Genomic DNA, 133,716 nt, shown 5'->3' on the forward strand with positions numbered 1-133,716 from the left:
ATCACTGGGAAACCCATACACACTCATTCGCACACATACATACACAATGGACAATTTAGCCTACCCAATTCACCTGTACCGCATGTCTTTGGACTGTGGGGGGAACCAGAGCACCCGGAGGAAACCCACGCAAACGCAGGGAGAACATGCAAACTCCACACAGAAACGCCAACTGACCCAGCCAGGCTCGAACCAGTGACCTTCTTGCTGTGAGGCGACAGCACTACCTACTGCACCACTGCGTTGCTCAAATATTTTATTATTTTATTTAAAAAATTAGGAAATTAAAAATATAGTAATATGTGTTGAATAAATACAACAAAGTAGCTTGATTGAGACTAAATTGGTAAAAAGAGTTTGTGTTAAATGCTTGATAAATCTCAATATTATTTTACTGTTATAATAACATCAGACTTTTAGTGAAGTTTTTTTTCCTCTCCGCTGTCGCCACTGGCTTGCATGGTTCGGGATCTGTAGAGCTGCGCATCGTTGGATTTGCTCTTCAGTATTTGGACTCTCAGTAGTGATTATTAAACCACACTGAACTGAGCTCAACTGAACTGAACTTAAACACTACAAACTGAACTACACTGTTCCAATTTACTATGACCTTTTATGTGAAGCTGCTTTGACACAATCTACATTGTATAAGCGCTATACAAATAAAGGTGAATTGAATTGAATTGAATCAGACTGACATTAGTAAAACAGGTGAAAATAAATTAAAATGTTTTTAAAACATAGTCAAATTTGTTTATAATACATATTTGTATCATTCTTCATTGATTTCAGTGTTTGTAAGAATCTTCAGCACTCAGCTCTGTACGAGCGCTCATGTCATAATAGGAACGCAGTCGAATTATATAAACTACAAAATTCGAATCGTCTCCTTGTAGCGAGTTAGGAGTTGAATGATTCAGCAGTGTTTAGAGAGCGTAGAGCGGCTTTTTGCGTTTATTATGGGTCTTAATTCTGCTCAGTTTGAAATTGATCATATTTGAACGTAAATGATGGACTACAAATATTTCAGTAGACAAACTGACTGAACTAAATTCTTATTTCAGAAACTGCTTCATCTTACCATGATAAAAAAAAAATCTTTCTTCTAGCCTGACCATGCCAATCCAGTTCCCCTTGAGGTGGCCCTTACATTGCTGGCCAATCAAGGGCCCAGCTGTAATAACATAATACAGCTGCTGGATTGGAAAGACCATCATGATCTTTTCTTCCAGGAACAGCAAGGTACTGCCTTCCGGAGTTTATTGAGATGGGAGAGTACCATGGGAAAGAGGCGACAGTATGGTCACTAGGGGTCCTACTGTTCAGAATGATCACCAGCTCCCAGACAGCTTCGACATCGCTTACATGGACGCTAATATCTGGTTCCAGACGGGCTACTCAGATGGTAAAAGTATTATTACAATTGCTGTTTGTAATCATGCAGAATAGGGAAAACAGTGAATTAAGGGATAGCATAGGAATGTAGATATTACAGTTCTAGCTTAGAGGACAAGTGCAAAGTAATAATCAGACATTTCTCTGTCTTTCTTGACAGAATGCTGCAGTTTTATTTGGGATTGCCTTAAAAGCAATCCTGAGAAGAGGCTGCCTTTGGATGAGTTGCTTTCCCATGACTGGTTCAAGGTAGCACATCTAAGATTGGCTAAATATTTATGAAGATAAATTGATAATTTAGTAGTTTTTTTTCACTTTTTGGGCTTTTTGTTAATTTAATTATCTGAACAATTCAATTCTAAATGTTTTTCAGGTCACCCTGTAGTCATGGACGAACCCTGTATCTGGTGGGCTAACATGGGTTGCCCATCCGCCCCTTTGTAAATAGATTTAGTTAATAATTTTAGATAGATTAGCACATCCCTCCCTCCAGCCTTAGCGTATTGCGGGTCTGGCAAGCCTTGGTTGCATCTGGCGCCTTGACTTGAGGCAGTTCAGTTGTTTTAGCGTCTTGCAGAACTACTGCCTGGGGATGAATTTGTTCTCTGTTATGCCTGCAACACAAGTCCCACTTACTGCCATCCCAAAGGCCTCTGCCACTAGTGCTGAGCTCCCAAATGCCATCTCACTAATGAATCAGAAGATTTGGTCATGGCCACTCGTCCGGTCAGCTGCCTTTGGTTCAGAGATCATGTCAGGGTCTCTCCAGCAATTCCAGCAAAGGCTTTGTAAAACATTCCTGTCACTGCTGCTCCCTAACCACCAAGACTTGAAAGTCTCTGGATGACCATTTTACAAATCTTCAGAGCTGCTCAACCTCCCTGGTCCCAGAGGTTACTGCTAAAGCTGCTCTGGTCCAAGAGGAGTCTGACTGAGGTCCTACATGTTTCCTGTCATTGGTGATCCCTCAAGACATATATTTGTCACGATCATCAGCGATCATAACTCCCAGATCGCTGGATCTCACACACAAACACACATGGACTACAATTCCTCCATTAAGGGACTACATATTCAGTCATGCCACACACATACTCACACCTGCTCCAAGTCTCTACTGATTACACTCGCACCACCTGAGCATTGTCAAAGACTGATTACAGACACTACTTCAACAGCACACACTCACATTTCCATTGCCGAGTCTTGTTGTCTGTAAAGTGACATTACAACGTGTTTCCCTTAGTCTTGTTCCTCCGTGTTTTTGATCTTTGCCTGGTTTCCCTTTCTCCTTGTCTGTCGCCTGTCTACCGACCTCTCGCCTGTGTTTGACTACGATTCTGGACTGCCTTTATACATCTGTTTGCACCTGTGTTGACCATTGATTCCTTGACTTCGAATAAACCTGCAAGTGGATCCTAAACTTCAGTTGTCTCTGTCATTCCCCGTGTTACAATATTACAGCTTTCAGCCGCAATAAAAATTATTGTGGAAATGCACAAAAATGTGTTGTTTTTTCAGAGAAACATATTATATGGAAATATGTACAGTTATTAATTAGTAATTAATTATATATTATTTCATAATTTATTAATTATTAATTTTACTCTTAACCAATTAAGTATGTGTGTGGCATGGGGGCTCAGTGGTTAGCATTATCACCTCACAGCAAGAAGGTCGCTGGTTCGAGTCCTGGCCGGGTCAGTTGGCATATCTTTGTGGAGTTGGCATGTTCTCTACGTGCTCGAGTTGGTTTCCTCCAGGTGCTCCGGTTTCCCCCACAATCCAAAGACATGCGGTACAGGTGAATTGGATGAACTAAATTGACCATAGCGTATGAGTGTGTGTGTGAGAGCATGTATAGGTGTTTCTCAGTACTTGGTTGCAGCTGGAAGGGCATCCGCTGTGTAAAACATATGCTGACATAGTTGGCGGTTCATTCCGCTGTGGCAAACCCTGATAAAAAAGGGACTAAGCAGAAGGAAAATTACTGAATGAATATATTCAGTGTAATTGTGATTAATATACGTCTGTTGACCTTTACTGGAAGATTTTCAGTAGTATACATTGCTGTTAAACATCTATAATTGATTTTACAAAGACATAACTGTAATTTCACATCATTTGACATGTCAGTTTCTCATTTTAAAATGTCTTGCATAATAAAAACACCTTTATAAACAACAGTAAAGGGCAAGCTAATGTTACTTTGTGACTTTACCTTATATTCTTCTTATTTTCCCAGTAGGGGGCGATCATAAAGTGTCAACTTTCTCACCATGATTCTGAAAACTGAAAGACTAATTTTTGGGAATCTTCCACATAATTTTTTTTCCAGTGACTTTAATATAATGTCATTAAATTAATGATTAAATGGACTATGAAACTGTCACCCTATTACTTTTGTAGAGGTACAGTCATGGACCAGCTGTTACTACTTTGAGATAATGCTTGAGATAATGTTATTGCATCCCAATTATGCCTACATACATTAATTTTTATATTAGTTATATAGTTAGAAATTGACTTTAATATCACCTTTGCAAATATAATCTGTTACCATCAGTCAGAATATTCTCTAAAGGCTACATTATAGCTGGATGCAGATGACTGTTCGGCTTGACAAGCACGTAGGCAGGTAATTATAGTACTTGATGATGATTTGATTGTCAGTCTACATCAACAGTAAGAGAAAAAAAGACATGTGACCAGCAGGAGGACTTAGTCTGAACAAATATTAAGCTTAGACATGTGATTATTTAAAAACAAAAACACCTAAAAGTTCACTATTATTTCATTATTAAGTACAAATGATAAGTACAAATGATTAAGTACAGCAGTGATCACATGATGTTGAGATTCCATTCATTTGGGTCTACAGAAGTCAACGTTACATATATTCCAGTAACTTACATGTTCAGATGTTTAGCATTGTATTCATAATATATACCAATATACAGTGCCTATAGAAAATCATACCCTGAAAAATATATACCTTTACTCACATTACACCCTGCTTTCAAAAGATCTTTGGTATAAAGTTGTAGAAAGGCACAGGTTATGAGGGGACTACAAAAACATAAAGGCTGGACACATTATTTGAAATGTGATTTGATCTTTGGCTGTATGACAAATAAAGCAATTATTTCAAAGGGGTATGATGATTTTCTATAGGCACAGCATGCCAGTAAAAGAGAAGTAAAGCACTGATCTGTACACATTACTTTCCATCTCTGGTATAACACAAATATTTTTATCCCTATATATTTTATTTTACCCTCTAGATCGTCAATGTATAATTCCCTGATCCAAATTGTGTTCAGTAGACCTACCTGAAAGATCCTGAAAAGTAACCGTGTACCTTCAATTCTGAGAGTGTAGAGCGCCCCCTGCTTACTGGCAACAACAACAACATTAGTATTACAGCTTGACTCTGCTATTCACAGTGATAAAAAAGGCTGATCATTTTGAAATTGCTGTAAGAAGTAGATTTTTGTAGGTACTGACTCCTGGATTCAGAAGAAAATTTAGTTTCATTCAAACTTATTACTTTTCATCACACAAAACTCTTTTGTTAAATAATGTAAAATCTGTTAGGGATAAATCTATTTTTATACTAACTGATTTGATAAAGGTTTAATTTATATATGTTCTTTATGTGATGATTTTGATGATGTCAATGGCCATCTCCACAACTTATGCACTAATGGAGGGGTGTCAAACTCAATACCAGGAAGACTGCAGCCCTGCATCTGCTTCAACATACCTATCTGGTATCAAACAAGCCTAAAAGCACTCAGTTAGTTTAATCAGCTGTGTTTAATTTGGATTGGAACTAAACTGTGCAGAGCCGTGGCCCTCGAATGAGTTTGACACCTGTGCACTAATGCATCTGGTCAATGATAATAAATTATGCACACAAATACACACAAAAATATTTAAAAAGTCAGCTTTGTTAGAAGAAGCCCAGACATCAAGGGTATGAAGATAGGAGAGAGAGATCATCATATATCTCTGTTCGCAGATGACATTGTTCTATTTCTAACTAATTTGAAGAAGTCCATTCCAGCCCTTACAAATGTTATAGAAAAATTTGGCAGATTCTCGGGCTATAAAGTCAATAATAGTAAAAGTATTCTGTTATTACTAAATGATCAAGAGAGAAAAGCCCCTTTGACTTATACACAATTTACTAATGAATCTGGGGGTTTCACATACTTAGGGATTAAAATAACACCTGATATAGATAATATAGTCCCCTCAAATTATGATCCTTTACTGAAGGGAGTTATAGAATCTTTGGACAAATGGAACACAATGCCTATTTCCATTGCGGGACGTATAAGTATAATTAAAATGTCGATCTTGCCTAAATTTCTATACCTTTTTCAATCTATCCCTCTTCCATTACCTGACATATTTTTCTCTACCCTCAAAAAATACTTTACTAGGTTTATATGGAATAATAAACGCCCCCGGCTACGTCTATCCCTCCTCTACCTACCATATGATCGAGGAGGGCTTCAAGTGCCAAACATAAAATTATACTACTGGGCGGCACAGCTTCGAACAGCTATGTTTTACTTTTCTACAGACTGCCCATCCTGGGTTGATATTGAAAAAGTAGAATTGCCACTCCCTTTACAATCATATATATACTCTGCAGAAGTTAAAATACTTAAAAAATCTACCCTTAACCCATTTCTAAGAAATACCCTGTCTGTTTGGCATGAGGCCCATTCCTTTTTGGAGGAGAAAATATCAATTTCCCCCTTCTCACCAATATGGGGCAATAATTATTTTATACCTGGAAGAAGTGACATGGGGTTTAAAAATTGGCAGATCAAAGGATTATGTATGGTAAAAAACCTGTATGAAGGAGGTACACTCATGACTTTTCAGCAGTTAGCTTTAAAATATAATCTTCCACCAAAACATTTTTTTAAATACCTTCAGATTAGAAGTTATATATATTCAAGAATTAAAACCTATTCAGAACCCCAACTCTCTATACTAGAACAAATTACTTTAAATCACATTAACGATAGAGGAATGTTATCCATGTTTTATAAGACATTGCTGACTGGACTAAAGGAAAGCTCCCAATCATATCTTTCAGCATGGAAAAGAGACTTACAGGTAGATATCACTGTTGAGGAATGGGAACGTGCCTGTTTTTTGGCTCAAACCCAATCTATCAACACTAGATGTAGAATACTACAATATAAATGGTTGATGAGGACATATATGACCCCGGTCAAATTACATAGGATTAATCCTAACATTCCAGATGTCTGTACAAAATGTCAAGATGAAATTGGCACACTGTTTCATTGTATGTGGGAGTGCAGAGAGCTGCAAATATTCTGGAAGGAGGTTCTTGATGTGCTTTGTGAAATGACAGGAGAACATATTCCTATGGAATCAAAGCTGTGTTTATTGCATATATATCCCGAAAATGTGTCTGTAAATGCATGCAAAAAGAAGCTCATAGATTTTAGTTTAATACAAGCTAAACGTGTGATTGCCTTAGTATGGAAAAACATCCAGAGACCTGTTCTTTCACAGTGGATTAGAGAAATGACTAATAACCTTGCACTTGAAAAATTAACATATGCAATAAGAGGTAAAGCAGAGGTCTTTAAAAAGGTGTGGTCCCCTTTTATGCAATTTGTAAATAGATAAAGTGGAATGGTATGTAAAAATGACTGTTATTTGGATTCCAATATTTTTATTTAATTTTGATTTACATTTGTGAAGGATATTCTGCAATCTGTAGTTTTACTTTATTTTTCTGTATTTGTATATATTATTTTTTTTTATCTTTATTTTTATTTTTACTTTTTGGGAGGGGAGGAGGAGGGGGGTGTAGGGGTGGGAAAGTCTATTTTGTAATGATATAAAAATTGATTTCCTGTAATGTTCATGGGAGTTTTGTAACAAAATTAATAAAAACAAAAATGAAAAAAAAAAAAAGTCAGCTTTGTTGCTAGATGGCATTGGCATTTAAGACAAGGAATGTAATAATAAACATATTCAGCACATTTTTCAGCAAAGAAATCGTTGTTTCACAAAGTAGGTCCCATAAAGGTTATATAAATATGTTCTTACTAATAAGACTAAGGAAAGGCAACTCGGTGGCTCAGTGGTTAGCACTGTCGCCTCACAGAAAGAAGGTTGCTGATTCGAGTCCCGGCTGGGTCAGTTGGCATTTCTGTGTGAAGCATGTATGTTCTCCCCATGCTTGTGTGGGTTTCTCCAGTTCCTCCGGTTTCCCCCACAGTCCAAAGATATAGGTATAGGTGTAATGAATAAGCTAAATTGGCCATAGTGTATGTGTGTGAATGGATGTTTCCCAGTGCTGGGTTGCACCTGGAAGGGCATCCGCTGTGTAAAACATATGCTGGATAAGTTGGCGGTTCATTCCACTGTGGCGACCCCTGATGAATTAAGGGACTAAGCTGAAGGAAAATGAACGAATGAATGAATGAATGAACAGTCGACTATAAAATATTGCATAAATTATAAACCTTTGGTTTGGATGCTTATACATATATTTATATTTCTAGTACCTGCATTTTATGTGAAAAAAGATATCACATTAATACATTTTTTTTTTTTTGTGAATGTGTCCAGACATTTTTTGGGTCAATTTCTCCATTTTAACAAACCCCCTGACTTTTAATCTCATAATTGAAAAGATTATTATTTGTTAATAGTCTGATTTTGCAAACAAATCAAAATAATAATTTTTCAACTTATTTTTTCCGCTAACTTGGCATAATCCCTACTTTTCCACCATTTTTGATTAACTCACACCTCAAATTTTTTTGTCTGACAACAAAAATGTGTCAGATTTTTTGCACTATTTAAAGAACTTGTCCAATAACCCAGCAAACAATTTTGTGTTTAACAGACGTCTAACAGACGTCTAAATGTAGACAGCTTGGCTAAAACAAGGCTAAACTTGGGCTGTCAGTTAAAATCTAATAGACATCTAAGAATAGCCCAAAACTAGACTGTTCGAATTGGACAGACTTTATGTGTAGATATTCATTTCTATTTATTTGATGAGTAGTCTAGTTTTGATTTTCACTGACAGCTCAAATTTAGCCTTGTTTTAGCCAAGACGACTATGTTTAGACGTCTATTAGACATCTATTAGACATCTTTTAAAAGCAAAAAAATGCTTGCTGGGGAGTATTGATTAAGTTTAGATAGCTCTCCTGCAGCGCTCTTATATTATTTTTTTATATTATGTATTCATTTATTTTCCTGGAATAGAAAAGAAATCTTCCTATAACCTAAAAGTCTATACTATAACTGAATAAAGAAACCTTTTCAACTTTATTTCAACATTCTTTATAGAAATCTATCAACAGAAGGAACATTGTTTCACTATTTTTTGTTCCATTAACATTTGATGTGTCTGTATCAAATCAGCATAAACAAATGGAGTGAGCTTTCCAGATTCACAAAAAAGCATCATCGTTTATTTCAATGTTTGTAGTTTCAAGCATATTCATTTCATAAACCAAACCATTCCATTAACTTATTTAGCAATACATGTAAATCAGTGTGTAGTTGCATTTTTTAAGTTCGCCAATAACTCATTTTAAACCACAGTTGCTGTTTTCCTCATTTTGAAGAATTGCGTAATATGGACCCTCAAGAGACCACGTATAGAGGTCAACAAGAGAAATGTTTTGGCCTTTAATGTCTTTACCAGAGTTATGGGCATTGAAGGGCCAAGCAAATAGGAAATGCAATTAGTGCTTTGGGGGAACAAAGACTGAGAGCCTTTGGAGACAAAAGGTGATGATTTCTGTGACCTAGGTAGGAAGGACACAAGAATTATAAGCACCTATGCTTTTCCTGATGGAGGGTGGAGAAGGGATATTTATCACAAGATGCAGAACGCTGTGCTTATTTTTAAAAGACCCCTAAGAAACAACTCAATTTACATTTGGGCATTCTGGAAATACAACCCCAAATCAGAAAAAGTAGGGACAGTGTGGAAAACATGAATAAAAAAAAAGTGAAGGTAGTGATTTCTAAATTTACTTTGAATTGTATTTCATTGCAAACAATACAATAAACATTATTTAATGTCTTCCTAATGGTATTTATTGTTTTTTCTTAATAAACACGTATTCCAATTTTGATTCTTACAACACATATCAAAAATGTTGGGAGAGGAGCATTTTAGGGCTAGCAAGGAGGTAAATTGGTTAAATAATGATGTGATTTGAAGCAGGTGATATCAACAGGTGATTTTTATTATGATTTGGGTACAAAAGCATCATCCAAGGAAGGTCTAGACAAGGACAATGGCACAAAGGCTGGCTTGCCTGCAGTCCTGACCTGTCTCCAGTATAGAATGTGTGGTGCATTTTGAAGCACAAAATGCAACAATGAAGACCCCGTACTTTTGCCCTCCTTAAGACTTGATTGCAGGAAGAATGAGACAAAATTACACCTGAAACACTTCATCACTTGATGTCTTCAGTCCTTAAACGTTATGTAAAATGTGGAAAGCAATGGCAACATTACAAAGTGGTAAATGCTTCACTGTTCCAACTTTTTTTTTTTTTTTATTTGTTGCAAGAACCAAAATTGTATTACGTGTTTATTGTGAAAAAATAAATAAATAAAAATCATGAGGAAAACGTTAAATGTTTGTTGAATTGTCTGCAATGAAATACAAAGTAAATTTGTAAATAATGAAGTCGAAGTAAAATTAGAAATCAGTACTTGAAGAGTTCAGATGTAAAAACCTCTAAATGCTGGCTGAATTTTTCTTCTAATTTTTATCAAGCTCCTGTGTGTATGTTCAGTAATATCACTTTTATGGCAAACAATAAGTCCTTTTCAGTGTTTTTTAAAATGAAATAATCAACATAAACAAAGGAGGCTGAGAGAAATGTTTATTTTTGATGGAAATTTCAGACGGCATTTAGAGTTTTTTGCATCTGAACTCTTCACTTTCTTTTTTTATTTTCCATTCTGTAACAACTTTGTCTGATCTGAGGTTGTAAAACAACTCTTGTGGAACATCCAGTGGCCTTTTTTTCTTCCATCATTTGGGATAAGTCACATTCATGTCAAGTTCAGAAACAATGGCACTAAACACAAACAGCGACTGCATTGTCCTGACATAGATCTTCAAAGTAGTTGTCTACACTGTTTGACAACAGGACATCTTACTGTCTTAAGTGGAAAATCAAGCATGTCAAACAAAGGATTTCCTTTAAGGATTGCAGGCTCTATTTGTGACGCCTCTATATATTAATTGGCGCCCTGCTTCTTGGCTTTTGTCTGATTCACCATTTTGCCATTCTTGGTGCCAGGATACTTGTTGACATGGGAAACCGTTTTCATTGTTTTCCATCATGTTCACTTTGCACATGTTGCCATCCTGCGTTCATAGATTGTAACCGTATTTACTGACAAATTTAGCAGCAGAATGCATTCACGCTTCACTGAGTTTAACTTTCCTGCATGTTGGGTGAGTGATGACTGGGTATGACACTTAAATGGATTTGCTTTGGTTGGAGAGCGGCTCTGTTTTTAATAGTGCTTCCCATTGACGCAAAACAATGACAATAGCCTGATGGTTAGCCAGAGCTATTTTAGGCTTATGTGAAGTGGACCCATTGAAAATTTCATTGATAGTTCTTCTTGTGCGTAGGTTCGTTTTACCGCATCAGTGTCACCTGTGGCCTGGAGTCATTGTATTTTAATATAAACACATTTGTTCAATTTGTTTCCGGCTTGCTAAGTGGCAGAAGGAATGCAAAAACATTCTGTACTAATCGTGTTCAGGGCTGAGCTGTAAGTTGCGCAATATTAAAGGGATAGTCCTGCCAAAAATTGAAAATTCAGTCATCATTTACTCACCCTCATTTGTTCAAAACCTATTTGAATTTCCTTTTTTCTGTTGAACACAAAAGAAGATATTTTGAATAATGCTGGAAGCTGGCACACACAGTATATTTTCTCCTACTATGGTAGTCAATTGGTGTCAGCAACCAAAATTCCTCAAAATATCTTCTTTTGTGAATCATAAAAGTACATTATTAATGATTATATAATTTTGGGGGAATTTTGGGATTAGGTAGTTTTCATTTTTGGGGTGAACTGTCACTTTAAGTTGATACCTAAGACAGATTTGTCCCTGTTATATGTACCGTTATGGGGGGAAAGTATCAGATTTACAGTTTACATAGTTATATGTAAATTCATTCATTCATTTTCTTTTTGGCTTAGTCCCTTTATTAATATGGATTCGCCACAGCGGAATGAACCGCCAACTTCTCTAGAATATGTTTTACACAGCGAATGCCCTTCCAGCTGCAACACATCACGGAAACATCCATACACACTCATACACTACGGTCAGTTTTAGCTTACCCAATTCACCTATACCGCATGTCTTTTGACTTGTGTGGGAAACTAAAACACCCGGAGGAAACCCACATGAACACGGGGAGAACACGTAAACCACACAGAAATGCCAACTGAGACAGCTGAGGCTCGAACCAGGGACCTTCTTGCTGTGAGACGATCGTGCTACCCACTGCGCCACCGTGACGCACTATATGTCTGATGCTTGATGATATTTCTTACAAATTTAAAATAAAAATGTGGTCATTTTTGGATTCATAAAATAACAAAAAGTTGCCAGGTTTTTAGACATTTATATATTTATTAACAACACAATAGTTCAGAAAGAACTATTTAGAACTATATGGTTAAGAAATCAGTTCTGCATTGGTTGGAATTATCCTGGTTTTTAATGAAAACATTTGTTATGCTGACCAATTGTTATTTTTAAGAGCAAACAAGCTCTAAATGACAAAACATATCTATATAATGTTCTAAGACCATTAGAGAATATAAAAAATTTGACCATTTTAGCCATACAAAAACAAATCCAGGTCATTTTTTTACTTTTTTTGTTGATTGATATCTCTGAGAACCATGAATTGTATAACAAATGTATAACTGTGTATATGTATTAATGACATATTTCACCAATCATTAAATTTACTGAAACAAAAAGGCTGAAATGTAAAGACTAGTAAAACATGTTCTGCTTATTTTGTTCAATGATTTTTTTATTCCACAAAGCATAAAGACAAATAGTTTACAAAAAATACTGAGAGAAAATTACAGTGATAAATCATTTAATATGTACAGTTAAAGTCAGAATTATTAGCCCTCTTTTAATTTTTTTTCTTTTAAAATATTTCCCAAATAATGTTTAACAGCGCAAGGAAATTTTCACAGTATGTCTGATAATATTTTTTTCATTCTGAAATCTTATTTATTTTATTTCGGCTAGAATAAAAGCAGTTTTTCAATTTTTAAAACCATTTTAAGTTCAAAACTGTTAGTCCCTTTAAGCTATTTTTTTTCCGATTGTCTACTCTACAGAACAAACCATCGTTATACAATAACTTGCCTAATTACCCTCTCATGCCTAGTTAACCTAATTAACCCAGTTAAGCCTTTAAATGTCACTTTAAGCTGTATAGAAGTGTCTTGAAAAATATCTAGTCAAATATTATTTACTGTCATCATGGCAAAGATAAAAAAGTTATTAGAAATGAGTTATTAAAACTATTATGTTTAGAAATATGTTGAAAAAAATCTTCTCTCCGTTAAAGAGAAATTGGGGAAAAAATAAACAGGGCTAATAATTCTGACATTAACTGTATATGTATTTATATACAAGATATATATTACATAATATATACAAGCATAAAATTTAAGGCGCAAACAATGGTTTCATCCCACAAAATAATATTAATATTCATGTTAATTATTATTCACAATACAGACCCGCAGTGGTACGTGCATATAAGCTTTCTATTTTCAACCATGTTAATAAATCAGTCTTTATACAGACGCTCCTGGGATTTCGCCAGGTCTTTGTTCACTCCCTCAGTTTGGGAGTGAATATCGATGCAGCTCCTTCAAATGCAGATTTATCTGTGCTGTAAATCAGACACAAAAGGTTATGAGTTATGTAAAGTACAGAGAGTAAACAAAGAGTGATTAAAAAAAAGTCCAGAATCAAACTACCTCCGCTTTAATTTACCTTGACTTATCGGTTGACTGTCCACTGCTGTTCTTGCTCCTCCAGAAGTTGCGCCAAATCCCGTTGGATTAGATCCCACTGAGCTAAAACCTCCTGTTGCTGGTTTTCCCACTCCTACGCTTGATCCTGCACTGCCAAATGCTGTCGAACCTGTTCCAGTATTGCCAATTGAAGCAGAACTTCCAGCACTACCTAATCCTGTCAACCCTAGTCCTGCTCCACCAAAACTACTAGTCCCAGTCTGGGTTAGACCTGTTCTACTTGATCCCTGCCCACCTAATCCTGTGCTTGAGTAGGTCCCTGTTCCACCTAGAGGTGTATTTAGTGGTCCTGTCACACCAGATCCTGTGCTGCCCCATCTTGAGCTTGATCCTGTCCCAGTAATACCGGGATATGCTGGCCCGCTGGAGCCAGCCCCTGACCATGGCATGTTGGGTTTGCTCATTCCTGTTGAACCCAAACCAGTATTTGGGATGTTCGGAGATCCGAAGGGGTTTGGCATAAATGGGCTAGTTCGCTAAATAGCAGAGAAAGCCATTTAAAAAGTTAAATTACAAAATACATAAACATTTAGTTTTTAATTGTAAACAAAATATTAAAGACAGCAATTTATTTAAATAAATAAAAAATAGAAATATAATATACACAAACCGTAATAAAATATTATTACATTATTACATAATTATAAAAAGTTTAAAAACTCACCTTACAGCTGGCAAGTGAGGTATTGAGGGTGTCAATGGTGTTTGTGAGCATTTGAATTTTGTTTTCATTGACAGACAGAAGTTTGTCTTTCATTCCGTTGTCTCCTTTTAGTTTTCGGTTCTCCAGCAGAAGTTTTTCACTGTCTTGGTCGTTCTTGAGCTGAAGCTGGTCAAGAGTCTTGCGATGCTCACGAGTCATGGCACTGCGATTCTGATTACACCATTCAGCATCTTCGTTCAGACGTTTGTTCTGGGTCACATATTTGGCGTTTTCTCCATTAATCTTTGTGAACTGGTCGCCCACTATGTTCAGATATGTTTGGAGCTTGTTCTCGACCTCTCTTGAAAGACTGCTGCAGTTTTCGCGAATATTTTCGAGCTGATTTCTCTGTTTATCACATGTCAGCATGAACGAAATGTGCTTTGAGAAAAGGTCATCGATCCTTTTGAGAAATTCTTTGGTGACGTTGGGGATTCCTCGTAAAGATTCAACAAAGTCCTCTTTGCACTTCTTTTGATACAAGACAAGCTCTTCTTCAAGGTAAGCCTTGTCTCGTCTCAGTCCGATTGCTTCCAAGTGAAATCCATCCTTGTCTTTATTGGAGCCATCTAACTCGGATCTCAAAATGGTCACAGTTTGGGTAAAGTTTGCTTTGATCAGCTCTAACATTTCATTCGACTGCTGGAGCATGCTTTGCAAGCGTTTGTTGTTTTCTGGAAGAGAAAATTGTTGAAAGAGTTCGATATGTTTGCTGAACATACACTCAAAAAATGTTTTTTGCTGCTTGTTCAAACTACTTATGTAAAATTTGTTGAAACAACACAATTATTTTGTGTTATTTTGGGACAACTCAATTGTTTTATGTTCAATTTACTTAAATTTGTATAAAACGATTAAGTTAACCTATGAGAACAACATGAAGGAATTGTATGGAACCCAATTTTTTTGTGTACACTCAAAAAATTATTTTTTGCTGCTTGTTCAAACTACTTAATTAAAAAGAAGTGAATCAACACAATTGGGTGATAAATTATTTGTTTTATGTCCAATCCACTTAAATTTGTAAAAACAATTAAGTTAACTTTGTGTTGGGACAACATATAGGAATTGTGCGGAACCCAGCATTTTTACAGTGTAGGATTTTTACATTTTATTACTGAAATTTGTTTTGAATTCATATCCAAATAGAAGAATGTCAGCAACTAAGCAGAATTCCATAGTTTATTTTCCTACAATGGACATCACTGGCTACAGTCTGGTTACAAACTTTCTTCAAAATATCTTCTTTAAAAAAATGCTTTTAAAAAAGATGTAAATGGTGAGTATAGTTTCATTTTGGGGTGAACTATCAGTTTAACTTTAGATTTACAGTCAGTGCGTTAAATAAACACAAATCTTTTATACAGATCAACCTGGTAAAGGAAATATTAAAATGATATAGTATTCTAAAAACCCATCTCACCATTTGAATCTGGACAAAATGCAGGAGGGCATGCGCGAGGTGCTGCCATTCTTTGCATGTCACATCGACACTGTAAAACATAGCACACATAATGATGTTATTCTGAATATCTGTCTACTCAAGAATTACCATTACATACAGAATGATCATATAACCGATTCAAAACATTCTTACAACATTAAAAAATGACATTTTAGGAATATTGACAGAACATTTAAGAGAAAACTATTTTCATAACATACGTGAAGATTTCAGAGAAATGATCTTAAGACAATTTTGTAACAACAAAATAATAAATGTTTCACCAAAGCCTCACCATTGTTGTTTGCAGGTTCTTTATTGTCATAGATGAGGTGTTTGCTAGTTTGCGTAAATCAGCCACAAGCTTGTCATTGCTTAGCTTTGCAGTGAGAGTGACGTTAAGAACTTTGGTGAGGTTCTTTTCCTTCCCTCGAAGAATGAAATTTTCCATAGTGAGTTTGCTGACACTTTGGTCCAACTCGTGCAGTCTCTTTTCCTCGACCGTATGCTCAGGTTGTCCATACACCAGAAAGAGAACCAGACTTGCGATGATCAATGATTGGATGAGCGAGGAGAAAAAGAAGACAATCTTCATGTAGTAACCACAGCTCTTGCCTTTCGACTTGTGCATCTTCTTGGCAGCCAAGCCAAAGTTGGCCTGAGAATAACTATTGTTGTACATCACTACTCAATCAATGCAAAGTATTCTCCTACAGCTTCAACAGTAAAAGAAGATGTTCAAAATCGTAACGCTGTCAGTTTATATTGTTTTCCTGCACCTCCCATTGCATGACGCTTCCCTGGTCCACCCAATGGTCATGATTCTGGAGATAAGAACAACATCACGCACTGCCGTGGGGGAGGCCCAAACCCAAACTGTACATTGTTCTAATAAGTACGTCCTGCCAAAACAGATCCTTTGTTTGACAGCATGTTGTCACTTGAGAAAGCACGTGGTCGACTGTTTGACTACATGTTGTTTTGAATAGATATTAGAGATGATCTCAGGCATTGATTATAATTTTACTGATTACAAAACCAGTTTATGCTACTGTTACGTAACAGATGTTCTGAATTATGTATGATTTGATAAACCAATTTCCTAAATGGTAAAATTCTTCCTGACGTAGGTAGGATGAGGATGTGGTTTGTATATTGTACATTAGTAAAACATTATCTCTGACCAACAAAAATAGTCAGTTTTAGATGTGAAGCAAAACGTTAACTTTGTGCTTTTCTATATTATTCTGTAGTATTTCTAAACACTGTGCAAATATATAGCTACATATAGTTTTTGATATTTCATTTTTTTAATAGTCAGAGAATAAAAATATTATGAGAGTACTCTGCTTTCCTGCCAGGAATTGTTGAAGTGCCACCCCGACTCCAAGAGGAAGCAGTAATTCAGCTGAGTCTCAGAATGAGAAGGTACTGTCTGGACACTTCTAGGGTAAACTACAGAACAAATGAAGGAAATCACCAATAAACATAGATGTATACACATCTGCTGACATTATCAAGAATTAATCGTCCTGTTTATCTGTTTCTAAAATACGGCTGACGTTGAAATTGTCATCATCTTACACGTTTTGTTCACACACTGTTGTTTCAAATATTTCCAAATCGTGTCAATTTGCCAAAGCGCACGTTACCTTATTAGGCTTAAAACTTTCGTATTATGTAAATGCACTGGTGAGACTTTACATAATGAGGTAAAATAATGACGCCACAATCTAGAGGTGACGAAGTAATCAGTTGCTATTTAGCTACTGAGCTGTTGAGATGCCATTCCCAATACTTCTCCCGAGGTTTAATAGATTTCCTTTGGATGCTCAAACAAACAAAGCATTTTTCTGAAAGTCCAGTCGAAGAATGCCACCGTCTCTGCTAAATTGGGATAGAAATAAGAAGAAAATGTTACCTTTAAAACCTGTGAGGCTCTGAATCTAACCACTAGGTGGGGATATTTCCAAATGGCACCTAAATAACCCTGTTCTAGCCTTTTGCCACAGGCACATTTAATCCAAAACGACAGTTTCCTGATTATTCATTTCCCGGACATCCAAGATATATTATCTTTCTTATTTTCGATGAGAAATTAAGGTTGTGGAGGAAACTAGTCCAGGATAATTCTTCATCTAATAGTGAACAAGCATTAACTTAAATCATTTTGACTGTCGAAAATTAATGATTTACCTCACATTCTCCCGTCGTGGGTTAATAAAACGGTTTAATTCACAACATTTAGATTACATGGAGAAAGAAAGAAAGAAAGAAAGAAAGAAAGAAAGAAAGAAAGAAAGAAAGAAAGAAAGAAAGAAAGAAAGAAAGAAAGAAAGAAGAAAGAAAGAAAGAAAGAAAGAAAGAAGAAAGAAAGAAAGAAAGAAAGAAAGAAAGAAACTTTAAGTATGAAACTTGGATGGCCAGAGGGCCAGTAAACAGAATTAGAATATTTTGGGGGGAACTATTCATTTAAAATGCAATGAACTTAATATTTCATAATTGTAATAATATTGTAATAACATTTATTTATAAAATAAAAATACAGAAGAAATAGGATTTTCTGTTTTATTATAAAATAAAACTTTCTGAAAATTCTTTAAAGCTTTTGTATGCTCCACCATGTTTTTGGGGCTTACTACAAGTCAGTATTTGGTTGGAGCTGCAACTCTACCCTAAACAGAGATCAGTCACATTCCAGAACCTTGAGGTCAAAGGCCAAATAAACACCCAGCTTGTACAATGCACATAACACAAGCATGCATTCTCAGACTCATCCTCCTCTTTTCTTTTGTGCTCTCTCTTTCACTCTCCCTCTCTCCCTGTCTCATACATGATCAAACAGACATTTTACATGCTGCCACAAATGACCAAATGCTTTAAAAAAGAAAGGGTTGATAAAAACTTATGATGCCAACTCAGTTGGCTGTTGGTTTGGTTGTGCAACCAGGGTTTGTTTTTGTTTTTGTTGGCTAAGAATATGATTTAACAGAAACTGTGGAGAAGGAAGCAGAGGTTGAGTTAGGGCAGCAAATGAAATGTTTTTCTCTTCAGTGTGACCCCTGAATAATTACGTGAGCTGGGAGCCAAGATCTAAATCTCCAAACAAGAGACAGCTGTCTCCTGGATCAACAACAAGATGTACAACTTTGACTGCTTTCTCATTGTTAGAATGCAAAAAAAAAGAGTAAATTAAAGAAACTGTACATTACTCTTCATACAGGAAACAGTGCCGAACCAAATGTCTGGCTGAACCTGCGACCTCGTGAAGCTCTCCTGCATTGTTTGATAATTGCACAAACATTGTTAGATTTTAAAATGATGTCTTTCTAACCTTCTGACCTCTTGCTACATACATCAGGACTGAATTCCAATCTTAACCTACCTGTATATGAGCTCTCAGGTTCCCACTAACAGTATTTGCCACTTTGGTCATAATACGTCTCACTACATAAGATGTATTCCTTTAAACGGTCTGTTTGTACATTACCAGTATTTTTAATTACAATATGTATTTGAAAGGACTCATGTCGCTGGTTCAAGTGCCGGCTGGGCAAGTTGGCATTTCTGTGTGGAGTTTGCATGTTCTTTCCATGTTGGTGTGGGATTCCTCCGTGTGCTCCGGTTTCCTCCACAGTTCAAAGACATGCGGTAGGTGAATTAAATAAGCTACGTTGGCCGTAGTGTATGAGTGTGTGTGTGTGTGTGTGTGTGTGTGTGTGTGTGTGTGTGTGTGTGTGTGTGTGTGTGTGTGTGTGTGTGTGTGTGCGTGTGCGTGTGTGTGTGTGTGAATGCAAGAGTGTATAGGTGTTTGCCAGTTCTTTGTTGCGGCTGGAAGGGCATCCAGTGTGTAAAACATATGCTGGTATAGTTCATTCCACGGTGGCAACCCCTGATAAAGGACTAAGCTGAAGGAAAATTAATGAATGAATGTATTTGAAAGTGACAAGTACCTTAGTGGGTTTCATTCTTTAAATAAATTATAGTTCTGTGTGACAAGTACCTAATCCAATAACTACAAATATTTTGCACATATTTTGAATTCCATTAGGGATCTGTGTGTTTCCGAAATAAACTATTATTTCCAACTATCATATTTTTTAAGTAATTTCAGTTGTTGAAGGTGCAATTCTAAATATTAACAAACAATTAACTATGAATTTTGACTCTAAACTCCTAATTGTCTGCTTATAGTTAGTAGATGGGTTAAGTATTCGGATTAGGGATGTAGAATATAATCATGTAGAAAATGTATTTAATAAGTAATCACCCAATAAGTTAATCATTGGCATGCTAATGAGAAACTAGTTAAATGTGAGAATTGTTAGCCTATACTCTAAAGATTAACTTAAATTAGTACTGACTAACAAATACACTGTAACCAAAAACAAATGTTTAGGTATAAAATATTTGCAATTAAACTGAGCTATTAGTTGGCATTTCTGTGTGGAGTTTGCATGTTCTCCTCAAGTTGGTGTCGGTTTCCTCCGGGTGCTCCGGTTTCCCCCACAGTCCAAAGATATGTGCTATAGTTGAACTGAATAAACTAAATTGGCCGTAGTGTATGTGTGTGAATCAGTGTGTATGAATGCTTCCCAGTACTGGTTTGCAGCTGGAATGGCATCCGCTGTGTAAAACATATGCTGGATAAGTTGGCGGTTCATTCCACTGTGGCAGTCCCAGATGAATAAAGGGACTAAGCCAAAGGAAAATGAATGAATGAATAGTTAGTATTCTAACTGTTGTCAATTTTTATAGTTTCACTCTGGCATCTCGTTAGGTACAACTTGTTCTTTGTACTTGAAATATTTACATTTTAGTACTTATACACTGTAAAAACTTTAGTAAACTGCATTTGTTACTTTGGTATGAGTCTGCATATTTAGATGGAGACAGCGAAAAATAAATAATATTTATTACAATGTTATTAATATAGTTTATTAGCATTTTTAGTGTAGATGTATTCCGGTTTCTTACTTGCAAAATATTTAAATGAAGTACAAAGAAACTTATTCCTATAAGCATTACAAATAAAAAGGATTTAAGACTAAAGAGGCTTAAAATGGGGATAATATTTGCCTTTATAGAATCTGTTATATACACAATGTACTTGTAAAATCCTTTAGCAATTTAATTAGTTTAAACCATTTATTTACTCTAAACGTTTATATGCAATAGTTATTGTTGTTATTTACCAGTTAAACTTATTTCATGCTGCATATTGTAAAAAGCTCATAGCATTATTTATAAAAGCTTCAGCATTTATCACAATATAGAAAACCTGATATGTACATAAGTCCAAAAAATATATGTCTTGCCAAGTTTTAATCAATAATCATTACATTATTAATAGTAGAGCGTTTATATTATATTATATTATATTATATTATATTAATTATATTATATTATATTATATTATATTATATTATATTATATTATATTATATTATATTATATTATATTATATTATATTAATCTCCTGAGCTTGTCTAGTCACTAAATGCTCTCTCCTGCTATGTATTTACTGCTCTGGCGTCCTGTTGGCATACTTGCGGTCCTTTGAAGCAGCCCGAGGTCACTGATCTCTCAGGAGCAAAACACCACATTCTTTTTTGTGTGCCCAGCAGATCTGCTCTTTGACTTCTTTGCCCATATATGGCAGAAGAAACCATGGCAACCGTGGGCTTGAATAGCTGTGTCAAATCCCTCCGCACCCCCTCTCACATGAACACACACACACGCGCTCGCTCACAGGCACGCGGCGCGCGCACTCTACTGGACACTGGCTCGCGCTCTCTTGTCCTCCTCAAGCCCGCGCGACTCTGCCACTTCCAAAAACAGGTAAGGATACGGAAACGTTCCCGGGGTTTTGTCGCCGTTAACGGCACGCTAAAGTCTCGTTTGCGGCGTCAAAGGTGAGTGTAAATGAATAGAGTGTTCGCCGAAGTCAGGAGTGAGGTATGTCGCTAAAGCTATGGCTCCACCCCTCCCCCTGCATGAAGACCGCTGGAGGTTAGGCCGCATGTCTGTTACTGGCTCTCATAAAAACACCAAGAGACGGCCATTCAGGACCAGGTCACGGAGAAATCATTAACGAGAGCTTACGACGTGGTTTCATGGCTTCCGTTTTCGGTTTAGTCGTTTCAATCGCCGCCGCGGTAACTGTTGGAGGGACTCAAAAAGTCTGTCCTCATTTCACAACAAACAGGCGCAGTGAAGCACTTCCTTGAACAATCAGTATGCCGGAGGAAGACGCTGCTTTTGATGGCCAGATGCTCTGATTAGTGTGTATGATTGGTTTTTATGTATTTATGTTTTTTTTTTTTTATATTAGTTTATTTTGTGCAGTTGTTATATTGTTGTTATAGGTTAGATGTTTTAGGAAATCCTTTAATAATTTACTTTGGTGACTTGCATCCAGGACAATTATTATTAAAAAGTAAATCATATAAATAATTTGTGTATTAACTTAACATGCATGTCTACAGTATGTAGAGGAAAATCTAATTAAACTGTCAGGGTTTCCATAATCCTGGACAAGGACATTTCTGTACGTGAGTCACGAGACCAATGTTTTTTTAGCAGGTCTGTAACTTATTGTGGTATGTAATTTGAGTACTTTTTTAAATAAAGTAATCACAAGCATGAAAGTTCATAGTGTGGAAACCCTGACGTTTGGCTATTGGTTGATATAACAGTTAATTAGTTTTAAATGGATAGTTTACCCAAATGAAAATGTATTTGTTAATCTATATATATATATATATATATATATATATATATATATATATATATATATATATATATATATATATACACATATACATATACATACATACCCTAAGGCTATTCAGTTTCCAATTCTTTCCAGAACATTAAAGAATTTTTTGAGCTGAAAATCCTTGCTCATTCGTAAAACGTAAGCCAGGACATATGTACAAATAATGTGTTTATCAAAATTTTATTTTACTAGCTTATTACTTTTCAGAGTGTATGCAGGGTTTTAAAAAATATTAAAAGTTAAAAAATAAATTTTGAGAAATTTAAGGCCCTTAAAAAGTCTTAAATGCTATTTTGCAAGGTTTTAAATTTTATATCATTCCTGACTATGTAATGTATGGTTGTATGCTAAAGTTTGCCTGAATTAAATCTGCGAATATCAGGATGCTCTGTAGTTTATGAAATCAATGAAATCCTATTAGATTTGACATCATGCTGCTTTGTTTACTGCAGTAACCAAGGAAACACCATTATTTCTGCAGTTCTATAGGCGCCGACCTGCTGAATTAGCTAGATTTAATTAGATCTCTCCAGTGTTTCCGGTTGAAACCTAAAGTGGTTTTAAGATCTTAAAATGTTGGAAATTGGTATTGAATTTCACTCTCTGATTCCTTTATTTACTCTGACTTTCTTAATTGTGCTTGCTTAACATGTAAACCTGTATAAACAAGTTAAATAACATTACATTTGTGCAAACAAATCTCAATCTGGAAATTTCCAACTTACGAATGTCTTATAAATATGTTATTAAGCGATTGTTGTGAACGCATTTAGGACTAAGTACTAAGGCTGTGGGTTGAAGGTAATAATGTTGAAAATAATGTTAATTTTCTCACACAGACCTGTTGTTTTGCTTAATAAGATATTAGTTGACTTTTAATGTGCCAGTAGTTGTTGATTTTTATTTTATGATATATCAGAGACCCCAGTTTGAGCTAAAAATCTTTCTTGACGTTCAAGTAAAGAGTAAAGTCATCTTCATCATGGATGACCTGAATTTCAGACAATTAACAGCACATTTTCAGGTGAACGTTGCATTAAGTATCTTCTTTTTTTTACAGGTCGATATTTGTAAACAAACTTCCAAACTCTTGGTGTGACTAAAGAAGCAGATCCAAAGAATGAATATGATCAGTCAAGGAGGCAAAGCAGAGTGTACAGCCTGCTGGCTGAAGAAGAAAGTTAACTGACACACACACACACACACACACACTCAAGTGACTCAGGACTCGTGTCTGAGCCTAAATGTGTCAGACGAAGCCTCGGACAATTACCAGATCCAGAGGCCTTCATATCTTCTCATTTTAGAACACGCAGCTGTCAAAAAAAGAGGTCAAGTGAAACTGTCTGTGCTGACAGCACGTTTGGGAGTATCATTCTTCCTCGGTTGTGCTGAGAACTAAGCGATGGCCATGGTGAGAGGGGGGTGGGGAGATCCCAACGGGGAGACTAATGGACTTGGTGACAAGGGTTACCTGAGGGGAGATGAAGATGACGGGTCACCGCAAGGAGGCGGCAGCGACATGGAGGCTGGAGAGGATGATAAGGGATGTGTGGTAGACTGTGTGGTCTGCGGCGACAAGTCCAGTGGGAAACACTATGGTGTGTTCACCTGTGAGGGCTGCAAGAGCTTCTTCAAACGAAGTGTCCGACGAAACCTTAATTACACCTGCAGGTAATGCACTGAACTGAAGCAGTGATTATTTATGCGGTAGATGTGCATGTTAACATGAATCTGTTATGGTGCTTTTCAGATCAAACCGAGACTGCCAAATTGACCAGCATCATCGCAACCAGTGTCAATACTGCCGTTTAAAGAAGTGTTTCCGAGTGGGAATGCGCAAAGAAGGTAATTGTTTGATGCACACAAACTGATCCACTGATTTGTCAATATAATATAGGATGTATAGTAAACAAAGAGACTGTACCACTCGTGTATGGATTTAGACAATATTTTCAAGCATACGTTACCAAAATTCTGGGGTTGGCAATTTTTTTTTTTACTTAATATTTTTTAAGTCTCTCAAACTTCTTTTCTTTAAATAAAAATAAAAAAATAAGAATGGCATAAATTTTATTAAATATTATAAAATGTGAAAATATATTTTCAATGATAGTTTGTCTAAAATAATTGTCTATTAGTCAGTGTGCTATTGGTCACAACTCGCAGACTTTTCCCAATCCCATCCTCCTCTCTTTCCCACTTAACTTCATGTCAGTATACTGTCCTATCATAATAAAAGCTAAATGACAACAAAATCCTTAAATTATCATTTAAAAAATATATATTTTTATTGGGAATAATATCATGTTGAGCAATGTAGAAATGACGTGTTTTAAGTAAAGTTTATGTTAAATAGTAATTAAAAGCTTGAAAAATCTAAAGGTGTGGATTGTGAAAACAACTGTGGTTGATGACTGATTGACTTTAACTAGTAACTAACAATGAATTGGTTTTAAAGGGATATTTCACTCAAATTGAAAATTAGCTGTTAATTTACACAGTCCATCAGTGTACAGTAACTTTAGATGACTTATTAATAATAGGCTTGTAGGATTGCATAATAGTTATAAGAGTTTGAGAAAATGATCATAAAGAATAGAGTGGTCCCTCGTTACTCGCGGGAGTTACGTTCTAACAAAACCTGCAATAGGCAAAATCCGCAAAGTAATCACTTTATTTTTTTTTATTATAGATGTTTTAAGGCTGCAGAACCCCTCCCTACACACTTTGTACACTTTTCTCAGACAGGCATTAACATTTTCACACTTTCTCTCTTGTTTAAACACTCTCAGAGTTCAAACTTTCATAGAAAATTAAGTCCAGTATTTTAGAATGAAACCAAAAATCAAAACCATTTGATTTTGTAATGGCACCCTACAGCCGCACAACTTCTACCTTCCTTTAGCATGTCCAGAAGTTCAACTTTTTGTGCAATGATTAGCATCTTCCTCTACCTTTTTGGTTGGTACCACAGGTGCCTTTGACAGTGCAGAATGTTTCGTCAACATTGTGGGGAGAAAACTTGCAAACATACAGTCCAGCACTTCAGAGTCACACTGCTAACGATCAAAGATTGATGTAAATTTGGCAAGCTGAACACATTCTATACTGTACAGGAGACACGACACGGAGGAGATTGATTGACAATGGTCTACAGCCAGTCAGGACGCAGAACACAATGTGTGTATCAGGACGCAGAACACAATGCGATGTAGAAAACAAAGGATGTCAAATTACATGAAAAAAATCCACAAAACTGCGATTCTGCAAAATGTTAATCGCGTTATAGCGAGGGATCACTGTATATAATAATTGACCAGAAGCAAACGGTAATGCAACCATGATGCAGAGAGAAATTCTGACTTCAGTAGCCACATCTCCAGACATTATTTAGGTCTTTGATTTCAAGATGAGCGAGAGAGAGATGAAGTGTGTGTGAATTGCCAAGAGTCTGTGAGTGTTCATCTCTACTAATTGCAGGACAGTTAAGTTTGTATAATGTAGACTGTTAAGCTTTTTGCGTTCAAACTTTTTTATTTAAATCATGGTTCAGTGCCGGCAAATAGTTTCTGTATGCATATATGTGATATATGTGAGTGCATGACATGACAGCTATTTGTGTGTGCTTTTGCACAGGCGATAAATATAAAGAAATGGGTTGTTTTGCTGTTATAACTGTTACTAAATTCTTATATTGTGTGTATATATGGGAACATTTGGAGAGTATGAAAAAGCATACTTCACTAATTAACAATCTGATTGCCATCTGCTTCAATTCAAGTCCCATTCAGTAGTCTAAAATAAGTGTTATATGCTTCATTTGCTCAGACATTTTCAATTTGAAATGTAACTATAATATTCAATGACAAATCAAGTGCATTTCCATAATGTGTATTCATAATATTTATAACTAAAAATAACAAAACTTTGTGTAATATACTGTATATGTATATGTACAGGGCTTGGACAATGACATTGACATCTGTCATTCCTAAGATGAATTGATGCTGTATTGGCCACAAAAAAGGTTCTACACCAATGGTCTCAAACTCAAATCCTGAAGAACCGCAGTTCTGCATAGTTTAGCTCCAACCACTTTCAACTAACGTCTGCTTAATACTTTATTAGTCTTGAACACCTTGATTATTTGCATCAGTTATTTGATCAGGGTTGGTGCAAAAAATGTGCAGTGCTGCGGCCCTCCAGGAATCGAGTTTTAGACCTATGCCACCATACTAATGAATTATTGTGGTCTAAAGCCGGTCTTTTCAGTTTTATTGTCCAACCTCTGTATGTGTATTTATACAAATGCGGTGTAATGCATCACAGATCTTATGGTTCGGATCACATTGCCCTTTTTGAGTCACGGATCGGACCATTTTTCGGATCCACCAAAAAGGGGAGGACACAAATGTAATTTGCGTTTTATTTATTACAAAAACAGTAATGCAAAAGTAATGATGTTTGCTATGTTTGCTGATATTCCTAAATGTATAAATCTAACATACAAACATATATACAGCTGAAGTCAGAATTATTAGCCCCCCTTTGAATTTTTTTTCTTTTTAAAATATTTCCCAAATGATGTTTAACAGAGCAAGGAAATTTTCACAGTATGTCTGATAATATTTCTTCTTCTGGAGAAAGTCTTATTTGTTTTATTTCAGCTAGAATAAAAGCAGTTTTTCATTTTTAAACATCATTTTAAGGTCAAAATTATTAGCCTCTTTAAGCTATAGATTTTTTCGACTGTCTTCAGAACAAACCATCATTATACAATAACTTGCCTAATTACCCTAACCTGCTTAGTTAACCTAATTAACCAAGTTAAGCCTTTAATTATCACTTTAAGCTGTATAGAAGTGTCTTGAAAAATATCTAGTCCAATATTATTTACTGTCATCATGGCAAAAATAAAATAAATAAGTTATTAGAGGTTATTAAAAGTATTATGTTTAAAAATGTTTAAAAAAAATTCTATCCTTTGGGGAAAAAATTAAACAGAGGGGCTAATAATTCAGGGGTCTAATAATTCTGACTTCAACTGTGTATGTATTATATATATATATAATATTATTTAATATTAATCATAATATTATATCTTTGACCAAAAATGAATTAAATTGTTATTGATTAATAGTAATTAATCTTTTCACAAACAGTAAAATTAAGAATCCATGAAGTCTTATAAAAAACATCATTCTTAGGCACAGGCTCTTTAAATTATTTTCTCACAGATTAGATATACCATTATTAGTCCCACAGTGGGGAAATTTCTGTTACAGCAGCAAGAAAATGAAGGGTTAAAGAGAATAAAAGCCTATGTAGTAACCTATAAAGAGAATAGGTTACTTGATTCAATTAATATTGCAAACTTACAAAGCAGAGTACTGAAGGAAACCATTTTACATCTGATAGAGTGAAGAGAGTCTAAGATGAGTATTTTATTTTAAGCCGACCCAGATGGTGTTTGTTTACCACAATTGCCAGTGCACATGATGAAACGTGCATCAAAGCCCAATGACCTATATCTTATTTCTTCAACAGTTTTGCTTTTAAAACTGATCATTTTATATATGCACAAACACACACACACACTTTTTATTAATATTATTACATTTTCTATATATTTGTCTAGTATTTCCCTTTTTTTCATCATTCATATCCAAAAGCTTGCATAATAAAAGCTTGGGATATTTCCAAGCCCTCTTGACTCTCTCCACTAGATGTAGCATGAACACGTAAGAAAGTCATCCCTCAAGCTCTTCATCTCCATCACGACTCCCTTCTCTCCTCTTCTTCTCCCCTTTAGCAGTTCAGCGTGGACGAATCCCACCTTCACATTCGAGCCTGAGCCCGTCCACAACTCCAGTAGGCGGTAATGCCGGCGGTGGTGTGAGCGAGTTCTACAATGGGCAGCCAGTGTCCGAGCTCATCTCCCAGCTCCTGCGGGCAGAGCCCTACCCTAACAGCCGCTACAGCCACCAGTACAACCAGCAGATGCAAGGCGGCGGTGGCGGTGGATCCGGCATGGGCATCGACAGCATCTGTGAGCTCGCTGCCAGACTCCTGTTTAGCATCATCGAATGGGCCCGAAACATTCCGTACTTCCCCGAGTTGCCGGTGTCGGAGCAGGTGGCCTTACTACGGCTCAGCTGGAGCGAACTGTTTATTCTGAACGCAGCTCAATCCGCCCTGCCGCTGCACATGGCCCCGCTGCTGGCCGCCGCAGGCTTCCACTCCTCACCCATGTCTGCGGAGAGGGTGGTGTCCTTCATGGACCAGGTGCGCGTCTTCCAGGACCAGGTGGAGAAGCTTACGCGTCTGCAGGTGGATTCGGCAGAGTACAGCTGTCTCAAGGCCATAGCGCTCTTCTCACCAGGTAAACCGCATTTATCCAGGTGAAAGATGATGGAATGTAAATGATCCAAAGGGTGGAGAGTAGATTTGTGTTTTGTTGAGTAGTGCTAGCTCCCCCTACTGGATGAAAGTAAAAATAGGTGTTTTATTAATATATTGTATTTTTAAAACCCAACACATTGTTTGAAAATGAGGCCTGTTTAGGCTGCCTGTCTTTAGTCTTGTATTTACATCGTAGCAGGACATCACATCAACATCAACTGTAGTCTTCAAACCTTTTCAAAATGTTTGTGCCTTATTCAGAATTGAAATGTAACCGTTAAATATGTTATATATATATATTTAACCATGTAATTACCATTAACCATCATCTTAAAGATGTCATTTAAATAGTTTAGATTTAATAATTTTATCATCTAGTAGTGAATATTTGAAGTTTTTCAAAACTCCTCAGACAAGAATGAAGAGTTTTGATCCTCTTCAAATGTTCACTACTGTATATATTTTTAATTGTTTTAAAATTCATTCGCTCATGTAATGTAGAATATTTTTCCTCAAATCTTAAGCTTATTTTACAAATAAAATAGGTCACACTTTACAATGTGCTTTAATTTGAATGTATTTACTAACACTACCTAAGAATGAACAATATTTGTACATGATTTATTAATCATAGTTCAACATTTACTAATGCATTATTAAAATCCAAAGTTGTGCTTGTTAATATTAGATAATGCACTGTTAGTTGACAAGAACTATTAACGAACAACAATTTTTTTTTTCAATATGTGTATTGTATAGTGCAGTGTTTCTCAACCCTTTTCCTGGAGGCACACCAACAGTACATATTTTGGATGTCTCCCTTACCTGACTAATTAACTTCAGGTTTTGGAGTCTCTTCTCATGTTCTAGTTAGGTGATTCAGGTGTGTTTGATTAGGGAGACATTGAAAATGTGTACTGTTGGTGTGCCTTCAGGAACAGGGTTGGGAAACACTGGTATTGTGTTTGTTTGTGTCAGTAAATGCATTAACATTAATAGAAACGTATTGTAAATAATTAAAATTAGAATTGAATATTAAAGCATTTATTACTACACTTAGTACTATTAGATGCTACTGCAATTTGTGCTTTAATCTTTCTGGATTCAGTTTTTTTCCAGTTTATATTTTTCTACTCGTGTTTTAAGGTTTCCTATAATGTTAATGTTAATAAAAAGCATGCACTATAATAATGCAACCAGTAAAAGCTATAGTTTGATAAAAGTTTAGTAAAAGTTAACTAAAACATATATTTTTGGCTCTATGAAGTCTGTTTTGTTTTTTACAAAGTATTTTTTGTGTTTACATTCTCAATTCAGTGTTTTCATTTTATATTTGATCTAAACTACATTTTAAAAGCACATCTTATTATTCATTGTTTGTGTTTTTTTACAATAATGTGACATTATAATATCCTTTTTCTACAGAATATTACGTATCTATATTTTATATTACTTTTTTAATATTTTAATTTATAATCAAATCAGTTTATCAATTGAATTATTATTATAACTATTTAAGTACATTCTGAAAAGAACATTCTGCGGTACCATAGTAATTCTTAATTTTAAGTCAAACTTACTCTTATTTTGTGAGGTTGTCAAAGGCCCTGTTTACATGTGACCCAATTCTGATTTTTTTTTGCTCCTGTGAGACAGATCAGATCTGTTCTATGACCGTGTAAACACGAAAAAAAAAAACGTATGCATTCGGATATTCAGAGATCAGTTTGAGGCCTCCTTCATATGTGGAAATAAATCAGATATAAATCAGATGTTTGACAATGTGACTCATCTAAACAGGCAGATCGGATTGTATGTCATTAAACTTGCGACAATGCGGTACTTCTCCGCGGTTTAATGACGTAGAAGGAAGAGCGTGTGTGGAGACGCCGACACGGTAAACAACAACAGAGGACAGAATAGTGGTATGTGGACAAGCTTTGACATAGCATATTAAATGTTGGTTTGCTCATCCTAAAATTTCAGACCCACTGTTCCTCATTAAAGCCTGGTACAATTTGCTCCCACCAGACCTGAGATCTATCTCTCGTACCCACAAATTCCTCAGAATGGTAGAGGACATCATATATAAACCATAGAGGCAAGCTGCGATGACGGCCATTTCCCTCCTCAAAATCATTTTACAATTGGGCGAACTACAGATATTTCGCAGAGCTAAAAGCAAGACAATTTCTTCGTGGCTAGTGTGGCGCAATAGCTAGAACCCCCTTTACGCATGCGCAAGTGGGAAGTGTAAACGCATCAATCAGATATGGGTCACAATTAAAAGAACGCGTAAACGGACAGGCAAAAAATCAGGTATAAGCAACAAATCGGAATTGGGCATCAAGACCTGACAATGTAAACGTGAATATAAAGACACTTGCGTTTCTGAGTGTATATAATATATATAAATATACTGAGTGTTTCCAGAATTGTACAGCTTTACAGCAAATTCCATTGGCTTTTTCTGCACTGCGGAAACCAAAGGGCATTCAAATGATTTTGACCTTGGCACAGTCGGCATCATGCCTTACCAGCTGAGTTACAGAAAGTCTAGTTCCAGACCTGCAATCAATATCTGCTCTTCTTGATGTTTGTGCTCAGATGCGTGTGGGCTGACAGACCCCGCTCATGTAGAAAGCCTGCAGGAGAAAGCTCAGGTGGCTCTGACCGAGTACGAGCGCATGCAGTACCCCGGGCAGCCCCAGCGTTTCGGACGGCTCCTGCTGCGACTGCCCGCTCTGAGGGCCGTGCCCGCCAGCCTCATCTCTCAGCTCTTCTTCATGCGGCTCGTGGGCAAAACGCCTATCGAGACACTCATCCGTGACATGCAGCTGTCTGGCAGCTCCATCAGTTGGCCGTATGCTCCTGGACAATAATCGTCATCACATGTGACCAGCCTGAACGGGAAGAACTGGAGATCTTGGTCTGACTTGCTTTGTTTTTTAATATCCACACATTTACATCTGATATTCAGTGTATTGCCTAATGCAACAGGGTCATACTATGGAAATGGTGAATTGGCTAGTATGTTGCAGAAAAGGCTTGATCGGTAAACTGATTCTTCAACATGACTTGAAGTATTTGTTATCTGCCAACCAAAGGTAAGACATGAGGTACCATTTTAAAGTGTGTAATTAAATGGAAATGGGTTCAAACCCTAAATGACGAGGTCTGACGGTTTGGTGTCAACAGCGTGAAGGTCACTTTGGACTGTCCCTGGAAGCCTGGGAAATCAAGTTCCCATCATGCTCTGCTCTGCCCTGTCCTTGTGCACCACAAAGCCTGAAGGAGAAGGAAGTAGACACGATGACATCCAAACAAACCAAACCCAAACAGTCAGAATTAGGACTAAGGCATTTGTTTTGCCAACGAGAACTTGTATTTTTAGCTCTTTTTACCCTTATCAAAGCTAACGGATTTCTTTCGAGGAGAGATTGAAATTTGCGGCGGGTTATGTTGAAATAAGTATAGCTGCAGACTTTATTTTGTACTTTGAGTTAAGGTACAGACTCATCTCATCAAGAATGATTCATATTTCTGGAACGCACACTCTTCATTTGAGATGGATGACAGATGAAGTAGTCTTTTCTTTTCAGACAGAAACCAATGAATTTTCTTCTTAAAATGGTTTCTATTCTTTTCTTTCTTTTGTTTGTTTGTTTGTTAGTTTTTTCAGACTTCCGCTGGTAATGAAGTCCTATTATCTTCGTCGACCAAAAGAAATACCTCTACAGTCTGTTGAGACTCTCGGTCATTTACGGCTGTGTCAGATTTTCTATGTACCAACACACTTGAGCTGCACACTTTACACTAAAGAGGAGTGATTGGATCAATCTGTCTGTTATGTTTGTTTATCGAAGGCTGTTTTCAGCAGGAAAGCGGCCGTGGCTGTTTTGTCTTTCGTGGAGCAGTGCTCTGGTGTGGCGTTTCACAGGTGACAGCATGTCGTATTGGCTCTTGTTGTGCGATGTCCTTTTTCTAGCCTTATCATACATCAGAATGACTAATATTACCTCATATTTAGGCCTTTTAAAAAAAACATATCAGACGGTCTAATAGACATCAATGCATCGAAACGGCAACGTGTACAGTTTTCATTTTACTATCTTTGTCTTTTTAAATACTTGTGTATGACAGCTTGATTAAACAAAAAGTATCATACATTGAATTGTGTGCTTGAGAGAATTTTTTTGATGGTTATTTATTAAATTATGAAGGAAACATCATCTTTGGGGGGTTTTATATTCAAATTGCAAAGTTAAAATTCATTTCAGTTTACAGGACCTCTTGCAATGTTACTTTCAAAAGAACAAACTGAAATGTATACATGCTTCAGACAAAGAAATCCTGAGGATCAGCAACATAAGTCTTGTTCTTTTTAAAGCCTTGGTCATAATTCTTCACCAGTTGCTTGATACGGCACAGTTTCTGCCGTAGTTTCTTACACTGGAGCTTCTTAGCCTTATATTCTGGAGACTGTAGAGAAAGGATAATAGGGCGTTAGGGATTTAGGGACAAATACATGAAACAACAAACAATGTGCTACTAAGTCTTCCAGTACTTATAGGTAGGGCCAGACAGAATCTGCGGACATTTTAATGCTATTTCTGCTGAGAATTTTGTAAAAATCTGTGGATTTATGTGGGAGGATTTTAGGAGTATTATAACTAATAACTTAAAATATGAAATCAAAAATAATACATTTATAACATTTTTATTTAATGTTTACAATGTAAATCAAATGATCAAATTAGATCCCTTATTTGGTAAACAAAGCAAGTCTCATAAAATTACTTTACAAACTGTATTGTAAATAAATCATATGAACATTTTCACATTACTATTATCATATCACAATAATATTAGTGAAATTAATTCAAAAACTGAATAAATATAAATGTACACACATTTACACAAGGAAATAAATAGACTCAATGCTGGACGAAAAATCTGGGGACAGATATTCCGTGTGGGCCTGCTTATAGGTAAAAATCCATTTATATTGAAGAGTATATTTCCATACCCGTTTCAGATCCTTGAGTCGATTATATTCATCAGCTACAGCCTGTGATACAGAGAAAATATATAAAGCAAGTTTAGCGTTGATGCTATAGAAGGTAAAAAAGCAGCTAGATTTTTTTTTCTCATGTTTATATGTTGCAATTTTAAGTTAACACCTCTCAATTCTGACTTCACATTTCTAAGTTTAAATCTCGTTTTTCCTCTGAATATTCAGTTTACATTTCACAATTCAGAATTTCAACTATTACTGCAACTGTAAGCTCTTAGTATTTCTCACAATTCTGAGCTATTATGGACATTTCTCTCTCTCTCTCTCTCTCTCTCTCTCTCTCTCTCTCTCTCTCTCTCTCTCTCTCTCTCTCTCTCTCTCTCTCTCTCTCTCTCTCTCCCTCTCTCTCTCAGAACTGTGGTTAATTTATTTGACATTCTAAGAAAAGTCAGAATTGTGAGATGTAAACATACTTATGAAAAGTCATTATTATTTTAACCAGTTACTGTTAACAATCAGTAAAATTTTATAAAACTAGGTGCACTGAACTGTCACTCAAATATTCAAAGGCAGCTTATTAGACAGGGTCCCCATGTTTCTTGAAGCACTTGAATTTCAGACATATGAATTCAAGACCTATAAAGTACCTCAAAACAAAAACACGGCTCCTTGAAAGTGCTTGAATTATATTTGAAATACATTTTGTTTATGGTGTTACTTGTATCATGTCAAAAACAGAATGAAGATCTGAGAAATTCTTACATTTAAATCTTGTACAATACCACTGTTAAATAATGCACATTTGATTAATATTTCAGTAAATTAACAGTATTGATTTAAACTAATTTTATTTAAGTTCTTTGAATGTGACTGTTTAAAACTATTTTTTAAAAATGACTCTGACATCTTTAACGTAAATATTAAGTGTAGATGAAATGTTGTGAACAGTAAGGACTTTCATGGAGCTACATATGCTGAGGTGTGAATTACAAAAGTGCTTGATTTAAAAAGGATGGTGCTATAAAAAGTCATTGAAAGTCCTTGGATCTGCTGTCCATGAAAGAGTGGGAACCTTGATTAGAATTACCAAAATACAATAAACCATGAATAACCCCCATTTTTATTGTGCCACCCATCATTTCAACTGTTGTTGACATGTTTGGAAAAAAGAGATTAATTAGCAAAGAAAATGCTTTATAATTCTAGGTTATGGTGGTTATTATATGCACCTAAGGACACTTGAGTGATTCAGTTCATAATTATTCCAAATTATTATAATTCTCTAAAAGTAATAGCATGAATTTGATTAGATGGTTAGTATGCTTGCTGGAAACGTATAGAAGAAAATTAGTCCCAATCAGCCAACAGTCTTCACTACAATAATCAAAAAATAATCCTAATAACTCATAAACTTTTTTTGCATTCTGAGATCCTGGCTTTAAGAAGAAGAGAAAGTACAATTGCATTTCTGTCAGGAAAAAAATGGCTAAATGATTTTTCTTCAAAGAAGCATTTGTGGAATGGAATGGTTGCATTACAGTGTTTCTCTGTGGCTTTGGTGCATTTCTCACAACACTATTTACATTTGCACAACAGTTAATGCATTTCTCAAAACAATAAGTACAAACTGCAAAACCTTGTTGATAACCTGCAAAAGAGTCACTTGCTCAAAATGGAGAGCTCATTCCTCAGAAGCAAGTATTGATGTCAATGAAAGTGTCAGAGTCATCAAGATGAAAAGTCCTGACACCATTGTTGATGAACAAGATAGTCAAATGGCAGTCATGTTTTCATTAGGACAGTTTACTCTCTTAATGTTTTCCAATGCAAAAAAGTCAGATTTTGGTGACACTTCCTGAAAATGCTCAAGACAGCACTAGATACTGTTTACACAGCCATTTGAAAACTTCAGTAAAGTTAGACATCACTGCATTTACTGAGGTATCTGAGTACAAGACACTGAATTTGTGTTTCACACTTTTACTGCAGATGCTTTTTACAATTCTCATTTATTCACAGCATTGTGCAAAAGAATAAATACACCTTTATTTACAACAAACATAAACTTCCTTTGGCTAGAGCTGTGCACAACTGCACACAATATAGCAGTACATATTGGAACTGAACCTACAACATACATAGATCTGTAAATCATTCATGAAATTACTCAATTTAGGAGACATTTTCAAGAATAAAAAGATTTTAAAATGTTTATATAATTAGCTTGACAGATTTTGACAACTAGTTCAACATTTTTGTATGTAATGAAATGAGGACTATTAGTTTTATATGGAATGACTATTCAGCATTCACAAGTTTAGTTCATTTTGACTGACATGACATGAGCAAATGTCAACAGCAGAGAGTTGTATGAAAGCAGCTGATGCATGTCCAAAAGCATTCGCATTTTGTTGGAAGTAATGAGAAACTGCTACTATGGTGTGCACAAATGACTAATTGTTTAGAGAAATGCATTAACTGTTGTGCAAATGTAAATAGTGTTGTGAGAAATGCACCAAAGCCACTGAGAAAAACTGTAATGTTCTTTAAGGAACCAATAAATAACCTTTTATTTGAAAGATTTTGTTGAATACCTGGAATTTGGTGGACTCCTCGTGGAGGGTGTCCAACTCCTGGCTCAGTTCATTCATTTGATCACTGATATCATCCAGTTCTGCGCGGAGGTTCTTGTACACAGCGAATGTGACGTCAAACTGTTTCTTGTACTGTTTGCGCTGTTCATCTGTTGTAATTTCTGAATAAGTGCTGTAACAGAAAATAATCACTTAAGTGTTGAATACAAGAGACTCACTCTCAGCAGCTCTTTTGAATTAGTCATTAAATGGAGACTAACGGATCATTCGGATCAATGAGGTGCTAACTGGAGACTCAGTCAATCTGACAAGGTTTGAATCACTTGCTCTGCATGGATCATTTGATTCAGTAAGTGAGTCATTAATTGTGGACCCACTCCGGATTGCTTGATACAATAAGTTGCTGACTTGTGACGCAATCAGATCTGCCAAATTCAATATCGGTCAAATAGTGAAGCGATTTAATGGATTCACTTACAAAATTCAGCTCATTTACAAATCAAAGGACACTATAGTGTCTCAGAGAAGATGATTTCTTTACTTCAAAATAACATTTACTTGGCTAGATTTATGAAATTTATTGTAGTAAAGATTACAATACATTGTTTTGAAATGTAGTAAAGAATCAGAATCAGAATCAGAAAGAGCTTTATTGCCAGGTATGTTCACACATACGAGGAATTTGTTTTCGTGACAGAGCTTCTACAGTGCAACAGGATTACAGAGACAGGACAAAAAAACAGATAATAAATATATTTAAAAAAAAAATAGAAGTAAGTAGTGAGTGCAAATATACAGATTGACAAGTGTATGTACATGTTTATTACTATATACAATGTTATATGTGCAGCTGTTATGTGCAAATTGGCATGTAAAGTGTGTTGTTAAATAAGTGTATATGTGTATAAAAGTGTATGGCAAGTAGTGATGTTGGTTCCACAATAATTATCATCAAGTGTTCATGAGATGGATTGCCTGAGGGAAGAAACTGTTTCTGTGTCGGGCTGTTCTGGTGCGCAGTGCTCTGTAGTGTCGACCAGAAGGTAAAAGTTCAAAGAGGCAGTGTGCTGGGTGTGAGGGGTCCAGTACTGGTGCTGTACTGTACTGGTACTGTACTGGCCCTTTAAAGTAGAAGTTTCCTTAAATATACACAGTGGGTGACACTTTAAAATGAGCATTACCGCCATGCCTTTTACTGCCGCTGCTCTAAAGGATGAAGAACGTGTTTTTAGGTAGTAGGGGTAGGGATGCCAGCGGACACCAATAGCCTATACAGTAGCTGTAAATACTCTGCTACTTGTAAATGAAGATGAAACAAAGCATTATAATTCCTTTATTAATCATTCAAAACTTGTTAACAAGCTTTATTATCATTGTAAACTTGTTAAGTGCAATGAGGATTCATTTTGAAAATTAGAATTAAAGAAATAAAAGACAGCTAAAATGAAAGCACAAACATACATTCAATTAGGTAGGCATAAATAAATAAACAAATAAAGCAGTGTTTTAGCCTAAATATAGAGAGATGTACAGTGTTATTTTAAAGTGATAGGACTAATACAGTCAACAAGCTTTTCCATTAATAGTTTTAATTTACATTTTCGTTGTTGATTATATTTTACTATCTCATTTTATGTCTCAATTACTGTACAGAAATAATAAATGAATAATTAAATAAGCCCAACTATTTATTTAAAGACTTTACCAGCAAAGCACTGAGGAATGGTCAGGCGCTATTTTATATAGGCCTACTATAATTTAAAAGAAAGCAAAGTGGGCTATATTACTTTAATTCTAGCCTATATTATTTTAATTCATTTACTCTGTCTCTCACTTGAGGTTCAATGTGAGTGCACGAGATGAGAAACAACAAGGCAATATTGACCTTTTTATAGGCTATTAGTACAGTATATAATAATTTAGTTTTTACATGTAGTATTACATTAATTTGCATAGAGATATTATAGTTTATATAAGCCTAAAATTAACGCCTGTCACGATTCGGGTGTCACAAAATACTTTTTAAACCAATGTTGTTTTTATTATTATTTTTATTAATATGTGAACAACACTTAATAAAACTTGAAATGTATTTATTACTAATTATTTATTATTATTGTATCTTTTAAGGTAAATAAAGTCTGTGAAAATTCTAATTCAAATGTTTGTTTAGTTGGCACACATTGGTATTCTTTAGCTAAACAATTGTATGTTAAATGCAAGTTAATCCACTGAAAAAGAAATGTTTTGGTAATCTTCAATCAAAGTCTGACCATTTGATTCCGCATTTGGAGAGGCTGTCCTTTTCTGTTGACCACAATAATCTTAACCTTGCCCCTCTTACCATTAGTTTGTTACAAGAGAACGATGCGCAAAAAGCTACGCCTCCTACTCAATATTCCATTTCAGCTGGACGTACATCTACATACTGAAACTAAAGTCTCAGCAAATTCCAGTTCATGTGAATTTTAAGTATTTAATCTCTGTTCATTGGGTTCAATACTCACTCCTCCAGCTCATATGTGTGTAATTCAGTGGCTGAATCTGCAGCAGTGGTGTAGCCGATCTCACAAAGAACATCCTCCACCTCAAACACTTCAGCTTTCTCTGCCACTGAGCTGCTCTGCACTTCCACTTCCTCCACAGGACTGGAGCTCATCCACTGATTCTGGTACAGCGGCTCCTGGCAGCAACCCTTCACATTCTCAGAATACCTTCAAAACAAAATGCAACAAAAAGACCAGTTGGGTGTTTTTTCTTTTGTTGTCCTGAAGAAAGTCCGTAAAGGAGTTTGCTCTTACACGTTGCTTTTGTACCCGCCCTCGCTGTAGACGCTCACGGTTCCCTCAGTGTAGGAGGTGAAGCTGTTCTCAGCTTTCAGATGAGGGGACGCTTTCTCTGATAAAACCACAGTGGGGGTGTATTGAGTGCCTCGCTGGAACACACCATGTACAAGTGTTAATGGAAAACAACGTGTAGTCAATCAATTTGAGTCCACAATAGATAAATAAAGCAATGTATTTAGTTTCGCTTGGATTAAAAGTTATTTGTTAAACTTTTGCAATCCTGCCAATGTTATTCACAGCCGTCACCCTGCAGCCCAAGACCAGTTACTCACTGAAGCTAAGCAGGGCTGAGCCTGGTCAGTACCTGGATGGGAGACCACATGGGAAAACTAGGTTGCTGTTGAAGCTGTGTTAGTAAGGCCAGCAGGAGTCTGTGTGAGTCCTAATGCCCCAGTGAAGTGAAGGGGACACTATACTGTCAGTGAGCGCCGTCTTTTGAGAGAGACATTAAACCGAGGTTCTGATTCTCTGTGGTCATTAAAAATTCCATAGCATTTCTCATAAAAGAGTAGAGGTGTAACCCCGGTGTCTTGCCCAAAGTCCCTCTATTAGACTTTACCCAATCATCCCCATCCACCAAATTGGCTCTATCTCTGTCTCTTCACTCCACCAATAGCTGGTGTGTGGTGAGTGCACTGGCGCCGTTGTCCTGTGGCCGCCGTCGTGACATCCAAGTAGATGCTGTACACTGGTGGTGGCATGGAGAGACCCCCCTCATGATTGTGAAGCGATTTGGGTGTTTGGTCATATGCAATAAATGCGCTTTATATACACATTACATTACATCCAATAAAACCATGTTCATACTTAATGCTGTGCTAGAATTATTTGTAATTACACATTAAAAGCACCTGACAGAAACATTTTTACATTACAATCTTAATAGAAGATAATGCTTTTTATAGCAAAGGTTAAAGGCACAGCTGAATAATTAAAGTTCATTACATGGTAATGACATACTGTGAGCCTCAAACACCATCGTTATCTCGTTCTCATGTAAATCCTGTTGAAAAATGAGCAGAGCTTATTAATATTCACGACCCTTCCAAATAAGGTAAATACCTGAGCTTTTTCATTCTAGGTTCAATTCCTGGGTTCTAAATGGGCTTGTGATACTGTTTCTCGCATAAGACATCATTCATTTTCCTTCGACTTAGTCCCTTTATTCATCAGGGGTCGCCACAGCAGAGTGAACCGCCAACTTATCCAGCATATTTTTTACATAGCAGATGCCCTTCCAGCTGCAACCCAGTACTGGGAAACATCCATACACACTCATTCACACACATACTCTACGGCCAATTTAGTTTATTCAATTCACCTATAGAGCATGTCTTTGGACTGTGGGGGAAACTGGAGAACCTGGAGGAAACCCAGACAAACACTGGGTGAACATGCAAACTCTACACAGAAATGCCAACTTACCCAGTCAGGACTCGAATCAGCGACCTTCTTGCTGTGAGGCGACAGTGCTACCCACTGAGCCACCGTGTCACCCATAAGCCACCAAGCTATTTTGATGACCCCATTACATTTAGGGTGCTTTCACACTTGGTTCAATTGCCTGGCCTGAACCCAAGTTCGATTGTCCCCCCCTTGCCACCGTCTTGGCTGGTTTGTTCTCACATCATGTTTTTTTCCTTCTGAACTCTGGTACGCTTGCATCATCAAGCTGCAGTTGTGTGTACAGCTGTTGCTGTGTGATGGATGGGCATGAAAGCCAAGGTGCCATAATGGAAAGACGTATACACATCACAGTCGTTCTGCTTTTACTGAATGCATACAGAGAGCCACTTGCATCTATTTGCCGTAAAGATATTAAAAACGTTCAGAACAGAAGTCATTTTTGGAGGAGACAAGCAGACATCATCACTGTGTTTGTACTGGGTCAGTCCTGCTTGTTGCCAAGCTAACGTTAGGTGATATACAGACGTACAAATGAATACACTTTACAAAATCTAAAGTTTGTTATTTTTTTGGGCTTTTCATTTCAGAATCATATCAGAAGTGAACCGAACCAGTTTGCACGAACCATACCCCAGACAAACTCTTTCAGCCGGACTCGAGTATGGTTCACGAGTGCGCACCAGAGTTCAGAAGACATCATTCACACTAGCTAAACGTACCGAACTCTGATGTCAAACGAACCCAGGTGCAGATCAAAAGTGCTAGTGTTAAAGCGCCCTTACTGCTATCATAAAAACACACACATTACTGTCCAACAACAAATATTTTACAATAATGTTTATTTCCGTCAGAACTATTGCACATCTATGCTACTGCGCTAGTTTATTATGATGTTTAGTGGGATCTCACATGTTTCCCTGACAGCAAAATGTAAATATACATTCTAACATCTACAGATGATCAATAAACCTGATGATCAAGATACTCCCTGAGGGAAACACCACATCTCAAAGCCATTAAACAGCAGGTGTGTTTGACAAAGCAGCTGACATGGAAAACCACATCAAGTTTTTTAAGTTAGCCATATCCACCGAGTTACATAAAGCCCTTAATATAAAGCATGACTAATGTTTTGGACAAATTGTATACAGTTTCCCTGCAGCAGCTCACTCTGGTTGCGTCCCAATTCGCATACTTATACTACACCCTAAAAGTATGTACTTTTCTTGTGAAGGAAGAGTACACACTTTTGAGTGCGTAACAGAAGAGTATGCAAGCTTTCGGGACATACTTCCTCGTTAACAGATCGTTGTGTTGCTTAGTTACGAGCCCTGTCAATCATCCACACATCATCCACATTTTGTTCATATTTAATTTCCTACCTTATTAGAGAAGCAGCAGCAGGTTAATCTACCAAGTCTTTCATGCAGAGAAATCTCCTCAGGTGTTTGGACAATTCTGCATTCAGACGTTAATGTCCAAACATGTCTTTATATAAGTTCAGTATTGTTGTTGCAGATGAAATATAACACAGAAAACGCGATTAAAACATGTTCCAGTGGGTTAGATTTTAATTAACAGTCATAAAACATCTTTACCGAAGCCTCTCTACTTGACGGTTGGTCTCGCGCATCAATCATGTTTGTATTTTGTTTACACTTTTCACCCACGTTTGAAGTTCTAAATCGAATTCACGTCCTACGTGCAATGTATTATGGGCAATATCAGCGGTTAGAGTATGGACGCTTCTACACTTCGAGTAAACCATACAGGAACCTTTGGCATACTCTTTTCAACAATACAATTTAGGACATACTAATTCTACTTTCAAATACTATTTAGGACGGATAGTATGCGAATTGGGACGCAGCATCTGTTTCACTCCAACAATGCTCTCATATCAAACTATTGTGCATCATATAAATGCTATTGCCTCATGCCATATTGTCTATAACAATACATATTGTTCAAACTCGATGTCCTTGCCAGGCCTACTCAGAATGACCCGAACACAGGAGTTTACTGATGGGAAACCAGCATCGTCAGACCGGTGGGACAGTCACAGATACCATCACACACGTCTCTATCTTAAGAGCCCACTTGAGAAGTTCTACATCACACAGTCGACCAAGACACTGTAAATCCATCACAACATAATTATTCTACCCTCACAAACATGCGCGACTTCCTCCAATGAAGCACAAGCATTTCAGCTTTCAGGAAACACTGCTGATGCCTGTTCAAAAATACCTGCAGCAAACAACATCTGAGCTCATTTCCTGGAAAGTCACGACATATTCCAAGAATTCAGAATGAGGCTGGCCGGAGACAAGTTAAAATAAATCTGTTGTCATTATGCACGCTTTATGTTTTTATTATTTCTTATAGTCACATCAGATGCTGCTCTTTATGAGCTATATTCAGTAGAAAAATCGGAAAAACTGGTTGAGCTGCATTCATAAATTCTCGAAAACTAACACCATGAATCAACTGAGTAAAATGCTAGCTATCCGTTACAGTAGACTGGTCCCAATTTGACCTTTACGCAGTATCGGCCATTTTAAAAACCATTACAGAATTACAACTGTTCACTACTTCAATCATTGTAAATCAGTGAATGATTAACACAGAACAGTGCTGATTATACGACTGATTTCATTGTACTGCACTTGAGCTGCAGGTTTAGGCTACGCTATATTTGAAATAATGCTGTTTTCATTTGGTATAACACCTCAAAACATATTGCCACAGCCGAAATAAATAAAGATTAGAAGTATATTTTAAATAATCCACACTGTAAAAAATAACAGACATTAAATTACAAAAATTTACTGGAAATTCATTTAAGGAAATCTCTGTAATTTAATGTCAGTTTATTGGGATTTTTAAAGTTTTAAAAAACTTTAAAAAACTGAATTTTTTTACAGTGCAAATAATAAGTTAAACTTATTCTTTAGCAACACAAATTATGAAAAAAAACTTTGTAGTTTCAGCAAAAAAAAAGAAAAAAGAACTGGTTAGTATTGATATCATGACAAATATTGATACATTATAATAATAATTATACATTAATATAATAATAACTAGGGTGACGCAGTGGGTAGTGCTGTCGCCTCACAGCAAAAAGTTTGCTGGCTCGAGCCTCGGCTGGGTCAGTTTGTGTTTCTGTGTGGAGTTTGCATGTTCTCCCTGCGTTTGGTTTCCCCCACAGTCCAAAGACATGCGGTACAGGTGAATTGGGTAGGCTAAATTGTCTGTAGTGTATGAGTGTAAATGCAAGAGTGTATTGATGTTGCCCAGAGATGGGTTGCAGCTGGAAGGGCATCCGCTGCGTAAAACATGTGCTGGATAAGTTGGCGGTTCATTCCGCTGTGATGACCCCGGATTAATAAAGGGACTGAGCCGGAAAAAAAAGAATGAATGAATAATAATAATAACTAAAAGAAAACAACTAATTTTAAATTGCAAAGACATGTTTTAAAAGCATTGAATTATTTAAAAATCTAATAGTTAAATGCTACTGTACCAATTGTTCTTCAAAAACAATGGCATTTTAAAATAAAATATTTTGTTTTGTATAATTTTCAGCTCACCCAGTCTTGTGAATTCTGGCTCCGGTTTGTTCTGAGGATCGGTGGTTCCTCCCAGTAGATGTTAGGTTTGCCATGACGCCATATTTTGCTTCGAGTCTTATAGGCAAAATAGGCTGCAATGACCAGAGCAATCATGACAAACAGCCCACAAACCAGAGCCACAGCCTAAAATTAAGCAGAAAAAAGCTGTTTACAAAACGAATAATGTTGCAGTGACTACCACTAAAAGAAAAGAAAAAAAACGTTTAGTTAGTACTATTTCTGATTTGTTTATGGGTAATGTTTTTTTCAAACCACACATACATATGTACATATGTATGAGTAATTTCGTGCTTGACTATATATATATATATATATATATATATATATATAGACTTTTTAAGACTCTAAGCCCATTATGAATAAAATTTTAAAGTTATAGAGGGCTAGACACAATGGATTTTTTCTAATGGCCCGGTTAGTTCTGTAAATAGTTTTTAGTAATAATGGAAGATCATTTAAAGCAATGTTTTTCAACCATGTTCCTTGAGGACCACCGACACTGCATGTTTTGGTTGTCTCCTTTGACTGTCACACCCATTGCAGGTCTTTTAGTCTCTGCTAATGAGCTGATGATTTGCATCCGCTGTGTTCGGAGACATGGATATTGTGAAGAGCTGGTGGTCCTCCAGGAACGTGGTTGAGAAACACTGATGTAAAGTGTTGTGTTGCTTTAGTTCTATCTCCTGATTAAGGAATTTAATTTGAAGAATTGGCTGTAAAAAAGTGTAACAGCTGTTGTGAATTGTATCTCTTTGCAATAAAAACTTGAATATTTAAAAAAGAAGTTTTGAGATGGGTTATAGATGATTGGCTGTCCGCCAGAAGGGGTAACTTTACTTAGACATAGGCAAATTAAGACCTGTTTAAAATGATTTAAAACCTACAACACAATATTTCAGTAAATTGAAGACTTTTTAAGGCCTAAAATTCTATTTTGGAAATGTAGGACATTTTAAAACATTTTAAGACCCCGCAGACTCACCCTGATATACAGTTGAAGTCAGAATTATTAGCCCCCCTTTGATTTTTTTTTTTTTTTTTTCTTTTTTAAAATTTCCCAAATTATGTTTAACTGAGCAAGAACATTTTCACAGTATGTCTGATAATATTTTTTCTTCTGGAGAAAGTCTTATTTGTTTTTTTTTCGGCTAGAATAAAAACAATTTTTAATTTTTTAAAATCCATTTTAAGGTCAAAATTATTAGCCCCTTTAAGCTAATTTTTTGATAGTCTACAGAACAAACCATCATTATACAATAAGTTGCCTAATTACCCTAACCTGCCTAATTAACCTAGTTAAGCCTTTAAATGTCACTTTAAGCTGTATAGAAGTGTCTTGAAAAATATCTAGTCAAATATTATTTACTGTCATCATGGCAAAGATAAAATAAATCAGTTATTAGAAATTAGTCATTAAAACTATAATGTTTAGAAATGTTTTGATCAAATCTTCTCTCCGTTAAACAAAACTTGGCGGAAAAAATAAACGGGTATATATGAAAGGATCTGGCCAACTAAACCAAACATAACCTGATGCATTATTAACTTCCCAACTTTTTATGATTTGTTCATTCATGTTCATAAAACTCCACAGTTGCTAAAAACAAGCACACAGAAACACAAAAAAGTTGATTATTTGATACTTTTACCAATATGGAAATTTTAGCCAATACCAGCAAGCATAACTCTTTATACTGCGTTTAGAATCCTATGTCCCAAACTGATCAATACAAATGATGAGATCACTTTTTCCAAGCCTGATTGAAAAATGGCAAACAGATGCAAACTGCAATTCTCAATTTATTTTCAATGTAAACACATATTTAAAGCTTACTGTTTGCAATATGATAAGTCAAGCAGAAGGCACCAATCAAAACCCTCATAATCAGCAGCAGGCATCTAAAGTAAGTGAATCAATCGGCATGAAATAATCCATAATGTATCCTAATTTATTTCCTCAATGGGCCAATTAACAATAGCACTGAAAATTAGCAATACATTGCCCATCACAATGCTTGTCCTTCACTCCTATTTTCTCTGGAAGAGAATGAGCAGGACAATTTCTCCTTTTGTGGGTCCGAAAAAGAAAGATGGGCATAGAGCAACACCAGGGTTAGTAACGATTGACAATACATTTTTGATGAACTATGCTTTATTTGCTTTTAGATATTTCACTAACAAGAAGACAACTACTTTTTTTTGTCTTGTCACACTGACCTCCTCAGGATCCATGAAGCAGTAGTGATAAAGATATCGGTTGAAGGACGGATATGCGCCGGGGAAGCCTCCAGTGCCGACTCCGGCGCTGATGCTGGGAGTCCCTAATGAGTTCTGACACATCATCAGGATGGGGTTGTATAAGATGCTCTGTGAACTCTGAGCCATGGGATTCACCCCGATGACAAACACAATGTCTATAATACACTGCAGGATCGCCAGAACCACATCCACCACCAAAACAGTCAGGTAAAAGGCTTTTCCGCGCACACACCACATCTTTGAGAAGCTCACCACCAGGAAGGTCAAAGACACCACAAAATTGAGAGCTGCCATCGAGATCATGGCTGACTTTGCAGAGTAGGGTGTCATGTAAGAGCTCTGATAGCCGTAGGTTCCTCCGTAGTACCCGGATCCAACGCCGTAACCTCCAGATCCGGCAATATAGCCACCGATGCTGCCCTCATAGCCGGGCATATCCCAAACTAAAGTGGACGCAACACAAGCGAAAATGACGAAGCACAGCAGTGCGGTGAGTCCCTCCATAGTCTTCACAATTCCAGGAGGCGAGAACCATCTATAGAAGTGCTGAGGATTTCCCTGGGCATGAGGGGCATCGGGCACTGAAGAGTACAGGCCAAACTCGCTCCTCTGAGAATAGAAACTTCTGGATGTGTACATATTTGATGGAGCGGTGTAGTGTGGACTGTACTGCGGTGGACTGTCATACTGCTGCGTTTCATACATGATTCATGAGAGAATCTGAAAGAGAGTAAATTTAGATCATAAGATCATCTGGGAACAGAAATTATATGAAATTCAAACCACTGTGCTTCATTTGTTTAAAGTTTTAATTCTTTTTTTGACAAGCATTCAAAAAAGGATTCACAGTTTACCATTTTTTGTCCACATATTATGCAAGGAATGCCATAAAATTAGAAACAAACTAACAAAAATCCACATCACAAAGCATGCCTACAAGCCCTGTTTACAAAGACCTGTTCTAAACTGCAGAGTATTGCATGAAGAGTTCAGATGCAAAAGCCTCTAAATGCAGTTATTTCATGTTAAAAGCAATGTAAATAATCTATTATTCACTATAAATGTGAAACTACTGAACCTACACAAAGGAACCTGAGAAAAATGCTCATTTTAGAAGACAATTTCAATACCTAACTCTTACAAATGTAAAGTAGAAATCATTTCTCCAAGCCCTTGTTTACATGAAGGAGCATTCTTTTTCTTCCCAAACAATAGTCATATCTTTTTGGCTGTAGTTCAAACTGGCATGAAATCAAAATTTATTCTTATATTTATATGTATGTTGTAGTGCTTTTTATCTGGGCACATCATTATTTTGTATAAAATAAATTTGCCCTCATAATTTTTAATCAAATACCACAACCTTCCCTCGCTTCTCGAAACCACTTTTCTTTACTTCTGGTCACATGGAATGCTTTTAGGGCAGGGATATCAGTCCTTTTGAGTGGAGCTATCAGAGCGTGTCTCATTCGAATGAATATCATATGATTTTATCTAGAAATAATGTATTTTATGAGTGATTTTAAACTGAATAAGACAAAGAGCTCTATTTCAACAATCTAGGTGCAATGTCTAAAGCGCAGGGCGCAAAAGCATTAAGGGCGTGTCCAAATCCACTTTTGCTATTTTAAGGACGGAAAAAATACGGTTTGCGCCACGGCACATGGTCTAACAGGGTTGTGCTTATTCTCCTAATGAGTTATGTGTATGTTTTGAGCATAAGATCAGAGTCTCATCTCCCATTCCCTTTAAGAGTCAGTTGCATCGTGCCATGGTGCATTTGCTGTTTACATGGCGGACTTTGTTAGTGGAAAAACTGAACACTTCACTAGCGAGAAAACTGTTAATGTCTTTACTTTCTCTAACTTTACTTTTACTCTTTACTTTACTCCTTTACTTTCATGGAGTAAGGAAACGGTGTTGTGCACACTCCACTGAAGACATCCATCAGCCTACATATTTAATTTTGTTTGTTAAGCGCAAAGATTTTGTTAACTATTTCTAAATTCAGTTCTAATTTCCAGCAAACAAAAAAAGAACAATGTGCTCAAAAAATTATACATATAGTTATATACAAACACACGTCCTATTCTTATGCCTCATATAATGACGCATACGTCTCCAAAACCAAACGAATATAAAAATACATATAAAAAATAATACTGCTAATAAAAATAACATTATACAAATGCAAATTGTGGCAACGCAGTGGCGCAGTAGGTAGTGCTGTCGCCTCAAAGCAAGAAGGTCGCTGGTTCGAGCCTCGGTTCGAGCCTCAGTTGGCGTTTCTGTGTGGAGTTTGCATGTTCTCCCTGCATTTGCGTGGGTTTCCACCGGGCGCTCCGGTTTCCCCCACAATACAAAGACATGCGGTATAGGTGAATTGGGTAGGCTAAATTTTCCGTAGTGTATGAGTGTGAATGAATGAATGAGTGTGTGTGTGAATGTTTCCCAGAGATGGGTTGGGGCTGGAAGGGCATCCGCTGCGTGAAAACATGCTGGATAAGTTGGCGGTTCATTCCGCTGTGGCGACCCCGGATTAATAAATGGACTAACCCAAAAAGAAAATGGCCTCCGTGCCGTCATAACTAACGCGCTCTGTGCTGGACTTTAGACTAACATTTTGTTGGTCAATTGTCTTAACACACCTTCTTTCTAGACTGGAACACCCATCAGTCCACAAAGTGGCACAAATAGATTTGCTATTTAAGAAACGTGGTGCGAAACGTAAAAATTAGGGTTGTGCTGATATTAAAATTGCAACAAATAACGCTAAACCCGTCGTGCGCCTTATTGCACTGGTGTATTATAGAGCCCAATGTCTAGAATTGATAGAGTGCTCGTTAATGTCAAAAGTGTAAAGTATTTCACCTCTCCTTACTACCCATGCCAAAACGGTGCAGGTATCGCGTTATTCAAGAACGGTTTGACTAATCAACTTTAACTGGAAAACGTTTATCTGTGTGGCCTAAAGATTATCAGTTTTTCTGAGAATCCAAAATAGTGGAAGAAAATTACATAATAAGGTGTAAATGAATCAGGAAAAAAATTCTAGCCCTTGCTGTTCAAAAGTTATTAACATTGTGAGTTCCATGTGGCACTAGAGGGTTTGAGTTAGAGGCTGCTGTTATTTATAAGACAGTACACTATGTGCCAACTTTAATAACTTTCATGTAAACTATTCCATAGGCTGACATCGGCTTAAATGAAACAAGAACTACAACACTAAACATAAAGTCACAGTGCAGTTGGACTATATTTTAACACTCCTGGCTAATTCAATTTCATTAAGTGTACTCAATTGATTCTTTTAACTCTATATTTGTTCCCTAAGATTACAGATGTACACTTTTAGTACGCGGCTCTACCTTTAGGACAACACTTTTTAAGCTCTAACTGTAAGTTAAAATGGAGCACAACAAACACAGTCCAGCTTTAAACACCATTCCCTTCAAAACTGCAACTCAGACAAGATGCTTTGAATAATTCAGAGAAACATGAGCACATTGGGGGTTTCGGTGCTGTACGTTTTCCTCTTCACTTTTCTGTGCAATCCCCCAAGTGCAATATACAGTCATTATGCGAATAAAAGAGGTGAGGAGATGTACTGCTAGCAGGAGTATTTCTAATAGCGTGCCCACTTAATCAATCATGCTTATGAGAGAGCGTGAGATGCACACCTGTGGTAACTTGAAAAGAGTGAATAAATAATTCAAGAGCTGAAAATCAACCTAGCAAGCTTCGAAAAGCCTCGCAAGTGCATGTTAATGGAACTACTATAAAATTTTAGAAAAAAGCAGGTGAAAGCATTTTTTATATAACTTTGCTACAGGATATTAAAGAAGCAAGCATTTATTATTATTGTTCTGATCTAGTTTCTAACAAATACAGTCATGTGAATCATAAAAGCATCATTCACAAAGTAAATGATGCACAAACACGTATGTAGCTTACCTTAACTCAACAGCACCTGGTGTTCTCCCTGTTTTGTGTGCGTTCCGTTTTGTCAGGTGTTGTTTAGCGCTTGAGTTTCTCCATTGGATGTGAACACTTGTGACAGCTGCTGCTCATGGTGACTGCAGTAGAAGACCTGGGCCTGAAACTCTAAACCCAATCCAACCCTTGATACTGACACTATCAGTCTCAGTGAGTCAAACTGTAAGCCGAGTTAATGATTGTTAATGTTTTAATGTGCCTTAAAGCGACAGAGCAAGGCTAATTTTACTTGTTTTGTGTGAAAATTCATGTGGATTCTCTGAATTGCTTCGTCTTCTACAACGCTTAAGTAGTTGCAGTAAAATATACTACAAATAATAATAAGACATTTACATAAAAAATATAAATACCAAAAAATATAAAATATGATATCTATATACGGGGGTTTATACAATTGAATTCATAATTACTAACCCCCCTGAATTATTAGCCCCCCTGTTTATTTTTTTCCCTCAATTTCTGTTTAACAGAGAGATATTTTCAACACATTTCTAAATACAATATTTTTAATAACTCATTTCTAATAACTGATTTATTTTATCTTTGCCATGATGACAGTAAATTATATTTGACTAGATATTTTTCAAGACACTTCTATACAGCTTAAAGTGACATCTAAAGGCTTAACTAGGTTAATTAGGTTAACTAGGCAGGTTAGGGTATTTGGGCAAGTTATTGCATAACAAGGGTTTGTTCTGTAGATTATCAAAAAAAATATAGCTTAAAGGGGCTAATAATTTTGACCTTTAAATGGATCATAAAAAATTAAAAACTGCTTTTATTCTAGCCGGAATAAAACAAATAAGACTTTCTCCAGAAGAAAAAATATTATCAGACATACTGTGAAAATTTCCTTGCTCTGTAAAACATCATTTGGGAAATATTTTAAAAAGAAAAATAAAATTAAAGGAGGGCTAATAATTCTGACTTCAACTGTGAATACATATATGTGGTGGGTTAGCTTGAAACTATTTACTTAATTTCTTTGCAAAAAAAAAAAAAAAAGAAAAAATGAAATAATAAACACAATAATAACAATAATGCTGAGATAATACTATAAAAATTTATTAAATTAAATTTCAAAAAAGTTTTCGTTTTCCCAGTACTGGGTTGACAATAAGGGCATCCGCTGCGTAAAAATATGGTGGAATAGTTGGTGGTTCATTCCATTGTGGTGACCCCTGATAAATAAGGGACTAAATAAATGGATGGATGAAAATGTTTCAGTAATTGCTGTCCCTTGCATTGAATTTTTGCTCAAAATCGCGAATCCTCATCTTGATGTGGCTTAGTTTGGCTTTCAGATATTCACATCGTTCCTTCTTCTCCAGAAAGTACGGATCCTTAAAGAAGGAAACAAGAAATGAACAACATTAAATCATTTAATCTCTCTGTCTCATTAAGTTTTTGTAAGAGATTAAAAAGGTGACTTACGTTCCTTTTTTGCTCATATGTTATCAGTAAGCCATTGATTCTTTGACTCTCCTGAAAAAAACATCCACAAACAGTTAAAACTATGTATTGGAATAGTCTAATAAAAGGTAAAGCAGGCAAAAATCACATGTCACCTCTGGGTTTCTCTTGTTATTGATGAGTTGGCTCATCATAGTGTCTAATTCCTGAAACTTCACTAAAGTGGCGGTGACCTCTCTGTGCAGTTCCTTGTACTCCTGGTATTGGTCATTAAAGACAGCTTTGTATTGCTCTCTGTCCTCTAAAGAGTGAATTTCAGGATATTTTCTATAAAAGAAAATACATGAATTAAAAAATCCAATGTGACATTTTCTCTCAAGATATTTTGTTTTGTGTGTCTTTGTGCTGTTTACGTGGCTTTTTTATATAAATGAAATGAATGTACTATATATTGATTAAAATGTAGATAATATAGGAGCTTTATAGTACAAAATTATAATTATACAATAGTTATAATCCATTTATTATCCATAAACTACCTTTTCAGCAAAGAGACATGAAAGTGAAATTTTCACTGTTTGATAAAAGGAATTTTGTTTTGCACGAAAGGATTCTTGTAGCTTGATAATATTCTGATTGAACCACTGAGGAAATATGCTTTATTGAGTTTGATTTTTCTGGTCCTTGAAGGAGTCTGGAATTTTGCTGTTTATGGATGATGAGGGAGCTTTCGGATTTCATCTAAAAAAAAGATTCATCTGTATTCCAAAAAGGAACAAAGGTTTCAAATGTTTGAAACAAGATGAGGGTGAGTAATTAATAACATCATTTTCATTTCTGAGTGAACTACCCCTATACATTTTCAGATATAGAAGTATTACTGCAAAAAAAATATCAAAGTCATACATTAAATAAAGCTGCATCTTACCATTTAGTTACATTTTGGTTTTCTGGATAAAATTTGTATCACATTAGTTTTGCTTTGAACTGGGTCTTTTTTTTAACTAAGAACAAAGTTTGACTCTGAGATTGAGATAATGAGGGGTTTTCCCACCAGTCAGGTGCAACACAAATAGCAATATGAGTAAGAAACAACAGTATCCATCAAGTTGCCAAATGCTCTTCCAAAGGTTGTCTACATGTAGATCAGTTGGTTTAAAACCTACAAATATTTATACACGTAGATGATTGGAAAAAGCCTTTCTAGTATCTTAGAGGTGCTAAAAATGAGAGCCCTAAACACCAACTGAATATAACCAACACCTGTTTCTTTTTTTGGTCTTAACCTCTTAACCAGCACCCCTATTTTTGAACATTTTCCAAAAAACGCCATTCCCAAATAAAAATGCATGTAGCTATTTAACCCTGAGGTCTATTTTCACAAATGTGGTCTTGTTTAAAACTAGACACTTAAATGTTTATTACTTAAGAGTTAAAATGACCCAAAAGTTGTATAGCATTATAGTAAAATATGGTTAAATAATTGATTTGTTTTTGCTAGACCAGATAAATACTGGGAAGAATACTAACATAATGTAATCTGCGATGACCCTGGGCTTAGGAATGTGTCCTGTTGGAATGGCTCCAGTTAAAATCTGTCGTTCTTCAGCTCTCTCTGAGACATACAGCGGCCTGCTCTCATTCACAGAGCCTTCATCCATTTCATCTTTGAAAGAAATTTTCTTGGATCTAGTCGAGGAGCTGCCCATGTTGGATGTGGATTCCAGAGTCTGCTGTAAGTGACAGATAACAGCTGTGACAATTAATACAAGCTTAGAAGAGTGAGACTTTTGCGGAAACTGTACATTTCATTAGAGCTGTTTAAATAAAATTAAACAAAAACCCTATGATATTTTAAACGAAGTTAAAAACAAAAAAACTATTAATATTCTGATTAAATATGAATTTGAATGAAATATATACATACCATTCAAAGGTTTGTGGTTGGTACATATTAATAATGTATTTCAAACAGTCTTAGACTCAAGAAGGCAGGATTTTTTATTAAAGAGGACCAATTATACCCCTTTTTATAAGATATTTTAACTCTCTGATGTCCCTATAGAGTGTGTATGTGATGTTTCAGCTAAAAATACCACACAAACAATGTTTTGTAACTCACGACCCCTTTAAACCACCCCTTTTATGCTTTGATCCAAAATGTGCCGTTTTGGTGACTGTCGCTTTAAATCCAAATGAGATTGCGTTCCACGCCCCCTTTTCAAAAAGGGTGGAGCTATAAATGCCTATGTGACAGCATAGTGGCAGTTTCAAAACTCTAATGGCAGACGGCTGCTTCTCACTCAGGGCTGTTTATGCTAATGAGGGAGAGATTGTCACTAATAGGCGGGACTTTCCCACTCTGATGACATGCACAAAGGTATCACAGTGTTTCGGCAGACTGTTTTTATTAAGTGTGATTTATAAAAAATAGTATTAAATAATGTTTACCATTAATTAATTGAGGCTGGTTATATTTACTCACTGTTGGCACACAGCTGTGTTTAAACCCCCTACAAAAGTGATTTGTCCATACTAAGTCTAAATTCTATTCTATTTTTTAAATCGAATCAAATCGTGACTTTAGAATCGAAAATGTAATTGAATCGAGGATTTGAAGGATCGTGACACCCTTACTTTGAAATATTATCATAATTACCTTAAAATTAAGCAATGGCTAACTGGCAAAACTGAATTTTCAATGCTTTTACACAGGTTTTCAGTTTCACTTGAGTCTTTAAAAAATGCTTTTTGAATACCTTAATGAATAGAAAGTAAAAAACAGTAGTTACTGGGAAAAGTCTATACTGTTAATTTTAACCAATTTAAACATAACATAATTTGAAAAACATAATTTTAGCATAACCAATACTAAATAATATGGCAAGGCAAACTTTATTTATAGAGCACAACTTTACACAACTGTAGTTGATCCAAAGTGCTTTACAATAAAATAAAATATTTATTAAAATATGTATTAAAAATATAAGAAAAGCAAATGTATATGTATATATTTAATACTAAAATGCAGATAATAAATAACATGCATGCGTCACTCAAAGGCAAGGGAGTAAAAATAAGTCTTTAAGTTAGATTTAAAGGCATCCAATGATGGGAAAATCCTACTGTTTAGAGGGAGACTGTTCCAGAGCCTTGGGGCCACAACACAGAAAGCTCGATCATCTTTTGATTTGCAACGAGACCAAGAGACAGACAAAAGAAACTGATCATGGGACCTTAACAGTCTACAAGCTGTATATGGCCTAATAAGTTCACTAATATAGACCAGGTCAGGATTGTGCAATGCTTTATATGTGAAAAGAAGGATTTTAAAATCAACTCTGAATTTTGTAGGAAGCCAGTGCAATGAGGCAAGGATAGGTGAGATATGATCTCTTTTCTTAGCTCCTGTTATTAATCTGGTGGCTGCATTCTGAACCAACTGTAACCGAGACAGTGTTGACTGAGGTAGACCAATGTACATAGAGTTGCAGTAGTCTAAGCGAGAGGAAATTAAAGCATGGGTTACAATTTCTAGATCTTTTTTTTTTTTTAGAAAAAAACTGTTTAACTTTTGCCACCAATCTAAGTTGGAAAAAGCTGCTCTTTACAACTGCGTTTACATGCTTGTCAAACTGCAAAAGTGGATCAAGAATAACTCTGAGATTGTTGGCGTGATTGTGCAGATTGTTGTTTAGGAACCCTAGCTGAGTTTTAATTGAATCGTTGGTTGGCAGGACCTAATAAGAGCACTTCAGTTTTATTTTCATTTAGTTGTAGAGAGTTATTGGTCATCTAGGTCTTAATGTCGGTTATGCTTAAGAAAAGATCAAAATAAAAATCTTTTCCTAGTTTGATAGGAAAATATAGTTGGAGGTCATCGGCATAGCAGTGATTGTTTATGTTATGTTGAGTATTGAGCTTAAAGGAAGCATATAAAGAGAAAATAATAGAGGGCCAAGAATAGATCCTTGAGGAACACCACAATGAAAGGGTTTAGGTGGTTTTTTTTTTTACAATATTCATTTAAAAGTTACATTTCCTTACCAAAAAATCTTAATGACCCTAAACATTGACATTACACACCTAATTTTTGCTTCCCCAAAGAATCTTAGTGAACAGTAATTAATTATTTCGTAAATAACAAATTTTTCCTTAGATTGAAGAACATTTTAAAAATCCAAACAATTATCTAAGGAAAGATCATTTGGATGTTTATGGTTCATAATGAAGCAATTCGCTTGTTAAGTGTGACGTCACGCGAAGTGGCTTCTGGGTCCAATCAGCCTGATCTCACGAGAAAACGTAAGTATTTTACGTTTTGTCAGTTTAGTGGCTAATTCGTACGAGTTCAGTCGTACGAAATTGTACGATTTTAAAAAGGAGTAGTGGCACCTAACCCCACGATGAGCAAATCGTACTAAATTGTACGAATTAGATCGTACGAATTCATACGAATTAGCCACTAAATCAAAAAGTTCCGAATTGCCACGAGATTGTGTTGGTCCAATCACTCTATCAAACTGTAATAATAAACGTTTACAAAGCGCTGTAATACTTTCGAAAATCACAATCGCAATATAAATGTCCATGCCTAATATCCGATGGGCAGAAAGTGATTCATTTTTTTATAAATTGTAAAAATTTTGGTATTTGTGATGCAGCAAGCCCAGTGATTGTTGTGTACACTATGACTTTATATACAGTAAAATTAACTTTAATGTTTGATATGACTAAAAAGTGTTCATAAACGAATATTTTGTCAATTCAAATGAGTGGAAACTTGGACCCAGAAACAGTATTACATACGTCACTAACACGTCACCACTTAACAAGTGGATAGATGCAGAATATTGTCTTAAGAGTGCAGTGTACAATCAATGTATATTTACCGGGCTGCTCAGCTGACATGTCATGGCCTCCCTCTGACGGCGGGCCGCTTCATGCCTCCACATTTTAAGGCAGACCAGAAAGCTTATCAAGTACATAAGCATGTTAAAAAATATGAATGCAGTCCCAGCCATCTGACCCCCCTCAACACGACACAGACTGGACAGGACTGGGTTGTTTCCAACCGTCATGAAGCAAAGCCCACCACGATTCAGGTCATTCACATAGACGATACCCGCTGCCATGTACAACAGGGAAATGACTAGATTCATAAAGGCCTCAGTTAAAGGCCACCATTTGGAATCCAGCAGGATCGTTCGGTAGTACATTGTCAATCCCAAAACCATCAGGATAACAGTGAGTATCCAGGAGAGTCCCACGATGACCAACACGAAGGCTGTCATGGGCCCATTGTAGCGGTATCCTTGCGTAGTGGTTGGCCTGTAATAATTGGACCACTCACTGTCTCTCTGAATATAAGCACACACACAAGCGAAAACCATCCCGCCGAATAAAAGTTGAAGACCAGCAAGGAGTCTTAACAGACCGGGCCAGGACTTCATGTAGGAGTATTTTAACTTGTATACCTCCAACTTCTCAGCATAGTACTCTGCCGGATGGATGCTGGTCAATTCAGATTCAAGGGTGTCATATGTGTATCCTGCTGAACCTGGAGGGATGTCTGGCCTGAAATCACCAGAACAGATATTCAATTTTTTTCTGTCCAGTGATGGAGACTCTGGCGGACTACATCTTGTGCCATTAGGCAGTATTTTAATTCCTCCTGAAGATCCTGATTGTGATTCAGAATCAGTCTTCATCAGACCAGTATACGGCTTCTGAAATATACTTGTTTTTGTCTTCTCAGCTTCCTCATTGTCCGTCTGTTTGGCTGAACGGTACTGACCATGAGACGATAAATTTGAGTCCTCAAAATGATCATCCTCCTCCACATGTTCTCTGTTGAAATCTTCATTTTGTGAGGATGAGCCGTCAGCCAAATATGATCTGCTAAGATCCATTTTGTTTTAGCTTCTGAGAAAGCTCTTGTAGTTGTCTATATCAAACTAAGAGCAAACAGTAAGTAATGTTATTTATTAGTTTTAATCTAACATGTAAAGTAGGCATTCTCATCAATATTATGCATATGAATTACAAACACTTATAATAACCTCTTGATATGCTTGCTAAAAATTCATTAGCATAACTGCTCACTGGTCTTGCCTTTTGAAAGCTAAATTTTGCTGTTGGCCTTTGGAAATGTTTCTAAAGAGTATCAGTCACAGTCATTAATATTCATAAACACAACAGTTTGCTATTATCAGCTAAAAGGAAGCTGAACTTTGCTCTTCTAAGCATTTGTTGCATATCAAAAACATCACTCCTGAAAACAAGAGTCACACTGTGATAAACATTAAAAACACTTACCTCCTTTTCAGAGCAGGATTGTTTGCTGTTAGTGAGTTTGGCTGTCAGGCTGTGCTAAAATGGCTTCAGAACGTAAAAACAAGGCTAATAAAAGCGAGTCAGAGGCGCTGCAGGAAGCCAGAGCAGAGATTAAACATTAAACCTGCAGAGGCCGAGTCTTGTTACAGAGACAGGCTGGAATTCAACTACAGGCTGATTACTTTCCCTCAGAAACTCGGCACATTCCTGAAACCCTTAAAGGAATTGATACACAACTTATTTTGTTTCACTGTGTCTTCTTGAGTATTCATAGACTACTAAACAACTTTTTTTTTTTTGCCATGGGGATTTATAACGGTATTATTCGAGACTTTATCACTAGAGGGCAGTAGAGGAGTATCAGAGACTCTCATACATAGTTTAAGCAAAGCTGCAGTGTCAAATAAAAGGTTTTCTTAGGCAACTTCTGTGTAATTTGCTTTTCATAGATACAATAAAAACTGTGACAGTATGATACTCAAAAATCTTATAAATAGGCCAAAAAACTAAATAAAGGAAACGGCAGTGTTTCCCAACCCTGTTCCTGAAGGCACACCAACAGTACACATTTTCAACCTCTTCCTCATCAAACACACCTGAATCAACTCATCAGAACATTAGAAGAGACTCCAAAACCTGAAGTGAATGGGTCAGATAAGGGAGACATCCAAAATATGTACTGTTGGTGTGCCTCCAGGAACAGGGTTGGGAAACACTGGTTTAGAGGATTCATGGTGCATATGCACTGTGCACTGTGTAATCGATTACTGTGGAAGTTGATTAGGTATTCGGTTACTACAGAAGATTCATTCAAAATACTAATAGATTAATGAAATGATTAATCTGTAATTTGTCTTTTAGCAGAACATATCATGAAGCCATTTCCCAGAGATGGGTTGCGGCTGGAAGGGCATCCGTTGTATAAAAACGTGCTGGATAAGTTGGCAGTTCATTCCGCTGTGGCGACCCCCGATTAATAAAGGGACTAAGCCGACAAGAAAATGAATGAATGAATGAATCATGAAGCCAGTACTGAACAGAACAATTAAAAACAAAATAGATACTTTAGTGACTGATGATTTCATGAGGAACCCCCTAAAGATCAATGGAAACTAATTCAACAGAAGTTCTTTATGGAGGAAAAAAATTCTTTAGCTTATTTAAATGTTATGTAAATGTTATTTAAATTCACATGAATTTTTATTATTATTAGTTTGTTATTGTCAATTAACTGTTAATTGAAATATTATTTAGGGAACCAAAAATGGTTCTTCTATAGAACTGCTGTGAAAACAAATATTTCAAGAATCCAGGGTTGATTTCGAGTTTCTTTCTCTTAGTGAATTCAACCACACAAACGATGACTAACAGAAGAGAAATATTCATTAGATTAACATAAACATCATGTTTTATGCATTGTAATTGACATCTTGCATGTTTGAATCGGTCAAATAATCTTAATTACAAATTAATCCATTAAAATGTTAAGTGTCATTGAATAATTTAAACAGTTCAATCGTTCATAAAAACATTCATTAAAAATGCAAAGATACTTCATTTGTTTTCTCGGCCCTGATTAACAAAATAATAGAAATCAGCACAGAAGATGCTTTGCACTAAAAACAGTACCAACTGTTAACCAGCTTTTTATATATATTTAATAGTGTGTTTTGGGACAAATTCAATTGTAATTTAGTGGTTTTCACATGCCGCAAATAAAAGGCACCAAATAACCCACATAGGGACCATAAACAGTTTCTTTTAAAACCAATGCAGTTCCCTCCAGAACCATCACAAATTCTATGAAGGCTTCTATTGTTTTATTTCAGCAGAATTGCCACATCATGGCGAAATCCTGAGGGGAATCTCTAGACAACCTATTTAGGGTGCCTTAAATGGCCTATTATGTGCTCAGTGAGCTCCAAACTATATTTTAAAGCCTTTCCCTTTTTAATGGGGTGTTTTTTTGTAGGAACGTATGGACACCTGCCCTTTTAAATGCTATTTTAAAAAACGCTAAATTAAATTCCAAAAGCCGTCAGTGAAATGCATCTGAATTCACCTTGGAAAATGGCCTTAGGGGGAGTTTTTGTCCCAGGATAGCTGCATGTGGTTTATCTTCATTCCGCTTCAATTAAATGTTTATGAGGTCCGCTCCACTGTTAATGGGCATATGTCTTACACTCACATGCTGTCATTACCAACGTGATGCGGCCCATTTTCATGGCTCTTCTGGGACTGCCTCAAAGATGTCCCTCTGCAATATTCTCACACTTCAGGATCTAGGTCTGCCTGCTTCAACAGCACATCAAGATTATATACTTATTTTTACGAGGAATGCTCATTGCATATTGAGTTAATTGCTAAGATGTTAACACATCTGTCCCAGTTACTTAAAAAAGTTTTATGTATAGAAAGTTCACATTCACAAAAGAAGTACACTACCTGACTTAAGTCTTGTCGCCTATCCAAGTTTTAGGAACAACAATAATAACTTGACTTCCAGTTGATCATTTGGTATCAGAAGTGGCTGATATGAAAGGCAAAGACCTCTAGATTACGCTTATTTAACCAAAATAAAATATGATCATGCCTTGATTTTTAATTATTTAATTAGGACAGTAAGGTCTGACTTTGCTTAGACAAAAGTCTTGTCACTTAACAGAAATAATGTACAGTATAGAATATAAAGTCATGGTGCAGTGGAAAAAGAATGAATATTGTGTATGACTCCCATGAGCTTGGAGGACTGCATCCATACATCTCTGCAATGACTCACATAACTTATTAATAAAGTCATCTGAAATGGCAAAGAAATTCTTGCAGGACTCCAGAGTTCATCAAGATTGTTTGGATCTATCTTCAATGCCTCCTTCTTCATCTTACCCCAGACATGCTCAATAATGTTCGTATTTGGTGACTGGGCTGGCCAATTCTTGACCTTCTTTGTTTTTAGTAACTAAAATGTGGCGGCTGAAGTATGAGAATGAACCCTGTCCTGCTGAAGAATTTGCCCTCTCCTGTGGTTTGTAATGTCGTGTGTTTCAAATGTCTTGATACCTCAGTCTGTTGATGTTGCCATCCACTCTGCAAATCTCTCGGACGCGCCCATACTGAATGTAACCCCAAACCATGATTTTTCCTTCACCAAACTTGACTGATTTCTCTAAGAATCTTTGGTCCATGCTGGATCCAGTAGGTCTACTGCAGTATTTGTCCAGTTCAACAGATGATTCATCTGAAAAATCTACCTTCTGCCACTTTTCCAAATGATCAACTAGAAGTCAACTTATTATTTATTGCTTTTACAACTGGGATCGACCACAAAACATTTGTCAGGTTGTGTTATAACAGGAATTTCATGTTTTCATCCCCATTTGAACGCGTTCATCCAACATCACCACGCCACAGGACATTCTCAAGAATTTGATATTTATTATCTGAAACATGGGCAGATTTTTGTCCACACCGTAGCTTGTTGGGCTATCTCTATGTAAACAAAATAAGAGGATCTCAACATACGAGACCATGATAACCCATGCCTTTATGTACAGTCAACCTGGGAGGATACAAAATGCAAGTTCATCTCTCTGTGTTTGATCATTCACAAGTATTTCACAAAGAAAGGCAATTAGGGGGGAAAAAATGAGAAAGAAAATAAAATCATGTAGTTCAATAAAATACGTTCTAGTGATTTGGTGTCCCATCTACTCGTGTATGCAGTTTGACATCAGAAGGCATCTGAGTCGTAATTGGCACGTTACAACATTTAGACTGTGCTGACGGTGAAAAAGAGTGAGAGAAAGGCATGAACAAGGGTCGTGGTCTTCTTGTCTAAAACCACGCAGTCGAACGTCAAATTGTTTTAATTAGGATCCAAATTGCACTTGATTTCTCATCAACAGCAGCTTAAACAACAAAGCCGTCCACTCCTCTATTTTTGTCTACATTAGGAATTGAACGTTACGACTGGCTTTCTCGGTTCGTCTTTGATCTTTGTCTTATTAAAATGTGCTAGAAGTGTCAAGTATGTTGCAGCAACGAAAGCTGTGAGAATTCTCCATCCCCCTTTTTTTAGTTTTCACTTGAAATGTAGACATTATTGTTTGGCAAGGTTGCTAATTTTAGGCATCATTTGTACATAAGATAACAGAGTACTGGAAATACATAAGACCTAAACACAGTATTGACAACGGAATATTGAAACGAGCTGGAGAGAAGTTACGATGAAATCTCTCAGTGGTAAATTGTGTAAACGGTTTTCTCCTTCATAATAATTGAACAAATGCTTTACGAGCAAATCAGATAAAAGCAAACATGCATTATTTAAAAGTGTTTTGGGAGAATTTGGCTTTAATCTAACATGAAATGTGCACAAAGTCTGTGTGTGTCTTTGAGTGAGCGTGCAACTTAATTTCCATTTACATGGGTTTTTAAATGAACGATATGGGCTTTGGTTAAGAATCTGATGTCTTGCAGAACAAATGGCTAAAGGAAAATCTAAATATTAAATCAGGCACAAATAATTAATACCCCATTTTTGCCTGACCCTGTTGAGGTGTTTCAAAAAAAGAAAAAGCTTTCATATTTCGCTAATGCCACAGATATAGGAGTATAAATAAACAACAACACAGACTCATTCTGAAAACTATATACGTTTTAGGAGATCACGAATTATGTAGCCAGAGGTACATACGGCTGCATTTAATTTTTTAAACGAACACTACGGGGCGGTATGATGCCATTTCTTTTTCGCGCTTACCAGCTGACCGCTTACCTCCGTATGGAAAGCTTTCCCGCTGTTACTAGTTTGTCCCGTTAGCTCACCATGTACGTCGGCGGATTCGAGATGTAGAGAGGAGTTGACCACGACAACAGGATTTGAATCCGGTAAAGAATGTTTCCAGAAAGCAGGTAAGATAAAAACAGAAGGCAAAAAAATAAATAAACAAGTATATAACAGGGTGAGAATGTGGTAAAATCTGAAACCGTGGTAAAAATCAGATGACGTCTTATCTTTTTCTGTTTTGCTTTCAATAATTTTTGGTTGGGTTTAAGGAAATAGGTGGGCGGGTCAATCAATAAAATTGGTTGAGTTTAGGGAAGTAGGTGGGCGGGTCAATCAATAAAATTGGTTGGGTTTAAGGAAGTAAGTGGCCGGGACAATCAATAAAATTGGTCGGGTTTAGGGAAGTAGGTGGGCAGGTGAATCAATAAAATTGGTTGGTTTAAGGAAGTAGGTGGGCAGGTGAATCAATAAAATTGGTTGGGTTTAGGGAAGTAGGTGGGCAGGTGAATCAATAAAATTGGTCGGGTTTAAGGAAGTAGGTGGGCAGGTGAATCAATAAAATTGGTTGGGTTTAAGGAAGTAGGTGGGCAGGTGAATCAATAAAATTGGTTGGGTTTAGGGAAGTAGGTGGGCAGGTGAATCAATAAAATTGGTTGGGTTTAAGGAAGTAGGTGGGCAGGTGAATCAATAAAATTGGTTGGGTTTAGGGAAGTAGGTGGGCAGGTGAATCAATAAAATTGGTTGGGTTTAGGGAAGGAGGAGGGTCGGTCAGTCAATCACTCAGTCAGTCAATCAAACAGTCAGTCAACAGTGGCCTCTGGTGGGTTTATGCGAGAACAGCAGGCGTGAATGGCACTCATGAGAGAAATTTGAGATCTGAAAAGGCGTACACAGCGGCCTCTGGTGGATTCTCAAAAACTGCAAAAAAATGTACCCCCTGCAACATATTTCGTGGTCTCCAGAAATGTATATAGAGGTATGTTTTCAGAATGAGCCTGGGTTGAAAATAAAACAAAACTTTTTTATATCTAAAGCAAGTTACCATGAGATGATTTGCAGTCATTTACCAGTGGTTCTAATCTGTGACAACACCATCGAACACATAACATTGTCAGTTGCTTTAAGGTTATGTGATTACTTAAAAACCATAGATTTCAGTAAAATACACGGGAACAGGAAAGACAGATTTTAGCTCTAAGCTGCCTTAACGGTATATTCAGAAAAGTGCAAATGTGAGCCACTTTAATGTCTTCCATAAGCATCTCTTTCTGCTCTATCGATACTCTTTCATGATTTATTTAAGAGTTAATCCTACTCCGTCAATCTCTTGGTCGAGGAATTCATTTATAGGTAGAACAAGGAATGCATCAAACAAACATTACCACATTACTGCACCGCTATATTTGCAACTCTAAAAATACTATCCAATTTTTAAAAAGGAATCTCTTGTGTAAAAAAGAAAAGAACCGAAAACAAAAGACACACACATACGTTTGAAAAAACCATCCATAATCCATTCGTCACAATTGCACTGAAACATGCAAGGTTTAAATCTCAGTCCTGTCATACGTTTGTGCCTACCACAGCATTTAGCACTCTGTGCTGTCATTTCAGATTCAAATATGCAGCCTCTCGGTTATATGAAGACTTCTGGAAGCTCAGATTTAGTTCAAATGAAAGTGTTACCTGCTTGAGTTGAAACAAGTTCTTCCTTCCTACATTTCTTCCTTCCTGTCCTTCCTTCCCACATTCTTGCCTGTATTTCCCTTTCTCTTTCTTTCCTCCCTCCTTCCCTAACCGGTGGAAGTACTGAAAGGCTTTGGAAAATAAGAGAAGACTGCGACAGAGTTAATGGTATTTGTTAAGACAGACGAGTTCAAATGTCTTCAAGAGGAATGTATCTGAAAAAGGAATGCAATGCTTGTGTTAACATCGTACAAAAAACTCGCTCCAAAATTTGTAAATGGACAACCCTCCACAATCTATACATTCAGGCACTGAAAAAAATAACATGCCAATATGTAACTAAAAAAAGATTAGTTGCACCCAATTTCCCTTAAAGGAGCAAGGGAACTGAATCCTTAAGGTTGGCATTCCTGCATTATTCTACTCAGTAGTAAGGTCATGTGCTCCTCCGTCTCCAGCTAGATACTGAAGTGATCGCCGAGCACCCAGACGCTCAGAGGTGCTCGTCTTGGCAGAGATGTCCCGTGAATCTCTTCTGTGTGGGTGTGTCGCTCCTTTGTCTGTTTGCTTACCTTCCCGTGGACCCTGTGATCTCGCAGTTTGTAGGGCCAGTTTCCTGGACTCACTCCAGCTTCCTGAACTCAGTCTTGTAAATATATGAGGGCTTTACAAAAAAGCTAACTTGAACAGCCATACAATGGCTAAACATAAACCATATATCTACTATTTTTGATAATTCTTCTCTACTTATTAATACGAGTTCTCCATCTCGGCTTGATCATCGGACATGAAGAAGTCTGAGACTTTTGGAAGCCAGGAGCTTGTCCAGGCCGCTGTTAGCCGCTGTCCGAGGAGGTGTGCGGGGCAGTGGAGGGGGAGCGCCGCCGTCTGGATGGGGTCCAGGAACGGTCTGAGCCCAGTGAAGCGGGCCGGAAGCGGTGCACGAAGCCATCCAGGAGATCCTGCTGCTGCTGAGTTATGGCTTGGGAGATCAGACAAGGCAGAGCCTGCAGGCTGCCGGTGACTGCGTCCAGCTTGTCCTCCAACGTGCCAATACGCTTGTCCAGCTCCTCGCTGCGCTCCTGCAGCTCCGACACCAGGTCATACATCACATTCTGTGTCTACAGGAGAGAGAGTGAGACTCAATCAATCAATCAATTTAAAATCATTTAATTTAAGGCTACCCTTGTGAAGAAACTTGCCAGGTATAGATTACAAAACATCAGTCCAAATTTAACATTAGTTGGGATTGACATTAACTTTTATGCTCACCACCCATTGAGCCAAATAGTTTCCAAACTTGGAATTTTCACTAGCCCAATTTTTTGTTGGAAAAATATATTTTATATACTTACATTTGAATTTGCCTTGACAAGTTACTTGATTTTAAGTCATTTTACTTGATTTAGATCATTTAAAACCTCTCTGATTACCCAAATAATGATGGTATACCAGCCGGTATACAGTAGTCAACATTTGAAGACCTGTTCTTGTCTTCGGACAACTTTGATTAAATTTTTGGATCGACTTCAAATGTTTACATCTATATACCTGGTATATTGTAGTATTGACTAGAATTGATAATGACTGTCAGCAGTCAAAAATCAATAATTTTATCTAATGCAGTTTTTCACAGTAGACAACAACATTTGCTGTGTCTGGGACACTTCACAATGTTAGAACAGCTCTCAGTGATTGTTGCTAAGCCACTTCATGTGTTTTCTCAGACAGCGATAGTGAAAATACCAGGTCTAAATGCCAATGTGCAATCTGACTGCAAACCCCTTCAGGAGAGGGTTTGAGATACATTGCAGATACAGTGTAAATGCATCTTGTTGTTTAAACCACATCCAATTTTAAATCTGATAGCCATCTGATCAGTAAATCCCATGAAATTACTAGTGCAAATAACCACATTGTTATGTTCGGGTTCTCAGTTTAAAAAAAAATCATGAAGGCCATGTTGAAAAGGGTTTAAATATACACATTGTGCAAATAGGAAAAACTAATTTAGGCTGGTTCATGCTTCTGTGATGCTTGTCTAAAACCCAAGTCTTTATGGAGCAATTTACTCTTTGTATTAAGATGTGATCACAATTACACAAGGCTAAACATTGGTCTAGATCAGGGGCGTCGCTGGACCCAATTCACTGGGGCACGTGCCCCAGTAACAATCTCCAGTGCCCCAGTAAATGCTTTGAGATATGATTTACTTCATAATCAAGTGTATTTATTAAGAGTGGTAATTCCGAAATAAAGACGGTTATTCTCTATGTGCAACCGAACCAACGTTGTAATCAATCAAAAAGCAAACTAACGCATCTCCGCGTGTGCGCAGAGAACCCGCGCTGCTCTCGCATACACTGCTCTTCTGCCGGTGCGAGTCCCGGTCCTGGTAGTTAACATGCGCGCCAAAAAAAGCAGGCTACCTGCTTGTTACGCGCCGCTCATGCGTTGTAAAACCAGCGTAGCGGCCTTTTTTGTTTTGCAAATCGACAAAACTAAAAGTTTAAACAATATGATGGTGATCTTAAGCATGCCTCCTCATAGATTTTTTTTTGTATGAAGCAAAAAGGAGGGATGATGAGTCAGGGAGGTAAAGACTTAATAAACCTATTTAGCTGCCATGTGTCAAGTCTACAACAGATAATCCTATAATACATATTTTTTTTTTGTATTTTATTGAATTGTCTATAGAATTTCATTCAAATGAAATTAATATTTATGCAAAAGTAATTTCTTAAATGATCTTAGCATATCACTCCAGTTGTCTTAACATTGTTTTCCAGTTACATTTAAGATTATTTAGAAGAATAATTGTATACTAATAATACTATATATATAATATATATATATAGGAGGTACGTGCCCCAGTAGAGCTTTATGTCTAGCAACGCCCCTGGTCTAGATATTGTCTAAAAGGTTTTGAGCTTCTCCATTTTTGACCCCCAAGAGAAAGGTATAAACGAGATCAGAGCCAGCTCCAAGTGGGTGTGACTTCAAGCTCCAAGTTGGACATGACACGGAGTCCAATATTGTGCTTTATGAATGTCTACAACGAACATTCGCAAACTGTGTCACTAACTTGTACGCTTGCAGCTACACCTCTACACCTCGAGCTGTAGTTAGAAGCATAGTTCCTGGTTGTGTTCTGTTCCCAGTTATCCCCCTTATGCCCTATTCATTTAGAACATTCCAATATTGAAACTCAGGAAAAAAAACATCAGTCATCTCTGTGTAATTTGCTTTCAAAGTATTTTTACAGTTCAGTTTTAGCGATCTTCATGTTTACAATTGCGCTCCCTTCGTAGTGCACTTTGAAAACCTTTATGGCATTTTGACCGCAGCTGTGGCTCATGACAAAAGCTATAGGTGACTATTATTTAAAAGCGAAAACTTGTGAAAACAAAAATATATAGCATAGGTTAATGGTTTTAAATTATTATTTATTAAGAAATGTGTCTGTAGCCTACTGTGGGCCTAGTGGTTAGAACATTTCTGCAGTGGTTTGAATGTGTCACAGTTGTAAAAGTAGACTTTTCAAATAAAAAAATTAAAGATAAATAAACAATATCCTGCTTATTAATAATAAAATGATAATCATTAAATAAATGATGATTATCATTATTATTATTACTCAATAAATAGCCTACTGTAAATTACAACCATAAACAATTTTTATGATTTTTATATAAGATTAGAGTGTTAGCCAAGTAGTTTTATGTTTTAACATAGAATATTGAATATTCTCAATAATATTTGTAAAGGAAACAATGGCCCGTTTACATATATTTCAGTTAATATAGAAAACAAGTGCATGTTTTTACTAAAACTGATTTTTTTTTTAAATATGTGTGTGTGTAAAACAATATATTTTTCACAAAAAATTATGGTCAATTTCTCTAAAGAAGCTGTTACTCCATCCCATTTAGAGCGTCATTATGGACGTTTTACATTATAATGTGGTTCAAATGATGGATCTGCAACAGAGGAACTACGTTTTTTGGGAAACACTCGTCACTACATCGTTCATTTCCCAAACGATGCATCATACTATGATAGTTTAGCCACTAGTGATGTCGTTGTTTGGTAAGCACAACCCTGATCATCATCCAGTCTGTCTGGAGTGACATAGGTAGGTTTTCTCTCATCTTAGGGATGTTCCCAAAGTTCTGGATTGAGTTTGTCTCAGTTTGCTCTTGACAGGCTGGATGATGAACAGATCTCTGTGTGGAGCACTGGCTGTTGTCAGACTCCTTGTGCAGACAGTAATCTTACTGTAGAATTACAATTAATGGCAAAAATAATGTTTGGAAATGTAAATTTATATTTTAAACTGACATGCTACAGAAAAATATAGAAATAACCGACTTTTTTTGATAAAATTCCAAGTGGTCTAAGACTTTTGCACAGTACTGTATTACATAATAATCAAAACCGGCATCTCTTGAAATCTAAAATTTTTAATTAATCATTTCTTTATTTCCCATTTAGGAGACCATAAAATGAGCTATTATTGACTAAAATGATTCTTTTGCAGATCATGCAAACTACGAAACCTCTAACATACCTTCGCCAAGTCCACCAGCGTGTTGGCCTGGTCATTGAGTTTCCTCTGCTCCATTTTCACACTGCGGAGCCTGAGAGGAGGCAGGGTTATGGAGGGACGGGGGGTTGGGAGGAGGGGGACGTTAGGGAAGAGTAACAGATTCCTGTCAGGAAGACTTGATAAGGATGAGGGATAGAGAGAGAGTGGCCTGCATGCAAGCATTCACAGTCCTGTTTGCCATACCAGTCATGCAAACCCAATCTATGAAATGTAAAGAAGAGAAAACTCTTAACTTAACGTTCAAACATGACACATCTCCTTTTGCCCCTGCAGGCACGCGTCAACCATTCACAAAAAAAGCCATCCGAGAGCCTCGTTTGTGGATGAGGTCAAAGGAAGTGGCAAACAGCTGAGGTAGAGGTATATGTGACACCGCTGAAAATGCTTGTGAGAATGGCATTGCTTGCTGTGGGCTTGGTTCTGAACAAAATTTTAAAAGAATGTGTTAATGAATTTTTTTTTTAATTTGTGCCATAGCAACTATGAAAGAGTACAGGATGACTCTGACCATGAGGAGACATTGTAAGAAAGGCTGCCTTAATATCCTGCCCGTTGAGTGTCGTAATTTAAAAACATGCGAGTCTGCTGCTCCGATTTGTCATTGGTTAGCCAAGATTAGAATTTATTATTTTAGATTTGTTTTACTTTTAAAGTTAGACAGATTTATTTTGGAGCATCCGGAAGAAAAAAAAGGTCTGGAGATGCAGGACATGGTCAGCATTCTTTCTAATGCAAAAACTCCATATCATCTTGCATCAAAGCCCTGGATGAACCTAAAAGTCTTTAATTTAGTGGCTGTGGTGGAAGGAAACACGGCATCGACCAAATACATGTTGTATCCAGTTCATAGAGGTTAATTGCACGAGTCAATTGTTAAAAGTGCTGTTTTTCAAATGTCCTGAACATCCTGTCCCACATATTTTTTCAGCTGGACACACAAGGAGGGGCTATCAATGCAAGTTAATACAGAGATTTACGTTTCTGGATAATGGATTCGGTGCAAATGGATAAAATCAACAGTTCCAAAGATGCTTCTCCTTCAGAAGGTAACATAAAACCATACAGCATTTGGTAATGTTGCATCTTTTTCATTCTAGACTTAGAATGGAGAGAAGCGATATAGGTAACCAAAATTGGCATTCAGCTTCCAACTCCATGCATATGAAACAGAGACAGGGAGGATGTGGGGAGAAAAACACAGAGGACAAAACTTACTTCTGAGCTCTGCAGTGATAGAGCAGAACGAAGACAAAACACAGTTCAAGTTTAGAAACCACAACATGTACACAAAATGTGAGCCATTACACTGCACTAACCATAACCACAAGGTAAGGGTTTGGGGAAGGAGAGGGGAGAAGGACAGTCATCACATTACAAAGAATAACATGCTGATCCATTCTCTTAAGAAGGCTCAGAGCTCATACAGTAAGGCTTAACTGGGGAATACCAGCCCCTTATAATTCAACATGACTTTAGAAAATATAAAACAGTTCCTCAGAAGAGACAAACATTTAAAACATGTTGATTCTTGAATTAGTCAAAACATACATAACATACAGCAGAGATCAAAATTAGAGAACAAACTGTATACACTAAAAGCAATGAAGATTGGGGCACAAAAAACAGATGACAATTAAAATTTCTGAAAGTTTCAGGAGTCAAAAATTAGTTGGAAGTGAACAGACCTTTGCTTTTAATCTCATCTGTGGTCACTGGACTTCACTACTCTCTCATATTGCTCTGCTGAGACCTTGATCAGATCTATGTTTATCTAAAGATGTGAATTAGAACTGGAATATGGAATTAAACATTTGCAAATAAAGCAAAGTTTCCATCCAGTGAGTCAAATAAAACTAAATCATTAATTCCTGAAAGACTGGTGCAAAAAATCAAAAAAATTGATGGTTAGAAGTCATTGTGGGCCTTTTCTTTCTATAATTAATTACTTGCACCTCAGAAGATGAAAACAAAAGGCAATGAATGCATGGTGGCTTTTGGTGGTGCAAGTGCAGCTGCTCAAAACAGTTCTGGAAGGCAATAATACAGAACCACCTTGATGACTGACTTTGGAAAAAGGATTTTAGAATGACAAATGACTAAATCATGTGGTCGGTCTGTTGGTTTGCCTATTATTGTTGTCTCATTGTGCACATTTTTGTTTTGATTTTATTTGATATGAAAACAAAATCACATGACTTTTTCATTTGGTAAATGTGTTTCCATCATTATGTGCATTTTTTCTTATCAAATAAAGTTTATCCTACTTAGTTGTGAGACATTTTCAAAATGTATGTGCATTTAGCTGTTTCCATAAAGTGGTTTTCATGCGATATTCCAAAATTCACATAAAAATAGAAATATAGCGACTGTGTTGGTCTTCGTAGCCATGAATTTGTCCTCATTTTCCAGAAATTTTCAATCAGGTTTACAAGAGGACTCTAGGCTGGCCATTTCATTATTTCAGTGTTTTCAGCATCGGGAAACTGCTTTACCCATTTTGTTGTGTGACAAGTCTAATTGCCTACGTGGACAGCCAGTCAATTTGGGAGACTTGAATAATTCAATTCAATTCAATTCACCTTTATTTGTATAGCGCTTATATAATGTAGATTGTGTCAAAGCAGCTTCACATAAAAGGTCATAGTAAATAGGAACAGTGTAGTTCAGTTTGTAGTGTTTAAGTTCAGTTCAGTTTAGCTCAGTTCAGTGTGGTTTAATAATCACTACTGAGAGTCCAAATACTGAAGACCAAATCCAACGAATAAGTCAGTGACATTGTGAAAATGCAATATTCTAGAATTCACAGATTTGGTGTGACTATTCCTGTGGTAAGAATCATTTTTTTTACCTTCATCTGAACACCTAGATCAGGGTCTGAGGGTATCAGTTACTTCAAAACAGCTCACCATCTTACAAAATTTTCAGCTGCCAAGTAAAGGGATAGTGCACCACAAAATTTAAATTCAGTCATTATAAAACCTGTAAGACGTTTTGAAAAATTCATTAAGATATTTTGGATGAAACTGAGAGCAAGGTTCCTGAAAAATCCCAAATGCAGAAAAGTACCAAGAACAAATCATTAAAATATTCCATGTGTCAGTGGTTCAATCTTAATTTTATGAAGCTAGGAGAATACTTTTGTGCACACAAAATACAAAAATAACAACTTTATGCAACAGTTTCTTCTCTTCAGCACCATTACAGAGTGCACATTCAGAAGAGCATGTCTCTTGTGCTGCTGATGTATACCCTGGATGCCTGACGCCTGTATGAATCCATCTAAAGTATAAGTCAGCTGTACACTACACAAACAAAGCACAGTGCTCTCATGAATGCACACCATGAACTGGTGCTGAAGAAAAGAAACTACTAAATATAGTCGTTATTATCAGGGGGATTTTGCATATAAATTATTCTCGTGGCTTCAAACTACAACTGAATCACATTTTGTTTTGATGATGTTTTTTGAAAGTTCCAGGACCCCATGCAGACTTTAACATTTCATCAAAAATATCTTAATTTACTTAGCAAAGATGAAGGGTTACAGGTTTGGAATGACATGAGGGTGAGATATTAAGGACAGAGTTTTCTTTTTCAGTTCTTTTACCACAAGCTGCCAGACTGACATCAATAACAGAGTAGTATCTGAAAATTTTCTCTAATTTTGACCAGTGCTCTTTATCATTTTTTTATTTACTGCAGGTATAAAATTCAGACCTCAAAATTTTGGAATGTTTAGGTTGTTCTCTAATTTTAAACTCCACGGTTAGTTGAACATTCAATAAAAATACATATCCACAAAACTGATAATCATACGTTTTAGTTTGAATAACTTTATATATTGGTCAAGAGATCTTTAATCTTAATTGCAGTTTTGAATTTTAAGTAAAAATCAAGCATACACGCTGAAATAAAGAAAGAGTGTGCTTACTGGTGAATGGCCTGCAAGAACTTGCGCTGATGTTTGCGCACTTTGGCATGATCTATCTTCTTCACTAATTTTGTGTGTTTGTAGATGAGCCATGTTTCCCTGAGTACATTGGCAGCTGTGTTCTTCACCTGTAAAAAACATTACAATGAAATGTCACCTTCATGAAGATACTGATGCACTGAATAAAATCGTAAAAAAAAAAAAACATGACAAATTACTAGTATGTATATTTAAAAAAAAGGTACATTTTAAAATGTCAGCAAAATTACTTAAAAATACACAAAGTAATGCTCAAATGGTCCAAACAGTGCATCCGGAAAGTATTTATGGTATACACACAATACGCCATAATGAAAAAAGATTTTTTTAAATTGTTGCAATTTTTTTTTAACTAAAAAACCTGAAAAATCATGTGTACATAAGTATTCACAGCCTTTGCTCAATACTTTGTTGATGCACCTTTGGCAGAAATTATAGCCTCAAGTCTTTTTGAATATGAAGCCACAAGCTTGGCACACTGGAATTTTTGCCCATTCCTCTTTGCAGTACCTCAAAGCTCTATCAGGTTGTATGGGAAGTGACGGTGCACAGCCATTTTCAGATCTCTCCAAAGATGTTCAGTAGGATTTACATCTGGGCTCTGGCTAGGCCACTCAAGGACATTCACGGAGTAGTTGTGAAGCCACTCCATTGATATTTTGGCTGTGTGCTTTGAGTTATTGTCCTGCTGGAAGATGAACTGTTGCCCCAGTCTGAGGTCAGGAGCACTCTGAAGCAGGTTTTCATTCAGGATGTCTCTGTACATTGCTGCATTCATCTTTCCCTCTATCCTGACTTGTCTTCCAGTTCCTGCTGCTGAAAAACATCCCCACAGCATGATGCTGCCACCACCATGTTTCACTGTAGGGATGGTATTAGCCTGGTGATAAGTGGTCTTTGGTTTTCTCCAAACGTAACGCCTGGCATTCACTCCAGAGAGTTCAATTTTAGTCTCATCAGACCAGAGAATTTTGTTTCTTATGGTCCGAGAGTCCTTCAGGTGCCTTTTGGCAAATTCCAGGAGAGGAGTGGCTTCCGTCTGGCCACTCTGCCATACAAGCCTGATCGGTGGATTGCTGCACAGATGTTGTCCTTCTCTAAGGTTCTCTTCTCTCCACAGAAAAACACTGGAGCTCAGACAGTGTGGCCATCGGGTTATTGATCACCTCCCTGACTAAGACCCTTCTCCCCCAATCACTCAGCTCATGGCCAGGAGTGCTCAGGAGTAGGAGGGACAGAAGAAGCCAGCTGGCCAGCCAGCTCTAGGAAGAGTCCCGGTGGTTCCAAACATCTTCCACTTACAGATGATTGGAGGCCAATGGGCTCATTGGAGCTTTCAGTGCAGCAGAAATTTTTCTGTAACCTTCCCCAGCCTTGTGCCTCGAGACAATCCTGTCTCTGAGTTTACAGACAATTCCTTTGTCTTCATGCTTGGTTTGTGCTTGTTTATTTTTTTTTATAAATTTGCAACAATTTCAAAAAATCTTTTTTCACATAGTCATTATGGGGTATTGTATGTCGGATTTTGAGGAAATAAATGAATTTAATCCATTTTGGAATAAGGCTGTAACATAAAAAAAAATTTGGAAAAGTGAAGCGCTATGAATACTTTCCGGATGCACTGTATATATTCTAAGAATCATTTGATACCCTATTAAATGACTTAAGAATCACAGTGCAGCCCCTAAAAATACTAATTCATTTTCATTTAAATTCTTTATACTTTGCTACTATTCTAGGTTTTGCCCATTTGTCAGAAAAAAATGGGTTTTTAATCATTTAAGCTAAAATGAATGTAGAATCATCACTTATTCTTTTACAAATTTAATAAGTACAGACCAGAATAAGCATATTATTTCATTTTTACATAATTATATCTGCGGCAATAATTTATTTCACTCATATTTTTTTACAAAGGTTTTATGAAACATGAAAGGATTTACTTGCTTTTCCATTCATTTACTTGTTATCTATGTATATAAAAGCATTTTTGTAAATGTAATCTGATGCAGATACCAAAATGCGTATCTTGTCTTTGCCCACCAATTAATTATTTGTAAAAAATAACTTAAACGTGCTTGACACAGATGGCTAGTTCAGCAACTTACTCGTTTACAAAGTTGGGTGTCCATCATGAAATTGTGGACATGTTTCTCAGCTTTTGTCAGTTCTAACTTTCTGGCTACTACCGCGACTACAAGTGCAGTGCAACCAGCTCCCTACAAAAAAAGATGACGAGTAGAGTAAAAATCATGATCAATTTCTGAAATGTAAGCTCAGTTTTTCTTGAAATCCGACATTTAATCATAATTCCAATTCTGAAGACGTACCATGATTCCCGTGAGAAGACATACCCCTTTTCCACAGTATGTGTGAGGGACCATATCTCCATAGCCAATTGATAGGAAAGTTATGGAAATTAGCCACATAGCTCCAAGAAAGTTACTAGTGACTTCCTGTTTGTCATGATACCTAGAATAGTAAGAACAAAATAGGCAGAAAACCATGATAAGGCTTTGGAAAACAAGACTACAAGTATAATGATAAGTATTTGGACCAAATATTCAGACATTTCTGGTAAAATATACATCGAATTTGTCAAATTTCAATTTAGTAAACTTTTAGTAAATCTCAACATCAGGTTTCTGCCCATAATAGGAGTAGATAGTAAAGAAAAAAAAACACAAAATAGAAAAACTTACCAAAAGCATGTAAATGCAGGATCTAGTATTATTGCTAATGTATTTAGAAACTTTTTTTGTAATAAGGTGGAAAAAAGGAATAAAATGATCTTTATAAAAAAAAAAAGATCTTTATAATATCCTCAAATTTTAATTACTAATCATTTTCGATATGTCTCACAAGTGGTCAAATCAAATGTTTGACTGTGAAAAACATTTTAAAGCATTTTCCAAATCAGCTCAAGCCGTGTTTCTCAACCACGTTCCTTGAGGACCACCAGCTCTGCACATTTTCCATGTCTCCTAAACTAAACACACCTGATTCAGATCATCGGTTCATTAGCAGAGACTGAAAGACCTGTAATGGGTGTAACAGACAACAGAGACATACAAAACATGCAGTGTTGGTGGTCCTTCAGACATGTGGTTGAGAAACACTGAGCTAAAGTACTGTTTAAAACTAAAGAGATAAAGGGCCTATAAATCCTTATCCCGAGACTAGACTATTACTAGCAGCTCATCCACATATTTGTTGAAGGTTGACCTTTTCAGCAGCCTGTCGAGGAGGAGCTAAGCACAGGTCAGGAGACATTTGTCAGCATATAATACAGTAGGGGAACACTTGTGATGAGGAATAACAGACCTTGGCCTTCAGCAATCATACTCAATAGTCGGACTGAACCCAAATGACCCAGAATGTTACTTCAGTATCTAATCAATCAGATATTAAATGTCCCTAAATGACCCGTTTTAAGACAGAAAACACAAAAAGTCATGCCACTATCAGTTGTGCCTGTCTACAGCACCATTCAACTCTGCAGTCATGCTCTAAGAGCAGGAGCATTGTAATAGTTTGTTTGTCGCTCAATGTTGTGGAAGAGCCTCAATTTCACATGCGGAAAGCATAGTGACCATGCAGGCATTTCAAAGAAGAAATCCACATCCTGCATGCTGAATAAGCCAGTATATTGAGAGCAAATATACAAAGCCTATAATAAATCTGACCACCATATTGAATGAAGACAAAAAACATCAACTTTGATTTAAAGAAATAAACAAAAAAAGAACTATTTAAATTAATTCAGCTTTATGGGAATTGTTCTAATGAGGGATTATTCATGTAAAAAATTCAGATGTTGTCTGCCCTTGTGCTACATCACCATTGTGAAACAACACAAAGTGCTGGCACATACCATTCAGTCATTTGCAACTGATCTGTTTTGAAGCTGGTGTCAGATCTCAGAGATCCTCTGCGTACCAGGGGTGCGTTTCCGAAACCATCATTAGCTAACTAAGGTCGCAAGCTCCATCGTTACAAACATAATTTGTTGATTTGGCGTTTCTCAAATCCATTGTTCCAATGAACATTCGCAAACTGCATCGCAAACTTGTCCACTTGCAGCTACATTTCTAGAGCTGTAATTAAAAGCATAGTTCCCGGTTGTGTTCTATTCCCAGATATCTCCCCTATGCCCAATTCATTTAGAACGCTCTAACATTTAAACTTGGAATGATAAAAAAAGCATTAAAGTCATCTCTCTTAGGGGTAATTTGCTTTCAAAGTATTTTTACAGTTCAGTTTTAGCAATCTTCATATTGACAATCGCGTTCCCTTCATAGTACAATTTGAAGACATTTATTCCCTGGCTCATGATGAAAGCTATAGGTGACCTATTATTAAAATGTGGAATTTATGTTGTCTCCAAAGCTTGTGAAAGCAATATATACGTTAATGGTTTTAATTTATAGTAGATTATTGACATGGGCCTATTGGTTAGAACATTTCTGCGGTGGTTTGAACGTGTCAAATTTTCTAAGTAGACTTTTGAATAAAACAAAATAAATAATAAACTATATCTAACTTAATAATAATAATAATTATTATTATTATTATTATTATTATTATTATTATTATTATTAAGTAGGATTTTTCCATTTTTTAAATAAATAGCCTACTGTAAATTAGGCCTACAACCATTAACGATTTATATGATTTATATATGAGATTCGAATATATGTTAGCTTAGTGATTTTATGTGGAATATTCTTAATAATATTTGTAAAGGAAACAAATATAGGTCCTATACATGTAGTTTACTTACATTTCAATTAATATGGAAAACAAGTGCTTGTTTTTACCTAAAACTAATATTGGATTTTTTTAATGTGTGTGCGTGTAAAACAATATAATTTGCAAAAAAATTATGGTTTTTTTTTTCGCTAAAGAAGTAGTTACTCCACTTCGTTTAGAGCGTCATTGTGAACGTTTTAAAATATAACTAACGTGGTTCAAACTTCATACAGCTGCACATATAACATTGTATATAGTAATAAACGCGTACATACACTTGTCAATCTGTATATTTGCACTCACTACTTACTTCTACTTTTTTTTTAAATATATTTATTATCTGTTTTTTGTCCTGTCTCTGTTATCCTGTTGCACTGTAGAAGCTCTGTCACGAAAACAAATTCCTCGTATGTGTGAACAAACCTGGCAATAAAGCTCTTTCTGATTCTGATTCTGATTCTGAAACAATGGATCTGCGACAAAGCAACTGTGGTTTTGGGAAACACTCGTCACTACTTTTTTCAAAGGATGCATCGTACTATGATAGTTATGTTAAGCCACAAGTTATGTTGTTGTTTGGGAAACACACCCCAGATTGTCCTCTTGAAGAGCTCTGGTAAAAAAAGCAGACTTGCATTTAACAATTATCTCAACCATATGCTTGCTCTGAGAAGCCTATTAAACTCTAATAGTTCGCACGGCACAATTTTTGCAAAGAGGTCGTATCCTGTGAGGTCTGTCTGTTTGCACACCTGAACATGAATATGGAGTGCAGGTCTGATCATGACTATGCACACTGTCTTCGTCATTAGCTGGCCTTTGTTTTGACAGTGTAGAAGTGCATTAACATTTCCCTCAATGCTGGTGCTCGAAAGCAAAAAAAGCTACTAGCTGGCCTTCTAAAGCTCTCAATATACTGTATGCAAAACTGGCATAAAATGGAGAAGAGCTGGCACCACCTTCAACTTAGATCAAGAAGTCTATCTGAAAAAAGTGTTTCCCCGAATACCCCAGTCATGTCCCAATTTCTCATAGAACCTCTACAGATGGTTGCTTAGTAGCAAAAATCAACTACAAATACCTTTAATGACTCTGCGTGGTTAGAGGATGCAATGATGGAGCAAATATAAAGACATTTAAGCTTAATAACTAGGGGCACACCAATATCAAACCTCTGATAAGCTGATCCCTGTTTGTGTTATGACTAAGCCCCCACAAAATCTGCGCGTACAGAAATCCACAGATTTTCGCTGATTTTTAGCCCATCATTGAGTCTATGTATTTACTTGTGTAAATGTGTGTAAATGTATATTTATTCAGTTTTTAAATTCATTTTACTATGACATAATAATATTAAAATGTTCATATCATTTATTTACAATACAATTTGTAAAGTAATATTTTCTGTCTTTTAGTAGAGATATTATATGAGAGACTTGCTTTGTTTACCAAATAAGGGATCTAATTAGATGTGCATTGTAAACTACGTTTATTACGTATATTACATTTTTAGTTATGATACTCCTAAAATCATTCTACATAAATCAGCAGATTTTTTTTTTTTTTTATACAAAATTCTCTGCAGAAATAGCAAAAAATGTCCGCAGATTCTGTCTGGCCCTAATTTTGACCATTAAGGTGACTAAGCTGGTATCAGTTGATAACTGATATGGCACTGTGCAAACTTGAAATCCAAAAATTAATAGAGCCTGATATATATATATATATATATATATATATATATATATATATATATATATATATATATATATATATATATATATATATATATATATATATATATATATAAATATATATATATATATATATAAGCTCCAATATATGTTGATACCTGATATAACAACCACATAGTGAAACATCTAAAAATGAAACAGTAATGAATAAGCACAATTAAATATTCATCACAGACTAATGGAAATCAAAGTTAAAACAACCACTAAAGTCTGTCGTTAACTGACATGGTACCAACTCTAATATAATAATTAATTCTAAAATTAAATATTCATGTTCAGAATAATGCAAATTTAAATATTCGGAATAATCTTATCCCATAAAAAATCCTATCCCATAATTTAGCCCCCCCATTCTCATTACATTGTTGACTCACACTGTATGTTAAAGAGCTCAGTGTGACAATAAAACCAGACAAAGTTCAGGTATAATATACCAATTCTCCGGAGGAAAGTAACATTCTCGTTTTGTAAGAACAGTCCTTCTAGCAGGTCTGTAATTGGGCATATGCTGTCAGTGAGCTGGTGTCATTTTCTTATCACCATTCTTAAAACAACACAACTGTGTGCGCCAAAGACGCCGTACACGTAGAGCATCTTGACAGTATTACAATGCACCTTCTCAATGGTGTGCAAATGCTCTCATCCAATCCAAGCATCTCTTGCTTTTCTGTTATCATAATTCCAACTACATTAAAAAATGTTATCGTTTGAGGAGATAAAGATGGAATGATGCATGGAACTGTACGTACATTTGGGGAAAGGGCCTAAGAAAAGAAATCCACCCGAGTCATGCATAATATTCAGGGAAAAGTGGGCAGGGAGGTTGCGGAAACAGGACCGAAAGATGTGAAGCAATGAACAGAAGGTATACATGAACTTAAGTGTGAATGATAAGCCGACGTTGCGAATAGCAGCAATGTTCCTCCAATGACCCAGCCCTTCCTTCAGTTTCCCGTCCCTCCCATTCCAGACGGACTCCGTGCTCGTCCAGTCTCACACCGTTCTGCCCTTTGGGCTGGCCAGTGTGCTTAGAGTAAAGAAAATAGTGCAGGTCCAAATTTAGCAGCACTTTGCAGAAACGAGCGCCTCTTTTCAATGACGACAGAGCAGTAAACATGAAGACTACCATGCTGTTTCATAGTTTACCAGAAGTGGGCACCCAGTAGCCTAGTATCCTACAACCTTGCTTTCTCTTGTCTCTGAGGAGAATGTACTAGAATGGACAGCAACATTTCACCTTTTAGTTTCTAGATATTATATAGTGTCAGACTTCTGATCAAGAGCCATCTTAACATTACCCCCCATCAACCGCCAACCCAATCTCTCAACGGATAAGCAACCCAATGTTGTTCAGCAACTTGCAAACACTTTCCATTGGGTTGCCATTTAGATTTAAGCGAAACAAATATGCGAACAAACATCTGACCTGACCGTTACGTCAATGTAGATGCAGAAGAAAAGCAGGTACAACACAAAGGTTTGTTTGGTAGGTATCGCTCAAGCTCTCTGTTGTGCTGGGGCGTATTACAGTTCAATAACATCTGCTGAAGGAATAATCGGGAAAAAAAAAGAGTTGCCCTCAGGGCTGTTTGTAAAGGTGATTTGAAGGAGCTGCTCCATTTTAACACAAACTCCCTCCTCCTCTTCCCTCCCTCCTACTCCTGAGCACTTTCGAAAGAGACGCTTGATTCACAGTGCTGCGCAAATCATAGCTTTCCAAACCATTAGTGCATTTGCTATCAACAAACTTCTCTTGATGGTGCCACATTCACACGTTTTGTTTTTAATCTGTAAAAATTGATCTATTGGAGTATCTTTTTTTTTTTTTTGCGGGCAGAGCTGCCGAATCCCACCCCTCCCCCCACTTAGAGCAGCAGTGGCACCAGCTCAATGAACAATGATAGGTTTTCCACGGCTAGAGAACGAGGACTCACATGGCATCCCTATGGAGCAGCATAGAGGGGAAATAGAAAGTACAACAGTGAATTATAGTCACACACACACGCACTCGAAAGCTTCCTCCCATACCTTCATACAGGCACGCACAAGCAACGCAAATTACTCACGCAAGAGTGTGGGCAGCATCGTGTCGTGCATAGCAGCCGATGAGACTGGGGTGCAGAGTGCTGGGAAGTGGTATGGTGTAACATCAAAACCTTCACCTCTTTTACCACTCCAAACTCGTCATTATTGCCTGTTCGGTTTCTTGTAAACACACCAAAGGGAAACATAGCCAGAGACTGCTCTCTTTAAGAAAAATCCTTTGAGAGCGAACTGTCTTTCTGACGAAGAGATGAGAGTTACTTACACCTCTTCTTGTCATCTTTTTTCTTTTGCAAAGGATTTCATTTCTTTGCCTTGGACAGAAATAGAAAGCTGTTTTTTTGAGGGCTTGTTTTAAATGCACGTTTCCCAATTTGGTTCGATTTTTAGATTAAGCACTTTATATTAAGTGGCCTTAACTAATATGTACTTACACTAAAATTAATCAATTGTTACAATGTACGTATTGTGTAAATAATTTTTTTTTACATTGTAATTATGATTGATTGAATACCTGCATGTAATAACATCTGTAATTAATTTCCGTAACTACATTTGTAATTATACCAATGACTATGGAGTCAATCTAGGGTCATATATACTTGCAAAATAAAAGAAAGTTTTGCAAACCAGAAATAAAGTATTTAAAATTTTAAGATAAATGCAAATCTGAGTTTGCAATGCTGTTTTCACTTTGCACTTCACGTTTCTGTGCGTTTTACTTTGTGGCCCTGATTTGACAAGAGGGTGGAGTCAAGGGAACTTGGGCTTTTACGGTAGGCCCGGACCTACTGTGGCTGTAAGACCACCTTGGTGATACTGTGTCTTCAGGTGATGATGTCGCGTAAATGCCCAACGCCCCCTTGTCAAATTAGAGCCGCAAAGAGAAACGTGCAGAAATGTGAAATGCAAAGTGAAAACAGCATTGCAAACTCACGGTTGACTAAAAAGCTAATCAAAATGAGCATTGCAACTGACTGGATGGGTTTTGTAAAGGCAGTGCCATAAAAAATTTTTGCAAATATATATAGTTTTTTTTTCTTTTTTATTGCAGAAATTGTAGTTTTTTTGCACTGCTTGATTTTTATTTGCATTTTTATTTCTCAAAACTTAATTTCCCCTTTGCAGTTTTTAATTTTTTTTTAGCAAAATTAATTTTTATTTCTCAAAAATATATTTTCACTTTGTGATTTTTGGAGATTTGCATTTATATTTTTTTATTTTTGCTTAATACTTTATTTTTTGTTCGCAAAACTTTTATTTTGCAAGTGTATATGACCCTAGATTGACTCTATAGATGACCATCCCTTAAACCTTAACCTAAACTTAAACCTACCCATAACCCCAAACGGGTCTATAACCCTACCCGTATCCCACCTCAAGAGCACCAGAAGTGTTCTGCACAACATTATGAACACAGTAAGTACATTGTAATTAGTTTTTGAGGTAAGTACCTAGTAGTTAAGGCCACTCAATATAAAGTGGGAACGATTTTTTTTTAATTGAATTCCAATTAGTTTGGGTACATTAGTTTTGATTTCAATTCTGCTAATATATGTATGAAATATGTTTCTAAAAGAAAAGTTTGAAAGGCAATATCTGCGCATGCTGTTTATAAAAGAGACATTTGTTTATCAAACTACTCTTATAGCCCAGCAACATTTGGTTTTTTATAGTTTATTTTTATGTTTACTTTTGTTTATCTTTAGACATTATGTTGACTATAAGTAACTTTGAAACATCATGCCAACTGAGTCTTAGAGTACTACTGGACTGTTACGGTTAGTATTACTGTGGGTTAGGGTTACTGTTATGGAGGTTAGGGTGACTGGAATAATTTTACATTTATTTGCAAAGCTACTTCAAATATTGTCCATTGGTGGAACATTAAAATAGCAAAGTGATAGCAAAAAAGGCTATTAACACTAATCTACTAATACTCTAAAATTGCATACAATTTATTATTATGTTCTGTTGATTACAAGTTACTTTACAACTATATGTCAACTAACATTCTTTAGAGCATGGGTGCCCAAACTTTTTTGTATGAAGGTCCAAAACCCAAATATCATTAAGAGCCATGGGCCAAAGGTAAATATGCCAAACTATATTACATTAAAGTTGCTATAGGTAATTTCCAAATTTATTTAATAATATTTCAAAATAAATAAAAAACATTACTGTAAATTTACATATTACTAATGTAGTATAACGAATAAAATGATAACTTATTGCAATAAAAACATAAACAATCGCATTTAACTTCCACACAGTGGAGTTCAATGCTGAATAGTCAAGCAGAATCTGCCTTTGCTCACAAAATTCTCTTCATTGTCGGGTGACGTTTTAAACGAAATCTGAATAATTTACACCATTTAATTGAACATTTAATTTAGCTTTTAAAAAATAAAACAAACAAACAAACAAAGAGTTACATTAAATTTGAACAATTTCAAAACCATCCCCATCATTTCTTGGTGGGATGGCAGGCAAGATCAAAGGTTACCAATGGGCCAACTTTGGCCCACAGGCTCTAGTTTGGGTATCTCTGCTTTAGAGTATTAGAATTAGTAGAATAAGTTGACTTGCAATGTTACCTATAGACATTAGTTTGTCTGTTGGGGACCATTAGAATAAAGTGTGAGAAATAGCTATTAAGCAGCAAGTCTACTGCAGTCTAATACTCTAATGACTGTTACTACATAATTACTTATAATCAACAGAATGCCCATAGGAGACTTCCCTTTTAATTCACCACATCTGCAGTAAAAAATGACTTCTGTTGGAATTTTAAGAAATAAAATGATGATTGTTCTAATTAGGATCACAATAAACAGGGATAAATAACTACTTTTTACTCAGCCCTATTATACTGTATATGCACTTCAAGTGCCCCGTTCACACTGACAACTTTTTGTACTGTTTGCCACAAATATTAGCCTGTCACATGGTGAGTTGAACTGGTAAAGGTTTTATAAATCTTGTCACAACTAAAACATACAGTCAGTAGAAATGTCAGTTTTCTTGCTACAAAAAAGTTACTTAAAATGGTATCGTATTATGCACTAAAATTTCTCACAGTGAAATTGACATCTCATCTATACTCAACTACTGTCTCTCACAGGAGAATTATCATTTAATTGGTCTACCTATTGGTTGTTGCCACATAACAGCACCTAATTAGGCTGTTCTCCTTCAAGAGAGACCAAGTAGACATATGCAGTGCTTAGAATATATAAGTACACCCCTCACAAATCTATCTCTTAAATTCATATTATAATAGGAAGCTATACTATATTACATTTGTGCATATACATTAGTCAGTACTGAAGCCAAATCTGGAGCTTATCTAACAAAATAACTTACAATAATGGTCCAAAAACTAAGACACCCAAATTTATATGTTATAGAAAAATATTAAATACAATTTTTAAAAATAGGAAAAATCAAGAGTAGCAAAAAAATTGAAAAATTTAGTTGAAATTTTGTAGGTTGTAATTGTTTTTTGCAATATTTTGCTTGAATTTAATTGTATTATCTTTCAATTTCTAAAGACTCTATTATTTTAATAAATATATCTGTTTAATAAATCTGTTTTGTTTAATTGCACTATAATACACTGCCTATACTCACTGAGAAATGGATAAAAATATTCATTTTCAAAATGGGGTGTACTCAATTATGCGGAGCACTCTATGCTGAGTTTTTCACAGTGGCACTTGAATCTAAAACTCTGAAGCTTATTCTGAGCAGGTTTGAGTCTAAAACTTTGAAGGGTGTCATATTAATGGCCTAAGGTTTAAATAAATTTAAAATAAATGTTTTACCGATGACCAGTGACTCGATGAACCCAAAATTGAATGGATGCAATGAGATTTGCTTCTGCAATGAAGAAGGAAGAGCCACTGTTAGATTTGAGTAAGAAGTAATTCAGATCAGGTACAGATTTTAGTACATGAAAAGACGTCTAAAATGTGTAACCTATATTATGACCCATAGTTTACAATTAAAGCTAACTGCCCTCTAGCTGGTGTAAGCTCTAGCTTTGTGTAGCTTGCATTGTCATTAAGTGACATATGACTATCCTAATCAACATGCAGTGTCATTTAAATACAACGTGTGGTCGCTTACACACTATTTTTCCTATTTTTGCAGCAACTATTGCTCCCAGCAGAGGCACTATTTCAGTAAATGTTCCTGTGGGTCATATTTCAGGGACGGTTGTACAGGTTTGAGGACAGGTTGCACCTCATCTCACTTGATTCAACTTTGTTGTAACATTGGAGATAAACAACTCTCACAAAAAACGAATAGCTTAAAGTTGGTTTGTCATTGTGAGTTGCTGGCAGCGTGAATGAGGCTTCAAGTAGTATCTACTTGTTTGAAAGATTCATTCGGGTTCAATTAAATCTTGTGTAAGACACATGTTGGAGAGGTAAAGGTGAGGAGAAGCAGGCAACGCAGGCAGGAATGTCAAAGACACAGTACAGAAAAAGCAATTAATGATCTTTGTCTCTTAAATCTAACCCATTCATCACAGTGCTGCTTCAGCCAAACAAGACCGTGTATGTCCAATTCCTAATGTGCCTTTAATATGTCGAAATCTACACCGCCTCATGGGATGAGATCATGATGATGCAGTTTTTGAAGTGGGTTATCCTCGGGGCTCCTCAAGATTACCAAAACAAACCATTCCGCAAACAAACAATTAGGCAGTCATGAATTATTTAACAATCGCTAATACGGCTTACGAAACATGGACTGGGATTTGTGGTGCAATCGCAGAGCTGATGGGAGAAAAGCTCTTCATACAGGCAGCGTGAGGCTGTTGGAGATGCTCCTGGAGGGGAATGAGTGAGTGGGAGATGCAGAGAGAAAGAGAGCGAGAGACAGAGGAAGAGAGCGAGAGAGAGAGAGGACGAGTGGAGGGGAAGGGAATAGCTGTGTAGCTCGGGATCACACTCTCCGTGGTGCCATACCTCTCACAGACCCGCACGGTCCAGGCTGCGATGATCCAGGAGGAGATGCTGAAGACCAGCAGCACTGTGCCCGGACAGATGGTCATGAGGGTCTTCATGACGAAGCGTGTGTTGAAGTTGATCTTGTTGAGGGCACCTATACTGCGTGAAGATGCGTCCGTGAACAGTTTGCTATGAAGGAGCATGACCCGGCCTATCAGGTAGAGGCGGAGGAACATGGGAATGGAGAGGATGATGTCTACGTCGGCGTCGGCCACGGAGGGCACGTAGGTGAAAGCCAGCCGGGCCGTCCATGTGAACACGTACTGGCCCGGGATGGGGTGAATGGCACACACCAGCAGCTCCAGGACAATGAAAAAGATGCGCTCGTATGTCATGGCTATCCTCCAGTCATCCGCACCATTGTCCACCATGAACAGCTGCGGGGAGCATGCAGAGAACAGGGGGTTATTTGGCAAGAGGAAAACACAAATAAGAGGAAGTAATGTCAGGTGAAGGTTTAAAAGTGAAGTGTGCAACTTTTCTTGTATTTCTGTTTTTGGTATGATGAAAACAGGTCGATTCCTGTGTAAACGTTGATTCAAAATAGGAATTGTTTAAAGGGGTGGTCCACTACAATATCATATTTTAAACTTTAGTTGATGTGTAATGTAGCTGTGTGAACATAAACAACATCTCTGAATGTAAGACGCTCAATGCAAAGGGAGACATTGGCTTTTACAGAGTTAGCTTAGCAAAGCCTAAAGCGAATGAAGTTTGGGGACTACAAAAAAAACCATCTGGGCTAGTGAGATTACAAACGCTTCAGGTTACACGCATTGACATACACCCCACGCAGCGAAGGGGCGTGGCCAGAGGCGCTGTAATGCTATAGCAGAGAAAGCTAAAATGTCGTCCAAACGCTGCTATTTCCACAGAGCTTCTTCTGTTTCTGTATTTGGGCTTCCAAAGGACACGACACAAAGAGAGAAGTGCTTACAGTTTAATTATGTTCCAGGGAATTCTAATAATATATATAGCTAGCATTTGACAAAGGAGAGCTTCCAGAATCTTTCCCAGTTCAGTGCTGGATTCGGTTAAAACTCCTCCAACCGATGAAGCTGTGGATTGTGAGCCACAACCTGTAAGTATTTTTATTTGTTAAGATTGATCAATTATATGCATAATTTCTAGCGTTAAAGGTATGTTGTAGCAAGGATGTAAACAATGGGAAATTCTGTTTGGCATCATAAACAATTTAGCTACAAATTTATATATCCACAATCTTAACCACCTCGTGCAGTGTCACTCTATGCGGCTGCTTTCTCTGCGTTCCACATCTCAAATAATGAACTCGCAAAATATATGTGAACGTTTCATATTACTTACACATGCTTAGAACACGAATGTATATGAAAGACACGTGTCAGTTTTATTTTAGAGAGCAAGCACGAGGTTCAGCTGTGTCCTCTTCATTTTATGTCAAATTCAGGCTCACACTGACACTGCTAAACTGACTGACAGTATTTACAGAGCAGAGGCACAGCGCATGCTAGTGACTGGACATGACACTTCCTAGTGATATGGAGCTGGTCTAAAAATCACAGCACATTATGTTAGCTGGCCAATCAGAGCCTCTTAAGGGGAGGCTTTCAAAGGAACTAGGAAATATGACAGTCATTTTCATGTTAGCAGAGTAGCTGTATATAATCAAACTAAGATTTATGAAAAAGTTATGTGATTTTCTACAAATGAAGCATGAGCACATATTGCTTTGCTCCTTATAAACACAACCAAGCCTTAAAAATACCCTCTGGACCACCCCTTTAAATCAAATTGAAGCATAAGGGATTAAGATTATAATCTAATTACCTAATTTTTCCAATTTTCGATCTATGTTAAATCTTGTTCAGCGAATAATCTCTTATCAAGGCCTGGGTTATTAAAATTAACTAAAACCATAAAGAAATTACTTGAAACAACTTAAAACAAGCTTTTTAGAATAAAAATCTTTTAAAACAACTCAAATATAATAAAAACGATATTAAAAACTTAATGTTAACAGGAAGGTTTTTTTTTTCATTCAGGTTAACTTCATGTGCTAAAACAATTAACACTACATGTTAAATATGCACATAAAACAAACATTAAAAACAACTCATCACATTTAAAGTCAAATAAAATAATCAAAATTCAAAGCAACAGTGGATTTCAGCTATAACAAAAAAATAGCAAAAATATTTGTATTTTAAAATAAAGAATTGTTAAAATTATAGGAATATAAATTACACACTTCACCTTTTATAAATCACATAAATCGATAATTAAAACACAATCCAATCAACTTTTAATTAGTGAAACTCAAGAACTAACCTGTATTTCCCGAGCGTGGTACATTATTATAAGACCAAGCAAAATAACAGTGGAAAGGCTGATAAGGCATTTCAGTGCAAATGAATATGAAGATTCCTGCACCAAGAGAAACAGAGCACACCATTAGCATGAACACACACACAGCCACCACACAGTCTTACCCTTTAGCAGCTTATGCTAAAGTTATAAAATCACGCTTGCTAAATGAAACATTCTTGTCTGAATAGATGCTGTCTAAACCATCTGCGTCACAAAACACTGCAGTGCTTCACCCTGGAGGAGTTAATCCCTACTGTGTCAGGGGGGGAAAAATCACTTTCCATAATATTCCCCTTAGCAACAAATGAACCTCGTGCATTTGGGTACCAAAACATCTGATTAAGTTTGATATTTGGGTTATTCTCTGCCTAAACTCCCTTTGACACACAAGCATAATCACGCAATGCATGTGGGTGTATCTGATGATGTGAATACTTGAACATGTTTTTCGGCACTGTCCTGTCATCTCCGCTTAAATGTGTTGGTGGGAGTGAGGGACTTGTTAGTTGAAATGTTAGTGTTGTACAGCAGAATGAGCACTGCAGATCGGCATGTTTCATAGAGACTGGAGAAAGATATAATAGATGGTAAGGTGATTGTGATTCAGCGCAGTGGTGCGGCTTCATTGTTTTCTGTAGGAAAGAAGAATAATCCTGCATTGCAACCTGTATAAAAATAAGAACTATAGAAGAATAAGACCTTTGTAGATGAGCATATTTTTGTTGTGTACTAAAACGGTATATGTAAAGAGCTATAAATCTGAGGGATCTGTCAAGTCCGAGCACACTCTTGTTGTAAAACAGTTCTTGATTGGTCTTTACTCACCATTTCTGAGATCCATATTCTATTGACGGAACTTTGTGATGTTTTCTCATAACATTTGGAAACATTTCAGTCAGTACAACAAAAAAAATAATCCTTATTTCCTTTTGCTTTTTCTTGTTCACTCAACTTTTGAAAACATCAGCTGCACTGACCTATAATTATTTGTCACTAATACAAAAAAACATTAAGTTGGGTTAACATAAGATTAGTAGTTTTCTAGAGAGGTGAAATACTCAGTAACAAAAGCATTAATGGCGGTCACATATGAGGTGTTTCTGGGTGATGGAGTTAACACTTCATTCTGAAACTGTGGATTCAGAATTTATGGATGAACAAATACATTTTTTTTTTTTTTGGATTTGTACAATGCAATAGAAAAGGGTCATGCCAAATTTATACAAATAAATGCATATGTATTTATTTATTTGCCTGGTGACCTTTTTTATTTTTAAATGCAGAAAACAGACCATCCATTTTCATTACAGTTTTGTGAAATTATTTATTTTTCGATTTGCCTCATCCCAGCAGAAACCGTTTTTGATATATTTTTGTTAAATTTGTGTTTCTATTAGCCACTTTTTCAATTTGCCATTTCAATTAGTGCAATTTTTAAGGGTAATGGAAATTCAGCTTACGATGATTATGACAAGAACTATTCATTGAGTTTTTCATTGAGGATTGTTTGAATCTACAACACCTACTCTTAATAAATATATGTGATCTGTGATGGCTTACTACTGTTTGGTAAAGCTACAAAGCTAAATGTGGTCAATTTGTCCACGTGTACCTGTGTGTACAATTATGCTTATTGTATTTTGTAGTTGTGACTTGTAACAAACCATATTTAACACAAGACTACCTGTTAAATAAAACCAAAAACATTTGACATTTTTACTTTCAATTTTGAATTTTATTTTGAATTTTGGCTAATATATTGCTATTTCCAGTCCTGGGTTGCGACTAGAAGGGCATCCGCTGCTTAAAGCATATGCCGGAATAGTTGGCGACCTCTGAATAGAGACTAAGCCGAAGGAAAATGAATGAATGAATGAATGAATGAATGAATGAATGAATGAATGAATGAATGAAAGATTGAATATATTGCTGAATATATACAGTGCTCAGCATATATAAGTACACCCCTCACAAATCTATCTTTTAAATTCATATTAATAGGAAGCTATACATTATTATCTTTGTGCATATACATTAGATTAGTCAGTACTGAAGCCAAATCTGAAGCTTATCTGAAAAAATAACTTACAATAATGGTCCAAAAACACTCCGGTTACGAAAGTAACCCTCGTTCCTCGAGAGGGGGGAACGGAAATGCTATGTGGAAACTTCCACTATGGGGATTTCATTCAGAAAGCCAATCACCTGAAAGAGTATGTAAACGGGCCAATGAAATGCCATTGAGTTGGCAGCGTCAGCTTGCGCAGCTGTAGCTCGTTGCAATCAATTTGGCAATATAAGCACAGCGAAAGCAAGGCTGAGGCATCCTTTTTTAGCTGAAGAGACTTTCACCTCAACAGCTAAGGGGCAGTCATTATGGCGAAGGACCATAGCATTTCCATTCCCCGCCTCGGGTAACAAGGGTTACTTTAGTAACCGGAGCGTTCCCCTTCGGGAGGGGAACTTCAATGCTATGTGAAAACTTCCACTATGGGGAAATGTCTGAAAAACACCATAATGATTGAACCTTGCCCCGATGAGAGGTTTGCCAGGCAAAAGAGAGCATGAACGCACCAGCATCACCAGAGGTGCGGACTTCCAACGTGTTCCCTGGCCCTTACTTATCCCACTTCAACAGAAGATTTATGGGTTTAGATATATATTTTTTGGAGTACAAAAGCATCTAGATAATACTAGGAATTAAATACGACAGTACGTTGGGAAAGCATGCAGTCCTGATAGGGAGGATGCTGCAGAGGCCACCTGCTACCCAAGTAGGGAGATATGGTGGCAAAAGAGCATATGGACTAGCCCTGAGAAGGGGAGTACACATATGAATATAAGATGGTTAGCGGTCTAACTGTGAGGGGGGACTGCACCGTGGCTGTATAAGCATATGGGATCGCCTAGTGGGGATTGCGAATAGCAGGCACCTATACCTAGTACGCGCGCTGACCAGCGGGCAGACCTACAATGTAACAGGCCAGCATCTGACTCCTCCGCTGAGTGAATGCTGGGGTCCTCGGAGGAATCTCTGCAGGGCTCGCCTAAGTGAGGAAATTTACTGACAGAGTGAATAAACGCATGTATCTCCATATTAGGGAGAATGGCGCAGCATGCGTGTTACAACACCTTAACCGAGTTGTTTCCTCAACACGGGTTACCTAATACCCTTGAGGAAACCAGCTCCACTCGCAGATTATAAAACCTTGCAAATGTATTAAGTGTCACCCAGCCTGCAGCTCTACAGATGTCTGTTAGAGAGGCGCCGTGTGCACGCGCCCAAGAGGATGCTATGCTCTGAGTGGAGTGCGCACGAACTCCTGGGGGACACGGCTCGCCCTGGCTTAGGTAAGCGAGGGAGATGGCATCCACTATCCAGTGGGCCAACCTCTGTTTAGATATGGCATTTTCCTTCTGCCAACCACCATGACAGACGAAGAGCTGCTCAGATGATCTAAGACTCTGAGTGCAGTCCAGATAGATTTGCAAAGTGCGAAAGTAATGAAAGGGCTGTGTCTGTCTCCTCCGGCCCATATTAGGAGCGCTTCACGGTCCGTTTTACTGGACTTAGTGGCGCCCTGGGGCTGGGAGCGCTGGGAGCGCTGGTTGCCTGCGAGGTGCTCGACGCCGCTGCTTGGCCGGAGGCGCAGGTGGGGCGGGGCAGCTCTCGTAAGCGGGCGCTCACGGCAACAAGCAGTGGATGTGGATGGTTCACCGGGGGGGAGCGGTCTTACATCCCCTCCGATAGATGACTCAGCCCATCGTATCCGACTGCACCGCCGTGAATTCCTGGGTGAATCCACCGGCGGTGTCGCCAAACAGGCCAGCCTGAGATATGGGGGATTCAAGAAAGCGAACTTTGTCGACTCCGCGCATATCTATTGCCAGGTTTTAGCCCGAGGTGGCGCTCCTGGACCACTAATGTGGCCATCGTCCTTCCAAGAGCACACGCAGCGGACTTAAGGTCCGTGGAGCTCAGTCGGGTGCGGTGAGGGCTTGTAACAAGCCTAGGTCGGAACCACCCTTGTGCAGCTGGGCCAGTGCGCGCGCATGGACCCTAGCGTGCAGGGTGGAAGAAGCCTGTCCCACGGCTGTGTGGGCTCTGTCTCCGGGGAGGCAGAAAACCGACACACTTTGGACGGGAAACGAGATTGACTCATACACCCTGGCTGCTTCACCATCAAGGGTGGTGAGGCCGGAGGGGCATGCAGATCGGGCAAAGAAAGGTGCCCTCCAAGTCTGCGTGAGCCCACTGTGCACTTCCAGGAAGAAAGGGATGGGAGGCTAGAAATTCTTGTTTTTTAAGTCCTCCACATACACCCATCTAGTTGGTCCGGCCGCGGGGCTGGGGGATAAACCATCTCCAGGCCCGCGGCCGAAGCAGCCCGGCAAAGCATGGTTATCATGTCTGTTTCTAGATCTGACGACGCGCTTGCTCCCGAAGGGAGGCAGCGGAGGGGGGAATCCTTTATCAGACCATGACAGCCCATCTCCGATGCAGTGGTGGACATCTGAGCCTCGGTGTCAGCATTAACATGCTGGACCCCTAGACATGAAACGCAGTGCTCGTGCCCATCATCCAAGGACAGGAAACCACCTTATCCAGAAACGCACAGTCGGAGCGACGTCTTGAAAAAGGCGTGCTGCACAACCGTGTTGCGCTTTTAGGAAACCGCTCTAGAGAACCAAAGAACGCCAGGCAAGGGAAAAACCCAGCTCGACCGTCTGCCGCTGCGTGTCAAACACTCTGGACCGGGAGACCGCTCTCCTACACTCTCTCTGGAAGATTTTTCTGGAAATCAGCAGGAGGACCCCTCATCGACTCTCTCAGAAGGCTGTTGAAGTCTCTGAAGCGAAAAGGATGCCTCAGCCTTGCTCTCGCTGTGCTTATATGGCCAAATTGATTGCATCAAGCATCAGCTGCGCAAGCTGACGCTGCCAACTCATTGGTATTTCATTGGCCCGTTTACATACTCTTTTAGACGATTGGCTTTCAGAACGAAATCCACATAGTGGAAGTTTACACATAGCATTGAAGTTCCCCTCCAGAAGGGGAACTAGTACAGCCAAGTTTATAGAAAAATGTACATTAAATGTTATAGAAAAGTATTAAATACAAACTTTAAAAAGAGGAAAATCAAGAAGGCAAAAAATTTTAAGATTTAGTTGAAATTTTGTAAAAAAAAAATGGAGACAATTTTTTTTGCAATATTTTGCTTGAATTTAATTGTATTATCTTTCAATTTCTAAATATGTTTGGTGACTAAAATATTATTTTAATAAATATATCTGTTTAATAAATCTGTTTTGTTCAAATGCACCAAAATATTGCCTACAGTATATACACTGAGAAATGGATAAAAATATTCATTTTCAAAACTCAATTCAAATTCAATTATGCTGAGCACTGTATAATATATTGGCAGACACATCAGTGTGCTTGACAAACCGCCTGTAGACACACCCTTTCCTCTCCATATGCACCAGACATTTTCTTAAAAAAACACTGTTAAAAGGACTCAATAATAATATTAGTAATAATAATAATAATAATAAAACTGCTAAACTTAGAATTGTCATGGTATCTATCTATCTATCTATCTATCTATCTATCTATCTATCTATCTATCTATCTATCTATCTATCTATCTATCTATCTATCTATCTATATATATATATATATATCTATATATATATATATATATATATATATATATATATATATATATATATATATATATATAGATAGATATATATATATATAGATATAGATATATATATATATATATATATATATATATATATATATATATATATATATATATATATATATATATATATATATATATATATATATATATATATATTGCTGCTCTCTGGTGATTTGAAGTGCTTCTTTTTTCCTCATATGTAAGTTACTTTGGTGTATGCTAAATGAATACTGTACGCGTCAATGTAAATCAGTTAATTTGGTCCAATAAATCTTCCCTAGATTTTCACTCTTTTTATCTCATGCATTGTACAATGATGTACATTACTTTAAGAGAAGGTACTGTTGTCCATCTTTTCAGTCTAAAATTTCCGGCCTTGCCACTTATTTAGTGGATAAAATACCTCTTTAAACCATCCAAGCATATCAGTAAATATGCCCAAAGATAGCCTTAATTTATATAAGGCTTCATTTTTAGTTTTGCACCTTACTGTTGGTAAAGGCTATTCATCTGCAAAGCATTTGTACTAAAAGTGTGACTTACAGCAAGTGACTTTTTGGAAGAAACACGCTGTATGCAAAAATGTCTAAACCAAAATTGTATGTTCTGCTGGTATGAGAAAGTGCGCACAATTTATATAACCACAGAAAAGCAATTAAAAGATTTAATTTTAACAGTGAAATGAGAAAGTCTTCTCCCTAACCCCATCTAATTTTACCCTGGCTCCCAATGGTCCCTCTATGAAAAAATGAGGTCTGAAATTGTTATAAATTTCCCGTGTGACAAATTACACAGTAAACTAATTAATGCACCTGTTGGTCACCAGAAGTTTTTCTTTTTCATTATTATTCCAAAGGTCAGACTCCTGACAAACACCTTGCTTTTCTTTCCGGCTGACATTCACATGCCATTGTTCCTCCCTTCCCTTTTTTTTTATGTTTTCGTGCAAGATCAAGCCATGTGATAATTCACTTAATTCAGCTGAATGTGACAGTAGCACTGTAGCAGTTCTCTCCCACAGGGCTAGAAATAGCACAGCCATTACAAAATCCACACCTCATGGGATCTGAGTGGTCACAGTACCAAACACCTCATTTTGGGGACCCTGCATTAAGGATTGCTTTGGGAGTTGTCTGCCTACCTCAAAGTTTAGAGTTTTTAAGCACTCTTAGACCTCCAGTACTGCTTGTGAAAGCAGATTACAATCCAGTATGTGCGATGTCTGTGTTTGTTATGATGTAAATTATGTATGCCATAATATATGCAACAGTTCATGAGGAATGATGATTTCATTAGAAAGCTGACATTTTTTGTGAAACTACTACTGCTATGTTTTAATGACTGGTAACATTTTGTGATAAGGTTCCAATAATTAACATTACTTAAAGCGTAAATTAATACTGAGGCACAGTTTTAATTAATTAAAAAGGACATCAAATATTTTTATTTCCTGATTAGCTCCGATCAGGATTTTTGCAGCCGATACAGAGTACAAATTCCTTGTCATGGTGATTGGCAGATACCAAGTACAGATTCTGATGCTTCAAGCTTTATAATGCAAAAAAGCTTATTTTCTTTATAAGTATGATACTTAAGTGGAGATCTTGCCTTACCCAAGAGAATAAATTAAGAATGCTGCACATAATCCCTTAAAACGTCTATTATAACCATTTAGTGTGGACATGTCATGGTCAGAAAGAGTTTTACCGAAAATAATAGATAAAAAACTGATTTTAAATAATGGTATGAAATGATTAACAATGCAATTTAGACACATTGCAAATTATGGAAGAAGAATTCAACATGTCTCAATGAAGAAAAAATTTGGAACGCATAATTGATGCATAAGAAGTTAACCTAACCAATGAAATACTTAGAACATTACTGTGTGTCTCAATCTGTTCTCTTGTTCACTCACTCTCATCACCTCTTCCTCTGCTTGTAAACTCATAAACAAACAATTGCAATCGGTTCATTAGATCGGCCAGATTGGCAAGTACCGATTGAGTCATGAAATGTGATTATCAGCCGATACCAATCTCCGGCCGATTGATTGGAGCATCCCTAATAATTAGTATGGTTAAGTATAGTAGTCTGGAACTTATACAAAAATTATGAAAAGCTACATATACATTATATATATAGACTATAAAAACAAAAAAATACAAAAACTTTTGATAAAATGAAAATTACAATAGAACATCTGAACAGAAAAGAACTCATTTAAAATGTAAATAGAACATATAATACTATACGTGATACTAAAATGGCACTGCATTGAGAAATGCATTTGTTAAAGTATTTAATAAGTTATGTTAATGTTTGGGTAACACTTTACAATAAGGTTGTATTAGTTAAAGTTCGTTAATGCATTTACTAACATGAACAAACAATGAGCAAAACATACAGTATTTGTTCATGTTAGTTAATGAAAATAGTTGTTCATTGTTAGTTCATGTTAACTCACAGTGTGTTAACTAATGTTAACAAACATGATTTTGGATTTTAATAAGGCATTAGTAAATGATTAGCTATGATTAATAAATGCTTTACAAGTATTATTTATACTCAGTTCTAGGCGTGTAACGGATCACTGTAGGTCCGTGACTCATACGGATCACAACCCATGGTTCGGATTAATTTTACTTGTAGATTAATCCTAAATTCGTGTTTTGAGTTAGTTATGAAGTTACAAACAGTCAAATAACACAGAAGTATTGGGACAACATGATGGTGATTTTAATCTTTACCATAAACTGCAGTTCATAGTTTAGATATAACCAGTGATGTTTATGGTAAAGATTAAAATCACCATCATATGCTCTTAATGTGACACTCAAACATGAAAGTTGTAGGCAGCAAATACATTATTCAACTAAAGGGTGGCGACAACCAGCCATCAAAAATATGCCATTGAATAATTCTTCAAAAATGATCCATCTAGCAATGAAACATGAAGTTTTGAGTGAATAGCGGAATCATTTATTGAAAAAGAGACTAGAAATAAATATGGTTAGAACAAAATATAATGTTAGATTTATACATCGTGTTATTAGCAGCAGTAGTATACATTCATTCCTTTTCTTTTCGGCTTAGTCCCTTTATTAATCCGGGGTTGCAACAGCGGAATGAACTGCGTATGGGGGAAACCGGAACACTTGGAGGAAACTCACGCGAATGCAGGGAGAACATGCAAACTCCACACAGAAACGCCAACTGACCCAGCCGAGGCCCAAACCAGCGACCTTGCTGTGAGGCGGCAGCACTACCTACTGCGCCACTGCATCGCCCACAACAGTAGTAGTAACAGTGATTTTTTCACATTACTGAATATTTTACAATTGATTTTTATTCAGCAGATTATTTCTTCATTTTATTTTATGAAATCAAACGTTTCTGCAGTGCTGTCTTTGTAATAAATGGAAAGCTCCATCACCTATTTTTGGCTGATCCGAAAAATGGTCAGATCTGTGACTAAAAAACCATCATTTGAACCGAACCATGGGATTTGTAATCCGTTACACCACTACTTAGTTTGTGTTAGTAAATGCATTAACTAATGAAACCTTATTGTAAAGTGTGACCAATGTGGGTAATAAAGCTACTCTCAGATTAGGTCCAGTAAATAATATCAACAGGAAATTTTGAGCAATGGATTAGTAAATGTTGAAAATAACATTAAATTTAATCAATGCTGTAGAGTTTTTTATTGTTGGTTCTTTTTTAAAGTCTATGGTGGTTCATTTTAATAATTGTTAACAACTGGAACCTTATTGTAAATAAATACCAACACTTTCTACATAAAAGTTGAAGCTAATCAGGAATTTTAAAATAACAATTTGTTTGTCCCTTTTTTTTCTTTGTTAATATTTAATCCTTATCCTTTTTTACCAAAGAAAATTTCTTATTTATTATATTTTATCAGAAAAGGTCAAACTGAGGATACTGCACACATATCAGTCCACATGACATGATTGCAAGTTATTAATAATTTCTTCCAAAAAAGTAAAGACTCTGTGTTTGCAATTAATTTGCTACGAATCCAAAAAAGGATTACACACACAGATAATATCAATTCCTTTAATTATTCCATGGACACATTTTTTAGACACACAGCAATTTTAATTAACTGAATATTTAAGCATTGACTTTTTACTTTTTAGGAGGAATTCATTTTCTACAGTGTTATAATAAAAATGTTTTTGACTTTTCCATTTGCAGTTTAGGATCATATGACATTTTCAATCCCAGAAATTTATTCAAACTTTTCAATCCCACTGTTTATTATATCGTCACCTTGGCATTATAAGGTTCTATCGGCGTTCTAAATGATTTTGAGATATTGAGCTGCAGAGTTTTGAATTCCATATAGTAAACAATATGCAGCTAACAGTTCTCTTTCATACATTAATATGACAGAGACCCTCAGTATACTCTAAATGTAAAATCTGCAGATAGAACTAAAAAGTAATTTTTCGCTTGGAATTATAAGGTTCTATCTGGCAGATCATTAATTGAAGCTTTACTTTTCAAGAAATACGATCACAAAAAATATAAAGTGGTGTTGTAACAATATTTTGATGTTTGAGAATGTTACATTTTTGCTTTCTGTAACATTTATGTAATGTTTTAGGATGAATTTTGCTTCCTGTTCAAATTAAGCAAACAAGGCTGTGCTAAATATTTTATCCAGCGCAGATTTTAATTTTATGTAATTAATATGGTCATATTTATTGAATTTTATGCTTTATATGAACTATTAAATTAGATTTTATTAATTATATGTCCCATGAATTAAATAAAGTATTTGCCCTTCAAGGCTTAATATCAAATTCAAAGACTTTAAAAGAAAACAGACAATGAGCAAATGAGTTTAATAAACACTGAAAATTGCTTCACTGACTATATATATATATATACACAAATAAAAATATTTCATATTTAATATATCAAATTTTTTAATAACTGTTTATTTTTCAACAGAGTAAAATTCAACATTTCATCTCAATGTCAAAAAATGCCTCTAAATCATCACATTTACACACATATTTTCATCGTTTTAGGTTTCTTCTCAATTTAATTTGTTGCAGCATTATTTAGTCAACTCTGATTTTGTGTTTCTTTCTGGTCTTTCCCACTGTCAACAGAGCAATATGGCAAAATCACAAAGTAAGGTGATCCTAATTGGTCCTCGTACGTGCATTTGAAATGCTGATTGGCTCACAGAAAGAATCTAATATGTGAATAACTCAATTTTGACAAAAATGTCAGATAGAACCTTATAATTCTAAGCTGACGATATACTATCATTTCCATATTCGTGTTAAAAACAGAGAGCACCTACCTTAGTGTAAACCCCCCAGGACAGTTCAGTCTCTGTTACCATCACGACGATCCCAAACATGCCGAATATCAGGGCATAGTCACTGAGCCGCTTGCGTTTCTCAAAAAGTGCCCTCCTGTGGCCCAATTTGTAGCCAATATCTTTATTCTTCTTCTGCGGTGCGTTGCCACTCTCTCGGACCAGGCTCTCATTGGACGCCTTGCTGGGGTCTTCGCCTCCGCCCTTGGAGACGACCACTTCCAGGCCGGAGCTGTGCAGGGTCTGGAGCGGCTGGGTCTCAGAGTCATGCTCCGCCAGGTTGCGTCGTGACGCTGCCAGGCTGCCCAGTGGTCTCACCACTCCTCCATTGTACTTGCAGCTGTTCATGGCTATCTGAGGGAGTGAGTGACTGCTCTCGGAGACGGAGGCCTTGGATCCAGCATGGCTCAGCTTTGTTCGCTCAGCATGTGCCTGTCAGCAAAAAAAGCAAACGCAGACAAATAAGTGTCAGCGGCATATACACGGAAAGCTGGCATTAGTCTGCTCTCTTGGCCCTGCTCCATGGGCAAAGTGTCCCGTGGCTCATTTCGTCAGAAGACCCACAGTAGCATCTCCAGACCACAGTGTATTGCAGTGAGCGAATAACACAGGATGAGTGAAAAGTAACTCTGAATTAAGTGAAGTTTAAATTTTAAGCTAATTTCGAGAGGAGCATGTGCTCATGATTGACCCAGCTGGTCCACATTAGCTAATCATGATCCTCCAATCAAAGGATCCCCACTCACTATACTGTATATATCCTCATTTCCTCTCTACAACTATCTTCGTCTGGAAGAAACCCCCCTCCTCCCCTTCTTCCACCTTTATCAAGAACGGGCAGCACGGTGGCCCAGTGACTAGCACGTTTGCCTCACAGCAAGAATACCAATGGCGTTGGGTCTTCACTGGGCCATCTGGTGTTCCTGTGCGGAGTTTGCATGTTCTCCGTGTGGACTTCCCCCGGGTTCCCTGGTTTCCTCCCACCATCCAAATGTGCTCTATATTATAGATAAAATAAGCCTAAATCTTTTTTCTAATGTCTTACTCTCAGGAAGGCCTCAGCAGCGGGGGAGTTTCAGATCGACCTGAGCTCAGTCTCCCCTCGCCCTGTGAAAGGAGGGAGCCCTGGGCTCGAGGATACCTTGAGCTCAGGGCTCTCTCCCGGGACAGCACGCCAAACAAGCTATGTATAAATCGTGAGCTAAGTGTGAACTCTTGAAATATTGTAGTAAATACATATTTCTAATACTGCCTTTTGTGGCCTCTGTATTGATTATTTGATTTGATTTAATTTATTTATTTCGAACAACAAAAAGAAGTCAAATCATACTCAAAGCAATTCTGTAAATAAGATACATTTTCTTCATGGTCGAAATGGAGCAGGATGAAGCGCAAGCTTATAATTTTCCTCACCCCATTAAAACATACATCATTCGTCTATTACTTCAAATTATTTCTTCTTTTACTTATGTCTTCTTTTTACCTGAGACATACATAAGCTTTACATTAGACATATTCAATCATTTTTGCATCTTTTACATATCATATGGTTAATTCACCCTTTGTATATTAACAATCGTAAATTAGATTTATATGTATTCCACCAAAATTTCAACACAATAACTCAAATATGGCAACATAAGCGTGTTGTATAATACATACACATTTTTAAACAATATTATGAAATCTTATTTATGATCGTCTAGTTTTCATCATGGCTCCAGTGATGCTACAAGTTCTATAGCTATTCAAGAGTTCACACTTAGCTGATAATCAATAAAGCGTATTTGGCATGCTGTCCCGGGAGAGAGCCCTGAGCTCGTAATATCCTCGAGCCCGGGGCTCCCTTCTGTTAGAAGGGCGAGAGGGGAGTCCGAGCTCAGGTAGGTCTTGAGAACTCCCCTGCTTGTCGCCGCGTGAGAAACTAGGGTTGTTTTCCGTGATAATTTGGTTTAATCTATTGCTATGGTATATGTTTTTGGACGGTGGGAGGAAACCGGGGGACCCGGGGGAAACCCACGCGAACACGGGGAGAACATGTAAACTCCGCACAGAAACACCAACCAGCCCGATAGGAGGTTGGACCAGCGGTGTTCTTGCTGTGAGGCAACAGTGCTAGCCACTGGGCCACCGTGTCGCCCTATCGGAAAAAAGGGGGAGGAAGTAGGGGTGGAAGGAGGGGGAAGCTTCAAGATGAAGATAACTGGAGTGAAAAACTCTGGTTATTTATAATGCTTCCGTAATCATCTAATGGGTCAGATTACGGAGCTAATGAGGAGCCAGCCGTGTTGATCATAAGCACGTGATCAACTCTCGAAATTAGTTTATAAATAAACCACACTTAAATTTTGCCTAATTAATTTTCATCCACTCAGTACATTTTAAACCATGTGCATATGTGAACTTTGCATGCATTATAGTAAGCCTAAGGTTTTGTTTTGTTTTTTCAACAAAATGGTATGCACAGTATTTGTTTATTCCTGCATTCTTTAATTGAATTTAACTGCTTTTTTGCCCACAAGATGGCAACAATGACCCAGGGTTGTACATTTTAACGAGAGTTGAAGACCTGCATAAATGGATGAGATCAAAATGCATTCAAGCAACAGCATTAATGGATATATACATGGATGATTGACTGTGGAAAGGAATCTCAAGTCAAGTCAAATCAAATCAAGCTGAGTTTAATTGTCATACCGCTACAGTGGAATGAAATGTCGAGTCTCGCAGGACCACAGTAATTCATAAATAAACAAATGTAAATATGAACACAACACTGGACATAAGAGCTATTTTAAACCTATACATAATTAACCTACTGCAGCGGTAATCTAACTATATTTACTACTACTGTATAGATAGACAGATAGACAGACTATACAAGTACTATACATAAGACAGAACAATATTGTGCAAGATATTATGCAAAAGAGGTATTTTAAGGTTGAAAAAAAACAAGTAGTGCAGGTAAACATTGTTTTCATTATTGAGTCCTTGTAAGATGGAGTTTAAGTAAAGTGTCTGGTGCAAATAGAGAGAAGAGTGTTTCAACAGGTGGTTTGTCAAGCCCACTCACAGAAATTAAATTTGTTTATGACTCCTATGAGTTTGAAGGACTGCATCCATACTTCTCTGCAGTGACTCAAATAACTTATCAATAAAGTCATCTGGAATGACAAAGAAAACGTTCTTGCAGGACTCCTAGAGTTCATCAAGAGTCTTTGGATTCATCTTCAATGGTCCTTCATCTTACCCCAGACATGCTCAATAATGTTCATATTTGGTGACTGGGCTGGCCAATCCTGGAGCACCTAGACCTTCTTTGCTTTTAGGAACTTTGATGTGCTGTCCTGCTGAAGAAATTGCCCTCTCCTGTTGTTTGTAATGTAATGAGCTGGTCAAATGTCTTGATACCTCAGGCTGTTGATGTTGCCATCCACTCTGCAGATCTCTCGCACACCCCCATACTGAATGTAACCCCAAACCATGATTTTTCCTTCACCAAACTTGACTGATTTCTATGAGAATCTTGGGTACATGCAGGTTCCAATAGGTCTTCTGCAGTTTTTCCGATGATTGGGATGCAGTTCAACAGATGATTCATCAGAAAAATCTACCTTTTGACACTTTTCCAAATGATCAACTAGAAGTACCAGATACGTATCAAACTAATTTTTATGAATTATTTATAAGCTAAGAAAATGCTTGTGCACTGAATGCCTGTGTACATCTACACATTAAATAGAGTATATTTTGGAAGGCTTTGGCAATGTGGACATAACCTTGCAAAAAAATATATATAAGTATGCCGATGCTGACATTCATATAAAAAGATGGCTTTGGCGCCATCAAGTTTGACTTAATGAAATTATATCAGGTTGGTCTCATCAGGTTTTTCTTTAAATCATTATTAATAATCTTATTATTTAAATTATAATAATAATTGGGCATGTTATGCTCAGGCAAAAAGTGATTTGGGACAGGTATATTTATAGACCTCTAGTTTGAATAATCTCTATATGAGCAAACTGTGAGATCCATTAAACAGTGTGCTACTCTGGCAATACTGAAACACAATAACAGAAAGTTTAGTCCTCTGATGAAATACAATGGCAGAAATTACCCACACACAACAGATGTGCGGCAATCGTGATGGTTCATGGCTAAATTTCCCAAAATGGAGAGACATAATGACGTTTCAGTGTTTGCCTGGAGTGAGCAGTGGGCTTTCTGAAAGTCGTGTTGCTGCTTTTTACTCGCACTCCTGGATCTGTGTCTCTTACAGGTGATGGAAAGCCAGTTCAAGATCATGACTTTTGTGCTGATGATTCATATATATATTTAAAGAATTTTGTTTATGTCACTCACAGTGTGCTCCCTACGTTATATTTATAGATTGGTCAGATTTTTTCATTATTATTAATGTTATTATTATTATTATTCTTTTATTATGTCGTTGGTCCTCTTTATAGTCTGGTAGTGTATGTGTGTGTCTGAAAGCATATGGGTGTCTCCCAGTGATGGGTTGCAGCTGGAAGGGCATCCACTGTGTAAAACATATGCTGGATATGGCAGTTCATTCCGCTGCGGTGACCCCAGATTAATAAAGGGTCTAAGCCGAAAAGAAAACGAATAATATAATATAATATAATATAATATAATATAATATAATATAATATAATATAATATAATATAATATAATATAATATAACTCTTTATTTTTGTTTCAAAAGGAATAAAATAAACATTTTAATGTTTTGCTAAGCAAAAAAAATCTTTTTACTGAGTAATTAACAGTGTGAAACTGTTAAGCCAAGAGTTTTCCCTCAGGTTTATGTGCTTAAACTTCCTTTACTATAATGACAAAATTAGTTTTTTTATTTAATTTTAATATTTCAAATTTGTCCACTTGGAATGATCAAGGTTATTGCAAATAATTAGAATAAATAACAGCAAATTATGCATACATGGGACATATATGTTTCTAGCATATGTGGACAAATATGTTTCTGACATATATGCAACATATTTGTGTTATTATGCATGAAGGGTACATACATGTTTTTGGCATATATGTGGACATATATGTTATGTGACATACATGTTTCTGACATTTATGGGACAAATATGTGTTTTACATATAAGGACATATATGTTTCTGGCATATATGGGGCATATATGTATACATATATGTATTATATATGTATATATATACATGTATATATATTTAAATTATTTAAATTATTTTTCCTTTTTTAAATATTTCCCAAATTATGTTTAACAGAGCAAGGAAATTTTCACAGTATGTCTGATAATATTTTTACTTCTGGAGAAAGTCTTATTTGATTTATTTTGGCTAGAATAAAAGTAGTTTTTAATTTTTTAAAATCCATTTTAAGGTCAAAATTATTAGCCCCTTTAAGCAATTTTTTTTTCGATAGTCTATAGAACAAACCATCATTATACAATAACTTGCCTGCTTAGTTAACCTTATTAACCTAGTTATGCCTTTAAAGGTCACTTTAAGCTGTATAGAAGTGTCTTGAAAAATATCTAGTCAAATATTATTTACTGTCAGCATGGCAAAGACAAAATAAATCAGTTATTAGAAATGAGTTATTAAAACTATTATGTTCAGAAATATGTTGAAAATAATCTTCTCTCCGTTAAAAATAAAAAGGGGTGCTAATAATTCAGGGGGGCTAATAATTCTGACTTCAACTGTATATGGACATATTTGTTTTTGGCAAACCTCTTTACTCTCTTTACTTACAGATCGCCCCCTATTACTATTAAAGGCTGGCTTTATTCACACACTGTTGGCTCACAACTGTGTTTAAACCCCTTACAGAAGTGATTTTAGCATAATAGGTCCTCTTTAAGGTTTACATTGTAAATCAAATTAGATCCACTTTTTTGGTAAACAAAGCAAATTTTTCATATAACACATCTACTAAAACACAGAAAATATTACTTTACAAACTGTATTTTAAATCAATCATATAAACATTTGCATATTAGTTGATAAAACGATATAAAAACTGAATAAATATATTTATATAACAATAATTTATTGCATTGTTCTGAAACTGCACTCTGCCATGCTGAACAAAAGATGATCAAATTATGACAAACGTGTGTTCACACCATAAGTCACACATCATATTTGCATTCGGTGATCACATCCCAATCATTTTCCACAGTTTTTAACATTCATTTTCTGTAGGTTTCAGTTCTCACAACTCAATCCATACTAATAATAACATAACATTATACTGATCATATAAATGTAGATTACAACCAATTAGAATCTGAAAGAACGTTACATTTGATCCAAACATCACACACACATTTTTACCATAAAACTCAATACTACTGTTACATATCCTATCACTTCTTTTCTGGTTATTCTGAACTTAATACAACATCATATTCCAAACAGCCCATCAGCTAATGCAAGTTTGAGTGTGTCAAATATTTTAATGTCAGGACTATTAATAGCAGGCTCTAAACACAGAAGAGGCCACTTTGAAACTGATGGTATTAAAATCACTGCAAGCGCTCCAGCGTTAGTGACAGGAGAATATGCCAACACATTCATCTACCTTTGTGTGAAAGCTATAATGCACAAAAAAAAACACATCACAGTACTAGACATGTCTTCAAAAAGGAAACATTTTGTACCGGAGGACTATAGGAGAGGGTACTCGGAGTGCATTATACAAATTCACACCATTTTCGAAGCTTATGTGTGTTATGCAACCTTTCAGTGTTTCCTTCTAAAGCAACTGACCTGACGGGTCAAAACTATTGAGGAAAACAAAAATAAAAACACGCACAATGAAATGAAAATATATATCAAAATCCCAGTGTGTGGACTCTTGTGGAAAACAAATCTTGAGATATTTTATATTTAGACTATATGTAAGTATGCATGTTTTTGTAATGATAATACTTGGTCTATGAAACCTGTAGGCCAATTTGTGAAGGACTTATACACATGATGTGGTAACCTTAGCTGAAACAAGTATAACGGCTAATGTTAATGCTGTAGTACACAGGAAAAAAGAACAGAGACTGTTTTTGTTTTTGATTGGATGTCGATAGAGGAAATGTTTGAGAGAAAATAGCTTATAATTTGAAAAATCAACTGAGTGCGTCATATTACTTTTGCTGGAAACTATATAGAATTAACTATGAAAAAAATGTATGTGTGCATTTATGGTATTACCATGCAGTAATATTTAATACCAGGAGTTGTTAAGTATTTTGTGATATTTTATACTGTCTAAAGGAAGAATTAAACGTATGTGTTTTGTTCTTATTATAGTAATAAAAGACAACAATATATTGCTAATATTAAAATACTACAGATCATCATAATTTAAAGCACAAAATTGCATAGTTCTGATAATGAGTGCTTAATAGTGTTATTAAATTATTATTGTTTAACAATTTCTGTTTAACGGAGGGGAGATTTTTTTCAACACATTTCTAAACATAATAGTTTTAATAACTCATTTCTAATAACTGATTTCTTTTATCTTTGTCATGATGACAGTAAATAATATTTGACTAGATATTTTTCAAGACACTTCTATACAGCTTAAAGTGACATCTACATGCTTAACTAGGTTAATTGGGGTAACTAGGCAGGTTAGGGTAATTAGGCAAGTTATTGTATAACGATGGTTTGTTCTGTAGACAATTGAAAAGAAAAAAGCTTAAAGGGGCTAATAATTTTAGCCTTAAAATGGTTTTTAAAAAATTTAAAACTGCTTTTATTCTAGCCAAAATAAAGCAAATAAGACTTTCTCCAGAAGAAAGAATATTATCAGACATACTGTGAAAATTTCCTTACTCTGTTAAACATCATTTGGGAAATATTTAAAAAAGAAAAAAAATCAAAGGGTGGCTGATGATTCTGTCTTCAACTGTATATACTGCTCAAAAAATAAAGGGAACACTTAAACAACAGAGTGTAACTGCAACTGTTCTCTTTAGACAGCTCTGTAAAGGTTTAAAGCTGTAATTCACAACCTCCATATACCCTTTTAACTTCAGATTTATAGTATTTATCAAAACATTTCCTTATATTTCTATTTGCATAATTATGTCTGATAAACTACTTTATGATGGCAGCTGAGGTGAAATATTTTCTCATCTTTTTTACTTCAATCAACACCCCGTGTAACACATTTCCTGATATCACACTGGCATTTAGAGCATCGGGTATCAGCGGTGAATGAAAAGCAATAATTCCATTTTCTGCAGGCTCATTCATATGGTTTTTGCAGTAGCCCGTGGGGGTCGGCTGAGATGAAGCGACATGATGCTGGACATTATTATATCGCACAAAGAAACAAAAATGTGGAGAATGTGCCCACTGCCCAAAGACATTGAATGCCTCTATGATTATTTTCTGTACGATGGGCTGTTGTGGATGAACGTCCCCCATAAAACCTTTACAGCAAACTGATCCCATTTAAATGGACCTTTTAGACTGAGCAGAAATGAGCTGGCTGGGAGGAGGACATAAAGGCTTTTATAGAAGAAGTTGTTAAAGGGTTAAAGATAGCCCTTTCCACTTCCTCTTTCTTATACACGTCTTTCTAAAGCAGACTCTCTGGATTTCACTACAAATGAATTAGGCCTGAGGTCAGGATTGCTTTTCATTTTCCCCTCACTTTTCCAGACTCAGATTTTCTGACATCTGATCATTTATCTCACTATATTCTAATTATGTGCTGTGTTGCCAAATATACTGTTAAAAATAAAGGTTCTCCTTGGCATTGAAGATACTATGAAGGCAAGGCAAGTTTATTTATATAGCACATTTCATACACAATGGTAATTCAAAGTGCTTGATCTAACATCTATTGAACATTCTCATAAAGAATCTTCTCTTTATATTGGAAAAAATGTCTTTAGGTTTTTAAAATGTACTTCAGAGTAAAAAACGGCTCTTTCAAGAAATGATCAGTGAAAGATTCTTTGTGAACTAAAAACAGTGTTATTGGAGGAAGGTACAACTACATTAAGACCAATTGTAATATGATAATTATGAAAATAAGAGATTTTGCTTTCAAGGACCGCATACGTTTTAAATATTATCAATCATAATGGTCCATTTGTTACATTTAGATTTGATTCAGCTTTCTGTTGCATTTTTTCAGCCTGATCTCACGATAATAACTATTTCATGTTTTGTCAGTTTAGTGGCTAATTCTTGCGATTTTAAAAAGGAGGCGTGGCACCCAACCCTCAGTCCAACCATCATTGGGGATAAGCAAATCAGACAAAATTGTATGAATGAGATCATACAAATTCATTTGATTTAGCCACTTAATCAAAAAGTTCAGAATTGTTGTGAGATAGTGTTGGGTTTCATAGGCTCTAACAATATTTGGCTGACATACTATTTTGAGGTAACTATGTGGGTTCAAAAAATCTAAATATTGAGAAAATCACAATCATCAGTCCAAATTAAGTTCTTAAAATGCATTTTTAATTAAGTTTTGCAATGTTTAAAAAGTGTCTTCTTGGAACATAATCTTTACCTTATATTTTAATAATTTATGGCATTTAAAAAATCTTTGTTGGTCGTTCATTTAAACTTAAGGCAGCAACTTAAGTTTCGTGGTCCAGGGTCACATATAAAAAACATTAAAATAATTGTCAATAATTATATTTATTTAGAAAACATAATCTTATAACTATTGGCAGAATATTGTATCTATAATAATAATGTTAATAATGTACCATACATTTATTGATTAAATAATTTATAATCAAGAATTCACTATATTCAAGCTATTCACCCCTTAAAATTATTCTACATTACTTTCAACATTATATAAAACAACAGTACAGTCATCTGTAAATATTTTCATTTTCTATTAGGGCTGGGGGATTAAATCGGTATCGATATTTATTGACCAAACACCACTGTCAATATTGATAAAAAAGGTTTGGTATGAAGTTTTGGTATGAAGGCTATAGTTTTATTAAAACGAGGCTTCTGAGTGCGCGCCTTGAAAGGAATGCCAATAAGCTTAGGGTGTAAGTTTACCATTTCCAATGAAGGCTCGCGACTTGCACATTTTCCAGATACACCTAGTTAAAAAACATCTACACTTTTCTGAATGCCGCAAGCGCACCGCGATTCATGTCAGTAGAACTAACCAATCTGCTTCACACTTTGTACACTGTAAAAAATGCAGGGTTTCACACAATTAATTCATGTTGTCCCAACACAAATCGATTAAGTTAACTTAACACTTTTAACAAATTTCTGTGGATTGAACATAAAAAAATTAGTTGTCCCAATGAAATCTCAAGAATTGTGTTGTTTCAGCTCATTTTAAATAAGTAGTTTGAACAAGCTAAAAAAATATTCTTTTTCAGTGTATGGAATATACATATTTCGGTGGAAATGCCAGACTAATTACCTCAGACAAATACAGACCACACAAACAATGCAGAGCTTTGTACTTTTCTCCATAAACTTGCATCGGAGCTGCAACAATGGTTTGTCCGTTTGTCATCCAACGGTTGATGGTAGCCATAGAAAATGGTGAAAGAAAGCATGCACTCACGCTTCACTTCAGGTTAGAATACCAACACATGCGTAAATGAGTGCCGTACAGCAGGAGTGAGGAGATTGTAAATAAAAAAGGATGTAGGGATGGCGCCAGAGTGGCTTTTTGGTTTCTTTTCTTTTGCATCCCAGCCACTAGCACCCCATCTGAAAGAGTTTTTAGCATAGGGGGTAATGTAGTCATTCAGCTTCACAATTTGTAATGCTGCAGTGTGTATTTGAATAATGACGGCTGGTTCCATTACTTGAAAGCTCAGATTTGATTATCATAATTTGTTTTGTCTACAGAGTTTGAGGTTTACTTCATCATAATTATTGACACCTTACAGATGTTGATCTACCTTTACTATTGCACACACTTTGTAACATTTTATTTAAGTTTAAGAGTCTTTTAAAAGGGTCTCTTTAACACTTATGTTTATTTCATTATAAAGAGATCAGATATTTTGTTGAAATATTTTTGGTTTTGACTATTAAAACTATTTGCCTTAGTAATGTTGGTCAATTAAAATAAAGTGGTTAAATAACAAAAAATCCTAATACTCCTAAATGGATTGTTAAAAAATATTCAATAATTATTGATATCGAATGATATGAAACATGATGTCGGGATTTTTTTTTCGCAATATCGTCAAACCGCTCTTTAATAAGTCCCAATCATAAAGAAGTCGCTATAAAGAATTTATTAATCAAAATTCTAAATACCTCTCTTTTTGACATAAACCAAGTTACACATAATGCGGAGACTAGCAGATGAAAATAATCCATGGCAGTAATACAGGTGAAACGATTGGTGCCTGATAACATCAAACCCTGCCCATTGACGTCAGTTTGATAACAGTAACACTGTGTTAACACTGAGATAGGACACTAAATTTCAGATCATTTTCTTTCAGTCTTTAATTTTTCATCCCATAATCTGTTAATTAGTTGTATAAGAGATGCTTATCGAATATTTCGCATGACATTACTTAAACGCCTGAGCAAGGATCACTGAGAAAGCAAAGCCAACGTACTCTAACTCTAAACACTCAAAGGAAGGAAGAATAAAAAGGTATTTACAAATCAATCGCAGTAGTATATGTGAAGCCTTTCAGAGCACAATGTCTATGCTTGTGGACCCGTGGGTTACACAGGCCACAATAGCAAAGTCCTATTAGGTTTCAGCTTGTGTCACAGGATATTGTAACTATATACTTGATCGGTCTCTCTCAGCCAAAATATTTAGTTTAAGCTATTAGCCAGAACAGAGTGGTTGAACAAAATCCTACAAATGCACTAGTAGGGATAACAACCTAGGAGTAAATTATTTGTAATATGTATATGAAAAAAACCACAGCCAGTGCAGTCAAAATATAATTTATGAGAAAAATAACATCTTAATACGAACTTAACTCGATGAGCACAAAAATGTTATCAAATTCAGACTTTAAAAACTGAACTACCCCATATCCTGTCACTTTATTATTGGGAAAACTGCCAGTGTGTCTGCAGAGTACAGCTGGACCGGTCTTAAATGAAGCACTCGTGATCTGAGGATCAAAGCTTCATTTAATGACACAATTAAATGAAATGGAGCATAAATAAACAGATGTGTGGGACAGATATTGAAGGTTATTCGCTGCAGTTATTGGGATGAAAACTAATGGATTTATGTAATCCAAAAGTCCTTTTGTTTGCGTTACTGGAGCAACGTGTCTCCCGTTAACAAAGCTTGTACACAATAGTGCAGTATTCAGAAGTGCTAAAGGTCTCTGACTCCACCCTGCCCAACACTATATTTTGCCCAACTGATAAGACTCTCTGTCTAAATGAATTTCCTTTGACTGTATACTCTCATTAGTATCCTTCCTTTCAACTGTCTAGCATCAGATATCATGTGTTTTTTTTTTTTACTTTGAAAAGGTCAGTTTATTTTTCTTCCTTTGTTAGCGTTCTTCCTGCTGCACTGGTGCTGTTCTTGGGTTAAATCCAACTCTTGAAACTGCTAAAAAAACATTGTTTGTGAAAAACAACATTTTTGTTGCTTAGAAAACCCAGCTACACATTTTATGTGAAAATTAGTTCACACCAAACGGACATTTCTGTCTTTATTTGCTCATCTCTGTGTGGTGCAAAAAATAAAAATTGGAAATTTGTTCATTTTCAGTACACAAATGATGGTGTTTTACTTAAATCTAAGATTTTTTTTTAAGATTGACCAAAAGCATTTACAATTTATTAAGTCATACTGTAAATACAACTCAAAGCTTCCCAGCAAACAATTTTGTGTTTACAGACGTCTAGTAGACATCTAAACGTAGACAGCTTGGCTAAAACAAGGCTGATCTTGGGCTAGCAGTGAAAATCCAATAGACATCTAAGAATATCCCAAAACTGGACCAGTCGTCAAATAGACATATTAGACAGACTTTATATGTGTAGTCAATCATTTCTGTCTATTTGATGACTAGTCTACTTTTGGCCTATTCTTAGACGTCTATTAGATTTTCACTGACAGCCCAAATTTAGCCTTGTTTTAGCCAAGACGACTATGTTTAGAGGTCTATTTGACATCTATTTGACATCTTTTAAAAACAAAAAATGCTTGCTGGGTTGGTACATATTCCCTTATGTTTTGATTCTGTTTTGATGTCACTGCTGGAAAAGCCTGTCTTGTATATTGAATTGCACTACTAAGAAAGATTCATGTTTTTATTTTTATTTTTTTGGGAATGAGTAAAGAGGATATTGGGCCTATCATATCTTCAGGTCAAGCTGGCAGGCATATTATTAGTTGTGGCTTGTAAACATCAGCCAATTTATTTAAATTTTAATGATTAATTATTATGTTTTAATTGAATTCCAACTGTATCAACACATTTTGGATCTTAAACAAAATAAAGACTTCACTACTTATAAAATAAGTTTAGTCTAATTATGTTTAGTTCAGTTAGCTAATGTTTATTAAGCAGCAGGTGATCTTTTATTCACTGTTAAAATGCAGAGTTCCACACAATTTATTCATTTTGTCCCAACACAAATCGATTAAGTTAACGCCATACATTTAATTGAATTAGACTTAAAACAATTAAGTTGTCTCAAAAAATATGAAGGATTGTGTTGTTTCAGGTCATTTTAAACAAGCAGCAAAATACGTTTTGAGCGTTAGTGAATTTAAACAAATAAGTTGATTTACAGTGATACTTATGTTCGCTAATCAATGTTTATACAAGAATAAAAACAAATGAAAATGGTCACTACATAAAGACATGGGGCCTCTTCAGGGAAAAAAAATATGATTACTATTTTTTATCTCTTTATAAAAATAATAAAGCATCTGTGTTTTTGGTGAATAGGCTTTGAACAGAGTTTGAACTTTGACTAATCTAAATTTGTGTTCAGAAGATTAACTAAAGTCTTTTAGACAAACAAGTACAGGATGACAGTTTTTTTATTTTGGGGTGAACTAACCCTTTTAACTATCATTATTAACAACAGTGTACAAAAATTGAATTTAAACAAATGTTTCCTACATAGAAAAGCTGATCATTTGCATTAGAGAGACCTGTGGCATGGTTTGTTTTACTAAAAGAACATTATACTTCTCAATGAGGGACAATGATAAAGCAAAGTAGCACTACAGGAAATGGATGTGTGCTGATTTTGATCTAATCCACTTTTTAATCACCACGTTATTTGTCTATCTGTGATCATGTAAAAGGCCCTTACTCTATGAGCCTTGGCTGCTACCTCACAAGATGATAAGCCACTGTGATCGACCTTATAAAAGGTATTTCAGGACCTGGGAGATCATGAAGGAGAATAGAGACATGAATGGATCTTCAGAGAGTGGCATCAGATAACAGGGTCAGAAAAATAAATGGAGCCCTGGGAGCTGTTCGAGTCTTTTGAATGATCTGCAGATGAAGGCACTGGCGCGACAAATAATGAGGGCATCGTTTGGGCACGCTGTAAAAGTGGCACAAATTCACACAGAGTTTTCGGCAGCAGTTTCACTTTGTTTTAATTTTGTGCATAGAAAAAAAGAATCAAGTGGTTTTGTTGAACAAAGGCGAAAATCGGCAACTGGATATGATAACCTAACTGAATTTTGAGTGAAACTGGATCTCATTTCAGAATATGGTCTGTACTGTTAGAGGAGAGTGAAATTTTATATCAAATCCATCGCAATTTAATCAAAAACATTTGAGCTTTTCTCTATAATTTCAGCAATGGGTTAGTGATTGCCTTTGCATGACTGTAAGCATTAGTATTTCAAGAAATTAATAAGGAAATTTTCATTTCAAATACAAGTAAGACTTTCCTAAAGTTACATTTTAATTCTCATAATTGTATGTCATTTAGATCACTGCAATAAGACCCTTCTCAAGAAGAGAACTATTTAGTTCGCATTTGCACCATGTTGTCAGATTTAACAAGCGTATGTGTGTGCGCGAGAGAGATATGTGAAAGGCAAAGATGTTTTTTATATCCGTATGAGTGTATGCATGAGATGCAGTGTGCTTGATGTCATCATGCTGAATACACGTCTTAGCAAATCAAATGAGTTATACATCACGATTATTCATTTAAGCGCAGAAAAAAAGATCAACAACAACAACGAAAGCAAACGGGTCGCCTTTTACGCAGCGCATTCTATACATTTGAGTGACATTTGAAAGCTGTGCTGCTGTCCATACATAAATACCTTGTGTTTGCCAGCCCGATTTTTCTTCTCCTCCTTGTCGTGGGGCTCTGGCCACAGTTGACTGCTGGAGCCGTACGGGGGGCTGCTGGCTTCACTACTAGACACGGACGAGTTTCTCTCCAGCGCGCGCTCGCATCGATACGGCTGACAGAGCGCGATTTTCCCCTCCTGGTACCTGCTGTCTCGGTCACTGTGCTGCTGCTGGAGGCTGTGCTCCTGCGCGCGAGCCTGCTGATGCTGATGCTGCAACAGCGGCGCCTGCTTGTTTCTGCACACTTGCTCCGATCCGCCGATGCAGTAGTTGATCGGCAAGCTGCTGCCCAACAGTAACTGAGCCTGAGGCTCAATTAATTGCCTCTCCTTCTCGGCTTCCTCGCGCGCATTTATGTGTCCTTGACCAGAGTTTGGCAAGAGTGGCTCAAAGGAGGGGTCCCTTTGTTGATTATAACAAGGTTGCTGCAGCAACTGGTACTGGTCTCGACGCCCCCCCTCCCCGACGCGACGCTGTACGATGTCTTGTTTGTAATTAGCACTCTTTTGGCGCGTATCCCGCGTATTAGAAATGTGCGAAGGCAGAGGCGGCGGCAGCAGTTCAGATGGGGAGGGCTGCGGGGAAACGGAAGATCTCTGCTGAGGCGAATGGCTCCCCTCTGAATGACACTGATAGCCAGCTGAGGCCCCTGGAAACGGTTGCGGCAGGTTGTTGTAAGGCTGACGGTCGGTGCGCGCTCCCTGCGCGAGGCTGCAGTGGCCGGTCAAAGGCAGGCACTCGTCGTTCCTGGTGCCGCGGTCCGGACAGGACTGTGCATGTCGGTTGTTATGTGAGGAGGTGGATCGCTCCTTTATCGATGGCGGTGGGGGCGGCAGACTAAAGAGCGGGGCGACTGGACGAGATGCTTCTTTTGGACTGTCACGAGCGTCCGCGTCGTTGCTGTGCTGCTGGTGGACAGCTCCCGCGTGCCGATGCCGCATCCCCTCAATATCCGCGTCTTGTTGTGGTTGCTCCTTTGCCTTGTAAAGCACCGACACCCATTCATTGCGATGTGCCCCAAAAGAACCGAGCTGCCTCGTCTCATTGGTGGACTCGAGCGAGACCTGCCTCGTTACGTCATCGCCGAGATGAACGCCGCCCTCGTGTGAAAACCGCTTTATGTTTACAGTGGATAAGATTAAACCTGAGATGCGAACTGGGTATTAGCAAGGTCATGCGCGCGTCGAAAGCTCAATGTCTTGGCAGGATTGACATTTTCAAGCTTGTGCCATTGCAGGTCGATTACAAAAAAAAAGAACGAGCATCAAATACATGCGGAACAGGTGCACCGCTGGAAAAAATGGCTTATGTTGTGATGGCGTATAATGTGTTGAGTGGAGGACAATAAAGCAATATCATACGCGCATATTCAGTACCATCAGGAAGACTAAACTAGCCTGTGAACCAACCTTTTAAAATAAAGGTTGTAAATATCCATTTAGATTTCATCCAGAATATTAACCGTAAACAAAGAGTCTTTTCCTTGTAGTGAAAATGGTTTGTTAGATTATTAGAATATTCGTAAACTGAAAGGTGCTTTGAGGAAGCCAAAATGATTCCTCTAGGCCAGGGGTAAGGAACCTATTGCTCGGGGAGCCACATGTGGCTCTTTGACCAAAAATATGTGGCTCTCCAGCTGTCTCTCTTCAATAATATTTTAAAGTTTAAAAAACTATAACTGTCACTAGAAATCAGTTTCCTGTTGAAAATACAATTATAATTCCCTTTTAATGCATTTTTACAGCAAAATTAATAAGAACTCAGTTTACAATAAAAGCGGTGCTGTGGATTAACTTGAATCGCGACACCAATAAAGGACAAGCAACTTAAATTTTACGGTCACCATAAATTCAAACAACATTCATGAGTGGTGATGGTGAAAGAGAAACATTCTATAAATTGTCCTTTCTTCATTTATGGACTTGCTCAACATGTGATGCTTCATATTTGTTCATTTTTGAGTTGTGCAAGGAAATACATAAAGAAAGAATATCCCATACACCCCAATGGCTCTTTAAAAAAATTAATTTGCCAAAAAAATCCGGAATGGCTCTTTGCTGAAAAAAGGTTCCTGACCCCTGCTCTAGGCATCACTCAATAAAACAATGAAACAAAAATAACTTTATATGTAAGAGTTTTAATTATCTGGATGTTTAAATTATTTAAAAACATTTCAATTCAAAGCTATTTAATGTAGAGGCATGATCTGTTAAATTGAGTATATGTACCTTTGCCTACAAACAGTATTGGCTGGAGTACACACATGTTTTTTGGAAAAAATGTGTATCTCTTGCAGAATTTTCATGTAGTTTTATTTAGTATTTTATTAATTTCTGTAAACTTTGTTTAAAAAAAAACTATTCTCTGCTTCTTGCACCACTAACACACTCTGATCTACAATGCCATTTGTCTAATCAATCAAATTTGTGACCGGAACCGACTGTTTTATAATGTGGAATCAATCAAACTTGAAAAACACAAGGACAAATTATAAATAATAGCTCTTCGGTTGAACACATGGTGCTTTGATGGTGCTACACACATGGACACACACTTATCAAAAACAGTTCAGTGGTTCATTCAGGATTAAAATGTATATGCTAATTTGATGAAGCTGGTTAAAAAGCAAAAGATTATTTTGTAAAACTATAATGTGCAATATGTAATCTTGTATCGTTGAAAAAATTCTTTACACACTCCAGCCAGTGTAATAAAAGGGATGAGTATCATTTTCAGTCATGATCATTTAATATTGTTTAATTGATTGTCAATTCATCATTTGTGAATGCACATGTATACATTTCCTCACTGATATCAATGTTCATTTACTGAGGACATCACATTATACTGAATGAATGAATGAGCATAAGGATGCTCTCTTTGGTCCTGAAACAGATCACAGTCATAAGAGCTGTGGATCAGGATTTCTTTAAATTGTGACGATCAAGTGTCTCAGCAAAGATGAAAATTCTACAATCCCATAAAACAGCCACTAAATGAAAAACAGCTCAATAATCAGATTTTACTCTTATAAAAGGCAGATGTAAAAATTCCCAAACAGCCACTACAAAATAATAATAAAACGGATAAAATTACTGACAGACATCTACTACAACAGAAACCCTAATAATTTAGGCCAAATGCTATGGGAATGAATGAATAAATAAATAGCTGCACGAATGAAACAGAAACTCATTCCTGGTTAGTCATGGGACAATACAAAACAATCTCACGGCAATTCGTAACTTTTTGATTTAGTGGCTAATTCGTATGAATTCGTACAATCTAATTCGTACATTTTCGTACGATTTGCTTATCCCCCAATGACGGTTGGGTTTAGGGGTGGGGTTAGGTGCCACGCCTCCTTTTTAAAATCTTATAATTTCATACAACTGAACTCGTACGAATTCGTACGAATTAGCCACTAAACTGACAAAACGTAAAATACTTACGTTTTCTCCTGAGATCAGGCTGGACAATAACCATTTTCGAGGTTTACTGCACTTTGGAAAAGTCAAGGTTTTAAAACCTCAACACTTTTCTTTATACTGTTTCTAGGGTTTATGTAAGATTTTATTTTTACAACTTTTTATTTAGTTTTTAGGGCAAAGGTATCTCCAGCAGAAAAGGACCCTCCACATCAATGGTCAGCACCAAAACCAGCACAAAATGTGCACCAGCACATAAACTAATAAAGACACCAGAGGTCAATGATTTACTTTAATTATTTAGCCTGACATGTTTACTGTTCCAAAATATTTTAATTGCTTCTTAAAATGAAATATATTGTGTTCAATAGGTTAAAAAGTTGCTGTTTTTAACCCAGATATTTAAAAAGAGCATACTTTAAAGCAGTAATCACGTGAAACCATGATATTTTTTATCCAAGGTTTTCATACCGTCAGAATCTTATAAGGGCCCATGCCTATTCCTGTTATGTATATATCACTAAAATAAAAAAACTGCATAATTACCCTAACTGTTTTAATATCCTAATACTTAAAATAACATAATGCTTCAATTTTTCAAGGTTTTGGGTAAAAACACAACTTTCCAATGTTAATTCATATTAACTGAGCTTTAGTACATTTCAGATGTATTTCATAATCTGGTACAAAGTTTTTTTTAAATGTCATTTTTATTATAAAATATTAAAATGCTACATGGAGTGTGGTTTTTAATTATCTGACAGCGTGACAGTACGTTATAAATCGTAATGTAATTTTAATGTAAAAGATACTACTGTTTTCTTGGACATACAAGGAACAATTACTCGGACCTTCATGCTTAACATATACAACTAATGGTGTTTTGTTAAATTATATTAAATTAGGCTAAATTTCATAAATTGTGTTTCTATAAGTTTGTAATGTTACATTTAGTCTTATGTTACATCTTCTTGTGTCTTCTTAATGTGCTGTGTCTTACTATGAGGGTGTTTTATGTTCGTTTAGATGACCCTGGGGACCTTCTATACTAGCATGAAAATCACAGCTTGTGAAAATGCTTTAAACGAACATTGATTTTTTTGGTGCATTTATTTTTTCTACTGCTACCTGCAATTATTTGGTGGATATCGGTATAATAATGGAGTAAAATTGAAATTTAATAGCAGTGAATGCTGTTATTTTTCTTTATTTATTTTTTGTAAAATACAGTTTTATGCTGTAAATAAATAGCTTTACATTTTTACAGAATTATTCTGCAACCAGAGCAGCAAGTTTTTTTTTTTTATTTCCTTCCATGTATCAGTAAATACAGCTTAATTTGAATTTATCTTAGTGACATTTTAGTACTTAAGAAAATACATATGAACAATTTATCAGACAAGGTCAATTTACTGTACTGCCACAGAAAATAAAATACGCCAGCCTGCTCGTCAAAATGTGACCAGCATCTCTCTCTTTCTCTCTCATGCTTCCACTCAAAAACACAAACATACGTAATGCTTGAAATGCCCCTAATTTGAATAAGAAACAGCCAGACATTGCTGTCAGAGTTTGCAATAGACAGTATATGCAAAATTCAATATGCATCATGGTCCCCCGCACTTGATTGACTGAGAGACATTTCTTCCAAAGCACGCGTCGCAGGGCAATACAATCTATGGAACGCAATGAGGATGATACAACAAATCAGCTCTTTCACATGCAAGAATATTTTGAGGAGAAGTGAAAGACCTTAACTGAGCTGACTCAAGTCGTGATCCATAAAGATTATAAATTCCTAGTGGGAGAGAACGAGGACCAGACATCATTCACCAGACATGCTTGCTTTTTAAAGCAAAAATTACACTGAATTTTCTCAAGCACAAATTGTACTTCTTATGCCAGTATAAAAATAGAAATCTAATAAGCTGAAATATATATATTCTATATATATATATTAAATAGACAGCTTTGATGTAGCATGTGCATTGTAACTTGAATCATTTACAACCCCTTCAGCCTAGATCTATCACTCTGCTTGGTAAAATTGTATTCATTTAGATTTATTTCAGATTTTGCAGCTGTCAAACAAGCAGAGAATGCTTATATATTGATCAGCTGTAGAATACGTGAGATAGACGAGTTATTATCAACACTATAAAATATAAAAACAAATATAAATTTAAAAAGGCAACACATTTGAGTGTAAGGAAATATTCCACCTGATGTGACTGTGAAACAAACATGTTGTAAATGGTGGCTGGATTTACAGTGGGGTGGTGGTGTATGTCACATATTTTTCATCTTCTCTGACAAAGGTTGAGTCTATAAATGAAAGGGCAACATTAAGATAGGTCAGAATAAATCATCACAAAGATATGCTTCAAAGGCCTTGAGAAACCTTCTTTCATCACCTCTGGTCTGCCATTTTAAGGCTAATACTAACAGAGGGAACCATATGAAATACCAAATGTGGGGTGGTGAGCCGTGGCATTAAAAACTTGCATGCTCAGTAAGTTACAGAATTTCTTACCTTACACTTCGCACATCTTCATATGGATCCTGCTGAGCGCTCCTGACAATGACATCAGCACAGTAAATGAAATAATATCAAATACTAAAATACACACGGAGTCAAACTACAAAGCAAGCGTAGTTTCCCCGAATAAAAACGCATAGTGCTCCACACCGACAGAAATCCTCTTGTGTGGAGATTCTCGGTCTAGTGGCGGGCTTGCCCTCCAGCGCGTGAATATGCATGCGACCGATGGCGCGAGCGCGCTCCGTGTCTCCCCTTCACTTTCATCTCCTCATATTGAACGTTTGTCTCTTCAAAGGCATCTCAAAAAGGAATGTAATCTACAACACTTCCTTCGCAGTTAATTAGACTGTACACTAATTGAGGGGGTGACGGCAAAAATTCGCGCGAACGTGTGTTTCAGGAGTAGCCAACAGAATATTGGTAGCAGGATCCACTCAGGACCGTCACGCCGTAGTATTGATCGAGAATCGTGAGAGGAGGGTTATATGACCTTGTGACGTGTTGTAAATTGATGGGGGGATCCCTGTGCTATTTTTAGATGCTGGTTGTTGAGAGACTAGCGGGGGTGGATGAAAAGGGTGGGGGCTCGGGGGTTCCCGTGCACGCACGAACCGCAGCAAAATTGATCCTATATAAAGATGCTCATGCAGGACTCGGAATGAAAGGATTCTTACATATGGACGCACCATTGATGGAGACACCATTTTGCGTTTATCTTATGAGGTCTATTGTTGATTTTACATCCTCATGACTTTTATAAATGCATGGGGCTACTGTAATTATATAACAAATGCATTGTGGTAGCACGTGGACAGACATGTTTTAGATGTAGTGGCCTGTTAGTGTGAGTAAAAATATTAATTTTAGATTTTGGAATATGATGTTATTTGAATTGTGTTTTAAATGTACAATTTATGCCATATTCTTGAGTATCATCATGAAACTGCTGCTACATAACCTTTAAGGTTATACACACTGCTGCTCTTGGAGACCGTATTGTGCATGCTGGTAAATGTGCGCAGTGCAGGAGTGTGTGTTTGGAAACAAGCTCGACATCTCAGAAGAACGGACATCTTGCGTTTGTTTGCAGCCTGACAGAATTTTACTTTTTAATCTGGAGACAACTATATGAGCAATCAACATTCATTCATTTGTTCATTCATTTTCTTTTTAGCTTAGTCCCTTTATTAATCAGGGGTTGCCACAGTGGAATGAACCGCCAATTTATCCAGCATATGTTTTACGCAGTGGATGCCCGTCCAGCTGCAACCCATCTCTAGTAAAACATCCATACACTCTTATTCACACATATATACTACAACCAATGCAACAAAGAAAGAACAAATGCTAAAAAGCAAAAACAGGACCTAATGTCAAAACATGTTAGCAAAAAATGGACATTTGTAATAGCAGATTAAATAAGTGTCTTCATATTGATGATTATTTACTGAGGACATTGTATCGTGCTGTTGGATGAATGGAGAAAGAAATGAGCAAAAAGATGATCTCTTTAGTCCTGAAGTTGGTCACAATAATCAGAGCTGTGGATCATGGTTTGCTAACATTGTGATGATCAAATGTCTCAACAAATCCAAAAAAATCTCAGAAATACTGTCACAAAATGAAAAACATATCAATATTATAGTAATATTATAGACTATGGGACGATAACCGGTTTTGTGGTTACCGCAGTTTGAAAAAATCAAGGTTTTAAAACTGCTAAAATTTTCTGTTATACCGTTTCTAATGTGTTTGTAAGAGTTTTTTATGTGTTTTTTTTAAAGATGTTGTACAGAAATCTGTGTTTTTTGAAACTAATCAAGAGAGCAGAAGTCAATGGCTGTTTTTTCAGTTCCAAGAACGCAGAGAACGGACTTGCATTCTTGTAAAGAACGAATTCGGGAGACCGCGAGAACACAGAACGGGTCCTGTGAGAAATGAGATGCTGCGTTCTTCTAGATGGTCACATGAGCTTCATGCATTATTAACGGAAAATCATTTAAACATTACAGCATTCATACGATTTATTGTTTTTCTGCTTTTCAATATATATAACATGCACAAAACCTTACAAATATACTTTGCACAATACAAATAAAACAGATTTTAATACGAATTTCAGCAAATAAACACCCTTAATGTGTTTATGCCTCTATTAAGATTTTCATGGTAATGACTAACCATCTCATTTAGGGAAACTCCTGAGATAAATAAGTCATATCTCTGAAATTATGATAAATCTATATGAAATGCTGAGCTTACCACCTCCTTTATTCAGTCGCAATGACTTCTGTGACTTCTAGAGCGAGTTTGGTGCTCAAGTCTGCATCGCTGCATCCTTGATACCAAGAGCACATCCGGGAACTTTCACACGTCCTCCGTTCTTGCGGTCTTGAGTTTTGGAACTGAACTTTGGTGGTTGATGATGGCGTTACACAAGAACACGAGGACGCAAGATCACTGAAGAACGCATATTGAGCAGTCAATGATTTGTTTGAATTATTTAGCCCGATTGTTTACTGTTCCAAAATATTATAAATATTTCCTAAAATAAAACGTATTCTGTTCAATTAGGGGAAAGGTTTTTTTGTTTATTTTTTTAACCCAGACATTTTAAAAGAACATATTTTAGAGCAGTGATCACAAAACCATCATACAGTGAAACCCTGATATTTTTACCCAAGGTTATCATACCGTCAGAAAGTTATACTGGCCCTTGCCTATTATAGACTGACATCTACTACCACAAGAAGTCTATGGTCTTATGAAGTGAAACCCTGCGAATTCAGGTCAATGGAAAAGGACGTCTAAACAAACCAAATCTGAACACGATATCACAAAGTGTGACCTGTTTTTTTTCTCATCCTAGTCACAATGTTACTGACAGTTTAATACAAGTTCGAACTAAAAAAAATTAAGAGAAACGAACAACAACAAGTGTAAACAATGTAGCTTATACAGTGGTGTAAGGTACTTCAGTGTTGAAAACGAAGCAAAACTTTTCTTTTTTCAATTATCTTTAAGTGGATTAGAAACCTTTGTGCGTGAGGTTTGCCCAGGAGCCATACTTTGACATGAGCTGCTTGTCACTTAAAACACAATTTAATGGGATCCCTTTGTTTGTGTTAATCAACCTCAAAGTGACTTTAAAGAGGGTGCAAACGCTGTGAAGGGGAAGCAGCCCGGGTGCCTGTCTGATGAGGCTGGGAATGAAATTGAAGTCAGTCAGATGTTAACATCGCTGCACCAGAATAAGCCAAATGTTCAGGTTGTTTATTTGACAATAATGCCATTTTGACTGAAGCCCTTACTCCTTTCAGTGAAGACACTCACTGAATCAGAAGACAATAGGGAAACAGCCATTACATTTATGTCTAGTCCTGATAATGCATAGTGAGGAAAAGAAGACCTCATGCATGACTTCTGCACAGTGTTAGGCAGGTGGATTTCAGTGTCATGGTTGGTGTTCTCTTTTTTGTGTGGAATTATACTCTCATTCTCCTCACATAAAGCCTTGGTGTCAGTAATACTCTAATTTTTGTAGTGAAATCTGCTTTCACGCAAGATTATGTGAATGTACTGCGCAGGAATTTATAAGGTCCTAATTAAGCTCTCTCCATGACTTTCACAGCCCACCTGAAGGAGAATGAGAGTCACCCATTTTAAAATTCACCTCTGCTGAGTAGAAAGCACTCAGGAACAAATCATTGTCAATGCTCAATGTCAGCAATTGAATGTCTTTTAATGAGCTATTGACAGACAGTCTCGTTTTATGAGTTGATGTTTTTTTTATACAGTGACCAGCCTAAAAGGGATAATTCTCCCAAAGATTAAACTTCCTGTTAATGTACACAACTTTAGGCCATTCAAGATGTAGGTGGGTTTTTTATTGGATTTTAAAGAGAGAATGTTTTTTTGTTTTTGTTTTTTGCTGACAATGAGGTCTATGGTCTTATGAAGTGACATTATCTACAAGAAGAAGCATTATTTACAACACTTTCATCCACATCTTTTGCAAACAAACCTCAGTGTGTTACAGTGTGTCTATAGCTCCAACTTCACATAACAACATACATTTGAGAGTTTCCGTGGCTGTGTTTTGGATCACTTCCTTGCTGAAATGTCCACTCTGGTTTTATCTTCATCATCCTGATAATGTAGATGTTGGACTGAAGCAGCTAATATTAATTTACAATGACGAAGGGCAGAGAGTTGCTGAATAACTTCTTTTCAGCTGCTGTCTGGGCTTTCACTGCCTATCTACACCTTCCTTTCTTCATGTGTTCAATACTTTTTCCCTTCGTCATTTCAAACTTAATTTGTACACTACCAACATCCAGGGAAAATTTTACGGCAACGGCACCTTTAAAAATACATTTTCTAAGAAAAATGGTGACGTGTTGAATACTTATTTTCCCTGCTGTATATGCACAGGTATCTCACACTAGCTGTTTTTACTACAGACAGGGAGGAATGCACTGGTAAATATTGACTTGCATTTTGTGGATCTCCAAGGTCAGCAGAGTCAGCTAAAATCATCTTTAATGTTCTACTGAAGAGCAAAATAGGTTACAAACATCTTGAATGGCCCAAGGTTGAGTAAATTAACAGCTAATTTTTATTTTTTGTTGAACTATACCAACAGTAAATGTAAATTTCTATGCGGATGCTCTGCATGGAGGATCTCAAAACCAGATCATCAATCAGGTTGCATTAGATTTTTTGCTTTTTTTCATCATGTTGGCTATTTTGTATGGTGGCCAAAGAGAGCTTAACATGCTGCAATTTAAGAAAACAAATGCAATTACAAAAAACACCAGCAAATTGAGAAAAGAAGACAGCACACGTGCTGCAAATCCTCACAATGCATACACATTAATAAAACGTGCTGCATTTTCTCACAACGAAAACAATTTCTGAAAATGCACTGCACTTTCACACAACACAAAAACAACAGAACACAAGGGAAATGTTTCAAGGGGACCCAAAAACATGCAGACACCGCTGTGCTGTGACTATTGCTCAGTGAAGTTGTAGGTGATCTTTGAAAGGTGAGTTTTTTGTTTATTTTAACATCCTGATTCCCTTGTCTTTTGTATTTATTAGCCTAAATAACCATAACCTAAATAGCTGGGTCCGTCACATTTTAGGGTGCCCTTGAAACATTTTCGTTGTGTTGTGAACTATTTGAAAGTGTTGTGAGAAAATGCAGCGCATTTTCATAAAATGTTTGCGATGTGAAAAAATGCAGCACGTTTTGTTAATTTGTTTGCGTTTTGTGAAAAGGCAGTGTGTTTTTTAATGTGTATGCATTGTGAGAAAATGCAGCACGTTTTATTGTTTTGCTGCATTGTGAGAAAATGCAGCATGTTTCATTGTTTTGTTTGCATTGTGTGATAATGCAGCACGTTTTTTAAAAGTGTATGCATTGTGAGAAAACGCAGCACGTTTTTTTATTTTGTTTGCATTGTATAAAAATGCAGCATGTTTTTTTTAAAATGTGTTTGTGTTGTGACTATTTGCAGCACATATGCTGTCAAACTGATGAAGATCTTATCTCAATTTGCTGGCGTTTTTTGTAGTTGCATGTGTTTTCTTAAATTGCAACACGTTAGGCTCTCTCGACCACCATAATTTCGCTTTATATACATAACGTATGATGTTTCATACATTGTTAAAATCTGTTCATTTAAAGATGGACACCTAATACATGAACACAAATCCACCCATATAATCTCTATACACTGACTTCATGAATAATTACTTCATAGTCATGAACTATATGTCAATTAGTATATTTTGTATTAATTTTGTTACATTGTGGATACTTCTGTCATGAAAACAAACGTACCAGCCAATAAAGCTCTTTCTGATTCAGATTTTAAAGATATCATGCATCAAACCATAGCTGTCTCTTGCAGAAATCATATCATAAATGGCATTTGCATCAAGGTTTACTTCTCTTTTCAGGGTATATGCAGGAATCCTAATGGTAATTTCAATACTTTTTTAAACCTAAGACCTTTTAAAGACCTTTTCGCCACTTAAAATTCTAATCAGTATCAAACCTTTAACTTAATAAACAGTTGTAGTTAAATAAATCAATGGAGCACAACCGTGCAACAGAACTTGGAAGCTCGAAAGAATCAAAGCTTGAAAGAATAAATTACGCGGTTGTTTCTAGTGACAGGCTTTAGCCACTGTTTAAACTCGCCTTTCTCCAACAAGGAGTACGCAAACTTACATTTTGCCATCTGTTTTAGTCTATGGTTTCGCTACATGTAGAGTTCATATCACCTTCCCACGTTTGTCGCAAATTACGTGACATCACCTGGACGGAGGAGCTTGGCTGGATGCGCCCCCGCCTGAACCAATGGGGTATATGCCGAAGCATGCTAATAGGACTTTTAATTTGCCAGTAACCTGGGTTAATCGTTTCCGGTGAATTATATGTCAATGCAAAATTGGCGCGTTTAAGGTCTGTTTTTTTAAAAATCAGCAGTCTCCACTGCCTGAGTGATATTCGATATAAAGTGGGTCTCAGATTGTACAAGAAGCACTGCATTAAATTACATTTTCCCGCCATGTCTTTATAATAAGAGCATTTATTTTACCCCAGTATATTCAATGGAGCTTCTGCGCTAGCCTGCCGATTCTGCCGGGCGCTTGCCGAGCAAACGGCTTTTTGTCTCGTTTTACGCTTGAGCAACTAAATGAATGCCAAAGTCTGTTTAACTTATTGTATTTGAATTACATTATAACATTGATGCTGTAAAAGAATCCATATAAAATGAAAAAAAAACTCACAATATCAGGTCACCGGAAGTTTATCAGTATGGGAACACCACTAGCTCGGCATATACCCTATGACGTGGATCGAGCACGCCATTGTTAATATTAGGAGGGAAATAAATATATTTATGCTTTTTTTGGAGTCAAAACACTTTGGACAACGCTTGAACAAAATTTAAGACCTCGTTAAAAAAGCAATTACGACCTTTTAATAACTTTTAAGGGCCTTAATTTTCTCATAATTGATTTATCAACTTATACATTTTAAGACCCTGCGGACACCCTGCTTTCATATTGTAGGCTAAACGTTTATCCCGAGCAACAACTGGAAGAGTCATCAGGTAAAAACTGATGAGACGATTTTCAGCACTGTACCCCAGTAGATAACTGCACTAATCTATAACATATGCATGCAAGGCAGCATCCATTAATATTAATGGATTGTGTTTTCTTGATTGCTGTAAGGGACCACACGTGGTGATCAAGTCTCGGTGGTGAAGCGGAGCCTATTAAGAGATCTCCTGCGAGGACATCCCTCACAGTGTGCGCACTATATAATTGCAACTACTGCTTGTCATAGTGTCAGGCAGCGAGCCAGTTTGTACATACAAATCACAAAATCTTTGTTGAAATCAATGAGCTGCAGTTTCTGCATTACACGGCAGCGATCTAAACTGGGGCTCAGCATTGTACAGCCCTCTGCTTGTTCTGCGAGCAGCCACTAAGGGAATACATGTGTGGAACAGGGATCTCCAGTGCTTACCACGGTCACTGGTGAAGCGCAAACGTTGCAGCGGCCTGTAATGGCGTTGCAGCTCAGCACCACTGCAGTACACCTCCACTGCAGCCTTAATTATGCATGGCAGCTGTAGTGAAAACACCCACTCACTCACAGGGGAAGTGCAGGGGCACGAAAGCAGATAAGAGGAGTGTAGAGTGGGAGTGGTGAAGTCTGTTTGTGCTGCCGATGGGGATGTAGGATTCAGAAAAAACAGAGAATCATATAAGCTGATAAATTCTTTTAAATATAGTGTTCGGCTGTTTGCTAGATGTCTTGTTTCTTTAAAAATAAATAGACCTACAGGCTAACATATAAGAGCGGTGGCAGCGGTAAATCCTATCTTCATATATGGTGGCATCCAGGTATGTGCACAGGTAGGGTTGAAGCTGTGCAGAGCACATGCCCTTTCTGTCCTTACACTCTGAAGTGTCCTTTTTAGAGGTGTTTCTGTTATTTATTCATTCATTCATTTTCTTTTCAGCTTATTCCCTATTAATAATTATTAATCTGGGGTCGTCACAGCGGAATGAACCGCCAACTTATCCAGCAAATGTTTTACGCAGCGGATGCCCTTCCAGCTGCAAACTCATCACTGGGAAACACCCATACAACTCATTTGCACACATACACTACAGACAATTTAGCTTACCCAATTCACCTATACCACATGTTTTTGGACTTGTGGGGGGAAACCGGTAGCACCCGGAGGAAACTCAAACGAACACAGGGAGAACATTGGGGGCTCTATCATACACCCGGCACAATGCGCAATTGTTTGCTAGTATCAGCTCAGCGCAAGAGTCTTTTTGACGTTTGCAGCACGCTGTTTAAATAGCAAATGAATTTGCGCTCATATGTGCGCCCATAGGCGTTCTGGTCTAAAAAGTGTGTTGAGGCGCATTGCTGGCGCGTTGCTATTTTGAGGAACTTAAATAGGCTGTTCAATAGACCAGATTCAAATCAGGTCTATAGTCCAGCGCAGAGCGCGCTAGTTTGCGCCTCGCTTACACATTGCTTAATACATACAGGATGTACATCAATACGCAAATATCTTTACAAATGAAAAATAATAAAAATATATAATTTTCTAGCCTACATAAATATAAAAACTATACTTTCAGGCCTTCTTCATCTTGGGGCTTTTTCAGTTTATTCATGACAATTTGCTTTTGTATAATGTTATCATTATTAGCAGTATTATTATTATATGCATATTTATATTTGTTTTATTAAAAACAAGCTGAGATTTGCCCACCTGTCAGGTTTTAAACCATATAGGGCACAGCATGTATATTTGGATATAACTGTTTTTTGAACACACTTCGTTAGTATTGTTCATTTATTATTGTTCAATTAGAACTGAATTTAGAAATAGTTTTGAAACAAATCTTTGTGCTTAACAAACGAAATTAATTACGTTTAGGATAATGGGATATCTGTGCAATACAACACGTTTCCCTATCCACGTGAGTGAAAGTGAAAGTAAAGAATGAGGTAAAAAAAGTAAGAAGTAAAGAAGTAATCTCATTCTCGTGCTGTAGATGCTCTGTTTAACTGTTTTCTCACTAGTGAAGCATTCAGTTTTTCCACTTACACAGTCCGGCATGTAAATAGCAAATGCACCATGGCGTGACGCAACTGACTCTTAAAGGGAATGGCAGATGAGACTCTGATTGGTTAATTCTCAAAACACACCTATAAATCATTAAGAGAATAAGCTCAACCCTGTTAGACCAAAGTGGATTTTTCCGTCCTTAAAATAGCTAAAGTCTGACACGAAAATGCTTTTGCGCACTGCGCTTTGCACTTTGTGCATGGATCGTCAAAATAGAGCCTGCAAACTCCACACAGAAACGTCAACTGACCCAGCCGAGGCTCGAACCGGCGACCTTCTTGCTTTGAAGCGAACGTGCTACCCACTGCGCCACCGTGCAGCCCGTTTTTGTTATTTTTTTTTTTTAATTCCAATAAATCAATGCTATCGTTCACCCTTTACGTCTGTCTGTCCATTTTACTAGCAATATCGCACGAGTAGCAGTGCGATATGTGTTGCCCACCTTACAGTCCCACCAGCATACCTGCCAACATTTGTCTCTGAAATTCAGAGAGAGCGGGGTGGTGCGGGGGAGTGAAGGGAAGCTAGTGGTTGAGTGGTAGTGGGGGGATGTCTAGGGTTGTTGCCGCTGCAATCGGATACTATACCACAGTCGGCAGTTCGTGGATGATATAGTCTATAAGCTAAATTACGGGAGTTTTCCGGGAGAAATAACAAAACGGTAGCGTGGCGGGAGACTGGTCTGAAATACAGGAGACTCCCGGGAAAAATGGGAGTGTTGGGGTATGCCCACCAGATTTATTATTATGTTCTGTTGATTACAAGTTACTTTACAACTATATGTCAACTAACATTCTTTAGAGCATGGGTGCCCAAACTTTTTTGTATGAAGGTCCAAAACCCAAATATCATTAAGAGCCATGGGCCAAAGGTAAATATGCCAAACTATATTACATTAAAGTTGCTATAGGTAATTTCCAAATTTATTTAATAATATTTCAAAATAAATAAAAAACATTACTGTAAATTTACATATTACTAATGTAGTATAACGAATAAAATGATAACTTATTGCAATAAAAACATAAACAATCGCATTTAACTTCCACACAGTGGAGTTCAATGCTGAATAGTCAAGCAGAATCTGCCTTTGCTCACAAAATTCTCTTCATTGTCGGGTGACGTTTTAAACGAAATCTGAATAATTTACACCATTTAATTGAACATTTAATTTAGCTTTTAAAAAATAAAACAAACAAACAAACAAAGAGTTACATTAAATTTGAACAATTTCAAAACCATCCCCATCATTTCTTGGTGGGATGGCAGGCAAGATCAAAGGTTACCAATGGGCCAACTTTGGCCCACAGGCTCTAGTTTGGGTATCTCTGCTTTAGAGTATTAGAATTAGTAGAATAAGTTGACTTGCAATGTTACCTATAGACATTAGTTTGTCTGTTGGGGACCATTAGAATAAAGTGTGAGAAATAGCTATTAAGCAGCAAGTCTACTGCAGTCTAATACTCTAATGACTGTTACTACATAATTACTTATAATCAACAGAATGCCCATAGGAGACTTCCCTTTTAATTCACCACATCTGCAGTAAAAAATGACTTCTGTTGGAATTTTAAGAAATAAAATGATGATTGTTCTAATTAGGATCACAATAAACAGGGATAAATAACTACTTTTTACTCAGCCCTATTATACTGTATATGCACTTCAAGTGCCCCGTTCACACTGACAACTTTTTGTACTGTTTGCCACAAATATTAGCCTGTCACATGGTGAGTTGAACTGGTAAAGGTTTTATAAATCTTGTCACAACTAAAACATACAGTCAGTAGAAATGTCAGTTTTCTTGCTACAAAAAAGTTACTTAAAATGGTATCGTATTATGCACTAAAATTTCTCACAGTGAAATTGACATCTCATCTATACTCAACTACTGTCTCTCACAGGAGAATTATCATTTAATTGGTCTACCTATTGGTTGTTGCCACATAACAGCACCTAATTAGGCTGTTCTCCTTCAAGAGAGACCAAGTAGACATATGCAGTGCTTAGAATATATAAGTACACCCCTCACAAATCTATCTCTTAAATTCATATTATAATAGGAAGCTATACTATATTACATTTGTGCATATACATTAGTCAGTACTGAAGCCAAATCTGGAGCTTATCTAACAAAATAACTTACAATAATGGTCCAAAAACTAAGACACCCAAATTTATATGTTATAGAAAAATATTAAATACAATTTTTAAAAATAGGAAAAATCAAGAGTAGCAAAAAAATTGAAAAATTTAGTTGAAATTTTGTAGGTTGTAATTGTTTTTTGCAATATTTGCTTGAATTTAATTGTATTATCTTTCAATTTCTAAAGACTCTATTATTTTAATAAATATATCTGTTTAATAAATCTGTTTTGTTTAATTGCACTATAATACACTGCCTATACTCACTGAGAAATGGATAAAAATATTCATTTTCAAAATGGGGTGTACTCAATTATGCGGAGCACTCTATGCTGAGTTTTTCACAGTGGCACTTGAATCTAAAACTCTGAAGCTTATTCTGAGCAGGTTTGAGTCTAAAACTTTGAAGGGTGTCATATTAATGGCCTAAGGTTTAAATAAATTTAAAATAAATGTTTTACCGATGACCAGTGACTCGATGAACCCAAAATTGAATGGATGCAATGAGATTTGCTTCTGCAATGAAGAAGGAAGAGCCACTGTTAGATTTGAGTAAGAAGTAATTCAGATCAGGTACAGATTTTAGTACATGAAAAGACGTCTAAAATGTGTAACCTATATTATGACCCATAGTTTACAATTAAAGCTAACTGCCCTCTAGCTGGT

At 36.5% G+C, this 133,716-nt stretch overlaps 4 protein-coding genes across 7 annotated transcripts; 1 reads left to right on the plus strand and 3 right to left on the minus strand.

Annotated features, from left to right (window-relative positions):
- Nucleotides 1-12,494: 12,494 nt before the first annotated feature.
- On the minus strand, nucleotides 12,495-16,433 carry plvapa (plasmalemma vesicle associated protein a). Its single transcript, XM_056475605.1, has 5 exons — nucleotides 15,985-16,433; nucleotides 15,669-15,738; nucleotides 14,207-14,919; nucleotides 13,502-14,018; nucleotides 12,495-13,397 (listed from the first exon to the last, which is right to left on the minus strand). Exons 1-5 carry the CDS (start codon nucleotides 16,369-16,371, stop codon nucleotides 13,345-13,347), a joined length of 1,740 nt encoding a protein of 579 aa, XP_056331580.1. The 5' UTR covers nucleotides 16,372-16,433; the 3' UTR covers nucleotides 12,495-13,344.
- A 4,991-nt stretch (nucleotides 16,434-21,424) lies between these two features.
- On the plus strand, nucleotides 21,425-33,048 carry nr2f6a (nuclear receptor subfamily 2, group F, member 6a). Of its 4 annotated transcripts, XR_008839142.1 has the most exons (6): nucleotides 21,425-21,529; nucleotides 23,530-24,143; nucleotides 24,223-24,317; nucleotides 28,285-28,854; nucleotides 31,482-31,981; nucleotides 32,073-33,048. XR_008839142.1 is itself a non-coding variant. In XM_056475618.1 (5 exons), the coding sequence occupies exons 2-5, from the start codon at nucleotides 23,875-23,877 to the stop codon at nucleotides 31,754-31,756; spliced, it is 1,209 nt and encodes a 402-aa protein (XP_056331593.1). In that variant the 5' UTR covers nucleotides 21,425-21,529; nucleotides 23,530-23,874; the 3' UTR covers nucleotides 31,757-33,048. The 4 variants fall into 4 exon arrangements, 3 of the variants coding, with proteins under 3 accessions (XP_056331593.1, XP_056331608.1, XP_056331599.1); XM_056475618.1 differs by having other exon boundaries at nucleotides 31,482-33,048; XM_056475633.1 differs by having other exon boundaries at nucleotides 28,288-28,854; nucleotides 31,482-33,048.
- Nucleotides 33,001-58,624, minus strand: zgc:154006 (uncharacterized protein LOC563016 homolog). The gene is made up of 14 exons (XM_056475643.1): nucleotides 58,360-58,624; nucleotides 56,934-57,998; nucleotides 53,572-53,774; nucleotides 52,197-52,368; nucleotides 52,063-52,113; nucleotides 51,863-51,971; nucleotides 48,474-48,493; nucleotides 46,591-47,322; nucleotides 44,332-44,496; nucleotides 39,287-39,420; nucleotides 38,993-39,199; nucleotides 36,486-36,657; nucleotides 33,904-33,945; nucleotides 33,001-33,356 (listed from the first exon to the last, which is right to left on the minus strand). Exons 2-14 carry the CDS (start codon nucleotides 57,951-57,953, stop codon nucleotides 33,213-33,215), a joined length of 3,171 nt encoding a protein of 1,056 aa, XP_056331618.1. The 5' UTR covers nucleotides 57,954-57,998; nucleotides 58,360-58,624; the 3' UTR covers nucleotides 33,001-33,212.
- Nucleotides 58,625-63,796: 5,172 nt separating this feature from the next.
- On the minus strand, nucleotides 63,797-116,750 carry kcnn1a (potassium intermediate/small conductance calcium-activated channel, subfamily N, member 1a). Its single transcript, XM_056475654.1, has 9 exons — nucleotides 115,717-116,750; nucleotides 100,409-100,858; nucleotides 89,312-89,407; nucleotides 86,960-87,378; nucleotides 75,762-75,903; nucleotides 75,540-75,650; nucleotides 73,393-73,520; nucleotides 69,423-69,492; nucleotides 63,797-65,973 (listed from the first exon to the last, which is right to left on the minus strand). The coding sequence occupies exons 1-9, from the start codon at nucleotides 116,686-116,688 to the stop codon at nucleotides 65,689-65,691; spliced, it is 2,673 nt and encodes an 890-aa protein (XP_056331629.1). The 5' UTR covers nucleotides 116,689-116,750; the 3' UTR covers nucleotides 63,797-65,688.
- Between the last annotated feature and the right edge of the window lie 16,966 nt (nucleotides 116,751-133,716).

The sequence above is a fragment of the Danio aesculapii genome, chromosome 2, assembly GCF_903798145.1.
Source record: "Danio aesculapii chromosome 2, fDanAes4.1, whole genome shotgun sequence".
Taxonomy (NCBI): Eukaryota; Metazoa; Chordata; class Actinopteri; order Cypriniformes; family Danionidae; genus Danio; species Danio aesculapii.

Bases quoted from the DNA above. Each gene is read 5' to 3' on its own strand.
- plvapa (XM_056475605.1), bottom strand. From the start codon at position 16,371: ATGTACAACAATAGTTATTCTCAGGCCAACTTTGGCTTGGCTGCCAAG. The intron at 14,019-14,206 runs GTGAGTTTTTAA...TCTGCTATTTAG, and splicing joins CCTCACTTGCCAGCTGTAAG to CGAACTAGCCCATTTATGCC. The intron at 13,398-13,501 runs GTAAATTAAAGC...TCTGATTTACAG, and splicing joins CAGTCAACCGATAAGTCAAG to CACAGATAAATCTGCATTTG.
- nr2f6a (XM_056475618.1), top strand. From the start codon at position 23,875: ATGGCCATGGTGAGAGGGGGGTGGGGAGATCCCAACGGGGAGACTAAT. The intron at 24,318-28,284 runs GTAATTGTTTGA...TCTCCCCTTTAG, and splicing joins AGTGGGAATGCGCAAAGAAG to CAGTTCAGCGTGGACGAATC. The intron at 28,855-31,481 runs GTAAACCGCATT...GTTTGTGCTCAG, and splicing joins CATAGCGCTCTTCTCACCAG to ATGCGTGTGGGCTGACAGAC.
- zgc:154006 (XM_056475643.1), bottom strand. From the start codon at position 57,953: ATGGATCTTAGCAGATCATATTTGGCTGACGGCTCATCCTCACAAAAT. The intron at 52,369-53,571 runs GTTAGTATTCTT...TTTCTTTTATAG, and splicing joins GTCATCGCAGATTACATTAT to AAAATATCCTGAAATTCACT. The intron at 36,658-38,992 runs GTGAGTATTGAA...TTTCTGTTACAG, and splicing joins CACACATATGAGCTGGAGGA to CACTTATTCAGAAATTACAA.
- kcnn1a (XM_056475654.1), bottom strand. From the start codon at position 116,688: ATGCGGCATCGGCACGCGGGAGCTGTCCACCAGCAGCACAGCAACGAC. The intron at 87,379-89,311 runs GTTAGTTCTTGA...TGCTCCCCGCAG, and splicing joins ACCACGCTCGGGAAATACAG to CTGTTCATGGTGGACAATGG. The intron at 65,974-69,422 runs GTATGTTAGAGG...TCTCTCCTGTAG, and splicing joins CGCTGGTGGACTTGGCGAAG to ACACAGAATGTGATGTATGA.